This window comes from Zophobas morio, unplaced genomic scaffold, assembly GCF_036711695.1.
Source record: "Zophobas morio isolate AGI-343-1 ecotype UQ-CSIRO unplaced genomic scaffold, CSIRO_AGI_Zmor_V1 ptg000011l, whole genome shotgun sequence".
NCBI classification, from domain to species: Eukaryota; Metazoa; Arthropoda; class Insecta; order Coleoptera; family Tenebrionidae; genus Zophobas; species Zophobas morio.
In genome coordinates, this window is record NW_026972116.1 from 7,861,966 (window position 1) to 7,969,368 (window position 107,403).

The 107,403-nt window shown below is 33.9% G+C and overlaps 13 protein-coding genes across 18 annotated transcripts; 6 read left to right on the top strand and 7 right to left on the bottom strand.

Moving 5' to 3' along the window:
• Nucleotides 1-10,046: 10,046 nt before the first annotated feature.
• LOC135126809 (nuclear exosome regulator NRDE2) lies at nt 10,047-13,460 on the top strand. Of its 2 annotated transcripts, XM_064052960.1 has the most exons (3): nt 10,047-12,912; nt 13,268-13,382; nt 13,432-13,460. In XM_064052960.1, exons 1-3 carry the CDS (start codon nt 10,132-10,134, stop codon nt 13,443-13,445), a joined length of 2,910 nt encoding a protein of 969 aa, XP_063909030.1. In that variant the 5' UTR covers nt 10,047-10,131; the 3' UTR covers nt 13,446-13,460. The 2 variants fall into 2 exon arrangements, with proteins under 2 accessions (XP_063909030.1, XP_063909031.1); XM_064052961.1 differs by having other exon boundaries at nt 13,268-13,435.
• Nucleotides 13,461-13,520: 60 nt separating this feature from the next.
• LOC135126810 (myotubularin-related protein 10-B) lies at nt 13,521-16,844 on the bottom strand. 2 transcript variants are annotated; one of them, XM_064052963.1, is made up of 9 exons: nt 16,792-16,844; nt 16,590-16,739; nt 16,494-16,536; nt 16,154-16,443; nt 15,976-16,100; nt 15,690-15,921; nt 14,923-15,289; nt 14,398-14,738; nt 13,521-14,347 (listed from the first exon to the last, which is right to left on the bottom strand). In XM_064052963.1, exons 2-9 carry the CDS (start codon nt 16,644-16,646, stop codon nt 13,880-13,882), a joined length of 1,923 nt encoding a protein of 640 aa, XP_063909033.1. In that variant the 5' UTR covers nt 16,647-16,739; nt 16,792-16,844; the 3' UTR covers nt 13,521-13,879. The 2 variants fall into 2 exon arrangements, with proteins under 2 accessions (XP_063909033.1, XP_063909032.1); XM_064052962.1 differs by lacking the exon at nt 16,792-16,844 and having other exon boundaries at nt 16,590-16,783.
• Nucleotides 16,845-16,994: 150 nt separating this feature from the next.
• On the top strand, nt 16,995-19,539 carry LOC135126812 (dolichol kinase). The gene is made up of 8 exons (XM_064052964.1): nt 16,995-17,438; nt 17,494-17,744; nt 18,085-18,305; nt 18,362-18,547; nt 18,604-18,813; nt 18,863-19,139; nt 19,195-19,272; nt 19,326-19,539. Exons 1-8 carry the CDS (start codon nt 17,380-17,382, stop codon nt 19,460-19,462), a joined length of 1,419 nt encoding a protein of 472 aa, XP_063909034.1. The 5' UTR covers nt 16,995-17,379; the 3' UTR covers nt 19,463-19,539.
• Nucleotides 19,540-19,862: 323 nt separating this feature from the next.
• On the top strand, nt 19,863-27,742 carry Aldh (Aldehyde dehydrogenase). Its single transcript, XM_064052967.1, has 4 exons — nt 19,863-20,298; nt 25,974-26,219; nt 26,327-27,211; nt 27,263-27,742. The coding sequence occupies exons 1-4, from the start codon at nt 20,200-20,202 to the stop codon at nt 27,566-27,568; spliced, it is 1,536 nt and encodes a 511-aa protein (XP_063909037.1). The 5' UTR covers nt 19,863-20,199; the 3' UTR covers nt 27,569-27,742.
• A 347-nt stretch (nt 27,743-28,089) lies between these two features.
• On the bottom strand, nt 28,090-31,996 carry LOC135126813 (phosphatidylinositol 3-kinase catalytic subunit type 3). Its single transcript, XM_064052965.1, has 10 exons — nt 31,750-31,996; nt 31,505-31,693; nt 31,298-31,454; nt 31,098-31,247; nt 30,829-31,047; nt 29,987-30,440; nt 29,516-29,937; nt 28,900-29,467; nt 28,508-28,847; nt 28,090-28,402 (listed from the first exon to the last, which is right to left on the bottom strand). The coding sequence occupies exons 1-10, from the start codon at nt 31,818-31,820 to the stop codon at nt 28,171-28,173; spliced, it is 2,802 nt and encodes a 933-aa protein (XP_063909035.1). The 5' UTR covers nt 31,821-31,996; the 3' UTR covers nt 28,090-28,170.
• A 336-nt stretch (nt 31,997-32,332) lies between these two features.
• LOC135126815 (uncharacterized) lies at nt 32,333-39,098 on the bottom strand. 3 transcript variants are annotated; one of them, XM_064052969.1, is made up of 10 exons: nt 38,597-39,098; nt 38,409-38,549; nt 36,935-38,358; nt 35,641-35,749; nt 35,228-35,429; nt 35,031-35,172; nt 33,969-34,228; nt 32,700-32,968; nt 32,527-32,650; nt 32,333-32,475 (listed from the first exon to the last, which is right to left on the bottom strand). In XM_064052969.1, exons 1-10 carry the CDS (start codon nt 38,797-38,799, stop codon nt 32,449-32,451), a joined length of 2,901 nt encoding a protein of 966 aa, XP_063909039.1. In that variant the 5' UTR covers nt 38,800-39,098; the 3' UTR covers nt 32,333-32,448. The 3 variants fall into 3 exon arrangements, with proteins under 3 accessions (XP_063909039.1, XP_063909038.1, XP_063909040.1); XM_064052968.1 differs by having other exon boundaries at nt 35,641-35,761; XM_064052970.1 differs by lacking the exon at nt 32,333-32,475 and having other exon boundaries at nt 32,574-32,663; nt 35,641-35,761.
• Nucleotides 39,099-39,208: 110 nt separating this feature from the next.
• On the top strand, nt 39,209-40,238 carry LOC135126817 (probable U3 small nucleolar RNA-associated protein 11). Its single transcript, XM_064052972.1, has one exon. It carries the CDS (start codon nt 39,494-39,496, stop codon nt 40,199-40,201), a length of 708 nt encoding a protein of 235 aa, XP_063909042.1. The 5' UTR covers nt 39,209-39,493; the 3' UTR covers nt 40,202-40,238.
• On the bottom strand, nt 40,172-41,543 carry LOC135126816 (sialic acid synthase). The gene is made up of 4 exons (XM_064052971.1): nt 41,297-41,543; nt 40,906-41,245; nt 40,633-40,859; nt 40,172-40,580 (listed from the first exon to the last, which is right to left on the bottom strand). Exons 1-4 carry the CDS (start codon nt 41,420-41,422, stop codon nt 40,224-40,226), a joined length of 1,050 nt encoding a protein of 349 aa, XP_063909041.1. The 5' UTR covers nt 41,423-41,543; the 3' UTR covers nt 40,172-40,223.
• Nucleotides 41,544-42,110: 567 nt separating this feature from the next.
• LOC135126819 (regulator of nonsense transcripts 1 homolog) lies at nt 42,111-58,283 on the bottom strand. Of its 2 annotated transcripts, XR_010280141.1 has the most exons (8): nt 57,922-58,283; nt 57,645-57,872; nt 57,418-57,597; nt 57,157-57,369; nt 56,717-57,108; nt 47,562-48,632; nt 42,422-43,500; nt 42,111-42,365 (listed from the first exon to the last, which is right to left on the bottom strand). XR_010280141.1 is itself a non-coding variant. In XM_064052974.1 (7 exons), the coding sequence occupies exons 1-7, from the start codon at nt 58,099-58,101 to the stop codon at nt 42,477-42,479; spliced, it is 3,288 nt and encodes a 1,095-aa protein (XP_063909044.1). In that variant the 5' UTR covers nt 58,102-58,282; the 3' UTR covers nt 42,111-42,476. The 2 variants fall into 2 exon arrangements, 1 of the variants encoding a protein (XP_063909044.1); XM_064052974.1 differs by having other exon boundaries at nt 42,111-43,500; nt 57,922-58,282.
• An 8,668-nt stretch (nt 58,284-66,951) lies between these two features.
• On the top strand, nt 66,952-73,715 carry LOC135127317 (sodium channel protein Nach-like). Its single transcript, XM_064053760.1, has 10 exons — nt 66,952-67,071; nt 67,133-67,293; nt 67,352-67,502; nt 67,559-67,689; nt 67,751-67,973; nt 68,031-68,211; nt 68,262-68,385; nt 70,567-70,596; nt 73,327-73,427; nt 73,482-73,715. The coding sequence occupies exons 1-10, from the start codon at nt 66,952-66,954 to the stop codon at nt 73,670-73,672; spliced, it is 1,413 nt and encodes a 470-aa protein (XP_063909830.1). The 3' UTR covers nt 73,673-73,715.
• An 8,533-nt stretch (nt 73,716-82,248) lies between these two features.
• LOC135127440 (protein obstructor-E-like) lies at nt 82,249-94,676 on the top strand. The gene is made up of 3 exons (XM_064053880.1): nt 82,249-82,411; nt 93,503-93,919; nt 93,973-94,676. The coding sequence occupies exons 1-3, from the start codon at nt 82,372-82,374 to the stop codon at nt 94,275-94,277; spliced, it is 762 nt and encodes a 253-aa protein (XP_063909950.1). The 5' UTR covers nt 82,249-82,371; the 3' UTR covers nt 94,278-94,676.
• Nucleotides 94,677-94,728: 52 nt separating this feature from the next.
• LOC135127318 (uncharacterized) lies at nt 94,729-98,590 on the bottom strand. Its single transcript, XM_064053761.1, has 5 exons — nt 97,392-98,590; nt 95,684-95,782; nt 95,384-95,629; nt 95,106-95,336; nt 94,729-95,058 (listed from the first exon to the last, which is right to left on the bottom strand). Exons 2-5 carry the CDS (start codon nt 95,729-95,731, stop codon nt 94,729-94,731), a joined length of 855 nt encoding a protein of 284 aa, XP_063909831.1. The 5' UTR covers nt 95,732-95,782; nt 97,392-98,590.
• Nucleotides 98,591-102,763: 4,173 nt separating this feature from the next.
• Nucleotides 102,764-106,923, bottom strand: LOC135127441 (uncharacterized). Its single transcript, XM_064053881.1, has 10 exons — nt 106,860-106,923; nt 106,625-106,798; nt 106,442-106,572; nt 106,269-106,392; nt 106,065-106,219; nt 105,967-106,015; nt 105,348-105,518; nt 103,840-103,980; nt 102,912-103,075; nt 102,764-102,855 (listed from the first exon to the last, which is right to left on the bottom strand). Exons 2-10 carry the CDS (start codon nt 106,787-106,789, stop codon nt 102,807-102,809), a joined length of 1,149 nt encoding a protein of 382 aa, XP_063909951.1. The 5' UTR covers nt 106,790-106,798; nt 106,860-106,923; the 3' UTR covers nt 102,764-102,806.
• Between the last annotated feature and the right edge of the window lie 480 nt (nt 106,924-107,403).

Consider the following 107,403-nt stretch of genomic DNA (forward strand, 5'->3'; position numbering starts at 1 on the left):
TTGAGGTTAAATGACACAGAAAACGTGGCAGTAGCGAAGTTCGGTTCCTAGTCGAGCTGGCGAGATTTATCGTGCCATCTGTACAAGTCCACAGGTTTGGATTGATTCAGGGGCGGCCGCCGATGTTGTAAATTTCTAGACTTCGTGCTAGCCTAGATCTCTTGCGGGTTGGACGACCGTAATGGCCTAGTTCCGCAGGGCACGTTCGTAATGGAGATATGCGTGTGGGGTAGGCTGTGCGATAGATAGAATCACCGTCGTGGGGGGAGAACAGCTCCAGACCGGTAGCCCAGACTCCGCTTATGCTACAACGCCCCAGGGGCACTTTGTTATGCTCCTGTTAACTGCCGTAACTTAAAAAAAAGGAATCTGCCGCCACACGCCTGTAATAACTTGTGTATTTGCATCCAGTTTCTTGATTCAGTTTTTACTTTGTTTATTAAACTTGTGATATTCAAATATTTGCATTGATTCCAAACAGATGTATAGAATTTTCCGTTTGTTCGTTTTTCATATGTGTATGTCTGTCAATTCGCGAGTGTTTTCTTTCATATATCTTAAGGTGTTTGAAATGTAATATGTCCGGGAATAAAACAAAAAGGGGGTTTTTGCGCTGAGGAGTAAATCTTCGCAGCGTCTTTCCTCCGATGAGGGGGTGCCGTGCTCCCCCCTCCAAAACAATTTTGTCTATTATTTCTTGCGCTCTCAACTCACATGCAGTGTATGCACTTGTATCAAAGAACGTCTCTTCCCGCCATTTTTCAAAAACAAAAAAAAAACACACAACCTAGGTTCCTATTTGTTAGACGATCACAGCCAAGGCCAAACTTTGAATTTTTAAATTTTTCGCGGGCCTTTCAAACTGTTTCAAGGTCAATTAAAAGGCGGGAAGATTGGGTTATCACAATATCATCAAAATCACGAAAAAAAAAATTCAATCTAAATTTCTGTTAATTTGTGATTTTTCTGATTTGATAATGACTGATGATGATAAAAAGACGCCTTCTAAAGATTAATCATCAACAATACATCAAGCATATATAGGTACTCGTAAGTCACTAAGCGTGCGGTTCTCGATACCTTATTATCTCGTTATATTAGAGAAAAAATTAAAGTAAGTTGTATGGTCCTATTGTATGCTGTTGTTACGATGAGCGGGCGCTTAAAATCGGCGTGTATTAAACTCAACAATTTATTTCTTACAAACTCGAATTACACGACTAACTATTACAGCGATTATGTACAAACTATTTCCGGCGCAATTGGGCTCTTCTTAACATTCGCCAGACTTGTGGTTCGACTGAATGCCTACTGCTCTCGACGGTGGCCTCTATTTAAACCTATGCGTGCCTCTCGATGTATCCAGAACGCCGCATCGAGAGTTTTCTGGGCCCGCATTCGAGACTTCCGGTAAACCGCTCCAGATTTGCCTTTGTAACGCCGCGCCGACACCGTCAGCAATGATGACTCACCCATCAACGCCGTGCGTACGTCCACAAAGCTCTCGACGGCCATAGGCATCGTGCTGGGACGGCGTAAGGGTGTATTTCGTAACACTGCCCCCCTCTTCAATTCTGATCGTCCCGATAGGACGCGTCTTCGTTGTTTCCTTCGTACCGTTTCAGTCGATCAAGATGAACGATCTTCATCTTCGTCTTCGGTCCACGTTGAATCTGATAAACCACGTCATTTATTCTAGTGACCATAGTGTATGGACCTTCCCAGTCAGGAGTCAGTTTTGGGCAACGTCCCTTTTGTCGTCAGGGGTTATACTGCCACACTAAGTCACCTTCCTGGAATCCGCCACAGTTGGCCTTCACATCGTAACGGGTCTTCATTCGGTCACTGGCAATCTTGATCCGGCCCCTCACTAGTTCATGCACGTTGACCAACTTCTCCTTCAGTTCGTCCACGTAGTCACGTACTTCGATATGTTCTTCGGGTCGCAATCCAAAGACTAGGTCACAGGGTAGCCGCAATTCCTTCCCAAATACAATGTCAGCAGCAGTGGCGGCTCGTGACTTTTTCTGTTGGGGGGGCAAAATTAATACACAGTATTATGCTAAATTTAAAATTTATGCTAGGTAAAAATTAGTGTTTCTTCATTTAGAAAAATGTCAAGTTAGAGGTCCGTTAGCCAGAAATTATCGATTGAAAATTGATAATTGAAAATCTATAATTTCTGTTTACCATCTGGAACCACGAGGAGGTGGACCTAATTCCATACTTCCCCAACAGTGATGGGGCTAACTCAAAGTTCCTTTTAAATTTGTTGACAAAAGAAATATAAATAAAATTTTGTTAATCGCGTGTCCAGTAGATGCAATAGTTATCCCCCACTTTAAATTCTTTTCAATTTTTTTAATTAATATTTCTATATATAAAATCCATACGTCTTTCTTTGTTACGAACAAAATGTTCTATAACTAGTTCATTGAAATTCGTGCTTTCTTGCACTAGTTTTTTTTCTATTGAACACATTGCCAAGGCACACAATCTTTCTTGACACATTGTATTTCGTAAAAATGTCTTTATACGTTTTAACGTCGAAAAACATCGTTCGCATTCACTTGTCACCATCGGTAATGTGCAAATAATTTTCAATAATTTTTATGTTTCTGAAAATACGTCTAATAAATTGTTTTCATACATAAACTTCAAGAATGTTAAGGCACCATTTGCTGTTGAAAAATCGGGATGATTATAAATAACGTTTAACTCATTTTTTAACACATTAAGATTTAAATCATATTTTGTAGTACATAATTCAGCTTCTTTTGATGGAAAATTTAGTTGAAAATATGAAAATAAGCTAGTCTGAAACAAATTTGCTGCTGTAATATAATCTGCTTCTAAAAATCGATCATTTATACTAAATTTAATATTATCACAAATTTCTTTAGCAATTGCAATTTTATTATCATTAAAATGAGACCGCTTTTTTGAAGATTCACCCTCTTCGTTTTCTTCTCGGTAATAATCGTAGTCGATAGAATCTGTTACATGTTGTATGGCAAGTTTAAAAGAAGTAATGTTTTTTTGAAGTTTAATTAGGTCCATTTCGGGAATTTGAAGTTGGTTGAAAAGTATCTCGGTACTAGGCATGATTCTGTGAAAGAACTATTACCAAAAATTAAAATCGTAATCTTCTAATGTTTTCCGTAAACTACTTGCCTTGGCAATTGTTAATTTGTCACTATTTTTATCTTCCATTATAATTTGAAAGCAGTTAATCAAATCATTTTTAAAACTATGTACAGTATTGACTATTCGTGACTTAAAGTTCCATCTAGTCGGACAATTTCTTGGTAATCTTTTAGAAACGATATCATCAAGTATTTTTATACGTTTAGGAGATCTTGAAAAAAACGAGGAAAATGATTCTAAATTTGAAAAAAAAAGTCTTACTTGGCCGTGTGCTGATGCCGCCTTTTCTATAATTAAATTCAACTGGTGAGCATAGCAGTGAATAAACTGAGCTTTAGAGTAATGTTCCTTGATTTTTGCTTGTACCCCATTTTGTCTTCCACTCATAACCGAAGCACTGAGATATAAGTTTTTTTGAATTTTGATTGATTTCAAGTTTTTCGAGCTCATTTAAAATAATACTAGAAATACAATCAGCTGTGTGATCTGTTGGATTAATGAATCCTAAAAATCTTTCAAATATTTTACCTTTCAATTCATATCTAACGACAAAAACCAGCTGCGACTGTGAAGCTACATCTGTAGTTTCATCAGCTAAAATAGATATATAGTCCGCTTCCAAAATTTCGTCTTTGATTAAATTAATACAAACAGCATAAATTGAATCAAGTAGTTCGTTTTGTATGGTTTTTGAAAGACCCATAAAAACGCGATTGTTCGTTTTTTCTACATGAGAGTTTAATGTAGTGTCAAGCTCTGCCATTAAATTAATTAAACCTCTGAAAATTCCCGGATTTGTAGAATCATGCGTTTCATCATGCCCCCTTAAAGCCAACTCAAAGATTCCACAAAAATTTTATACCGTCAATCAGTTTACTTGAAATGTATCTATTCTGTTTTACCTGATCATTATGTTTCTCGACGTTCTCTCTATAAGCACTATTTAACTGATTTCTTATGTCTACTTTACCTAAGACTGCGAACGATACGTTGAGATTTAAGTGTTTTTTACTCGAGCGATGCTTTTTTACGTTTTCCCCAAAATGTTTTAAATCCGTGATTCCGGTTTCAGTCCAAGCTTTATCAACTTCTCCGTTATTCATAAGGGTACATACAAAACAGAAAAGGGCGTTTTTCGCGTTGCAACCACATAACCACCACTCACTTTGATACATAGTCTTATTAGATTTTCGATGCACGAGTTTGTCTTTAACTTTAGACGACATAGCAATGTCCAAATCGGGTCTTGGCGGTCCAACGTTTTTTATTAATAGTTTTTCATCATGACTTAATTTATTTTCAGATTGTAGCCGCAAAATTCTCGCAATTGAATTCATATTGATATTATTGACAACTCTGCAACACAGTTTTTTAAGTTTCTTAAAATCACTGCAAACGCACAGAAAACTAACAAAGTTAGCAAATTTCACTCGACCGTTTTGTTTCAAAATCGATGACTAATAAATCGATAAAAGTGTATGCAATCGTATATGCATTTAAGTACTTAAGTTGCAGTACATAATTAAGACGAAGCGATTACTATGCCCTGCCAAGATGTTGCAATATCGTGCATTTGTGCATATAATCGCGAAGAGTGCCAAGTACGGGTCAATGAAAATATTCACAATTTGGCAACATGCAGGACGGGCAAAGGTGTATGATACCCTGCCGAGATGATGTCAGATTGTGTTCTGAACATAGGCAACTTGTAGGTTTCGTAATTAAATGCATTTTGATAATTAATAGCGCGAAATTCTCAGATTTAAAAATGTGCTTTCATTTTGGTGGGGCATTGCCCGTTTGCCCTTCCTGCACCAGCCGCCACTGGTCAGCAGGTGTTTGACCCGTGGTGTTGTGGATAGCTGCGCGGTAGACCAGCAGGAATAGTGGAAGGTGCTGGTCCCAATCCTTTTGGTGCTCTTCTATCACTTTCCACCATGCCGTCGGACTGTGGGTGTAGTGGCGTTGTCCTTGTCTAGCGTATTCCCAGTAGCTGCATCACTCTTTGGAAGACGTCGGATTCGAAATTGCGTGTCTGGTCTGAGTGAAGTTCCAAGGGGACGCCAAATCTACTGATCCAATTGTCCACCAATACTTTCGCGACCGTGACGGCTTCCTGATTTGAAATGGCATAGGCATCTGGCCACTTGCTGAAATAGTCGCTGGCCACCAGGATAAACCTGTTGCCATCGTTTATTACAGGAAACGGACCGGCCACATCGATGGCCATTCTTTCGAAAGATGCCCCAACGTTATATTTCTTCATTTTCCTCCTCGCCCTGGTATGGGGCCCTGGCTAACCGCACACGTCGTACACTTGCGACACTAACTTTCGACGTCGTCACGATATCTTACCCAGTAAAACCTGTCCCGGATTTTCGACAAGGTCTTGTTCACTCCAAAGTGGGCTCCAGATGTTCTGGCATGAACTCCCTCTAAGACCTTGGAAACCTTTACCTTGGAGAGTACCAACATCATGTTTCAGAGATACCCCCATCAGTACTCTCCCACTTTCGCTTCAAGAGCACATTTTCCACGACCAAGGAATCCCACTGGGTTCATAACGCGTTCAAACTGGGCGATTGGTCGGACAATTCCGCCTAGCCAGGTCGTTCGGCTCCGTTCTTCCACTTTAGTATTGACCTGATTGTGTCGTCTTCTTCTTGTTCACGCTTTAACCACGCCGTTGTCCATTCATCATCTTGCTCAAAAATCGTCCGACGAACGGGCAAGTTACCTTCTTCGTCGTCGATCCTGTCGCAGTGCTTACACTCTCCGCTCGGACGTCTTGACAAAACGTCAGGGTTGTTGTGAAGTCGACCCGCTCAATGTTTGATCCTAAAGTGGTACTGCTGTAGTCTTTCCAGCCAATGCGCTACTTGACCCTCAGGATTCTTTATCCGCAGTAGCCACGAGAAAGCAGCGTGATCGGTCGTGATCAGGAACTCCTGTCCGTAAAGATGCTTGTGGAAGTAGTTGACGGCTTTAACAGTAGCTAGCAATTCCTTCCAAGAATTCGACTATTTTCTGGAGGAGCGAGCATTTCTTGGGGTTCAGGTTCAAACGAGCGTTTTCGATTCGTTCTAGCACCTCCTCGAGATTCTTCAGATGGTCGTCAAACGTTTTGCCCATAATCATAACGTCGTCGATGTATACCAGACAGGTCTTCCATGTCAATCCTTTCAGCACCATCTCCATCAGCCGCTCGAATGTTGCTGGCGCATTACACAATCCGAACGGCATAAAGGTGAAGTGATAGAGGCCACTTCCGGTGGAGAACGCAGTTTTTTCTTTGCCGTCCGGGTGAAAGCCTACTTGCCAGTAGCCGCTCTTCAAGTCTAAGGTCGAAAACCACACCGAGCCGGATAAGGTCGTCAAGGTATCGTCTGTACGAGGAAGGGGGTAACTGTCTTTCTTCGTGACGTCGTTCAGTTTCCTATAATCGACGCAAAATCGGGTAGTCCCGTCCTTCCTGGTGACCAAGACTACGGGAGATGACCACACGCTGTTGGATTCTTCAATTACCCCAACTCTCAATATTTTGTCCACGAGTCTTGTAGCTTCTTCTTGTTTGGCTAGGGGTAGTCTCCGCGGAGCCTGACGGATCGGTTCCGTGTCACCAGTGTTTATTCGGTTTTCTACGATGTTGGTCTTCCCGAATGGTTCCTCCTCTGAGGCGAAGACATTACGGTGCCTATGAATGAGTCCTTGGCCAGTTTTCTCTCACGAGCAGACAGCTGGTCCCACTTGATCTCCAAGCCTTTGGTATCCACTTCCTTAGACTCATTCTCAATGTCTTCTTCTTCGCAGTTCAATACTCGGGCGACTGGCTCACACATTCTAATAATCTCCCCTTTTCTGATATTGCCTGCATTGGGAAACACGTTTGCCACACGTAATGGTATGTCACGATCAGTTTTGACTAGGGCGCTCGCAAATCAGGAGCTTGTTGATCGAGTCACGTGCCGGCTGCACCATCCCCAAACTGTATCCGGGGTTCGTCTCTACTCTCACGGGAACGATGACTTCTCATCGTCGCAGCTTCCACATTCGGACGTCCCAGCACGAATTCTCCGAAACGCAAAATCTTCTGTTCTGGATCGATCATTAAACCATGCCGGCTGATTAGGTCCATACCCACCACATACATTTTCAAAACTCAAAACACACACTCTTTTGGATGTGGGATACAGAAATGGAAAATGTATAAACCAGACCGTGGGTATTAAATTATTATCCACGCCACGGTCTGAAGAAGTATATACACTGAGCATTTTTCCAAACGTAACTATTAATACTTTGAACACATTTGGAAATATATGTAGTGTAATTGCTTCTTTTATGGGTCTGCCGTCTGCCCAATATTTGGGAGTACACAGGACATTGCTTTCGGCAAACATCGACTTCACTGCTATCATGAAGGATACATAGAGACTTCAGAAGAAAATAAAAAGAGAGTTGCTTCAAATATTTTAAATTCTTTTCCTCGTCCAATCATATATAATAATATATTCTCAATGGAAAGTTTTGGATTTTGAGTCTTTGTTAAATGGATATATTGAGTTTTGTAATGAAAATAGTTTCATTGTGAAATCCATAATAGCACTTGTGTCATTAAAATCGTCATAATAGCACTCAAATGACTTCAGATAAGTGGCTATAATGACACCGTCGTAGATAAAGGTGTTTAATCATTATTCATTAAATAAAAATTATGCTGTCAAAAATGATAAGACAAAATGATAAGTCAAAACCTTCTATGATGTACCTAAATTTTTAACCAAACTAGTTTTTACTTTTTAAAGCACAAATTAATAATTTACTGTAAAAAGTGGTAGTGGAAATTAAAGTAGAATCCTAATAAGGCTATTTCCACCTCAAAAATCATCTCTGGGTTTTCACCCTAACAAAAGTTAATATAGGGTGATGGGAATACCTATGGCCACTTTTAACTGTGGTAAAACACTATCTATCATTTTTCTGATCTGCCCCATCTCGAAAATTTTAAATTTTAATTTTATTTCAATTTTATGAAATAACATAACATTTTACAATTTAATTTTGAAAGTACAAAACGTTAAAGCAAATCGTTAACCAAAATTTATCCGTTTATCCCCTCCCAAAAAAGTGATGACGTCATTTCAAATTTTTTTTTAAGTTCTCTCTAAATAACTTTAAACCAATTTTTTTCTATCTTTAATTAATAATAATTAACGAGATATCGAAAAGTTCGAGATCATAAAAAATAACAGTGTTTAAGTTTTATGTAATATTATAAAATGAAGGAAATTGTAGATACAGATATGATAATTTCAAAATTATTTGTAACAATGAAAGTCGGATCGATTTCATGTACCCAACCAATCTAAAGAAAAATTAAACTTTGAACGCAGTCATCGAGTTTTGAATTTTCGTCTTGTCAGATTCAGCTTACTGTCGATTTGAAAGTTTGAGTTGAAAATTAATAAAAACAAGTTTTCATAAATCCATATTATTATCTGTGATCGTGTTTTTGATTGTACTTTCGATATACAGACTGCTCTAGTTAAAATTTCGCGGCTTTGTATCTTGAGAACGGATAGAGATAGAAATTTTGTAAAGGGTATTGTTTTTAACTTGAAAGGAGAAAGCTTAATCCGGAACTTTTATTTTTAAACAGAGTTTGGTAGACCATGAAATTGTGATTACATAGATACAGGCTGATTCAGCGTAAATAACGAATTTGGCCTGTCCGGATAGGCACCCCAAAATACATTTTTCTTCTGTTCCTTGATTCGTAGTAGAATTTAAAAAATATCATGAATCCAAGTTTGCATTCTTATGCCACTGTCAATTTTCAGCAGTTGAAAATTATTTCAAAAAATGCCAAGATATTCATTTACCAACGCCGAGAAAACGGACATGATCCAAATTTATGAAGAGTGTAAAAAAATGCTCCAGTGACGGCAAATTTGTACCCCCAGAGATAACTTGATGTTTTTAAAACAGACGTCGTGGATTTGTGGTATTTTTGAAATTCTAGTGTGAATCAAGGAATACATGAATAATATATTTCGGGTTGCCCTGTAAAAAATATAAAATTATGAATACATATACATAATAGTTATTTATGTATTAAGGGCATAATCAGGGAGATTGTGGCACGAGGGAATGTTTAAAGCCCAACGAAGGAGGGCTTTTTATTTCCCGAGTGCCACAATCGACAATTATGCACGTGGTACATACAACGTTTTATTCTATTTTAGTTTCTAAACTATTTTTAACGAAATATTGAGTATTTTCCGCAAGACTGTGTGAATTGTGCCGATGCGAATTTTAATACATAACTGGCTATTATTTTGATGTTGTTATGGATACCACGTTGATTATTTGATAATTCGTTTTTCAAAATGTAAATTAAAGAAGTGGAAAACCTTTATTCAAACGAAAGTTTAGAAGAATTTGAAGTCGGTCAGGTAATGATTTGATAAAATATTATTTTTCCAACTTGAAAAACGTTGAATATCGAAGCGTGTTTGAATAATTAATTGATTAGTGTAAATCATGTGTAAATGAACAATCAATTGTTGCTTAGCAATTTTTGACAGATTTGTGCTAAAAAGGCCAATTTAAGCCCGCATTTGGGTGCTTATAAATAAGATTATGGTTCTAAAATAGAATAAAAAAATGAAAGTTGATTGAAATAAAGCACTCACGCTTTATTTTATAATAAAAAAAGATCTGTTTCAAAATCAGTTATTTTAGCATACGTTTAAGCTCTCGTAAAATGTTGGTTGTCCTTTATTTCATTCAATTTTGCTTACAGCCCAGATTTTGGATAGATAGATTAAATTTTGCCGCCATCCATACTCAACTACCAATGTCCCCAACACAATCGTGTTCCCCTAAAGCATCACTAACCAAACTGTCAAAACGACAAGTGACGTTTGTGAGGTTAGAAATTTATTTACAATAATACATTTATGTAAATACAAATATTTCAAAATGTCGTTGTTTGCTGCTTATGCAGCAGATGCCGAAGCGCCGACACCAGATCCAACTCCACAAACCGCCAGCTGGTTACACAACCCCAGTTTTCAAATTGATGTGACACCAAATACAGAATCACAGAATGATAGTGTATCGGTCTCTGACAGCCCCGAACGCAAGAAACGCAAGAAAGAGAAAAAAGACAAGAAACATAAGCACAAAGCACACGAAGAAGAAGCTACTGTTACAGTTCCACAGCTTGAAGAGGAAGGTTTTGCCGTGGACAAGGCACGCAATAAAGAATTTCTTAGTGTTCGAACTATAGCACGGCCGTCAGCTCCTCGATATAGTATCAGGTATTTTGTTACTAACATGAAAGTACGACACAGAAAAAAGTTTAAGAGGTATTACCAACAAGTGCAGAAATTACTCGATAAAGAGAATTCTGAAAATAAAGAGCAAGTGATAACCAAAGAAAATGTTAATAAACTTGGAGGAAGTAAAAAAGATGAGAACTTCGCTGGGTTTAAACAAGAAGAAGAGCTGTCTCAAACCACAGCCAGTTATAATCGCAAATTAACAGAGAACACCCATGATATAAAATTGTGGTTAGAGTATGTAAATTTTCAAGATACTGTGTATCAGTTTGAGAAAACTTATCGAAAGGGGAGTATTGCAAAAGGCTTACGAGTTCTAGCAGAGCGTAAACTATCAATCCTGGACAAAGCTCTCACCTACAATCAAAACTGTGAGGAATTATTACGAGAACGTTTGAACGTTGCTGTTAGTATATACCCATCAGATGAGCTACAAGTCCAGCTAAAAAGTCTTGTTGATAAAGAGCAGGGTAATATAATCTTGTGGCAAGGTTATATTGAATCGACTCAGTGTTCCATGTCACATTGTAACACCCCAGCAGTACTAAATTTGTATACTAAGTGTTTATCAGTTTTGCACAAACTCCGGCGAAACTCGTCAATGGAAAGGGCCCAACTGGAAGAAAATATACTTAAAATGTTGTATCAATGCGGGCTATTTTTGAAACAAGCCGGTCTCTTTGAACAATTGTGGACGTTGTTGAGGTTATACTTAGAACTAAATCTATCACCGAGTGACAAAAACAAATTCAATATTCCTTCAAGTTTTCAAGAGAAACAGTTAGTAGAATTGGAAGAAGTTGTTTTCAATTCACAACTGCCCCTTCACGAATTGTGGTTAAGGACGGAGAAATTGAGAGAAGCTTGCCATTGGTTGCCGTACACGGAAGATGGACAGTGTGAAGATCCACAACGTTTGGTTTTTCCAGAAGATGTATCAGAGTTGATTCACCCTATCACAATGCCGGAGAACACGTTTAGGTTAATCGCGACGATTTTAACGTTACTGAAAGTACCGTTGTTGTCTACTCGACATAGTACAATGCAAGATTTGGGTTTAGATTATGTGCCTTGGGCTCTAGATTCTATTGAGTCACTTTTGTCTGCATTTTTACCGTTGTTTCCAATCGACCTCACCAATCCGTATTTAATTATTGATAATAGATTATCAGTGGGTCCCCAATATATAAAGGTTCTTCCTGGCCAAGAAGAATACTTAGATTTTGTATTGACGATTATGAAAAGTTGCACTGAGTGTTTGACTGGTGATGACAAAACTGCGACTACGGTGTGGTGGCTTAGATTCCAGAAGTTGTTAATAATTTTAGATAAACAAAACAGGTTTAAAATGCCACAGGGTTTTAGCAAGAAAATCAAATCTAGCGTGAAGAATTTACTGAAGCAGGAAGAGAACAGAAGCAATATTTTGTTTTACTGTGAGTATGCGTTAATAGAATATGAACAAGGGAATTTAGATACTTGCTTAAACATCATAAGAACCACCCTATCTTTTAGTTCTAATCGAGTAATATTAGCTAGCTCAATAGACGAAGAGCAGACTTCACGTTGCTACATGTATCGCATCCTTATTGAAGTTTATTTGAAAGCGGAAAAAAATAATGATGCCTTAAAACATTTAATAAGTTATGTTTTGGAGAAAAATTCTGTTGATAACGTCACTGATGATTTAATTAACCAGGCTAACCTCAAGTTCAAACATGTGACTCTACAACTCTTACAAAAAGATATTACGAAACTTCCTGTAACAAACCACTTTCTTCCTAATTTTACAATTGACTGGATTATTTGCAATGGATGGTTCTTGTACTTGACCAAAGGCCCGATTCAGTGTGGCACTTTCCTTGAGAATATTCTTTCAGAGATGGAAGAAAAACAGCCTGGAATGATGTATCAAAAGGAAGTTATTTACGAGTTTTACGTTGCTGTCTTGTTTAAACATTGCGTTCATAATCCAGGCCAAGGAACTTTTAAAATTTTGGACGAGGTGTTGAGCCGAGCCATCGAACAATACCCTAATAATCTATTCCTACTTGCTGTTCTTGCAAAAGAACAAAGTATGACGAGCTGCTCAGGAGTACCATGGTGGAAATTGAAAACGCTTCTCATGAAAACTGGGCGAGCCTTTCCCACATTATTTCTGGTGTTAATAACCAATCAGAATATTGTTTCCGCTCAGGAAACTTTGATTGAAACTTTTACCGGACGCAAGTATGAAATTAGCGGAAGTCAGAAGAACCGCATGTTGGCTTTATTTAGACGTATCACAAGACCGGATATGTGTACCAGGAGGTGTGGTTTGGTGTGGAGGCTGTATTTGCAGTTTATCCACGCATACTTTGATCCTGCCTTAGTCCGGAATGTGTATTATCGTGCCGTCGAAGAATGCCCTTGGTTAAAAGTAAGTTGATTGCTGTTTTTTATTTTATTGTCCTGTCAAAGAATTTTTCGCAAATATTTTAAAGTCATGCGATATACCGGGTGATTAATAAACAAATTTGTGGGTTGGCAATTCTGAATTATTGACATCAGTGTGAGCATGTCATTCACAATTGTCAGTTTTGACATGAGCGCGCCCAAAAAAACAATGAGAAGATGGCAGCTACTGACGCGTCAAGTATGCCATGATAAAATTTTAAATGTTGCCAATCTGACAAAAATTCACAAGTCACTCGGTACTTTGAAACTTAGTGAAATAATAAATTATATGTTATGACAATTTTTGCCATGTTAGTACCAAATTACATTATTTTTAGGCTTTATATATCGACGCTGCCATTTACATCCCTGCTGAGCTGGCCCAAATTCAAGACTTGTTGATAGAGAAGCAACTCCGTTTACACGTGACCCCTGAAGAATTGGATGTTTTACGTAGTTAAACATTGTTCTGTGATATTTAATTTTTAAATAGATATTTAAGGTTGTATGTTTTAATTCACATGTGTACCTTGTGAGTTGAATGTGAAGTCCACGAGTCAGATGAGGGAGGAGAAGGTAAGTAAAATATACTTTGCAATGGCTACTCATAGTTTATTTCACATAAATTAAACAAAAATAGGCTCATTTCGTTAAAAAATTAAATTAATTAAAGTTGTACATTGCGATAAACTGGAAGTATAATGAAAACAAATACTGAACATAAATACAATAAAACAAATTATTTGGTTTCTCCACTGGACATTAGCTTAGATACGTACATGTTAAAAATTTAAAGCTATTACTGGTGTTACTTTTATTATGTCCCTTAACTTAAAATTATTCTCACAAATTATCACCACGGGTAAAACACGTTAGCTGAAATTAAAAACCTCATCTTCTTTTAAAAAACTTGGAAGTTCTGTATGAAATCTCATAAATGCAGGCACAATTTAATCGTTATTTAAATTAAGTATGGACTGCGTGTCCAGCAAATCTCCAGTAAGTAATACATTGTTAATGGGCAACATCCCAGCAATCTGTCCATTATTTCGACTAAACGGAAAAAAACTATTCACCTTCCTCAACAATTCCAAATTCTCTTCCTTACTCCTACTCAATTTTCCGTTCACTTCCCCTGACTGAATTCTCTCACGCAACTCAAAAATTTCAGACACTATAAACCTATTACATAAATCGATCTGTGGTTTTCCTCCGTTCCGTATTTCTAAATCTGGTAACCATCGAAAGTAACACTGAGTCCACACATCCAAATGGGAAACTGCACTCTGAGGTCGCAGCGGTCCTTTAAAGCTGTCATCGTACAGGGGGTTGCAAAACAAAGCAATATCTTTCTCAGCAAACTGTTCGCTCCAGTCCCACACACTTCGTAAAATAAGAGGGCTATGACCAACGCCACCCTGAAATCATAATTGGTAACCACACCCAACTAACAGTGTTGGCAACTTACGCATTCAGCTATGATGCGGTCATGTTCGCAATTAAATAAAAAGGTTTCAAAAAGGGAAATGTGAGCAGAGTCCCAAATAGTAGTCACGTAAGTCTCACTAAACTGGAAAGCTGTTGGATACTGTTGTATCAACTGCCAGACGCAATCAAGAAACAGAAGAAATATAGGCGACTGTTCGATATCTTTGCTTAAAATATGACCCAACCGGTTTACAAATGGATGTCCAATTGCTACCCAGTCTTTTTGGATCAGTGACTGAAAACCAAATTTTGTTCGAAAGTATGGATCTAGCATTAACTGTGTTAGACTGGAAATCGCACAATTCAGGTCTTGACCGTTACCTAAAACATTTATGAAGGTTATATTAGAATTTAATTTAATGCAAAAGCACTTAAAAAAACGAAACACCACAGAAAACGATACATGAATGAATAACCTTGAAAGTCTGTTTACAATTTCATCCACTGCGGTACTCACAGTGGATTGGGCAATCAAAGAACCTATAGGGGAAACTGTAAAACTTACCTTCTTGCAAAACAACAGTCGAAGTTTCGTCATATATTTGGTTGACAGCTTCAAGTGCTTTGGATAAACAAGTCGACACGTGACTCATCCATTTGGTGGAGTCGAGTAAACCATAAAATTTGAAATCTTGACTTTTAAAAGTTCGTGTGTTTTCAGGTACGCAGAGGTCTCTCAATTTTAGGAAGCTCAATTGGATTTCTTTCGGTGATGGACATTCCTTTGTGAGATCTATAATATATGGCTGCTTTTTTTCTGGATGGCTTTTGCGAATATGTTCTAACAATATGTTTTCTTGGGTACGGTCTTGGATTGTTGGCAACAGATCAGCCATTCTGACTAGCGCGGCGCCTTGAGGAGTTCCCCAAACCTAACACGTCATTTGCATATTTATCACAATATACGAATATTCTTTAGAATAATATATTAGTAATACATGCTTTGTACTAACATACTAATTTTCGAAAAAAAAGTGGTACGATTCTATTTACATTTTTATGTAGTCGTCGATAATCCTAAATTTAACTGGCTAGATAACAAATATGTATCTACATCAAAATTGATAAAATAGCTTTGAATTACATTAATATAAAACAAACATGTATTAAATACGCATCTATTTACTTTTTTAAGATAGACGAAACACCATCAAGGTAAAAAAACCAAGGTCAACCGGCGTTTAATGAACGATAATATTTCTTATCTAATAATAAATGCACCTTATATTGTATAACCGCGATAACTCTATTTGTAAGCAGATTTAATCTTACCCATACAGGACAACACCTGTTTCGAAAATGCTCGACGGCTAACGTTAACGCACTGTCTGTAAGAGATTGAGGTACAATTAGAGTAGACATCATTGCTGGTGATGTTTGAAAATTCTCATTGACAACTGATGCTTTCCAATTTTTGCATCTAGTCCTTTCTAACTCTCTTTTCCAGTTGTCGCGTTTCCGAAAAAGACACACTTCTTTTAACAAGGATGTACAACAAGGTTCCCTAAAACAATATAAATGTACTTACTGCACTCTCATACAACATTAACATCTTTACTTATAGTCATAAGCAAACAGTAAGCTGTGCCTTTTTGGATAAGCATGATGTAACAGCGCATTTGTCACGTTTTTGCCACTATCTTTGTCAGCGTGTTTGAAACTGAACTCCAAGGATCTCATATTCTAAAAATGGTGGTTGTGAGAAAAGTAATTATAACAAGAACATGTGTCAGTACTTTACAAACAACAAGTAGTTCCTTAATTTTGCCTGAAACATTTTGGCCAGGAATTAACTTTTTCCTACTTTTATCCCCAATCTGATAAATAGTATCAATGGAAGACAAGCATGTATCATTGGGGCCTAGTAAAAAGTTTTGTTGGTAGCAATTATCACCTTCCCTATCATCAGCACTAGCAAAAGATAATTTAAAAGTAGTAACTGTTAAAATGCCTTTAGTAGCTTTTTTCCGGTCACTTAAAGGTAAAAATAACAGAACCTTTGGCGCTTCACAGACTACGGTCTCACCTTGAAATATTACAATTATTTTTGCCTTAATAAGAGGGGGCGTAACTCACCATCAAGGAGTTTTGTCCTCTGGTCATCAGTGAGAGTAATTGACTGAAAGTTTTAATTATCAATAAATATATATTAACTAAATTGCGAAACGTTACCGCAAACTCCTCCTCGTCTATGTAACTTTTAAAGCGAGATTCCCTTAGTTCAGTCATAGTTCTTCAGGGAGCAATATTTTTTAAATATAAATACCTAGTCGCATCATTGGGTATTTTAAGAACTTAGCCCATAGTAGCACAAGCTGAGATCTTGAAAAACTCAGTTTAGAATGAAAGTGACGAATAGATAAAAAATTTATACTTTTTTTGAGGTTATGTTTACCACACTTGTCGATGGATTACGTAGACACACGATGATGTAGATCGTGGCCTAAAATACCCGCGAAAGATGAAATTCAAGACATTGGATTAAAAAAAAAAGAAGAAACATTTTACTTATGTATTATCAATAAAAACATGATCAGTTTACCACAAGATCTTTTGTACAGTGGTACTGTTAAATTACGAAATGGCTGAAAATAGCTTTAACAAACATTTATAAAAGTATGGATATTTGTTGGTGCATGGGTGCTGCATGGTGATATATGTCAACTGTCACTTTGACAAATTTAAGCAGAAAGAGAAGTAGTGAGGTTATCTTGTCAAAATTGTATTTAGTTATCTTTCATTTCAAAAACCACTCGGAAAATCTTAAATTAAATACCGATTTTATAAATCTAATTATTTGTAACTTTGAGTTGAATGTGATTAAGTTGTGTTCAATCGTTATGATTTTATTTCCGAAGCAAAACATGTTGACCAAAGTACAAAATTAATGTTTTTATCAGTTTTGTAATTATATTCCAGTAACATTAATTTTAATTTTTTTACATCATATAGGAGAACAAGTATGTTTGTTTCAAGTCATAATATTACACTTTTCTTAAATAAACATAAACTGCACACAAGGTAAGTAGTATTAATTTGAGAAATACATTATTTTAATTGTCTGCTTACTTAACAGGCCTCATGCAGGACACGGTCTTTGGCTTATGTTTCTGCTGCCTGCAGCTTTAATTACTTCTGCGGCTGCACATCCAGTCATGTCCTCTTCTACATATAAACTATCTTCGATTTTTTCAGTAGGTTTACTGTTTTCATCATTAATATTTCTGTACGAAAGTTCAAAAACTGTAAGACTGAAAGTTACAAATGTTTGGTTGATACTGGCTTGTTGCATAGTGGCAGGACTGCTCCAAATATGCCTTCATAGAGGTAGGTTTTAATTGTATTGTGTCTATTAAAAAATTCAAAGAAGTGATGAGGGAGCCATGATAATTAGTTCCCAGGAATTGTGAACATAGAGCGGTATTGTTTTTCTCGTTATGTTTACTGTTATGACCTGTACTGACGCTCATTTGGGTTTCTCAGCCTAATCAGCTCTTGTTTAAATTTAACAGATTACAAATTATGTGCCCCTATATGCACATAGGTATAATAGAGGTTGAGGAAAAGTCAAGGATATTGTGAACTATAGCAACTAAATGCCATTAATTAAACGAATATCAAATAAATTTTACATAATTTTCCCTCATAGCTAATTCATAATTTTTAGGCCTACTGTTTTCATTCTGGAGTGCCATCGTATCTACTGTACTATATCATAGTCTATATTTCTCAGTTTTGAAAAATATGCCAAACTGTTTTTCATTGGGTGAGGCAGCTATTTGCTGCCAAAGTTACATTTTATTGTTGTATTTTACTGTAATAAATATTTTGAATAATATTATAAGGCCAGCAACAAGTATGATGCAAATGTCTACTTTAACAATACAGGTATTCACGAATGTACCATTTTTAACGTAAAATTTTTGTATTACTTTTGTTAAAAGGTTGGCCTCATTGGATTATCAGCAATTATTTTCATATCGTACCAATTTGGTATTAAAAATCCTCTAAAGTTTTATATTTTAACTGGGTTAATTTTTGCATTTGTTGTTGTTGTACCTCTACAAATTTTGTTGAAAACTAATCCTTTATTGTGGATTTTAACCCTGTTTTGGGAGGATCTTCAGAGAGTAAGTCATACTTGCTGAGTATTGTATGAGTATGCGCTACATGATGACAATTTTAGAATAAAGTTCTTGTGTACTGGGTACTGTTTAGTCTAGTGGCAGTCGTGTTTGTAAACCGGCGAATAAAAAGGGCCAAAAAAGCGAGCACAATTGGACGAAAAATTTTCCATTTTTTAATTATAGCAGTTTTTATACCAGGCCTTTTATACAATTGTTGTCTTTTGTACCTAGCAAGTGGTGTAATTCTGGGAATATTTTTTATGTTAGAAGTATGTATACATTAATAACGTTAGTGCATCTATACTTTGGAATTTATAGGTTCTTAGGGTATTGAACATTCCACCGTTGGCAGAGGCTCTACAAAATGGTCTTGTTGTATTTGGTGATGAAAAAGATACGGGCATTATCGCGTTTACACCTATGTATCTATTAGCCGGGTGTTCTCTACCTTTGTGGATTCATCCGGCACCTTGTGATGTGACCAATTCAGCAGTTTTTAATTTGTTACCGCTTTTGAGTGGTGTTCTGAGTATAGGAGTGGGAGATACAGCTGCCAGCATTGTAGGCTCAAAATTTGGAACCCATCATTGGAGAGGTGAAATTTGTCGTTTTAAAACTGACTACTGTTGTTAATGGGAGTTGTGTTATAGGGTCGCGGAAGACTGTAGAAGGAACTGTTGCATGCATTGGCAGCCAGTTGCTAGCCATTTTTCTATTCGTATTTTGTGGTAGAGTACTTGATCACTTTTGCTGTGTGAATTGACTTATTTATATTTTACAGATTTTATAAAATTATCCAATATGGACTACGTGAAGACTGCTTTAGCTATTATAATTGGAGCTATAACTGAGGCAAAAACTGATCAAGTTGATAACTTGGTGTTACCGTTTATTATGTACATAATTCTGATTGTGTAATGTAATAATTTATTAGTAGTTGCAAAATGGAGACTAATATGTTCCATGACTGAGTAAATATAACTTGCCAAATTTAATTCCTAATAATCCAAATGTTAATTCATTGTTTTGTTTGATATTTTGCGTGATAGGTGATATAGAGCTGTAGTAAAACAGAATAATAAAGAAAAAGTAATAAGTTGTAATTTATTGAATTACAAATTTCTAGTTGTGGTTATGCAACCCAATATACAATTGTCAATAGCATTTTACAAATTAAATGACTGGTAATTTTGCAAATATGGTACCTATTACATATAAATATAGAGTACTATGCTTTTTTTATGATTTCTATTTCTCTTGTTTAATTGAAAAAAAAAACCGTCAGTTGACCAACTGTCAAAAGTCAAAATTAGTGTCAATTACGTCATCGAAAGTGCTGGAAGCATTCTGGCATTTAAAAAAATGTAATTAAATAAATGAATTAAAAATTAATGTTGGCGGGTAGACTATAATTCAAACTAAAGCAGAAAACGCCAATTCAAGGACTATAAACATTCAAAGTTTTTGCTATAACCAAAGTTTGCATAATTTCGATGACCGGTTCATACACACAAGATTTCGTTAGATAGATACGTAGTTTTCCGATATAGTGCCACAGTATTGTGAGCTGTGAGTATTAAAAGACTGCTCACACGTTGAGTTCGTTAGTTTAGTATTAATCTGAGAAGAGTAGCGAGCATTTAATTTGTAACAAAATGCTGCGAGTAGCAAGAAGTGCCTTCTCAAAAATTCAGAAATGTTCATATTCGTCCCTTCCTGCACCCCAGGAGAATCCAAATGTGTTATATTCGGGGGTAAGTTTTTTTGCCATTTACTAAAAAAATTGCGTTGTGGAAAATTACGTGCGGTATGCATCAGGTATGTTTATCAGCACGCGATTTAAATAATAATCACTCTTGGTTTCCTGGTGATAATTACAGAAAAATATTAAGTATCAGGATAATGTCCAAAATTCCATGTAGATATAATAGAAAGAAACAAGTTTGGTATATGGATGTTTGCATTAAGGTACCTATTTATAAACTGTGCAAGGACAAGGTCGAAACAATAACGAGATTACTAAAAAGAGGACCACAAGAGATTAGTTTTTATGTACATTGTTCAACAAAAATATCTATAAAACTCTTTTTACATGTATAAACTAACTGAAGACAGAAAGACATCCACCTTTCAGACATGTCATTAACGCACAAAAGTTTAGTTATAACACGGGTTTAGACTTAGAAAATGGAAGCAACAATGGAGTAAAGTCAAATGGTTTAAGTTGCATTTATTTGTTGTATAGATTTATTGTATTTTTAATTTGTACATCAATTTTCCAACGTATTATTCTGTCCTTCAAATTTGCATTTTTAGGTTTCATAAATATATATATATGACGTATATGCCGTAGTTTACAACTCATTAAGATTCTTACCGTCTAAAAAGAAGATAAATATTACTATATAATATTATGTTATCAGTTATCACCAAATAAACATAATTAAGTAACGCAACTAATTAAAAAAGTAATGGCACTTTTATAATAATCACTTGACTAGTTTAAAAATAACGTTCGTGTTTTCTAGATTAGTAAAACTATTTGTTATATTTAATGATTGGCGTTGAACTTGTAACTTATTTGGTGGAGTAAAGACGGGTATAGTCATAAAAATAAAATTTGGAATTGGTCAAAAATATAATTTTAAACAGATTAGGTTTTCTGAAGTGGCTAACATTAAAATTACGCTACAGTTTTTGCACAGATGTTTCCACATTTTGGAAATAATTTCTGTATGCAGTTTCACCTTCTTACTGAAGTCTGTGACCACTGTTTGCCGTAGTCAATGGCCAGTGGATGGAGTCTTTTATTTTGGCAAATTTAAATCAGCTACTTCAGAGCAGTAGGTAATACTATCGGAATACTCGTCCCTGACATCTACCACCCTGATAATGACGTCGGCTTCCTTTCTTTCGTCGTTAAAGATTTCTTATCTAGCGTTTTGGAATGACTAATTTATTCTTTAATTAACGGTCTCGAATTTTTGATTTATTTTTCAAATATGTGACAAGTTTTTCGTGCGATCGGGCGTTAAGTAACCCTAGGGTAGTAAAAATCTAGTAAACTATAGCCCGACAATAATTACGGACAACATTCACATGAAGTCTTTATCAAACAAACATAATGATTGATTATTAATATTAATATTTACTTTACAATTAAATATAAGCCCAGTCTTTTACTCCTTGTTTACAAATTCCATACCCTCGACTTTGTAAACATAATTGATCAGTTTTCACCCTAGATGCCTAATATACTGTAAAGTATTTTTTAATACTGCTGTGTATACAGGGGCGGATGGGACCATCTGGAAATCGGGAATCCAAATCTTATATAAACTTATATGAATTTCGTTTTTTTTCGATAATTTTGATATTAAAAGTTAACATCAAAATTTATCTGACAGTGGCAAGGATATTACAAAATACTATTGTATAATACACTCTCGTTAGAGCCTTTACAAACCTTGTCAGATTTATCCGACTCGGCCTACCGCCTCTTCTTACAAACTTTCTGACACGGACCTGAAGGATACTTTAAAAAATACCGAGAGAGCAACTCAAAACTTTCAAATTAATGGTAATCTGACAAGATGAAAATTCTATCAAATCCATCTTCAAAAATGCATGGCTGTTTTTGTTCCTGTTTTTTTATTGCTCTTCCGGTACTGTATTTCAATAGAAACTCGTAGCCTAAAGTTACTTAAGAAGATGTGTGAGGTTGGGAAATTTGACATTCGTGTGTTAACATAAACTATAGGTATAGTATGTATACCTAAGCAGATGACTGTAAAAACTATTTGTTATTATGATATTAAATACTAATACTAAGCTGCATGTAATGAATAAATGTAGTTAATATAATTTTCCACAAACCCGGTTAACAATTATTGTAAATTTGCATTTTTTGCTAATTTATTTACGGTAGATTTATTATGATTCTATACTGTCGATATCTGTTTTATGATTAATTTTCAAATTGCTCAGTTTTCTGACCACTTTGCAAAAATTTGACAAGCAGTAATTATTCAGACGCTTAATCCCTAAACAGTATATCTTCTAGAGGAAAAAATGAATGTTCATGTTGGCATTATTTTCACAACTAGATACATAAAATGTAACCGTAATTAATCAGAAAGCCACAGTGGAACTTCCGTTTGGTTGATGTACTATGGACAAATCCCTGCATATCTAAGGAAGTATGAAAATATTCAAGAGTTTAAATGACTTCGCAAAATATTCGATTGCACTTACTTATTCCTTTGACAATTTGACCGTCGCGGCGGAGAATAATAATAATGTTAAAGTTTGTGTTGTAGTGATAAAGTTATCATTTTATGTATGTTTGTAGATAAGTATTTACGTTTTTCATGTTATTTTATTATCAATTAAAGTACATTGGCAGTCTTACACAATGATTGGAACAATTATGCAGTAACAATAGTAATTCATTACAATTACAAATTACTTTTTTTTTTAAGGAATTCATAACAATTACTCGTTACTTTCAAAATTACTTTTTGCACTTTGAAAAATTTGATCAAGTCACAATTGGGTCTAAAGGGTTAAGAAAAAACGCGTTAGAATGATAAAGGCAGTGAGTGATTTATTTTACTAACGCATTTGTTACATATTCACATCGGTAAATAAAATAAAATAAATAAATACTTCACGCAAGAGGACTATATTCATAATTTAAATTCAATAATAACTGACATTCAAAATTTTCATCAGCTAAGGTATGACTTTTGTCTTAAAAACATCCGTGCCAACACTAAACATCTTCCACTGCGGCGCTAAATGGAATTGTTGTGGGGCAACATGTTACATATTTTACCAAAAATTGAAGAGCCGATTCTTTTGCGCCTAATTTCATTCCACTCTAGCTACAAATAAAAGTTCGATGCCAACTGCAACAACTTTTAAACAAAAATTTGCATTGGTTGGAGAGACAGTCCACCGATAATTACCTGCGGACGCAAATCTTTTAATCTTTAATAAAAAGGAGCTCCTAAATACTTAAAGGGGGCTACAAGATAATGTAACCTGTTACCTGTCATAGATTTGAGTGGACCAGAAAAATGGCTAAAGTTTGTTTGACCACAAATTTTAAATATTCTGCGCCTGTTTACTCAATTATTTATGAAGATATTTTATTTCTGTAGAGCGCAATGGATTTTTTAATACAATTTCTACTAATGTAGTTTTTTGAAAATTTTAAATTAATTAAATTAAAAAAGTATTTCGTTACAATTACCTATTATTTGAAAGGGAATTGTATTACAGTAATGAATTACTCGTAATTGAATTACTTCCAACCACTGGTCTACAGTATGTTGACATTAATCTTTTTTCCTTCGATTATTTGTTATGTCGCTCTAAAAAAAAGTGTACTTCCATGATAACAAAATTGGGTTAGTAATAATAACTGTATTAACTAACAATAAATGCAATACACCGAGAGAACAAAAAAAAACGTTAAAGGTAGCCATGGATTTTCGAAGATTTGTCTTGTTAGATTACCGTCAATTTGAAAATGAGTTGAAAGTGCTTTTGGTTGAACAAAATAGTTATTTGAGACACGAGGCCCGAAAATGCATATCTACGATTATGAATGATGTTACGAAGGCGAGACGCTAACTCAAGGCGGAGGAAGCGGAGCAACACGAGTACTGGCAAAAACATGTTATGGACGTGTCTCATAAGATCTTATAAGCCGACATGTTTTCTTTAAATTTGTTTAAAATATAAGACTAGACTTGTCTGGAGCACCCATTCGCAACTTCCGCTTCCAGGCTCTTCTCCGGTCGCCGTCACCGACAATGAGTCATCATCGCCGTACATACTAGAACGCATACGCGTCGTACCGGGGCGACATAAGGGTTTATTTCATAACAGTATTGTGTAAAAAATATTTGAAGTCAAAAACTTTTTCTTGTATAAACGCAGGGTGTCTAAATTTTTAAAACCATAGTCACTACAATAAAATTACGGGAAAATAAAATAACAATAATAAGAAATATATGCTGATGCTGTTGGGGATAGCGCCTCCCTGCCTCTCCGAAGAGTTTAAATCTGCATTAAGAATACAGCAGAAATTTTGTTCTGTGGGATTGTTTTTGTAGATATGTCGAATTTATACCGTCGATCTGTTACTTTGCAATGTAATAATGTAATAAGCCAGTGAACCTGGATTATCGACCGATAAAAGTAGTGCATAGTTACGAAATAAGTAAGCAAAAATTATACTTGTCGGTTCAGCGACAGGGAATGATGAAAATGTATTTCTTTAAAGTATGCAGGAATTAATTGTAATACAATGGAAAACTTTAAAGTTGTAAGTAGTGATGTTTCAACCTCTGATGCGAGTGGTAATAAACTTGATTAGTATAACACATTAAGTTTTTTTTCATCATCCTCGAATACCGGAGTCGATGAGAAAGGAGAACATTTCACTTTACCTAGGTTTTGTTTCATTAACAAATGCTTAACAATGACTACTGTAAGACGCGGTGCTAACAGATGTGACATGATTAATTGATGGAAAATGAAGAAAAATAGTTTTTATAATTCCATTGTATAATACTGATTCTTTGGTCGTCAATTTCAGTGTCATATTGAAGTTGTTTTCGCACTCAGTGCGAAAAAGTGACATTTATAACAGTTTTAATTGTAGAGAACGGCTCATTTAATGTATATATTATAAAACGGAATTATAAAAAATCTTGCAGTACGAAATCGTGTTTTTCGCACACGACGTCACGTGTAATGCAAAAATCACTCTCATTTCTCAACGTAATACATAAGTAGCTGTCTGTCTTTTTGTATTGTATTTACTCACAAACATGTTAGATCTACATACAGAGTATTTTATTTCAACCAATCAATCAACATTACTTCAAAACTACTATCTGTATAGAAAGAAAATTTAGCTACAAAATGATGTCTATACTCCTCCAGGCAAGTTTTTAAAACAATTATTGTTTCAGTCCTTGTTTGAAAACAACTTTAAATTGAAATCGAAAATTTGTGTTATGTAATTTGTGGTAATTTCGCGTTCATGCATTATAGGAAAATCAAAGTTGTTTTCACTTAACGGTAAAACCAGAAATACGTCGATCAATTTTAAATAATGGTTATATTTATTTTTTACATAGGTAGGAGTTGTGAAGCAAGTTTAGTCGGTCACTTATCTTGTAAAACAGGCCAAGGCCAATTTTAACTGATGATTAGTAGTTACTTAAGTAAACGACTTTCGGTAAATATTCATGGATTTTTAATAAAAAAAAAAAAAAATGAAAAATGAGTCTTTATTGAAATAATCGTGCTTCGCTTAATAAACTGATTTCATGAATTCATGACTTAACAAAAAACTATGTGCATTATATTTGATAAAACCAGTAATATTGAACTGTTGTTCTATTATTAGATATTTATTAACAACGAATGGCACAAAGCTAAATCCGGTAAAACCTTCCCAACTGTCAACCCTACTACAGGTGAAGTCATAACTGAAGTCCAACAAGGTTCCAAAGAAGACATCGACTTGGCAGTAGACGCCGCTTACGAAGCCTTCCGCTTTAATTCTCCATGGCGAACAATAGACGCCTCCGAAAGAGGAGTCCTCCTCAACAAAGTAGCCAATTTGATGGAACGCGATGCCGCTTACCTTGCGGTATGTACCATACCAAAGCAGGTTTCTTGCTTCCAGAAAGCATAAAACCTTGATAACCATTATAGTAAAACCGCGTCTTTCATCACTAATTAACACTGTTTAAACAGAGTCTCGAAACTCTCGACAACGGCAAGCCTTACCATGTAGCCTACCCTGTCGACATCTTGAGTAGCATTAAAGTCTTTCGATACATGGCCGGTTGGGCTGACAAAAATCATGGAAGAACCATTCCAATGGATGGTCCCTTCGTTTGCCACACCCGCCATGAACCTGTAGGAGTATGCGGACAAATCATCCCCTGGAACTTCCCGCTTTTGATGTTGGCTTGGAAAATAGCCCCAGCTCTTAGTATGGGCAACACTGTGGTACTTAAACCCGCCGAACAAACCCCTCTAACCGCCTTGTACATGGCGCAACTGATAAAAGAGGCGGGGATTCCCCCAGGTGTTGTCAATATAGTTCCCGGTTTTGGAGATGCAGGCGCTGCGCTGGTCGCCAACCGTAAAGTTGATAAAATAGCGTTTACAGGATCGACCGAAGTGGGGCTAAAAATTCAACAAATGTCAGGAGTGGGAAATTTGAAGCGTACGACCCTTGAATTGGGAGGCAAAAGCCCAAATATAATTCTAGGTGATGTGAATATTGCAGAGGCCGTGGAACAAGCCCACTTTGGGGTGTTCTTCAATCAAGGCCAAGTGTGTTGTGCGGGCTCTAGAATCTACGTTGAAGATAATATTTATAATGAGTTTGTGGAAAGGTCCGTAGAAAGAGCAAAGAAACGCACGGTTGGCAATCCCTTTGATGCGAAAACCGAGCAAGGACCACAGATTGACAATGTCCAGATGGAGAAGATTCTAGGGCTTGTGAAAGAGGGTGTTAACCAAGGGGCGAAGTTATTGGTAGGGGGGAAGCGTGTGGGAGACAAGGGCTACTTTGTGGAACCCACTGTATTTTCGAATGTTGACGACAACAACGTGATTGCTAAGGAGGAGGTAAGTTTTGATTTTTTCAGAGACGGTTGTATATATTATATTGTTTATTAGATATTCGGTCCCGTGCAACAACTGATGCGCTTCAAGGATTTGGATGAAATCATCGAGCGTGCTAATAACACAAATTACGGATTAGCGGCTGCCGTTTTCTCGAAAGATATAGACAAAGTCAATTATTTAGTTCAGGGGATTAGGGCTGGCACTGTTTGGGTGAACACTTACAATGTATTGGGTACCCAGACACCATTTGGAGGTTATAAGGATTCTGGACATGGAAGAGAAATGGGAATTTATGGTTTGAATCAATACACTGAAGTGAAAAGCATTATTACTGCAGTCCCAAAGAAGAACTCTTAAAGTAGTATCGTGATAACCTTCATTGCCATTTAATTTTATCGTTTATCTACATGTTTCATTTTTTCATCGTAGGTTTTAAGGTCAAGCTATTATAACCGTTTTGTGTTGCCATGTGCATGTATCATTCATATATTGTTACTATTTTTGTAATTTCAATAAACGCATATTTTGTGATATTACTGTTTATAGCAGGCAGGTGGTCTAGGTTAATTAAAAGGCGCGACTGATAAATGCAGTTACAAAGTAGGGAGCAAACAAATTATGCTGAGTTTTGTTAAACTCAGTGAATCGTGAAGATAAGAAAAAAACGTTCGTGATCGAGTTTATGGCAAACTGTAAAGTCATTGTGTTTATATGCTTGCTTTATCAGTTAGGTACTGATTAAAAATTTTTATCGTCTAAAAATATGTAACAGTTATCGTGGAAGTTTCTCAACATGGTCAACAACAGTAGTTTAAAAAATATTATTTACATTTTTTCCTATCACCAGTTAATATTTTGATGTGTAGCAAAACAATCAATAATTTTTATTTGTTTTTAATTACATAAGAAATACAAAAAACAAATTAACATGTTGCAGTATATACAAAAACATTAATCAATTATTTTCTAATATACTGAGTAATTTTATGGAATTGTTCTACAATTGCTGGCATAACAGCAGTTACAGAAGAATCAATTAAATTTTGAATGTAATGCACAGCCTCTTCTTCTCCTAAATCCAGACGGAACTTTTCTTGAACCTTTTTGACAGCTTTGTCTGGTTCTAAGGCAATATCTGGTACACTTGCGTCGATCATCAGTGAAAAAAGATTTAGCATCAAGTTCGCATGCCTAAAAATCATAAAACATCAAAACAACGTTAAAAAAGTATATAATTTAAAAACTGCACTACAACAACGGAAAAAATTATATTACTATTTTTAGAACCATACATACCTGCGCAGGTGCAAAAAAGCGGTATAACATTGTTTCCTAAACTCTTGGTAATGCTCCGAATTGACTCCTCCCATCGCTTCCACCATCTCTTTACTTAGTTTCATAGGAGGGGGTAAAGGCTTTGGGTCTCTACCCAAAATGTATCCAAAGTCAATATGGAACAACTTTCCGCATGTTGTCAACAATAAATTATCCAAATGACGATCGCCTACTCCAAGAAGGTAAGTAATAACACAGTAACCAGCACAAGATCGTACATAACTGTCCATAATATCAGGCGCTATTCCATATGGACCATTTTCTTGTGGATGGTACTTCCTAAAATAATTATGAATACTCCCTACAAATCACAATGTAAATACACACATAAAAAAATTACAACTTTAGTTTACCTTCTGCAGCAACCGCTTCTGCCACACTCACAGAATCAATAAATTGAACAAATCCGTGTTTTGTGCTTGTTGCTAAAACTTTGTAAGGAGTTAACTTAAGATCTAAGTTTTCTTTGCGCAGCAACTTATCCATGAGAGTGATCATTTGTAAGATAAGCTGATCTTGTCTTAGATCGTCGCCATGTTTGAAAATGGCGACATATTCAGTATTATCGGCCGTTACAAAGTATAGCTTGGAGGGCATCAGTGCCGATTTAAACAAACTCGCTTTTTGGGCAATAATTCCTTTAATAGTAATTTCCGGATCCAAAGGAAATGGAATCGGTTCGAAATTACTAAAATTGAATTTGAAAGCGGTAGGGTCCGAAAGCAGTTGTTGAAGTTTTTCAGCTTTCTTTTTTCGATTCCCACCTTCCCGAATTACCGTTTTTACTAGTTTTACCAAGTTATCAATGAATTTTTGCTGCAAAGACAAAGTCAGTCGTTTCTTCTGCATTTCGGAGTTACCTTTGGCTAACGTTTGCGAAAACGTTTTCATTACTGTCAGGTATAGTTCTCTTATTACAATCTAAAAATAAAAGTCAGTATGTGTGATGTGAAACATAACGAAATTTACATTTTGTTTCATGGTTGGTTCCGGATCCTCACACTCTATTAACAAATACCAGTAGAAATAATTAGCTAACTTGGCATTTTTACACGCTCTTTGAATGAGAAAAGTGGCTAAATCCTGAATATCTTCTTCCTCGTTCATGTGATCTTGCAAAGTGTCGGTGTTTGCCGAATCGGTGTAAATATTTACATTAGGCATAATGTTTTCAGGTAAACTAGCTGCCCTATGATCTGGGTCAACTTCAATAACACTATTTACATTAGAAGAAGCGATTTGGTCGGCTTGATTGTAACTTGACGACCTATGCATCACCGATTCATTCGTTATCGTGCTATTACTCTCCTTACTATCTTTTTTCTCAAGTTGTGCTTCTTTTTCTTCGTGCATTAAGATAGTTTCCCTTCCTGGCGATATCCTGGCGTACGCTAAACAAACATCATTATAAATTCAACCACACTTCCTACTCATCAGTACCTTCTTGTATGTCCTTGAAATTCTCATACTTAAGCGCCTGCACTAACTGGAGAAGATACAACAAGATGTCGTCATCAGGAGCTTGCTGCAATCGCGAAATTGCATATTTTCTCACGGCCGGATGCGTAAAATTTGGTGACAGAAGTTCAAGAGCATCTTCTACATCCATAGGTACCCATATTCGCATCATTGATGTCGCTTGTCGTACTTCGTTCTGTTGTGTCCAGTTCACACATTTCAAGAACTTTGTTAGAGCTTTCTTTTGAGTACTGAGGTAAAATCTGAACTTCCATACGTGATCTTGTTCTTCGTTTGTTAGAGGTTTAGTGGAAGGATAAGAAACTATGGTATTCAAGATGTCTCTAATGGCGGCGTTTGGCTTAGCGTCTTTATCACAGTGGCCACTACGCAACGAACGGGCGAGTTTATGGTGTTTTCGTTCCACTAGATTTTCCTGGTTGCAAAGAGAAAAGTACGCACATGAACAACACATAATAACAATGGAAAGTTAAGTGAATCCATACAACCAAGGTTTCAAAATCAGTTTCTTCTTTATTAAATTATGTGAGCGCTATTGTCTCGCGCTTTGTTTAAATTTATCAGTACAAAATTTTTGGTAAAGAAATCATACTGTATAACTATAGAATACGCTCCCTGTGTATAACTGTGTATGTACAGTATAATGGGTTGCATAATCTAATGCATGTATAGAGGAAGCAATTTATGTTATATTCATTCGTCCATAATGCACATATTGCAAAAATTTGAAAGCGCATAACACGATTTTTCACATCCACGGAAGTAAAATTCAAACAATTTAACAACCTTTTGCTTTAACATACCTTTAGCATTTCTTGATCTGGAACTGTAACAATGTCAGTTTGAGCTCTAAAGGAATGTATGTCTTCACCATTTTGCTCAAAATACACGACATAATGAGGGATTGTATCTACAATTACTATAGGGAATTCAATCATAAGATACATGTACTCTGAGCAACTCTTTTCCTCATTGTTGATTAAACCTAGTTCTCTAAAAGTCAACCTATCCAACCAATCAACCTGTAATTTTTAAAATACTACAAACTAAACCTAGATTAATCTTTATATACCTTTGGCATGTGACCATTTCTGTGTTTTTTAGTTAATTTCGTCAGTCTCTGCATTTGTTCTTTTCCTATATCTTTGGCTTTACCTGGTGTTGTGGTTGGGTAATTTCCATCTGCTTCTCTATTGGGAAAAACTCTCAAATCTACCATGCCCTACAAACATTTAATCAGAATTTGATTGGACTGCAACTTTTTCTATCAACCTGTCTAAACAGCCCATGTTTGCTAAATAACGAAATGGTTGTGCCTCCTATCGGCCACAACTTTTGCGGTCCAATGCAGTCATAGATTGTAAGGCCTAATTGAGCAGTTCTGGGAAGGTCATTGAATTGAACTGGTAATGTAAGCCACTCATTCCAGCTAAAACGTGACATATTACAATACTGTTAAACCAAGCGTTAATGGCTTACCTCCAGCGAGACGTAAATGCTTTATAGGAAGTTGACACAGGAAGAGCGAGGGGCTGATTTTGATCAAAAATTTGGCACACTACCATTAGATCCGAACAACCATCTTCACACAAACCCGAATACTTTAAAATCGGATCTGATAACAGTTTATCATACTCTGGTTTTTGGCGTTTCCCTTCTAAAGTCCCTCTATGAAAATGGTCAGTAAAACATTAAAAACGTGACGCTGTAGTTCAGATACTTACATTTTTATTTGAATTCTGTTTGATATAGCTGAACTGTAAACATAATAAAATTTATCGTTTAATTCCTCCATGTTTGTATTATCGTTGCCACATTTATTACACACAATAAAAGATCAGTGTTAGGTATTTATGCTTTAAAAGTTTGCGGTTTATTTAAAATTGTTATGTTATGGCTAATTCGTCACTCTTATCATTGCTTATTTGTCAAAATCAGCTGCGTATATGACATTATTGACATTTGTAATATGACATAGAAATATCCCCACCGGGAAGAATTCTCTATGGGATTGGGATTTGACAAAAAACAATGTTGATACTACCATCCTAACAAAAATAAAATCCCTTTACTTTTAAACTGGTTGGGCGCGAACTGATAAAAAATTCGATGAATGTTATAATAGTAACTCATTTCTCATCAAAAGTTTACCAGAATTTATGCACGAATGCTCAAATATTTTCATTTCAAATTGTTATAAAAGAAAAGGCCACTAACACTATCTCTCTGATTCAATTTTCTATGAACCAGAAACTCAACACCACAGCTCAACACATCATGGGTTCAACAGAAATAAAACAAAATAACGTCTTGAAATAAATATACTCTAGTAACATAACATAAATAATATAGGCTGCCCTATATACATATATACAATTTTACAATGGCGAAAAAAAAATTTTATACACGTTATTTTCAATGTTTTAGTAATATGGTCTCCTAGGATTATTCTAAAAAATAGAAACATTAAATCGTTCATTGCATTATTAACATTTACGTACCAAAGGATTTGGTCTAAACCTATACGCTAACATCATTCGCTTTCTATACGCTTCATATTCGTCTTCTTTGTCTTCATCTGTCTCACCTAAACCTAAACCTTGATTCTGTTCCCGCGCAGCCGCTCTAAAAATCAAATCTAAAAATTACATTTTAACATTAGTTTTAAACCAACTTATTGATAGGTTCAACAATGCCAGCTCCGTTGGAACCAAGCCCTTGTCCTTGTGACCATCCGAGTTTTTGCAACATTTTAAACCCGATATTGTCCTCCTTAATTTTAAAATCTTTATAATCAGAATTATTCGGTAATCGCTCTTTAGTGAGATTCGATTTTTCTAAAAATCGTTTTAGTTCTTCTGGCGGTAAAAAATCGCCAATGTGGTGTTTTCCTTCGGCTTGTCGGGTTAATTCCTGAGCCCAGAGTTGAGTCGCCATCATTTCCTATAAATATTTTAATTGAATATGCAACTCAAAAGTGTTACAAGAAGAATGAAAAATGTAACAAAGTGTGCAGATTACAACGAAATTTCATAAATAAAAGGTGTAATTATTAGTAGTGGCCGAAAAATTAATATCATAATTATTTTGACAGATAACATATTGACCATATTGTAATCATTTGTAACCATAACCTGACAACCATATTAATCTTCAAAAATGTCTACCATTTTCAGAAGTGGCAAATGTATAACATTTTTAAATTTCATAGGTCTGTAGAAGTACATAATATTTGTCAAAATTTGTATACAAATCACAGAAAAAAAGCAATTTCCTCAGCGGGAATGGAATATAAACTGGAAAATATAGAAAAATTAAAAGCGGTTCATTAGCCAGATATTAACAATTTATCTTAACAGCAGTGATGAATAAAAGTAGTTTATTCAGAAACCTGAAACAACATTACAACAAATAAAAAAAAGATAAAGAAAGATGAACTACTACAAGTGCTAAAATAATCCAAAAAAAAGGAAATATTTTCTAAATGAATGACTTATCGCAGCAATATAAATTAAAGCACCACATCCACAAACAACAGCAATGTTGTTTTCCAATAATTCTCGCTAATATAAAATGAGCTGGTTGGATGCTGAGTGTTCTCTAGGAAGAGATTCAACACTGAACCATGTAACATGCTGGCATTATTAAAAATACTGAAAGAAAATGACTGAAAAAAATAAACGAAAAAAGGGTGAAAGGCAGAATTCTGTACTTTACAGAAGCCCCAACTTCCTTCACAGACGATACTGCTATAGAGCGTTACAAGCCTGGAGATAATAAGACAAATTAAAAACATACACAATAGTCTTTACCAGAACTCACAAAAAATTGTCTAAAGGGATGAAATAACTGATGAACCAAAAAATAAATACGTAAACAAAACAAATAAATCATTTAGATGGAAGACAGAATTCTAACATGCCACGTGTTATCAAATTCTTACTTTATCTCTCAACTTGTGTTCCCACGTCCCGCCGTCCACGTCTTCGTCGGAATCGTAATCATATTTATTTTTTCCCGCAAGCTGCAACTTTTCCAACTCTTCACGTTTTTTCATCATATCTTGATAGAGTATGTTAATTTTGTAATTGTCTTCAGCCTTTTTCCATTCTTCTTCAGACAAATTTGTGGACCCATATGTATTTACAGTATACTGAATTAAACCAGGATCACTTCTGGTAATTTTTGACAGCATCACGTTACCTAAACAAGTAAGAGTGTACATTTCCAGTAATCTTACTTATTTGGAACCACTGACTGCGAAATATTTGAGAAAACACAGCAACAATTCACCAGTACTTATTTTCGTTTTTTGTACACATAAAAACTTAAAAATTTTGATTTAGTAACTTACCTTAGAATACACAAAATAAATAAAAACTTGAATATGGATAACTACAATAACAAAAGATCACTAATTTTTGTCTTTAAATAACTACTAATTTCATAATATGCAACTTTATTAAATTAGTTATTATATCACAAGTAATTGTTTGCTTGCAAAGAAATATCTTTAAAAAAACCTTGGATATAAAAGTTATCTTGTTGCAGTGGCAAAGAGATGTTAACAATCGGGGGTGCATTAGGTACTTTTATTTGCTATTAGATTTAGAATGTTCATCAAAAGCAAATATCATCCTTATAACGATAAAAATGGGTACCCAATTTTGGAATTAAATCTACTGATACCATGTCAATGTACAACTGGATTCCTCAGTGAACAACGCCTCGATTACATCAGTGGATAAGAAACACAATTTCAACATCTGGAAGAGAACAACATCTACAAAAATGTCCACACTATTCTATACAGGCTATATTACATCAATCACAAAATTTCATATTTTGTAAATTTTTAATTTTACTATCCCGTATTTCGAAATTTTGGAAGTTATAAATAATACAACAAAAATTCGAGAATTTCCTATAGTGTCTTGCAAAAGTTATGTGAACTGTTTTCTCGTAAATAAGTCGCAGTCACTCTAGAGATAGAAATGAAACTAACCGCTCTGAGCTTGTGGTCCCCCTGGTCGTGGTAAGGCTCCTGGTGTAGGATTTAAAACGATTGGTGGCGGTATGGAAGTATCTTTATCACCCCACCTACTTTTTCGTTTTCTTTTATTTGTACCCTCGCTTTCATTTTCCCTCTACAAAAATTATTATTAATGAAAAACGACGAAACAACAAAGACGGCTATATTACGGAGTCAGTCTTTTTCTCTAGTTTCATACTAATGGTGTCATTTTCGTCTTCAATAGCCATTTCAGGTTCGTAAATATCTTCAGGCTTGTAATGCGTATCTTTCGCTTCGTTTGCTTCATTCTTAGCGTTAATTTCTCTTTTGAACTGTTCGACCAACTGTTGGTACTGCTGATAGGCGGCGGATTCTTTGTGAAATAGGAACCTATAAACATTTAAAAAGCGTAACATATTAATCGGTGGCGCCACGCATTCGACGCAGGCTTAATAAGACCAAGTCCTTTCTGACTAAAACGCTTTGCTTTCGTCAATCGTCTCTACTACGAACAAAAACTAAAAGAAAACTAACGCTAATGACAAAAGCGTGCGGTATTATGATAATGGACTTAATCTGGTAGCGTGGTGTCCCTGCATACCACAGATTGGGGTCTTGCGTTTTGCGTTGTCTCACGACGTCCTCTATGCCTGGTCCGCATTGGGCCACCATGCGTCCGAGAGACGCCATTGCTTCATAATCGGGAGTACCTGGGGGAAATACTTCACAACACATCACTAAAAGCCCCGTGCTGGAGCAGGGATGACTCGCGTGCGTGCGATTTTCTCTAAATGATGATTTGAGTGAAAGGATCGAGTCATCCCTACAGCTAGGAAAAATACACATTCAGTACTGCACTCCGGATTATATGCACCTAAGAAATCGTCCTGAAATTTACTTACATCTATCGTAAAATTACGGGGTATTCGTATGTATGTTAGTGTAACAATGACTTATGAGTACTTAAAACTAGTCAGATCTTTTGAGATGATCGAGTTTTTAGAGTCTGTTTTTAGGGCAAGGATGATCAAGAAAATATTATCATGGAGGGAAAAATAATCTATAAAAATAATTTTAACACAAGAAAAAAACTGGTCGAAGTGTATTTCGACAGAACTTCCCTCGCTCCTCAACTTGTTGATGGGGATGATTAACCAAATTTTGATTGGCGTTTAACCATCTATATTATATTCCTAGTATCAAGATTTGACAATAATCACTAATAAAAAGCGCTTACGCTCAGGAAGTAAAAAAATGCTACAATACATTAAAGTGCCACGGTTAAATTCTTAAATTTACATTCACATAAACTCTATGTATATGAAAGATTAAAGTTTACAAGAAACAATTTACAGAGATTTTTTCGTTGCACATTTTTCTGAGTAGGTATTGTATTTGTAGTATCAGTTTACAAAGGGACTCATTATTTAGGCATTATTATAGCATCTTATTCCTGTGTAAGTTTACTGCTCTGTTAAATTTTAAACTTTCAAATTGTTTAATATATTGTACAGCACAGTCTTCTGAATGAAATTTCTTTTTACATAAGACCAAATAAAAGTAGAAGCGAGTATATGGAGGAACATAATGGAAGGACGATGGAAATAGAACATGGATGATACAAAGAAATAATTTAAAAATGGGCGAATGAGAAAGAGTAAGGACAACAAACCCAAAAACACACTAATAAAAAATGTAGTTCACTGAAACATGACTCGAATTTTATGTTTCAATTTGCATAATATTACAGTATTAAAAAATGCACGCTATTTGATTGCATTCTCTAACCAATTCAAAAAGTCAAAACTTTTAAAACCTTGCCCACCTTGTATGTAAGCAATCTTTCAAACTTTCAAGTTACCCTAAAACATCATCCACTAATAAACGCCATTTACCTGCATTCATGTCCCTGAATGGGGGTCCAGTGATGGGGGCGGGGTTCATAATTGCCATTGTCGTAGGAGGAGGGGGCACATTCATCGGCGGCATCTGATTGGTGATAGGCGGCGGCTGATTTACAAAACTCGGCGGAGGTGGAGCTTGAAGCGTTGGCAACATAGGAGGAGGGCAATTAACATTAACAGTGGCCACGCCCATTCCTGGAGGTGGTAGAATAGGCTGAGCCATCAAAGACGGAATCGTATTGGTAACAGTAACAGGGCTCGACGGTACAACGCCTACTGGAAGAGCAACCGAAATCGAAGAAACCGATGCGAAATTGTTCTGGTTTTGAATGTTTGGAGGCGGTACTCCCGTGGTGATGTTTTGAATTGCCTGGTTGTTGGAGATGTTTTGGATGGTTTGTATTTGTGGAGGGGGAGGGATTGTGTGGACTAGGATGTTCTGGCATGGAGTGATGCTTTGTACCGTCAGGTTTTGGGGTAGCGTGGGGGTTGCAATTGACTGAGGAGGAGGGATACTAACTGGGATTATATTAGGTGGTGGAAGGCAAGTGGATTGTACAGGAGTGTTGGGAGGAGGGATGTTCACATTAGGTTCTGGTAACGTCGGCGGGGGAATTGATTTATTTGGAGGTGGAATATTTTTGATAAAGTCCGGATCCGAAATTGATTTATCTTCGTTGGGAGTTGGTATTGCTAATAAGTCAAGCGGTTTCGGGTTCGGGATCTCATTTAACTGGATCGAAGTAGGTGTTGGGATATTCTGAACTTGAATTGGTGCGGGGTGCGGGATGTTCAATGTATTTATAGGTTCCGGTTGGGGGATATTCTGCACTTGAATGGGATTTGGCGGTGGGATGGATGCTAATTCTACAGCTGGTACACATGGGGGTGGCACGGGTATGGCGTTTGCTGTCGATACAGTAACAGGCTGAGTTGAAATAATTGAAGGTGGAGGCAAAGTTACTGTTGTCAAAACCCCAGAAGCTGGAATTGTGACACTAACAGTTGGTGTTGACACAAGAACATTTCCTGCTGAACTTGGCAACAAAAGAGTATTGTTAACTTGACTGGGGACAATTTGGGGTGGTGGCACATTTAGAAGCAAAGGAGGCGCTGCAATCACAGGTGCGCTGGTTTGCTGATTGGGTGTTGGGAAAACAACCCCAGGCGGTGGCAAAATATTTTTCAACAACGGTTGTCCTGTGACATTTTGGGGACTGATCGAAATTTGTGGATTATCAAAATTGTGCTGTGACACTGGATTATTGAACGACGTGTTTATTGTAATCTTTGGTTCAAAATTGTTGGGTTTTTCAGAAAAGCGAGAGATTCGAGATTTCAGGTTTCGATCTTTAGGTGATGGTGAACGACGTCGTTGCGACCACCTGCTGTTTTTATTACCAATACGCTGTTCACTGGAATTATTGCCACTTAGTACTGCGCGGTGTAATAACTTAGAACTTACCCATGGTCTTTGGATTTAAATGATTTCAGTTTTGAATCTAACTTCTTGTCTTTCATTTGTTTAAAAGTGTCCAAAAATGAACCATCATTACTGAACAAATTGAAACCTGTTGACTTTTTAATGTCTACTTTCTTAGGAGGACTAAAAGATAACAATCAAAACAACATCGCGTTTATGGTTAGCCATACCTTTTCGATTGTTTATTTGGTGGTGTTGGAGATGACGCTTTCGTTGTAGTTTCTGTACTTCCTTTCTGTTTGGCCTCCAGTTTTGCTTGAATTTCACGTTTCTTTTGCTCAATTACTTTTTCTTGATGGGACATTTGAGCAAATCGATCATTGCGGGTGATTTTTGGTTGAAAAGGATCAGTTATTGATAGTTTTTTCGACATGTCTATTTATTAAACTTAACAGTAAACTTAACCACTTATTTTAATGTTTCTATTCACACTTTTTTTAAATTACATAATTGGAGCATCAAAATGAGCCGCAATAATTAATAAACAATGCACTTTGACACAAAGATGTACGCCATTTTTATTGACGATGTTGATTTGATTACTTGGGGCTTCAAGGCCATGAAGTTTCCAGTTTAATGAAAAATATTTGTTTTAATTTTAGACCACAACGTGGGCACAGGCATTATTGAAAATCATTAAATAGTTACGATTAATTATTTAATACGAAACAAATTTAACATAAAAAAATACAGTGTTGTCAATACGAGAATATTGCCTACTGTGATATTGCACTGCAAAGCGTTAATAGATAAGCTGAGGGCTAATAACAAACTTTAAAGTGGAAAGGGCATTATAATAGATAATAATGGTTAATAAATTTCATTGAATAATTATCCTTGCATTAAAGTGCTGGTGCTGGCAACACAATAAGAAATAAGACTATATATGGCAACGTCGTCTACAGTTTTTTTGCTTGCCTAGGTTGCCCACTTTATTATGATAACAGGTTAATGTCAAAATTGTCAAATTTACAAAGGAAAGCTAGGTTATGTGCAAAACGAGGCATTTTGTATTTTTGTATCACTGTAACTGACGAGATTATTTTGATATAAAAGTTTGGTTAAAAATGTCTGTGTGGAAGAAAGCCGCCAAAGCACACCAAAAAAGCCATAAGGAACGTCATCAACCAGACGACCGTAAGCATCTGGGATTATTAGAAAAAAAGAAAGACTATGTTCGACGAGCTCAAGACTTCAACGAAAAAAAGGAAACCCTTAAACTCCTTCGCAAACGAGCTCTTAACAAAAATCCAGATGAGTTTTACCATCACATGATTAATTCAAAAACGGATAATGGCATGCACTTTGAAAAAGAAGCAGAGGAAGAAGATACTCCAGAACAGGTCCGGTTAATGCGAAGTCAGGATTTGCGGTATATTACGATAAAGAAGACACAAGAGCAAAGGAAAATTGAGAAGCTGCAGGCACAGCTACATTTAACAAGTGTAGATCATAACGTGAAAAACAAACACATTTATTTCACAAAAAATAATAAATCTTCGTTGAAAGAAGAGAAATTCAAACAACTGGCCCAGAGTGAATTACCTGACGTTGATCTGGATGACTTAGCGGAGGCGGCGAAAAAGAAGAAACACTTGTATAATGAATTGGGGAAGAGGATTCGTAGGGAAAAGGAATTATCAGTTGTCCAACAGAAAATTGAGATGAAAAGACATGTGGAAAATAAAAGGAATGTTTTACCACCAAAGCGGTTGAAGAAGGGAAACCACAATAGAGCGCCAATCTATGTCTGGAAATATGAACGAAAAAGGTGATTTATTGAAATTTTTAAATAAATTATTCGTAAGAGTCTATAGTAATTGATTCATCTTCCTCAATATCACTTTTTAATATTTCTCCTACCAAGTGGTAAATTAGTGAAGCATCAATACCTTTGGGCTCTGCTACTTTAGCTTTCATGTCACTTAAGCGTAAAACGTGACCCTTTTTTAAAGCTTTAGAAGCCACTAAGCTCTTCCCTAATTTTTCGTAACATGCTTGTTCCGAATTTTGAAATAATTTCACAGAGTCGCCAAGAGCTATCTCCAAATGTCGCACTTTCTCAACTAGTGTTCGAAATTCCCATGGTTCTAATGAACTCTTATGATCAGATCCCTTTTGGTTTATGTCTAGTGTTATATGTCGTTCAATTATCTAAAATGAATGAGTTAAATTGATACCCGGAGATGGAAAAAATTCTTATTACTTTTGAACCCAATGCAACAGCAGCTACTGTTGTATCAATGCCAAGTTCATGCCCTGAATACCCAACGACAATATCAGGAAATGTTCTTTTATAAAGACTGACCACTTTAAGGTTTATCTCATTAATTGGAGTGGGATAAGCTGATACACAATGTAAAAGGGCAAATTTTTTATGAAATTTGCTCACACATTCATAGATATTTTTAACACCAGGCAAATCTTGCATTCCTACAATGTTACGTTTAAAAGCAGTTAATTATAAATTGTTCCAAACCTGTCGATATTACTAGCGGAATATTAGTAGCTGCAGCTTTTTCAATAAAAATTAAATTATTAGAATCACCGGAACCTATTTTTATGAAAGGCACTCGTATGGACTGAAGAAAATGTAAGGACTGCACATCCATAGCGGACGCAGTAAACATGATGTTTTTGTGATTCGCGTAAGTTTTTAGTTCCATAAATTCTTCTTCCGTGAATTCCAGGTATTTTTTGTGGTCTCCATACGTGGATCCCCATGAATTTTCACTACGATACGGGCGATTTAGAGCCGCTTGATTAAATTTTTCTGTGAGACACGTTTTTTGGAACTTAACACAGTCAGCACCAACTTCCTAAAAATTGGGTAAAAACTTATCGTTGCACATTTTTGATGGACTTTTCACCTGCGCTATTTCTATTAGTTGTTTTGCTACATTTATATCACCTTGGTGGTTTTGGCCAACTTCTGCAATAATAAAAGTCGGTCGATTTGTACCGAGTTCTCGTGTACCGAACTGGAGTTGGGGCATTTTATTAATGGTAATGGTACGGATGTTTTAATTGAATGATGGATGCGTTTGTACTGATAAACCTTAATAACTTTTTCAAGGCTTAAATGGGTAATCAGCAAAAACATTTATACATGGTGTTTCAGCGAAAAGTATTCAAGGTGATATTTCTGTAACGGTGTGTTTTTTTATGGCAGTTGTAATTGTTTTAAACGTGAATTCTTGTCTTATTGTAACAACTACAGTACATATATCAATAACGCAATAAATGATCACCAACGACAGTATTTATAAAAATTACCATAATAAAAACGATACAAAAATTGAAAGTAACATGTAGGCAATAGTTTTTTGACTTTGTTGGTATTGTAGTGCTGAGGTTGTGTAAATAAAGAAGATAGTCGGTTGGTCAAGGCTTTATTAAGATGCATTTAGAAGGGAAGGATTTTTTAAAATAGTACACCTGACACTAAATTTTCGTTTAATGTGTTTACAAGCAAAGTAATTTTATATGGACAAAAATATACTATACCCCAAAAATAACCCAGGTGTTTCACTTAATACCAAAAATTAAAATATGAAGTAACTAATAACTAGATAAAACAATAATTTTACAAGGATTAAAGTAGACACTAGGACTTTGTATTGATAATATTACTTCATAAGTTTAAAAATGAACGTGAGGGGACAAGTAGAAAAATACTCTTCGTACTGTTAGAGCTTTATATTTAAACAAAGTGTTCGTAATATTACCAATAAGAAAATAAAAGAATAACTAAAAAATGAATGTTTGAAATAAATATGGAAAGTTTGTCACAGCAGAGGTGTGAAAACAATCATCTACAGGCTTCCTGGAGATGCATGTCGCGCTCTCACGATTGTAGAAGTCGTCTGATCTCATCACATAGGTGCGGCATGACATTGAACTTTCTCTGTTATTCAATCGGTATTCGACGTCATGGACCTGTGTGTGCTGCGTTACTGATAATTTGACAATCGACAATCAGATCAACCACTTACAAATTTTCATTAAACCGCTCCCGCGATTCTTGTAAACATCTCCGTGTAAACGTGATCAATATGGTTGGGAGAACTGGGCATTTGGCTGGTAGAAGGCCGATCTGTCTCCCTGATAGGTCGAGTCTTGCGACAAGAGCCCGTCCATTTGCGACTGGTACTCTGCCATGTATGGGTCCTGGCTGAGCTCCGGCTGGCTCAGTCCAGGTTGGGACAGGCTGAATCCGGGCTGAGACAATCCCGGCTGGGACATGCCCTGCGTCAGTTGCAAGCTCTGGCTGAAGGGCTGCGTTTGCTCTTGACTCAAAGTCTTGCCCTTTTGCCGCACTGGCGGTTTGCGGTTGCGCGGATTTTGCTGTTGGCGCGCTTGCATGGCTTGCTGATGTTGGTTGTAAAACCTCGGTGGGACATCCGCCATGTTCATGAACACTCCCACCGGAACCGGCAGGTTCATACCAGCCTGGGCCCTCTCTTGGGAAATATAGCTGATCGGATCGTGGGTTCTGCTGAATATGTCCAGGGGTACGGCTCCTCTGGGATAGCTAAACTGACCATTAATAGCCGTATTGGTGCGATCGTATATAGAGCCGGGTACCATGGCCTCGCGAGCGTCGAACATAGATGTGGTCATAAAATGCGAGCCAGGATTGTCAGAATTGGTCAGCTTTTTCGGTTTGGCGAATTGGATGAGAGACTCCTTCAAGTTGGTTAGTGGTCCTTCAACTAACACTTTCTGTTCTTTGTAGAATGAGAGTAGGTGATTCCATAGTGGTTGTTTGGAAAGGACTTTCGGATTGCCGACGATTATAATGCCATATTTGGCTCGGGTTAGTGCGACGTTTAAACGACGTGGATCATTAAGGAAACCTATTCCTTGGTGTTCGTTCGATCTGACGCATGACATTATGATGATGTCTTTTTCGCGACCTTGGAAAGCGTCAACGCTTGCGATTTCGATTTCTTGGTAGTTTTTGCTGTGGAGAGATCCTTGGTATTGCATGTATTGGACTAAATAAGCTCGTTGACCTTCGTATGGGGTGATTACTCCTATTTGTTCTGGTTTTACGCCGGATCGCAGAAATCTGAAAGCAATATTACATGTTGGGGTTGATTCGCATTAAACGACTATATTTAAAAAGAATTCCGTACGAAATTTAAATGACAGTAATAGATCATATTCCACTTGCTACACTGAAGACACATTGTTGTAACACTGGTTATTGGGTAAAAAGATACCAACTTTGGCCTCAAAAGAATTTTTTTTTCAAGAAATAATTTGATGTAATATGGAAAACATATCTCCTTATACTATTCAACACTAAAGTGATTATGGAAATCCTTAAAAAACGATGCAGGTTGAAGTTATAAAGAAAAATATTCGTTATTTTGTATTAATCAACAATCGACAAAAAATTTAAATTATTTGTACGCATTTTCAGGTATCAGAAAAAGACAGACAGCCGTTTTAAAAAACGTTTAACCTGAATGCGAGGGGTAAAAGGTCAACACGGATTCATAAATCACACATGGAGGACTATGCTACTTTAAACATTTGTTCGGTAGAATTCCAAGATGACGTCATAATTTTTTGGGAAGACCTTAATCGAACAAATTTTGATTAAAGTTTTACCACCTGTCTTATAACCTTAAAACGTTTGGAATATTTCAGCACATTCACTTTTGCCATTTTAAAGTTAAATTGTAAAATACAATTTTGATTTTTTTTTCAAAAATTTCGATGTCTAGGGGAAAAACGCAACATGGATTCTAAATTATACATACATGGAGTACGTAATTCTATAAAATTTAAGGAACATTTGTTCCTAATAATGACGTCATCATTGTTAGGAGGCCATAAACGAAAAAAAAATTATTAACGATTTATCATGCTTACAATAATCTTAAAAAGCTCGCAAGTTTGAAAGTAAAGTTGTAAAATGTTATACAATTTTGATTTAAAAACACTGTTGTGAAATAATTAAAACAAACTTGGTGACTTTCATTACTTGAGTAATAATAATAAAAAAATTGATCGAAAATAGTTTGATAAATTTAGTGTATGTAAGTAAGTTCTAGTCAATAAATATGATTTAATCTTAAGAGACTAATATTTATTAAACTAGTGTAAGTACTCGTTGTCAAAATAACCGTATGTGACAGATATAGCTCATTGTTATATGGAGATCGGCATATAAGAATTAGACAAAATAATCGATTATTTTATAGTGTTAAACAGCATTGACTACTGGAACGTCACCACAAAAGTCATTCGAAAATATCTGCAGTCTCACTTATCAGTGTTCAAAAATGTGATGAATAATAATTAGTGCCTTAGGTCATCTGTGGTTTAAAATACACATAGAATAAACAAAAACAAGTTCAAGATAATACTGTGTTTTTTCTACCCCTGGGTGATTTTGATTATGAAATAGTACTTTTCCAATTTACAATTATTTATGCATTAAGAGAAAACAGTACCTATTACTACACAGATGCATAAGTAAACACCTTTCTTCAGACAATCTAAAAAATTAATGATTACGGAATACCTAACGATAATTGTTAAATGACGTAGTACTAGAGAAACAAGTTTGAAGAACAACAAATACGCAAATCTGGTAAAATACGGTAAAGAGCAATGAAAATAATTACAAAATTTTTGTCCAATCTAACAACCTGTTACTTTTTAAAATTGGTTGCGAAATTATACTAATAAAATTTCCTCAAAAATGTTCTAACCTCCCTTTTTTTGCTTCTTAGCTTAATCCCAGCGACCGTGTCATACTGGGTTTTTCGTTAATAACATACTAAGAAAGGTGTCAAAAACATTTAAAAAAATTCTAATTTCACACTTTCGTAATAGTATAATGTGTAATTTTTTTTTTTTTATATTTAGCACTTTCCTATTTCTGTAATTTTCTATGACATCTGAAACTTTTGGAAATAAGCTTGATTGATTTGACAAATTTGAATAAAATTAGTATGATAACAGATAATTCTGGCTCTTGTCGAATAAATGAATTTTTAGATATTTATTACCGGTCAATTGAAATACCGTTTTCTTTGGGAATTCTTTCTTACAACCACCAGAGCGTGCTGATGTCAATTTGTTTTAAAACTTCACTATTGTAGGTAAATTACTTCACAGACTGCACGTCCTAAAAAATTTATGACGCCATTTGACAACGTTATTATATTGAAAAATGCAACATGCCATGTTTTATTATTCACTTTCCATCATGATTTAATTAATGTCTTTAAAATTATGACACCATGAATAGTATTGTACACTTCAAAGTTACTGTATTTATCCTTACTAAATTTGATTCCAATAAACTGTTTGGTAAATATGCTCTAACACACTTCAATGTTATTTTAATTGTGACTTATTGGTTTAAAAAAAAAAACGTTTATTGAAAACGCACTGTGAGAGCACGACTAACGTCTCTCAAAATATGGTATCTAAGTGAAAATATAACTAAAAAAAATTGGTCGAAAGTTGTTTCGACAGAACTTCCCTCGCTCCTGAAATACAATGATAATTTTTTTTGAGTCACCCTGTATACGCAAATCCAAAAAATATTAATGGAATGATAAATCGCAAGTACAGACTCATCATTTTTTGTACATTTTAGATAGGATTTAGTCGGTAGACTTTTGAGCTGACGTCATCAATTTTTTGGAGGGGATAAGCAAATATATTTTGACTAAAAATTTATTTTGTTCTTTATAACCTTAAAACATCTGCAAGATTTCAACGCATTCGGTTTAGCAGATTCACAATGAAATCACAAAATGTTGTTTTATGGTTTTGATTCTTTTTCCAAAAATTTGAACGTTTCGGGTAAAAACTATACGGAATCATAAACTACATGTGCAGCACTATGTTATTTTATACAATTTGAAACCCATTTACTGTGTACAATTTTGAAGTGACGTCATCACATTATTGGTGGGGATGATTAGGCAAATTTTGATTAGCGTTTTACCATCTACATTATATTCTTAATATAAATACAAAATTTGACAACAATCGGCCCAGTACTTTCAGGGATTATCTGTCTATAATAAAAATCCGAGACGGCAGACGGAAACGGGAGACCCATTTCTTCGTACTGTAGGGGTCATGAAAGGTCGAGAGTCGATTACAATATTTCCCTTGCTTACGCTCGGGAAGTAAAAATTTCTAAAACTTAATATTTTGCTCTAAAATAATTAGGGCGGCAATATTTCCAAATTTCTATTTTTATATATAAAATCCTTATGTTCTACACCCGGTACGAGTGTCACTTCTAAAACTAATTAACATTTTTTAAAGGTTTCTAAGAATTGCAACAATGACAAAGACGCATCAACCTGTCATTAGACGATATGGCCATAAAAAATGTTTTATTTTGTACTTTAAAATTCCTCTATTTCTATTAAGATAACTCTTTTAGATTGAATGTAAAAGCCGTTTAACAGTGTTTTTTTTTTTTAATTTTGTATAAAACTTTGTATGAAACCACATTTATTATAACATTTTTATAGAGTGTGAAAGTTCTGTATGCCACTACACAAAATTTTCATAAGAATTTTGTAGCGGTGCATGCTGTGTTGCTGTTTTTAGGAGAATTTGTCTCTAAAGCACGGTATGACTAATGACATTTAGTCTCATGCTCGTCACATTTTAATGTAATTTTGTCTGTAAATTTTGTTTTAATTTTCATTATTGTGACTGAGGACTTTGTTGCAGACACATTGGTAAAGATGTTCTCTAATTCACTTCTTCTGGCATGTTTATTTTTGTAGTGGATGTTTGGATGATAAGGGTTGCGCAGAACTGGCTTGCGCACTTTTCGTACAAATTTATTCAATTTTTAGAACGTGTTCTATATAATTTGTTATAGTGTTAAACGGCTTTAAGAAATCCAATACTTTAAACTGTATTAATAAATACCAGATTCACACGTGTTGCAGAGTAAAAATTTACATGTGAACACGTTTTGTGCATTTACTTAATCGTTTAAATCGAAATCCCATGTTTAAGAAAGTCATCCTAAAATAACCTTCATTTCGGTAGACATAGTATAACACACAATTTGTCGCCCCCTTTGACCACATATATGATCAACTAAAATAAAAACAAATGATTATTTCTTACCTGGTTGCGATCTTCTCTACATTAGCAGCCTCTGTCCTGTTCAAATAGCTGGTACCAGAACCGGCAATTTCCTCCTGCCCTTGCGTGACATGAAAAAACATCGGTCTGTCGGAAATCGGCCACGGAAAATCAATCTTATTCAACTTCCTCTCGTCAGCACACACTCCATTTTGCAAGCTCCCCTCATAAAAGAAATTCGACGGAAACCTCGACAGCTCCGGATGCATCCTGTACTGAACCTCCAAACGGAAAGGTCGAATTCCCAGCACCACCAACCTTTCGAACAAACTCTGCGACAAACCAGCTCTCGCCGCCTTCTTGCACATGACCACAGGCCCCAACTGACAATGATCACCGACCAAGATCAGCTGCTTCACACCCAGAACAACCGGCACCATACACTCCGGCTCAGTCGCTTGCATACTCTCATCGATCAAGATCGAGTGGAACTTCAAACGGACCAATCGTGGATCGCCAGCACCCACGCAAGTGCAACAGATGACGTCCGCCGCTTCCAACAGCTCTTTTTCAGCCAACTTCTTCAACATCCTGTATCTCTTTTCGTCAACGCTGCTCAGTTCGCCCGTTTCGTCTTTCAGTTGCTGCAGCTTCTGAAGCTCGGTGTTGGCTTCCATTTTGCGAATCTGGTTATGCAGGGCTAGGAAGCTGACCGGGGAGTCGATAGCTTCACGGGATTTCGCGCATAGTCGGACCACCTTTAGGTTTGTTTTGTGGATTTTTTCGGTGAGCTGGTCGACTGCCGTGTTGCTAGGAGCGCAGACGAGAACGGGGCCACCGTTTTGTTTGACTAGTTGGTAAACAATGGTGGCTGATGTTACGGTTTTGCCGGTACCGGGAGGGCCCTGGATGAGCGAAAGGGGTCTTTGAAGGGCGTGCTTTACTGCGTATACTTGAGAACGGTTCAAATCGGGAAGGTTCGGTGCCGAGAAGTGCTTCGGGAGGTGGCACCTAAATAAAACTTCTTCGACTTCGTGGCCAAGGAGACGGTGATAGATGTAAGCCGAGACGGACGTGTCGTCGACGGCGAATTTTCGGAGAGCAAGTTGCATTCTGAAATTGAAAATTTTTATGAGGACAATTTTGAATTGAATACTATTTATTGAATCGTTGTTTTAAAAAATAATACTAACTTGAAGTCTATTTATTTCATGGTAAAACAAAACTCGTCGTGACTTGGTCATCGCCAGAAAACAAAATAGACGAGATATGTTAATTACTGCAAACATACTTTACAAAAACGTGTGCTTAAAAATATTTCGAGTCGGCTTAATGTATAACAAAATCTTGAGGTGTAGTAGAATGAAGAACTTTCAAATATATGTATGTTACGAAAAAATCAAACTTGTATAACAAAACTTTACAATGTATCTTAGACGCCACTAATTCAATTACTCTGAAATTTAGCACATACTTTCCAGTTATCATTAGCCCGAGAGTTCTCGCTAACCAAAATTTGTGTATCCATCGCACCAAAATTTCGATGATGTCATAAGTTTGCTAAGTAAATCTTATTTAAAATGTGTAACACGCTATGCGTCTACATGTATCTACTTCGATACATTCTAAACTATACAGTGCATCTTTTTTGAAAGTGGCTATAAGAATTTTCGTGTTAAATTTTATACCCCATGTTAATTTCTGTTAGGGTGGAAACCCGGTGACCATTTTTGCAGTGAAAATAGCCTTAGGGTTCTATTTTGATTTCAACTACCACTTTTCGCAGTAAATTGTTAATTTGTGGTTTAAAAAGTAAAAATTATTTTGGTTATGAAGCTCCGTTATGTACTTTAGGTACATCATACACTTATCATTTTTGACAGCATAATTTTCATTAATCATTAACAGAATGATGGAATTCAAACTAAAAGAAAATAATTTAATGGAAAGTAGCTAAACTGTAATTTGTGTTCGAAATGCAGTCCGAAAGCCGTTGAGCAATATCCCAAACGTTCGTAAAACTCACGTCGAAGATTTTCTAAGTGTCGCCCTTCTTGTGGCCTTGCTGGATATGGGACGATGTAGCAAAATTGTATGCAATTTTTCTTGTCAATATGCCTATAGGCAGATATGCAGCGACCAGTTCCAGTTTTTCTGTTGACCAGTAATCGAATACATAAACAACAATCAAATTTTGGAAATGTCAGGTAGTTGTCCGTTTTACAATATTACCGACAAAAATACGCAAATATATTTTTAAGAGATATGCTTTCATTTAAAGGATAACCGTTAAGAAAGTCGACAAAAGACGACCCAAATTACATCCAGTACAAATTTCAACTCGTGAATTTTTATTTAAACATAAGTTACCATGGGGTATAAAATTTTACATTTTTAAAAATTGGTCGAAAGTTGTTTGGACAGAACTTCCCTCGCTCCTGAAGTACATACAATGAAACATATCCAGCATTTTTAAATGGGCGCACGCACTCTCAGAGGCGTCTGTCATTGTTTCTCTGTCATAGTGAACTTTTCTACCTGCGGTGGGTACCTGGACCAGTTTAGATTCATCCGTATTCGTGCTAGCGTGTTAACCACTTCACTTAAGTTTATGTTTCCGCGTGTTATTGTTTGCGATTTAAAAAAATAAATTTAAAAACCACCCCCTCCCGAAGTGTGCATGTTACGCTACTGACTGTCCGTTGTCAGATTCTGATGACTCACCATGTTGAACTTAAAATAACCCATCTCCAACAACCCCTCTTTCTACGCTAGGTAATAGCAATCTGACGCTCAAGTGTTTATTTATGTTCATACATCGAAAGAATGTCACGTAGAAAATAGTTTGATTTGAATGAGTTTGTCTTCTCAAAACACAGGACTAAAATTATTAATTAAACCACAATCGAACAAAATGTTCTGATATTATAATTCTTACTTTATCATTATTATATAAAGACGTGAGTATTCTTCACCTTTTCGAGAAAATGGGGTGACTCGTTCTTAATTTGACAAATAAATATTTTTTGACGTCATCAACATGAATAATACTAGTCACAGCACAAAAGAAAAGTAGTATTACCAGTCCAAGAAAAAACAAGGACACGTATATCAACTTGGATTGGTGCAGTGTAATACTAAGAATAACAATATTTCCAAAATTTTCTGAGAAAATGGAGTGAGTCGTTCCTGATTTAATCAATAAAATAAATAATAAATCACAAGTAAAAACTCATCATATTTTGCACAAAATTTTGAGATGACGTTATCAATTTTTTGGGGGGAATAAACAGATATGTTTTGATTAACAATTTGCAGGCTTACAATAACTTTAACACGCATGCTTTTTAATTTGTCAGTTTCTCAGCAAAAAAAAAAACACAAATTTATTCAAACTAAAATTTTGAAAAATCGGAAAACTGATAAATCAAAAATTGAAAATTCGATTTTTGAGTGACTTTTTTTTAAATTTTGCATTTATCAATTTCTTGATCTTCGCGATTCTTTAATTTTACAATTTTGTACTTTTTGGAATTCTTAATTATTCGACTTTTCAGTTTCTCGCTTTTTAATTTTTATACATATTTTACGACTTACAATTTTTCAAAATTTCAGTTTTAATAAATTTCTTGTTTTTGTTGAAAGGTTTACTTTAAGAATCACAATTTGAAAAATTGCTGTATTGCAAGATTTCAAAGTATTGCTTTATTCAATAAAATAAGTTGACTGATTCATTAATTTTTCTGAGTCATCCTGTATAAGCAAATCTAAAAAATATGAATGCAATGATAAATTACAAGTATGGACTGATCATATTTTGCAATTTTAGATACGATTTATTCGGTAAAATTTTGAGATGACGTCACCAATTTTTTGGAGTTGATAAACGGATACATTTTGATTAAACATTACCATGCTTATACAGTATAATCTCACTAATCCGGCACTATTATAACCGGAGGGTGCCGGATTATTGGAATGTTCGGATTATTGGATTATAGTGAAAAAGTAATGAATAAAATAAAGCATTTCATAGAGGGAATAAATGTATGTAATGTATTAAAGGAGGTGTAGAGGGGCGAAGGAGGCGTGGGCGGAGGGTGACGGATTATTGGACGTGCCGATCTATCGAACTGCCGGATTAGTGAGATTATACTGTAATAACTTCAAAACGTCTACAAGATTTAAAAGTATTCAGTTTTGAAATTCTTGATTTCATTAATAAAATAAATTGACTCAGTCATTAATTTTTTTGAGGCACCCCGTATAAGTAAATAAAAAAAATATTAATGCAGTGATAAATCACAAGTATTGACTCATCATACTTTGCACATTTTCAGCAAAATTTTCAGGTGACGTCATCAATTTTTTAGGGGGGGATGAGCAAAAACAATTTGATCAAAAATTTACCATGCTTATGATAACTTTAAAACAAAGCATTCGGTTTTGTAGTTCCTGATTAAATCAATAAAATTAATTCACCCATTCATTAATTTTTTGGGTGATTCTGAATATGCAAATCCGAAAAATATGAATGGAATGATAAATTACGAGTACAGACTGATCATATTTTGTACAATTTAGATAGGACTTATACGGCAAAATTTTGAGCTGTCATCAATTTTTTGGAGGGGATAAGTAAATATATTTTGATTACATGCTTAACATAATTTTAAAACATTTGTAAAATTTCAAAGCACTCGGGTTTGCAGATTCAAAATTAAATTGCAAAATGTTTTATACTGTTTACTTTTTTTTCCAAAAATCTGGACGTTTCGGGTAAAAACTCAACACGGCGTCATAAACTACGTGTGTAGGACTATGTTATTTCATACAATTTAAAACCCATTTACTATGTGCAATTTTGAAGTGACGTTATCACATTATTCGTGGAGATGATTAGACAAATTTTGGTTAGCGTGTTACCATATACATGCGATTCCTAATATAAATACAAAATTTGACAATAATCAGTCCAGTATTTTCGGAAATGATCTATTTAATAAAAATCCGGAACGGCGTACAGACAGACGGAAACGGGAGACGTATTTCTTCGTACTCTAGGAGTCGTGAAAGGTCGAGAAAACGGTCGCTTACGCTCGGGAAGTAAAAAAGATACACTGTACAATTGGGTACTTACTTTTTTCTTTAAAAGAAATAATTGAAACGATCGTCGACGATCTAAAACAGTGGTAAGTGCAGCTAACTCATGCAGCTAATCAAATAAACTGAGATTTATGCTATCACCATATAATTTACTAAGAATCTACAGAGTCATCAAAATTGATTGAGAGAGTTGGTAAACCTGAACTTGAATAATTTGGTTTATTAAGTTGTATAAAAATATTAGCTGTCAGATTTGAAGTTTCAAGTTTCAAATTTCAAAACTCAGTGGCGTCTTTTTTCGATTTTTTTTTTGGTAAAAATATTATAATATGCAACACTAAAAAATTCACAGACAGTTCAGATAGTGTTTGAGGTTGGGTATACTCCATATACTAAAGAAAAAAATGTTTTATACTCATATCACATCACAAAACATAGATAACGGGTGTTTTGTTTTTCTTACTTTTTGAGACACTTGATTGCATTTAATCGTAAAAATATCGCTTTTATGTATCCACCCATGCTTGTAGACTTCTGTTGGTGTCTTCAGAGGGATACTGCGAGATCTGGCTATAATAGGAATGCCAATCGTTCGAAAAAAAAAGACCTTTTTCAATGAAAAATGAAGTATTGTTTTATTAATTTTGTATGATTTCAAAAAATTCAATAAACATTTTTCATTGTGATACCTGATGTGATATGTTGGGTACCTATACTCCATATACTAAAGAAAAAAATGTTTTATACTCATATCACATCACAAAACATAGCTAGCGGGTGTTTTGTTTTTCTTACTTTTTGGGACACTTGATTGCATTTAATCGTAAAAATATCGCTTTTATGTATCCACCCATGCTTGCATACTTCTGTTGGTGTCTTCAGAGGGATACTGCGAGATCTGGCTGCAATAAGAATGCCAATCGTTCGAAAAAAAAGACCTTTTTCAATGAAAAATGAAGTTTTGTTTTATTAATTTTGTATGATTTCAAAAAATTCAATAAACACTTTTCACTTTGAAACCTGATGTGATACGATTCTTTCAAGCATGATCCTCAATTGAGTTTGAGGTAAGAAATTTTAACTACATACTGTGCATTCTGTGAATTTTATTTTTTTTTAATTTGTTGCATAGTGTTATTTGTCAGATTTGAAGTTTCGAATTTTTGTCACGCCACTGAATGCATTGCCATATAACCTTAAACAAATCTGTCATAAGGTTGACAAACTTCACGACAAAAACAGGGGGTACCAACTCTCTCAATCAATTTTGATGACCCTGTAGTTATAAGCAGAATGCAAAAGAATGAGTATTAGTAGCGCTTATCCAAAATATCTCTAACGAAATAAACGCATATACCGCGTGCTCAGAAATGACTGCGTCTGTTGGCAATTCTGGATTTTTAGTTGAAATTGGTATCATGATGTTTTCAAAAACTTCCGGTTGTCAACTGTCAAGATTAATAGTTTGTTGACATTTTTACTTTGCAAAATGCACACTGGCAAAATGTATCCAAAATATAACCTAAATTTGTCGCATGTCACGATTGACGTATCTGTTTATGCCAACATAAACGCAAGAAAAAATCACATTATTGTTTAAAAAGTACTGCCAACAGATTCAAGTCATTTCTGATTACATGATATAATAAAATAAAACGTCTAATCATAACTTCAACAATAAAATTTCGAGACAGTGTATTTTTTTAATTAAATGTAATAAAAATTAATTTATATGTAAAAAAACTTCCAAAACCGACAGTGTTCTTAGGGTTCAATTGCTTTGACAGCGACTGGATAAAATTAGCTTTAAATTGGGAAACAAATGAGATAGAAATTTCTTACAAAAATGAACTTTAAAGAAAATCTGAATATAAATATCTCAGGAAGCTTAAAAATATATTGAAATGTACTTTCCTTCAAATCGAAAAATGTTATGGATATTTGGAATAGAGGAAAAACATAAGAGTACAAAAAGGGCTAATGAAATAGTGATGTTGGTTTATTACTAAGAAAAGTTGTTCATAATTTGAATAACTTTTTTTTTTTAATTCAAGAAATAAGCATCAACACTGTGGGCAAACTACTAGATGATAAAAAAAATGTATGTTGCAACTTGATGAAAACATTATAGATAATATTACGAAATTTCAAACTAATGATTCCTTTTAATTAATAAAGATTGTATAGTAATTAAAAAAATTAAGTGGTGCTTGCAGAGACGATGAATTTTATACCTTGACGGTGTACAAGATGCCAGATCTATTTCATTTTGATCGTTACAATGAATGATACTAAAATAAATATAAAGTGTGTATTTACCGTTACACCAGAAGCGTCTACCTGTTGAAGGAATTCGATTACACAAATATTTAAATCAGAGCTCCAAAAATGTTAACCATAGAAAGCTATTTATATGCAGTGTAGAGCCTATGAAGTTACCAGATGCTGCTAGTTATATGGAATGCTGTTTAAAAGGAACATCCGCTACTTTGTATACTAATCATAGGGTCGGTTTTAAAACTAAAGACGTGGTGGATGGCGGTTAAGTACTGCTACAGAAGATATGTGGAGGAAAGTATTGAAAATGAAGAGATGTGTTTCCTCCAATTCTTGTGTTGAGTCTGCACCACAATAATTATTCATTAATGAATCTGAATATAGAATTTTCTAGAACAACGTTTTCAAATGCAAATAATTGTACGTTCAACTTTTTTTAACATTATTTGTTGACAACATTAATTACACGAAGACGAAGTCCGTGCATTGACATGTGGCACAAAAAATAAGAAATATGTGGGTTTCAAAAAAATGGTACAGATCTAAGCACAACTAATAAAGCATTTAAAAGAACACATCAAAAATGAGCGATATAGAACTCTTTCTGTAGACTTTATTAATTAAAAGCCTAGGAAAAAAACAAAAGTGGTCAATATCCATAATGAATCAAATGTAAATTAATTCACCACTTTCTATACTTTCATCAGCGCCATTTGTTATATTATGGAGAAAATGTAGGCGATTATTTAAATTGTGAACCAAAGATTTGGTAGTGTTCCCTTTATTTGTCTCTACTACAGTATGATCTACTGATGTCCATATTCATCACAAACTATTGACAAAATCATTACTAAATTATTCTATTACGTTTCCTACTTTTTCTTTCTCCAATTTTAAATTCTAATTTACTTCATAATAGTTAAATAAACTTGGAGTTGATGGTTTAATTGAATTTTCTCTAATAAATCTAACTTTATTTGGAAGAAGAAAAATCCTTTTGTAAAGATTTCCAACTAAAGTTTGTATGAAATTGTCATGTATTAATTGGTGACGAAATCAATTGCTTCAAAGTTTTGTTGCAGTTGACTTGGTTTTAAAGTAATATGAATTTACTACTGTATATTGCAAATTCAACATTTTTTCTTCTCAACTGGAACTTAAACAGAATACACGAAATGTAGGCTAAACGCCTGAAGAAAGTGTAAAACTTAAAAACAAGCAATGAAGCTATTTTTATAAAATAATCATAAAAAAGAAAAGTAGCTAAATTATATGAAACATTAATTGTAAGTTATCTTCACTAAAACAAAAACACTAAAAGTGTTTGCAACCGGTTTTGCTAGAAATAAACTGACTGAATACGTTTTAACTTTATAATAGTGGTGTAAAAAAATCATAAAAGACAAAATAAAATCAGTAGCATAGATAAAAAAAACCACTCAATGTTGTTATACTTCTTGTGATACATACATACAATTGTTGAATATAAATAAAGTCACATAACAATTACAGGCTTGAATGATTATGTTTATTTCAGTCCCCATTATGTTATGACGTTTGCTATTATACAATTGGATAAATGCAGTCTTTCATAAATACACACTAGTATTCAACTACATTGTTTACAACAATTTTGAATGCAATTAACGCAATTATGCACCGTTAATGTAATCATGCAGGTTTTTTTATTCATATTTTACTAATTCTTTGAAGCGTTTGTACCATAAAGCATATAGTAAATCTGCTATATCAAATACTTCCTAATCACACTTCTCTTTCTCTCTTACACATTAAAAAAGAAACAAACACTTTACCTGTCAAAACTGGTACTTTTCCAGATGAAGTCAACCACAAAGTTGCTGTTACAATCAGTTGGCGCTCCATTTCCATTCTTCAATTCAATCCCAATATCTTCTCCATAATTATCAGGAACTTTGATAACATGTCCCACCCCAGCCCAAGACTTATGCATTTCTCCCACATATCTCAGCCTCAATTCATCTCCATGCATCAACTTCATGTCTCCATCAGTTTTCGCAAGTGTAAAATATGCAATAGTTTTCTTATTCAAACCCACATCCCATCTAACTTCAATATTTTCTTGGGTTTGCGACTCCTTCAACCTCTTATCATAATCAGCTTCTAATTTCACAAGAGGTCCAAATATATTCTGATACTGATAACCATCCTCATATCTCAGCAGCACCTATGACAAAATAATTAGGTTAGGAATTTGACACAACTGACAACTTACTTGTTGTGGTTCCTCATCAACTCCCGGTCTTTCTAGATCTTGGAAAGTGGCATCCACGTTATCCTTCCACAATTCTTCGAGTTTATTGATTTGCTGAGCTGAAATCTGTCGAGCGCGCAATTGTTCTTGTTCAGAGGGGATCTTAACAAGCCAGGTGAGGAAGCAGCGATCAGTGATGAGGGGTTTCCATTGGTCTTGGTCCCAGTTCATATCCTACGAAGTGAAATGTTAAGATTTCATAAGTTAAACAAAATTCAGTACCTTGAGGGAATTTTGAGCTGCACAAGGCTGTCTACATAATAGAACTACTACGGAGTCGGCTTTTGCTGGAATAAAGCCTAGAACAAACACGTTTCGAACGCCGCAGCTGTAGCATTCTAGGATGGTTTCACCGAGAGGGCCGTCTTTGTGTAGAGTGACTTCCTTATGTTTGGCCCTGACCTACAGTTCACATTGTACAAAATGTTTTTTATGGTATGACATGTTACCAGGTGGTTGATGATGTGACTTCCTGACGTGTTTCCTCGCCCGTTGCAAAACCATTTCTTGCAGCAGTTGCACATGACAACGCAGTTCGGCTCATGGATGCCACAATACTTGCAGGCATAATTCGGTAGCTCTTTGCTGTTGAAATACTCTTCATCCTCCTCTTCAAACTGCAGTTCTCCTAGTGTAGTGGTAGCGCTTGCGATTTTATTACTGATATTGTTGTTGAGCTGGAAATGACATTAGCATGGGGGCGACCTTGCACTTATTAACACTAACCTGTACACCAGAAACCTTGGGGCCCGCGTGGTCGTGTTGAGAAGCCTGTGTTTGTGAGGGTATCGTGAAATCCGTGAATTCACATTCGGAGCCCTGGGTGTCAGCCCCGATTAAATCGTTTTCTTCGGTTTCTAAAAACGTGAGAGTTTGCGAACTAGGGCCGTATGCGTCGACACTCATGTTGGCGATTAATTTTATTGGAGCCGGATCACGGAATTAGCCAAGTTTGTTATTTAAACACTTTTAACACTTCAAATTATGACAAATGGACAATGGTTACTTTAAAATTTCTACATTTTTATCTTGGCAAGCGCCATATTTCCTGATTAATCATTTGTTTTTTTATCGTCATTGCTCCTTCCTACCCACTTATTGACGCGGCGCGAAATTCAAAATGATTTTAAATTTAGTATCGTCGTTTTCCTACTCTTTCGTTGGAACCTGTTATTATTTATCAGTTGTTAAAAAAATCTCTGCACAATTCGTGTAACGTATTCTAACCGGAAGAGCTATTGCTAACAAGAAACAGGACTGAATGATGCACTTTGTCCTCAGTGGACACGGAAATGACATGTGACATCACCACAGGGCCGTAATGGCAAAAACAGGAAGAATAAATCTGCAATAATGAAGATACGATAAATTTATAAATTGCAAGGAACACTTTTGTCGGTATGTAACGTACATACAATATGTAAAATAGAATAAGGTTGTTATTCTTCACATGTGCTTTTCCTTTTATTAAGTTGTTAGTACACAATAAAAATAATGTTAGGGGAGTATTTATTACCTCCGTATTAGGTTGAAGTTGAGGTTGACTTCAATCAGAAATTCATCCTTAGTTACTTTGCATTTTACACAATTGATTAATAATATTATAACACGATTAAAATTAATTGCGTAATAAAAGTTTTAAAAGTGTATTATTTTCCTAACCGCATTAATCTCAGAGAAGTATTGAATATACATTTACATACATACATTTACATTGAATTTCAACTAATAATATCTAACTTTATAAATTATGTTGTGCAGTTCATATAAGATGATATTTCAACTCAACTATTGTTAACTAAGTGTTACTCTAATGTGCAGTATTATATACTCCCGTGCCAGGATAAAAGACATTAACATTGATTTAGAAATTATAGGACTGTTGACATTAGTTCCCTCTAGTAAGCTAATGACGCGATATAGAAAAAATACGGAACGGCAGACAGACGGACAGACGGACAAACAGACAGACAGACAGACAGACGGACGGAAACGGGAGACCTATCTCTTCGTACCCAAGGGGCCATGACCAGTCGAGAAAACATAAAAGTAGAGAGTCGGCCGACGAACTCGATTACAATACTTCCTTTGCTTACACTCGGGAAGTAAAAATGTAAAAGATTTCTGTACTCAAAAAGTACACACCGAGAGGCGGTATTGTTTGAGTCTCAGTTTTTTATTTTAGAGCTGATTATAAAGGACGTATAAAAAGAACTAATATATAGGGTTATTCACAAGAAGCTGTGCGCCTAAAAAAATCAAAACGCAACCAGAAATACAATTTCAAGACCATCTTTGATATTTCATACCATTCTAAGTTAAATATTGAAAACCTTTGAAGGATAGGAGACACATTGATAAGCTTTCGTCTTAAATTTGTTTGCTTTAGTTTTTAACCACATAACCCATTACAATTGACGTGTATTTAAAATTATCAAAATTACGACGTCAAAACCAAATTGTTTTACTTAAAAAAATAAATAAACAACAAGTGTATTGTTGGTTGCGTTTTGAATTTTTTAAACATGGAGTTTCTCGAGAATAAACTGTATGGATAATGAATAGAACTGGTTAAGTCTGGGAGCAACTCACTAACAGGAGGCAGCATCTCCCGGGTAGTTTTATTCTCACTTTGACTAGGCCGATATTTTGCTTCCAGACGGCGCCCTTAAGGCTCCTCCTTACAGTCATTAAAATCTGCCGAAATACGGCAAAACGCCACTTCCAATATCATCCTTACTATAGCACTTGAAGACTTGTGCGACATATCTACTTGTTCGTGATACAAAAATCTTCATGGAAATAGTTTTTATATTGCATTAAAGGCTTTCGTTTTTTTAATAAAAAATAATAACAGAAAAACTTATTTTTCCCTTTGAGCCAAAACTATAACGTATTTTGGCTTAAAAAAATCTGACACTGTAGATAATATTATTGCTCACCTGGGACTAATAATTATTTTTTCGTTAAACTATCCATTTTTTAGTTATTGTTGATTAAAGCAAGACCTAAAAAGGGCATTTTTTGTAAATGTAGGCAACCAAACATCTTCTTTCGTCAAGAACGAGCCAAGAAAGTGTATGATTTACGATAGGGGTTGGCCACTATTGAGAGATTAGACGGATTTAAAACCCTTGTTGAGAAAATATGCAAATGAGGTGACCGTAGTGTGTTCTACCTGAAGGTTGAGGAATTGTACAATTATGTAGGAGTATTATATTAATCTAATTTCAGAATAACAAATAAATAACCGAGTTTGGATTTTTTACAAAACTGCCTAACTTGTTTCAACAGCTATAATTACTGCTGATCCCAAGTTAGACAAATTTCAAAATTATCATGAATCAATGAATATGAATAGAATAGAATAAACTTATTCAAAGCAAATTATGAAGATTAAATAGTTATTTGGCACTAATCGTGTGTATGTAATGAATTACTTATCCTTATATCTTTATATTATAAGTTCCTCTAAATTTAAAAATGTAGACTGAGATAGAAATTTCTCTAACCCCTGGAAATGGAAAATTATTTGGAAAAATTTTATTTAAAAGCCATGCTCCCTGAAATTATTGATACACGATGGAGTCGAAATCAGCAACTTCGTCTTATAATAAAAAAAGATTTATGATTTACAGATCATTATTTATTTTTATATCATTATATTTATTATATTCTATCTCAGTAAAAAAAATTTACATACATTTTTAAATTTAGAAGAGGCTATAATATGTATAAAGATATGTAAGTAATTCAACACATACACTCGTTTATTATTAGTGTCACATACAATCGAATCTTCATAGTGTGTTTTGGAAAAAGTTGTTCTATTCTTTTCTTTTTCAGTGATAATTTTAAAATTTGTCTAAGTTATTTCACATTTGGGATCAGCAGCAATTATAGCTGTTGAAACAAGTTAGGCAGTTTTGTAAAAAATCCAAACTCGATTATTTATTTGTTATTCTGAAATTAGATTAATATAATACTCCTACATAATTGTACGATTCCACAACCTTCAGGTAGAACACACGACGGTCACCTCATTTGCATACTTTCTCAACAAGGGTTTTAAATCCGTCTAATCTCTCAATAGTGGCCAACCCCTATCGTAAATCATACACTTTCTTGGCTCGTTCTTGACGAAAGAAGATGTTTGGTTGCCTACATTTACAAAAAATGCCCTTTTTAGATCTTGCTTTAATCAACAATAACTAAAAAATGGATAGTTTAACGAAAAAATAATTATTAGTCCCAGGTGAGCAATAATATTACCTACACTGTCAGATTTTTTTAAGCCAAAATACGTTATAGTTTTGGCTCAAAGAGAAAAATAAATTTTTCTGTTTTTATTTTTTATTAAAAAAACGAAAGCCTTTAATGCAATATAAAAACTATTTCCATGAAGATTTTTGTATCACGAACAAGTAGATATGTCGCACAAGTCTTCAAGTGCTATAGTAAGGATGATATTGGAAGTGGCGTTTTGCCGTATTTCGGCAGATTTTAATGACTGTAAGGAGCCTTAAGTTACATTGTGCTGTGATAACTTAAACATTCCGCCAGAATTGAGACATGCGCATAAAAATTTCAAATCCCGCGAAAGTTAAAATTTAGTCATGAGTTATAATCGTGGACGAAGTGGAAAGTGTGTTTTTTTTTTGGCGCTAAATTTTAAATCGGGACATCACGGTACATACCAAAATTAACATATTTATTCCCACTTAGTCTTAAGATGCTATGCAAAAAAGTTGTTACATATATTGTTATTTAGAAGTTTTACTCTGATAACTCATATGATGTTAAAACGGAGATTTTCAATTTCCGCATGGTTCTTTGTCTTCTATCTGTAGTCCACTGGAAATTTTTAACAAGAAAAATTAATAATTGAAAATATTGTCTTATGTTTGACTCTAGGACTTAAACAAAAAGAAAACTAGCTTTATTCGTTCAACATTTATAAATGGCGCTCACACCACAGTTGCTTTTTCATATATTCAATGGAAGAGCATTATATTAATGAATTTCAGTCTTACGTATTGTGAAATTTTGACTTCATTATTGCTTCTCCCAATGAACTACCTATCCGCTTCCCTAGCTTACCAATGTGTTATTACTAAGACAGCCACATATATATTTTTGTTTCACTGTTAATAATTCCGTAGTTTGGTAGTTACTAGTCTGATAAATTCGCACATTTTATTTGTGTTCATAAGTGTAAAAACGCCACTTTATTTCATATAATACACTTTTATTTTCTTGTATGGTAATGGAGAAATTTGTGTTTTATGACACTTTTAACTTGCTACCGTTATCCGTTCTCCGTTGCGCATTTTGTTTGTTTGTTTTTTTTCTTTGTTTCCTCGAGTGCTTCAGTATTAATATATACATTTGCTGCCACGCCATCGTAATAACCATCAACTCATTTTGGTTGGGATGTCGGAAACTCCAGAATTGTTATTTCACACCCAGATGTTTGTATATTTGGCTACATAAATTTGTAATTATTCTGGTAGACGACAACACGCAGCTGATAAATAAGTTTTGTTGAGATTTATTTGGAATTTTACTTTTTCCAGAGAAAAACCTCATTCTTTTCGCCTTTCACAAAATTTAATAAAAGCAGTACCCTTTTGTATTTTTGAATTTAAGATGAAGATCTAAGGTTACTTTGCCACTTGTGGGGTTCACAACTTTAAATGCAGCCTATCATTTTAACAAAACACGACGTATAACAGACATTTTATTGACGATCCAGCTTATTGTGAAATTTTAAAATTTTCGCGGGTTCATTTTTGTGCGCATGTTCCAATTTTGGCGAAATATTTGGCTTATTAAGGCCGTTTTACACCACGAATAATTATGGCCCTAATTGCAGACGAAATATTTATCCACGTTATTTCATTCCAATTTCTGTTCATATAAAATAAATAGTATTAAAGGTGTAAAATACAAGGTAAAACAAAACTGTGAATATGGGTGTACATACGACGGCGACGTTGAGTTGTTGATATAAATTAACGTAGGTGGAATGTACCGTAGGTTAGCATTAATAGTAGACACAATAACCGGCGCATGCGTAAGTGTCAAGAAAAGCGGCCCACGAATCAAGGAATTTAGATTATATAACAAGTATATTGCTAACGGAGGACAAGTAGTATCAGTTAACAACGCTCCAAATGGTCTCTGGCCCGTCAGCTGTCGTACTTGGAAGCTGTCATTTGAAATGATATATAAATAAATTGGTATTAATGCACCCCTGTTTTATTGGCGAAATACACTAAAAAAAAAAAGTGTATGCAACCAACAATGTACTAGAAAGTGATAATATCAGATGAACGTAAAATATTTATAATTTCCGCCATTCTAACAATCTATTTTCAACATATTTTCGCGTTTTTCTGATTTAAGTCCTGTTTTTTCGTCTTTCAAAGTATGCGGTCTGTTCGTTACAAATTATTTTCGTTTTTTACACAGGGATCCAAAATTTGTGCCCACCAATACAATGATGACGCTATTAAATAAATCTTTATAAAAAAAATACATCCCAAAATGCGACAGTGTTTTTTTACTGTTCTGAATTGTTTAAAATGGATTAAAATAAACAGATTTCTTTTGCACAGTATTTTAGAAAAGAATCGTTTAGAGTTTTTGAAATTTTGGTAAACTTGTATACAATTCTGAGTAGTGCTACACATTATATATAGCGCAATAAATAATTTATCTCGACCATGAAGTTGATGATGTCATTTCAAGAAATTATAAAAAATATATATAAAAAAATACATTTCCTGCTCTTCAAAGGCGGAACAAAAGCGGTTCTGTGTTAATTATTACATTTTTTTTAAATTAATTAATATGTGTTTGTTATTATCGTGATAAAGCGGTTACATAAATCCTCGCATAAATCCATTTAGTGCAATTAACATCCATGTTTTAATAGCTGAATAAATTAAAATCAATGAAACCAAATTTTATTTTTTTAATTTTAAGAAATAGGTCACCCGTTTCCGTCTGTCTGTCTGTGTGCCCGTCTGGCGTCCCGATTTTTATTAGACAGATAGTCTTCGAAAGTCTGAGCGGATTGTTGTCAAATTTTGTATTTATATTAGGAATATCATGTAAATGGTAAAACGCTAACCAAAATTTGCACCAATAATGTGATGACGTTGCTTCAAAATTGTACATAGTAAATGGGTTTTAAACTGGATAAAATAACATGGAAAAAATAAAAATTATAAAACAACATTTTGCAATTTAATTTTGAATCTGCAAAACCGAATGCTTTGAAATCTTGCAGATGTTTTAAAGTTATGATATGTGTAATAAATTTTGGATCAAAATATATTTGTTTATCCCCTCCAAAAATTGATGAGGTCAGCTCAAAATTTTGACGAATAAATCCTTTCTAAAATGTCCAAAAAATATGATAGGCCTATACTTTTGATTTATCATTCTATTCATATTTTTTAGATTTGCTTACACAGGGTGACTCAAAAAAATTAATGAATGCGTGAATTTATTTTATTGATTTAATCAGGAACTGCAGAACCGAATGCTTTGAAAAATGATGACGTTAGCTTAAAATAAATCTTAAATGTGTAAATGAGTCGATACTGTGATTTTTTACTTCATTAATATTTTTTAGATTTGTTTATACAGGGTGTCTCAAAAAAATTAATGACTGAGTCAATTTATTTTATTGATAAATCAAGAATTTGCAAAACTGAATCCTGTGAAATATTGCAGACGTTTTAAAGATATTGTAAACATGGTAAATTGTTAATCAAAATATGTCTGTTTACTCCCCCAAAAACTTGATTATGTCATCTCAAAATTGTGCCGAATAAATTCTACCCAAAATGTGCAAAATCTGATGAGTTTTTAATTGTAATTTATCATTGCATTCATATTTTTTAGATTTGCTTAAACAGGTGGCTCAAAAAAATCAATGAATGAGTCAATTTATTTTGTTGATTAAATCAGGAACGACTCACTCTATTTTATCAGAAAATTTTGGGAATACAATACTGTTATTTTTAGTATTACACTGCACCAATCCAAGTTGATATACGTGTCCTTGCAAAAATGATGATGTTCACAAATTTTTAATTGGTCAAATTAAAAACGAGTCCCCCATTTTCTCGAAAATGTGAGAATACGCACGTCTTTATGTCATAATGATAAAATGAAAATTATAATATTCAGAACATTTTGTTGGACTGTGGTTTAATTAATAATTTTAGTCCTCTGTTTTGAGAAGACAAACTCATTTAAATCGAACTGATTTCTACGTGACATTTTTTGGATGTATAAACATAAATAAACATTTGAGCTTCAGATTGCTATTACCTAGTGCTGAAGAACATTTTATCCAGTTACTTAAGTGGTTTAAATATATTTTACATTGTCAACACGGCGCAACGAGAGGGAAGTTCTGTCGAAATAACTTTCGACCAGTTCTTTTAAACAAATTTTCGTGTCTTTCAAAAACATCTCGTGGTGTATGTTGGTTGTTGCTGATTCTTGGTCCATATGAGAATGTTCCACGTAGATTTTATGTAGTCGTCTAATTGGTTGCCTAACTTTGAGATCTCTATAATGTGGCAAGCTTTATTACATGCACCCTGTTTATTTTCAATAGTTTAAATTTGAGTCACGCACAACAGTTGGACAACACTACTTCCTAACTGGTTCCGGGCTGGTCCTATATTACATAGCACCATTTTAGTAATTAGAAATTATTTGCAGTGAATGAAATTTAATTTGAAACGTGGAAAATGGGAATGAGTTGATGCAATAAGTAGGAATTATTTATGAACTATATTTATGTTAAAACAACTGCTGATGAATTTTAGTGACATTATAGTGGCACTACGGCTAACAAAGAACGAGTGTCATCATCAAAACCCAAAGACTACAGTTAAAATTTAGGTAGGCACTTGTTTGCTTATTCTTCGCTCAGCATTTTTCTATACTAATAAAATTTTAAAGATTATTATTAGTGTCATTAACGATGCCAATCTGTCTTCCAAATTTATGTATGCAGTATTCAAAAACATACTTTATCAGAAATTCATTTGGCCAAGTTTTAAAATAATTTTATGATGTTGCAAGTCCGCTACATACCAGCACGAAAACACACAAACAATTTATCACCATACATGAACAAAATGATCACTACAAACTGCTCAGTTAAATTCATTATATATTTCATAAACGCACATGTTCGATGTTTGTCGACTGCTAAGGTTTAATTCAAGACCTGTAATTTATGCTTTTACTGAATGTAGGCGTTTCCGATTTTTAACCTTTAGGTTATCATAATTTGTAAAGTAAATCAAATTAGTGGCCGTATTTTAAATGTAACGAAAAAAATTATGTTTAATTTCTTAATAACAAGAACATAATATTGGGTGATTTTTAAAATTTGCTCTAGTTAGCTATGACGCTTGCGTCAGCAGTGTAATTGAGACCGCTGACGTAAGATCATGGCTAACTAGAGTAGAAATTTAAAAAATCATCCGATATATTGTACATATATTGCAGCCAGTTAAATTTTCCCCGACACACAAAAATTTTGAAATACGACAGTGGGTTCCAAGATGTATGCACCAGTTTTTACTTTGTTTAGTGCCAACTGTACATTCCAGACACTCGATAAAAAATTCATTTGTGCGTTTTAAATATTTTAACAGATTATTAACTTACTGCAGCGTTACGTTATGCGACGTGATATTGATTTAAACTTGCTGCACTATGGGAGTAATCAAAAGATACTTTTTAAATTCGTCCTTGCATGGATTACACTTTGTCGCAGATAAAAGATTTCACTGGACAGAGAGATTATTCTGGACCATATGTGTTTTAGCATCTTGGGTAAGTTATTTATTTTACACATGGATAGATATACTTATTTATTTTCTTATATCATTAATAGGGTGCCTCCTTGGCCATAATTTTAAGTGCCATTGAACAATATCAATCACAGAAAATATCTTTTTCTGTAGACACATCTTACTACGAGTGGGAAACAAATTTTCCATCCATTGTAATTTGTGAAAAATCCAACGACGAAAAGATGCATGAAGCTAATAAAAAGTTAGTTATTGTGTGTAAGAATGGAATAATCATTTACATCGTTTTATTTTTTTTTAAGCGCTTTTGGAGACATTGCGTCCTCACATTTACCGAAGCTTGAACATTTTGTTTTTTTCGATGGTACAATGAGATATATAGAAGCTTGTGACGTTGGAGGTGCTTTTCGTGATAGATGTATTTTGAATAATTATTCTGAGTACATGACTAAGGTACTTTGTGGTTCGTGTTTCTTCGGCGATTTCTATCTGGCATTTTTAAATTTTAGTTCCGCAGCAGTTGCTCGGAAATAATTGGCTCGTGTTATTACAACGGCGTTGAATTTCCTTGTTGCGACGAATTCCTGTCCATTGGAACTTATCATGGGCCTTGTTTTGCTTTCAATTCCCTGTTCTCTGGGTACATAAATAATATATTTTTGTTATTCTGTGTTGTAGTATCAACTTTGTATGTTTTTAAGGAAATATAAAACTCGAGATCAACTTTCATTCAAAATTAATCGTAATACAGATTACGGTTACGGTAATTTATCTGTAGAACTCTTACACACCGGTCTATTAGTATATGGTTTAAGTCAAGATGCAGTACCTACAAAAGATAGTTCTCGACAATATGTATTAGTGAATTCGGCTAGTAAAAGTATTGTACCTGCCACCTACTATAAAGCGTTTCTTTCAGTAGAGGTGCCCTACTAAAAACACGATAATCACTACATAAATGTAATGGAAATTTTGTTTTAGGAAACGTTTACAGATGAAAACGCAAGATTAATGAGCATTGAAAATCGGGGTTGTCGATTTTATGATGAAAATCATTTGCAACATTCAAAAATTTATAGTATGTCGACATGTGAAAATGACTGTCTTGTTGAGGCTCAAAGGAGTGTTTGTAATTGTACTGTTCATACCTTGCCCCACAATAGTAGTATTTTCGAGATATTTGAGATCATTTGTAACGTGATGTTTTTGTAGAGGAAGTAAGGGATTGTGATTATGACGGCCTGCTTTGCATTATTGATAACGCGCTTATCGCTCAAAAGAGCAGGTCCTGCAGATGTGTTAGTTCTTGTTTCGATGTGGAGGTTAAAATCATTGGGTTTACTAATTCCACCGGGATGAGAAATGAAATGTAAAGTGTAAAACTGCGTTTTCGAGGGAGGACTGTCATTAAATTGCCAAATGTATTTTACACAAATTTTGTAAGAAAATAGAATTATCTAAAATGCATTAATAACTTTTCGGCGTAACATTAGCAACAAAAAAGTTCTGAGTAGAAAAGTGTGAAAAATTTTTAGGCGAGATAATTCTTGTGTTTTGAATCGTACAACAAAAGATTGATATGTTGCACTGTATTGTAAACCGGTTTGTGCAGTGAAACAATAGTTAGGAAAGTTATGTAGACTGAATTTGCCGCTCCTCCAAAGGATAATCCGATAAACGAGTCCAGTTTTTTTTTTTATTATAAGATTTGTCTTGGTGGGTTATTAAACTGCAGGTAAAGTCGTATGTTATGTTGTACATGTTTTAAGTGAGATTTTACAACTAAAATTTTCTGCTGACGTTTTCAGCTTTTTAATGGAGAATTTATGTATATCAGTTTTATAGTACGTACAGTGTAGCAGTAATGAGAACAACAATACTGTCTTCCCCGAATTTTGGGGAAATTAGGTAAACGGTTTCTGATTTAACCATTAAAATAAATTGCTTCATTCACAATTTTTTTGTGACATTCTGTACAAACAGTTCTCAAAAATATGGATCGACTAGCAAACCACAAATAACTAAATAGAAGCATATCACATTGTAAATTTCAGGTGAGATTTAATTTTTATAATTTTTATAAAATTTTGGGAGCACGTCATCAAGTCTTTGGAAGGAATTAATAGCGATTTACTATGCTCATGATAACCTTAAAAAGCATAGAAATTTTCAGAAAAATCGGTTTCATAGTTTGCAAGTTACCTACATATTACCATTAAAATTTTGTTGATAAATTTTGATTTTTTTTTTAAATCTGCATATACAAGATTAAATCTAGAGGTAGATTAATAAATAACAGGTACAGAAACAGTAACTCATCAAGATTTTGGGATGACGCCATTAAAGTTTGTTGCCGATGATTAGATAAATCTTGGTTATCTACATCACATTATCTAAAATTTGACACTACTACACTACACTACTTTTAGTGTAGTAGTATCGGATATTCTTTGCTTAATAAAATCATCCACAGATAATGAAAATGAAGGACCTACTTTTCGTATTTTGGTAGCTACGAAACGTCTAGAAAAAATAAAACAAATCCAGCTTTTTCGAAAAATTATAAAATGTGATTATGCGATTTTTATTTTTTTATGAGAACCTTTATAAGTTAAAATAAAGATATATGTGTAATGTTAAAGTAAATGTCAAGAAGTGTGCTGCTCGTATGGTCCACATGAGTTTTCCTTCAACAATATTTTCTGATGACGTCATTACTATTTTGCAAGGGTACGTATATCTGTCAATTTGAATTGGGCAGTGTGATACTAATGATAACAGTATTGTATTCCCAAATTTTCTGGAAAATTTAGTGAGCTGTTCCTGATTTATTCAAAAAATTCAAAAACTTTTAGCGCAATGATACATCAAGTATAAACTCATCATATTTTGCATTTTTTGGATAGGATTTTTTATAAAATAAGATATTCCTGCACTTATGGTGTATGAATCTAGACATCCAGATTTTTTGAAAAAAATTCACAATTGTGTAACAATATTTTGCAATTTAACTTTGAAACTGTTCTGAAATTTGAAACGTTTTAATGTTATCGTAAACATGGTAAATCGTTAATAAAAATGTATTCGTTTATTCTCTTTCAAAAAATTGATGACGTCATCTCAAAATTTTGCCGAATAAATCCTCCTGAATATCACAAATCTACAAGTTTAAAACATTTAAAAAACTCACAATTTTCAGTTCAGAGCAGTTTCTAAGTACAGTTTCCTGGAACACATTATTCATAAAACTTACTCCATTGGCAAAGCTGATCAATTACTTAAAATATATCGCATAATAACCGTAAATAAGTTAGGTGGTTTATTTTATTACAAAAAATATTTTGTAGAATTGAAAGCACAAGATTTATTTCACCTCAAACTATATTATTCCCTAGTTTTTTATCATGTTCTATTTATGAATTTTTTATTATTAATGGTTTGTAAAAGTTGTAGATAATTACTGTATTATTATCTATGTATAAAAATGCTCTGCACAAAATTTTGATCAGGGTGACAGTTTGACAAGACCTCCAATCCCGAAAAGTCAGTTTTACATTCACGAAATCTAAAAAAAAGTGGTCGAAATTTATTTCGACAGAACTTCCTTCGCCCTTGAAGTATAATCGGACAAATCCAGCTCTTTAAAAAAATATATAAAATTTGATTTTACGATTTTCCTTTTGTAATAATCTCTGTAAAGTAAAAACCAGCGGCATAAATAACGTTCCCGCACCCCTTGTGCCGTACGGAGAATGTAATTAGTAATTTACACAACTAGTTCGGGATAGCCTGCTTCCCGCATGAACGCTTGTTTGCGGCACGACCGAAGGGAGTGACGCATTTGCGTGAATGCGGGAAGCAGGCTCACGAACGTGTTGTGTACAATATTTTTTGCAACGAATAAACGTTTAAACTGAAGAGATTAACTGTGAGTTATTTATAAACAACGGCATTGACAGCGCCGTCAACACATCACAATGTTGACACTACCCGAGTATTTTAAGGTTACCATGGCAACGGGAAGTTAAATGCACGTGTGCGGGAAGTTCGAACTCCCGCACCCTGGTGAATGCGCGAAAGCCATCAAAAAAGGTCATGAGTGCAAAAAATATATTTAAAGCACTTAATTAACGGGATAAAATGTCCTTCAGCACTAGGTAATAGCAATTTCAAGCTCAAGTGTTTATTTATGTTTGTATATTGAAATAATGTCACGTAGAAATTAGTTTGATTTGAATGGGTTTGTTTTCTCACAAGACAGGATTAAAATTATTAATAAACCACAGTCGAACAAAATGTTCGAAATATAATAATTCTTAATTTATCATTATTACATAACGAGAAAATGGACTGACTCGTTCTTAATTTGACTAATTAAAAATTTGTGATGACGTCATCAACATTTTTGCAAGAACATATGTCAACTTGGATTGATGCACGGTAATACTAAAAATAACAGTACTGTATTCCCAAAATTTTCTGGCAAATTGGAGTGAGGCGTTCTGATGTAATCACTAAAAACAATTGACTCATTAATTGTTTTCAGTCAACTGTTTAAGCACATCTAAAATATATGAATGCAATTATAAATCACAAGTAAAAACTCATCATATTTTGCACATTTTGAGTAGAATTTATTCGCAAAATTTTGAGAATTCTTGATTTAATCATTAAAATAAATTGACTCAGTCATGAATTTTTTTGAGACACTCTGTATTAGCAAATCTAAAAAATATTAATGCAGTGATAAATCATAAGGATAGAGTCGTCATATTTTGCACATTTAAGATCACGTCATCAATTTTTTGGAGGGGATAAGCAAATATATTTTGATTAAAAATTTAGTATGGTTATCATAACTTTAAAACATCTGCAAGATTTCAAAGCATTCGGTTTTGCAGATTCAAAATTAAATTGCAAAGATTGTTTTATAGTTTTGATTTTTTTTCCAAAAATCTGGACGTTTCGGAGTTATAAACTACATGTGTAGGACTATGGCATTTTGTATAATTGGAAACACATTTACTATGCACAATTTTGAAGTGACGTCATCACATTATTGATGGGGATGATTATACAAATTTTGGATAGAGTTTTACCATCTACATGATATTACTAATATAAACACAAAATTTGACAACAATCGGCCAAGTACTTTCGGAGATTATCTGTCTAATAAAAATCCGGGACGACAGACAGACGGATAGACAGACAGACAGACGGACGGACAGAGACAGACGGACAGGCAGACAGACGGACTTCCCAGTTTTTGAAGTCGAAACATTTTTAGTTCCCGAGGCTAAGGAAATTTAGTGACCGAGTCCATCGGGCGACATCTCAGCTGATTGTTTTCTCGACGTTTCATGACCCCTAGAGTATGAAAAAAGTGGCCTCCCATTTCCCTCTATCTATCGTCTGTCCGTCTGTCTGTGTCAACTTTTATTGGACAGACAATCTTCGAAACTGCTAGTCCGATTGTTGTCAAATTTTTCTTGTATGTTAGGAATATAATGTAGATGGTAAAAAAAATGGCTAATCATTCCCACCAACAATTTCATGACGTCATCTCCAAGGATTCTAAATTAAAATAATTTAAATATTGTACAATAATATACTTCTAAATTTGTGGTGACGAATCCACTTTGAGTTTTTAAAATTTAAAAAAAGTTAAAAATTAACATAATATAAAACATTTTACCCCTAATAGCACACGACGTAAATCTTCATATAGAGTAGTAACTTACCGCACGTTTAATTCCAATCTTGATTAATAATAATAAAATTAATGAAGCTCTATTTTTTTATTGATCGGATTAAGAATGAGTCACCGTATTTTTTATGAGAATACGCCCGTCCTTATTTAATAATGATAAAATAAGAACTATTATTTCTAATAATATTCACAACATTTTGTTCCATTGTGGCTTAATTAATAATTTTAGTCCTGTGTTGAGTGCATTCAATTAAACAAACATGACATTCTTTCGGTGTGTAAACATAAACAATCGAAATTAAGCATGTACACTGATAAAAACACTCTTTTTCCCGTTGGTTATCTGCTTTAAATATATTTAATATTGTCAGCACGTGTGCGGACCCACTTCTTTGGATTTGTCATTTACGCCATTGGTTCTCACTTTCTAGAGGTTAGGGGGATTTGTTGGGCTGTACTTCAAGGGCGAGGGAAGATCTCTCGAAATAACCTTCGATCATTTTTTCCTATTCGTTTTTTGTTTATCTTGATGCACGTTGCTCCTGCATTGAAAAAATATTTCAGGTTTAGGAATGATAAAAGTCTTGCTCGCATCGACTTCGTTGTTCAGCCATCGACTATTCGATACACGAGATCCGTCGTCAAGGATCCACTTTATATGTTGGGTAAAGAAATATTTCTATGTAGAATTATGATTATGTAAATTATATACTTTCCAGTTTCTGTAGGTGGATGTGTTAGTGTGTTTATAGGAGCAAGTTTGCTGTCAATTATCGAAATAATATATTACTTTGTTATTCGCCCATTAGGGGATAGGTATCTACAAAAAGAACAGATTAAGACTATTCAGAAATGCAAAAGGCAGCAAATGGACCTGTTTGATGGGTTTCATTTTGAATATGTAAACTAAAATACTGAAATAGATGAGATCTTTCGGGATATTTTCTGCCAATGGAAACAAAAAATCACATAAACAATTATATTCGCTTTAACGCTCTGCCACCACCAGCAGCTCTCACATAAATTATATCCATTATTGTAAACAACACACATTATTTTTTCTGCTTGAATAAACCATGCCACAAACTGGGCTTGAAAGAATTTTTTTGAGGTGGAGAAAATGAAGAACATCTTTTTGCATATTCGTCGATTTAATCTTGTCGCAGGCAAGGTCTCCGCCTTAAATTAGCATGCTGAAGTTTCTGCAATACTGGGAATTAATTCTGAATAATTCATGTTTAACTTACAGACGGATACGTTTCATGGTCCTCAGAAGATGGGAATAGAGACAAGGCTAATAATCCATTGTTGCCTTTTATTAAAGAGTTTAACAACCATCGTTCTGCCTCTCTCACGCGACATCCATTATTTAAGAGAGATAACTCTGTTTCCTTGTAATAATTCGCTTTATTGCTACGTACTCACTTTTCGAATAAAAATCGGTGTAGGAAAGAGTTACGTAATAGGGAGTAAAACAACAGGAATTATCCGTTTATCTCAATGAACAAGAGTAGAGAAGGAAAGTCTATTGTTCTGGACTGAATTAAGACGTTGCGAAATTTGTCTGTTCGAAACTGTTGTCCTAATTCACAAAAGCAAAATTGGTCGTTCTCGTTTCGAAATTTTATTAAAGGCAATTAAGAAATATTTGAATATTTCAAAATGCAACAGTTCCGAGTTAGAAGATCACGATAATTTGTTAATTATGTTCTTGTTAAATTACCAAACAATGGACGACAGGAAGAAATGATTTTAAAGTACTCACGAAGCATCTTGCTTCAGATAATGAATGAGGAAATAGGAAAAAATGAAAGTTTTAGAACGGCCGTTAAAGATGGTGCAGGTAATTAGAGCATTGCTGTTACTTCTTTGTGTTAAATGTTGCTATTAATTATGATTATTGGGGTTACTGACCGCTGTAATTAAGTTAAATAATTTCTTTCTTTGTATTAAAAATTCGTTCTTTTTTTGAAAGATTCATAACTGCTCTACATTAAATGTTGACCGACTTTCCGCGTAAAACGAATAAATTTATTGAGTTTTGTCTTTTATTTGCGGTGTTGCTTGGTTGATCACTTATTTATTTCGTCTTTCCAAAAAGAAACCTTCTATACGTTGGAAAATTATTAGACGGTTACTTTAAAGTGACGCTTAGTTCAACAATTGACGAAATATTAGGGTCATTTCTTGAAGTACTCTTCAACACGTTTACACTTTTTTTTTTAATATTTCAAAATTGCTATCTCTACAAAAAATATAAATAAAATAATACATGATCGTAAGATAAAATAGCGACATAATAAAAATTCTAAACAAATTACGAATTATGATGAAACACTTGTCGAATTTTAAGTTGCTGAAATAATTTATGAGCGAAAATATTTCACACAGGCTCGATATTAGGATTTATTCGCATATTTACATTTTAGGTTGTTCTAACACGGTCTAGATTTCGGTATTAGAGTAACCTTTTGATATTTAGATGTTAATTCATGTTTAGATTCTCAAAGTGTTTGTTACAAAGTTTTTCTAAATAACTTTTTACCTCAATACAGCATGGGTTTTGTAATACTTTGGTTTTGATTTGATTTTGAAAAATAAAAAAAAATACTTTGAAAGATTCAAAAATGCAATGGAGTGTATTGTACTCCTAAATGAAATGTAACGTAAAAAGAAGTAAACAAAATATAGTGCATGAAGTGAAAATATAAGTTAAAAAAAGAGTTAAAATTATGGTGTAGCACAAGTTTTCTTAGCTGAGAGATTGCATGGAAAACTATCATAATTATCTGCTTAACCAAAGTTCAAAGGAAATTCAAGTGTGCTAATGCTAATGAAGTTTTGCAAAAATTTTCAAATTCAAATCAAGTATTTTCCTCGTTAATTTCACGGATACATATTCTCTAGTGTTTAGTATCTAGTATTTTCTTCCCAAACTATTTTTCTAACTCTTCTGCCTAATTATCATCTTGTATTTCCTGAATGAAATCATCGTCACAAGATGAGTGTAATGACGTATTCCCATCTTCATCAGAACCGCCACTTGCAGAAAGTGTCTTTTTTTAGATTTCTTCACGGCTGTTCCTTTTTTTGATTCCTTGTTTTGTAATTTAATTTCTTTTTTCTTCTTTCCTTTCTCTTTTTCTTCGTGTGCAACTTGTAGTTCGTTTTTTTGCGGAATATCTCTCAAGATTCGTGATTTCCCTTTTTTTAGTTTGCGTTTAGCATTGTTTTATGTGGTTCTGCCTTTATAAAATGTCTCAACATTTCTGGTATGACAATGTTACTGAGGGAGATTAATGCCTGCAGCATTAATTACAAAAATGATGGTAATATTTTGGCTTCTAGAGATCAGCTTTCCTACATGTTTCCACTTTACAAAATTTTGGGATGACGTCAGTTATGTTTTTGGCAAGAACATGTATTTCAACTTATCTTGGTGCAGTAATACTAATAATAACGTATTATATCCCCCCCCCCCCCCGTATTTTGGGAAAAATGGAGTGAGCCGTTGTTGATTTAATCAATAAAGTACATTGAATTATTTTTTTTTTTGCATCATCCTGTATAAGCAAATCGAAAAAATGTGAATGCAAAGCAATAATTTCAAAAGTGTGCGATATACTTTATTATTATTTAGTAAAATAGGAATGACAAACGATACTGCAAACAAAACTCAGGCGGGAGCTCTTTGTGCAGGTGGGTGCCTGGCTGCAAGTCATAAATTAGTGGAACGACCGAAAGTAGCCAATTTTGCATTTTGCACAATCTCGAAATCATATGTGTCAACAAACGGTCAGTCGAAGACGAAATCATATTTTTAAAATACATTTACAGCACATTATCAATGGAAATAGGGCTATCTGAGCAATATGCGTAGTGTTTAAAATTTTAATGTTTACACAACGGAAGAATGTCACGTAGACATTAATTTGTTTGATTTGAATGAGTTTATCGCCTCAAAACAGATGACTAAAATTATTCATAAGCCTCAATTGAACAACATATTCTGAATGTTATTATTAAAATGCTTACCCTATCATTATTTTATTGTTATAAAGACGAGCGTATTCTCACATTTTCGAGAAAATGGGGTAGCTCGTTCTTAATTTGATCAATAATACAGTCAATTTATAATTCATTAATTTTTTTGATTCATCCTGTATACGCAAATCTAAAAAACATGAATGCAGTGATAAACTACAAGTATAGTCTGATCATATTTGCACATTTTCGAAAGGATTTATTCTGCAAAATTTTGAGATGACGTAATCAATTTTTTGGGGTTGATAAACAGATACATTTTGATCAAAAAGTTACCATGCTTACAATAACTTCAAAACATCTGCAAGATTTCAATTCTTGTTTTAATCAATAAAATAAATTGATTCAGTTATTGATTTTTTTGAGACACCCCGTATAAGCAAATCTAAAAAATATGAATGCAGTGATAAATCACAAGTATTGACTCATCATACTTTGCACATTTAAGATAGGACTTATGCAGCAAAATTTTGAGGGGATGTCATCAATTTTTTAGGGGGGATGAGTAAATATATTTTGATCAAAAATTTACCATACTTATCAGAATTTTCAAATATCTCCAAGATTTCAAAGCATTCGGTTTTGTAGTTCCTGATATAAATCAATAAAATAAATTCACGCATTCTTAAATTTTTGTGAGTCACCCTGTATATGCAAATCCAAAAAATATGATTGTACAATTTAGATAGGATTTAAATTCAGTAAAATTTTGAGGTGACGTCATCAATTTTTTGGACGGGATAAGTAAATAGATTTTGATTAAACATTTATTATGTTTATCATAACTTTAAAACATCTGTAACATTTCAAAGCATTCGGTTTTGTAAATTCAAAATTAAATTGTAAAATGTTGCTGTATAATTTTGATTTTTTTCCAAAAATCTGGACGTTTCGGGTGAAAACTCAATACGGAATCATAAACTACTATATTATTTCATACTATTTAAAACCTATTTATTATGTACAGTTTTGAAGTGACGTCATCACATTATTGTTGGGGATGATTAGACAAAATTTGTTTAGCGTTTTACCATGATATTCCTAATATAAATACAAAATTTGATTACTATAGGCTCAGTATTTTCGGAAATTATCTGTCTAATAAAAATCGGGACGGCAGACGGACAGACAGGCGGACAAACAGACGGACAGGCAGGCGGAAACGGGAGAATTATTTCTTCGTACTCTAGGGGTTATGAAAGGTCTAGCAAACGTAAAAGTAGAGGGTCGGCCGACGGACTCGATTACAATACTTCCTTCGCTTACGCTCGGGAAGTAAAAAAACAGTTTCCTAATTTATTAATTGTTTTGTATCACCCTGTATAAGTAATATTAAAAATTATGAATCCACTGATAAACCAAAATACAGAGTCATCAGATTTTGCGTATTTTAGATAGGATTTATTCAGTAAAATTTTGAGGTGACATCATCAATTTTTTTGGGAAGGGGTAAACGGATAAATTTTTGTTACGTATTCACCATGCTTACGCTAAGGAAGTAAAAATTTACAGTCGAACAAATAACGCTTCAAATAGGTATTTAAGAACCTAGGGCATTATGATTTAATAACGTCCGTGGTGCATACATTTTAATTTTCACCAGTTTCAAGAATTAAAATAAGCTAGTAGTAAGCTTTAATATGGCATTCATACGGTTTGGTCAGAGAAAAACTACGGGTGAAGAATCGTTAAAAAAGCTACAAAGGCAAAAGAAAATTTAAATTAGTGGGCGTTATAAAATCATAGGGTGTTATGAGCTTGTTAATAACAACCGTATGTATGGTATTATACCTTAAGTCTATAATTGACACGTGAAGAATAAAAGTTATCAAATTTAACTTTGAGATTTTTTTATGATCTCTATGACCTAAAATTAATAAATATATGTGTGGATTGCTAAAGTGTAGGTGAAGAAGCATTGTATGCTTATGTTTCTAGTGAATTTTTTCATATATATATTATTTCCCGAGCGTAAGAGAAAAAGGTACTGTAATCGAGTCCATCGACCAACTCTCTATTTTTACATTTCCTTGACGTTTCATTGCTCCTAAAGTACGAAGAAATAGGTCTCCCGTTTCCGTCTGTCTGTCTATCTGTTTGCCGTCTGTCCGGATTTTTATTAGAAACTACTGGACCGATTGTTGAAAAATTTTATATATGTATAAGGAGTATCTTGTAGATGGTAAAACGCTAATCAAAATATGGATATCATTTCCAGCAACAATTTGATGACGTCCGCTCATTATATTGCATAATTTTGTATGAACTTGTGTTTTACAAATATACCTTGATTTTGTTTATTATAGCTATTTTTTTATTTTTTAAACTTCCTTGTTATTTACCAAGCCAGAACGTGACGGTCACATATGAGGTTTAGCTTACTGGTAAAGTGCCTTTTTCTTAGACCCAAATTCATTAGAAACAATAAATTTATTAAAATTAATCACTCTCTAATTTTTGATTGATTAAATTAAGAACGAGTCACCTCATTTTTTTGGAAATGTGAAAATACGAACGTTCTTATTTAATAAGGATTAAATAATAATATTCAGAACATTTTGTTCGATTCTAGCTTACTTAATAATTTTAATCCTGTTTTGTTTTAATTAATTTCTACTTGACATTCTTCTGATGTATAAATATAAAACACTTTCAAGTTGTTTTACTTATGGAGCATAAGCTAAGGACGTATAGTATTAATAATGGAGTACTTCATATTTTTTCGACGTTTCATGACTCCTAGACAACACCATAGCTAGACGCCTGCTGAGCCTCCCCTAGAGAAATTGCCTCCTCTAGATCTAAACAAGTTAGAATTAACCAAATGCGAATTACAGCATCGAAACTGAAAATAAAATGCAATGTTTTATTTAATAAGCGGAAGTCAGAGTAAGAAAAAAGTGTGGACTATCGGCATTGTCATCCGGTTATTGCAATTCGTAGAAATTAGAAAATATCTTTCAGTTTAGTTTCTCTGTTTCACTCTCACGTATACAACTCTACAAGCGTTATCGTTATTTGTTTTAAATTGCCACTACTATAAATGATTTTCCGTTCATTCTTCAGTGGTACCTCTGTTACCACACACTCACTTGAAACAAACGCGTAGCACGTTTCTGTATCTTTACTTGACATCACATACATACCTTTATTTTAACTTATAATGGTTGCTACAAAAAAATAAAAGTCGCCAAATGAAATCTTTTAATTTTTCGAAGGAGCCGGATTTGATATACTTTCTTCTTTCTTTTCTTCGACCGATTTTTTTTATGACGTCAACGTCAACATTTTAACTAAGATACGTATATTAATTTGAAAGGTGCAGTATAATAGTATAATACTTTTAATCACATAATAACATAATAATACATATATGCAATATTTGAATAAAATAACGTCATCAGATTTTTGCATGAAGCAGTATAAAATATACTTTATACATAATTTTAATCATTCCGTTTTTCTAAGACAACGTCACCATATCATGAAAATTTATAAAACAAAATAAGCTGTGTGATATGTCGGTAAGTAGTTTTCCTTAAATGTAATTTTTTATAAGACACATCATCATCATCATTTTCATCATCAGTTGTTAGCTGGTCATACCACAGGCAATTTTTGAATATTAAATAGCAACTAAATTGGTATTTTTCTAATGTACATCTGAGATAATGTTTACTACATAATCTTTTGAAATGATGTCATTAACTTTCAATGAGGACAACACACATTCATTTTAAGGTGTACAATATAATGCAATTAGTAACGTTAATGTCTTCCAGACTAATTAATTAGTTGAACACTTCTAAAAGAAAATCAACAAAGTATGTAGGTAATATTCATTTTAATTGTTTTAAGGATATTGTGTAAGTATTTTAAAATATACTAGAACTGCATTGAAACACAAATAGTATTATAGTCGGGGGTGATATATTTAATTTGTTATGATGTTAGGCAGGTGTTCCATGCATTAATTTTACTACAGGGTGTTAATAAATGATTTATCTTTAGAGGGCCATGAACACTTGACAAAAAAAAGGCAGTTTCGAAAAATACAGTTTTTGGCGGCAGAAGTTGATTATTGCCATTGTACATCAATCTCTTGGCTAGATCAAAAATAGACTTCGATAATAAATTGAATCCACATTTTTATAGAAAAGGACATAGATTCTTTGTGATAACTGATAATAAACGTTAAGATTTGATTCAAAGTTTGACAACTAATAAAGCGCCACATTAATAAATGAATTTCATAGCCCACTAGATGTACCTCATTTATTAACACCTTGTTGATATAGTACATATATGTAACACAAGTCTAATGAAATTAGATGAACGAATTTTTGAGTTAGTCCACAAACAAAAATAAAAAATAATCGGAATTTTCGTGATCTGTAAGCTTTGAATTGCAAAGTATACATAACACTTGTCCAAAGACAAAATGAATAGTCAGTATTTCCAAAATTGTAATTTAAATTGAGATAATACATTTCAACAATGTTAATTTAAACTTCCGTACAGTCATCACTGGTCAAAACTAATTTCAGAACCAATTGACATTTGATTAATTGCTGATTTTGCTCATCGAGTCGAATTTTGTAAACAATTATGTAATATATCACGCATCTGGATTAGATCGCCGTAAATAATTGCGAAAGATGATTTGAAATAAGTTTGTATATGTATTAATAATTTTGTGCGAGTTCAGTTACTTTCTACGAAGTCACCCACATATGGTACCTGTTGGTAGTTGCATTGTACCTACGTGTAATCTCTAATACGTAAACTGCAAACAAAAAAATCACCTATTTTCACAGTGCAAATATTCTCTAATTGTGCAACTTTCATTGGAAGCCATGCAGAAACTTTATGCAGTGAATGGTTCCAGCAAAAATAATAATTATGTCTAATTATATTATGGTACTCCAGCAAGTGTCGCATCGCCTATTTCAGCCATGATTTTTGCGAATACATTGTTTTCCAGTTTTTTATGTCGTAATCAGATGTTGGCAAAAACCCTCAACCGGTTCTCGTTTATGCAAATTAAAATCCTATTTATGAGTTTATTATTGACGACGGTCTCCATTAAAACATTAAAAAAATTAGATGTATCTTAATTGGCGGATCATTTTCATTTTAACTGGAACTTTCAACCTGGCTTTCGGAAGAGTCAAGGTTATGCCTTGATGAAATACCTAAAGGATTTGTTTTTTGCGCCGATCACTTCTCAGGATCTTAAAGTTCAAAGTTAACCAAGTTCCTCATTGATGATTTCTGAATCGTAAAAAAATGCTTCGCATTTTTTCCGTGGCATTTATCCTGAATTACAAATTTTTTCCGAATTACGTCTCGAAGCAGTGGAGTTATCTTAAACAGACACGTTATATCATCCTGTTTCTTAGCAGGAGGTGTGGTGGTGGCAGCCACTTTCGAAAGGGCCACCACTACCAGTGCGGCTCTGTGAGCCTCTTCTGTCAAAACCAGAAGCTCTCCACGGTGATTCTTCAGTACCGGGCGAGAATCCATCCTAGTTAAATATTTTAAACGTTAGTGTAAGTGAAAATAATGAAGAGTGAAGTGTGCGTTTTAGTTTTGGCACTCTGCGGTGAGCTTCTTTTATTGATTTTTTTGTGATTAAAAAAAAATAGATTGAATTCAATTGAGTGGTTGGTGATTTTCGGTTTTACATCACTTTCATTACTTGGGATACAGAATATTCATACGCTCTTCTCAGAAAAATTATAAATTTAAATTAGTGAAAGCAAAAGTCTTTGCGATGTTTGAGTTTCTGTTATAGTCCAACAACCAGTAATAACGCGGTTAATTAATTTATTTAGAACATATTTTGTAAATCAATTTTAGATTATTTCTAAAAAAGAAAAAATTAAATTAGCAGTTTCAAACTAAAAGTATTTCAGAAAATAATAGAAGGGTTCACGGAAAAAGATTTTGTTTACATTATTGGATACAAGGTGTCTAAAAATAGATTCCAGTATTGAAAGATCTGTGAACCTAATGGTTTTTAGCTTAAAGGGAACTCCAAAAGAATGCACAGCGAAGCGTTTTTGACATTGGCATCGAAATGTTAATTTAAAGATGACACTATTTAAAGAATTTGGTTGTTTTTCCGGTATACATAGTTAAGCTTTTTGTTACAAACAATGGCGTTTACAAAATTTGAATGTAATAAAATAATGTTTACTATTCGTAACTCACTATAAAAGATTTATGTTACCAAGAAAAATGTTTACGTTACCTTAAACACGTATGGGAAAAGGTTGTGTCGTTTTGCTTGCAACATCAGTGTTATTGCAGCTACACATATTTTACAATCTATTAAATTTCACGTAGGGATTATAAATGTTGATTATCCAAATGTCAGATTTATGCACCGGAATTTGCTCCAGAATATGTATACGTTTAATCGCGAATCCTTATTTGAGAAATAATTGTTATTTAACTTTTTTTTAATAAAACCATAAAAGTTTCATCCCTCAATTCAGTAATTTCTTTGTTGAGCGTTGATAGAAATAGAGATATTTAAAAATTGTGAGTGTGTGAGCCACTGAAGTTATTTAAAAGATGTTTAGGGCTGCTGGATTAATTTATTCAAAATTTTTAAGCTTTTATTAAGCAATGCCAGGTAGTTAGTGGTGTGCTAGTTGACCATTTGTTGCAATACAATAGGAACTTAATTAATTAAATTTCTATTCTGACATTTTTTTCATGAATTAAACTTCACATGGTGTAGTTTGCAGTACAAGAGTTATTAGTAGGCAAAATAAACGGTTACCAATCTTTTTAAAATTATATATCGGTAGTTGATAGTTTGTGAAATAATTATCTTTAAATCACGATGTGGCTGTAATAAAGTAATTCAAGATGTGTTTGGTCGATAATTTATTTGACATTTAATCGCAGTGTGCTATTAATTACTTCGTCGAAATTTCGGTAAAAATTTAAAGCACGTGTTTACATGTTATAAATGTCACGTTCTCTAAACTAGGTTTTATAAAAAAGAAAAAAAAATAGAAATTTCGTATTACCTCGCGGAAAATCGATTATGTAATTTGTCTAAGACATACTTTATGCAGTACTTGCGGTACATGTGAAGGTTACTGCTTAACCCTCAGTAATATTTTTATTTTGTTGAAAATTTTCAAGTTAAAATTTGTTTGTCTATTAAATTTAAGTTATTTTAGTGTAAATTTATACCTTCAGGAATTTTTGTACCTGCACATATTTAGTACATGACATCAAGATGTGATGTCATGGAAAAAATGGGATTTTTTTGATGAAATGTCAATGGCAAATGTGTTTGCTCTTTACGGTGTTACCGCAAGTAATAATGATGCATGCATCACTTATTTATTACTTGTTATGCATTAAGTATTAATTTACAAATGTCATAGTTCACTTCTGGGTTCTTAAAACAGTTATTCATGGTTTTAGAAAAAAATGCAATAAATTTAATCATTTTCAGGAATATCTGACAGTTATTTTATAGTAATTACGTGTATGATGTATAGAATGATGACAACGTATTATTTATTTCAAAATGCTTGTCGTCAACGCAGATGGCTGCGAAAAATTCTGAATAAAGTTGGCAGTACATCAGATATAGTAATTTTGAAATTATTTGTTGGTATTTCAATTGTGTGGTCACAAACACGTGTGTCAGCCGTGCTGTAATCTTCGTCGTTTTTAATTTGCTTATTTTTACAAATTTTTATTATAAAAGTAATATTGTTTTTAAACGAAAGATAGTTTGCCGTTGTTATCACGAGCTTCTGACTTGTCTTTTTTTTAAATCATAACCTTAAACGATAAAATCGACGTCTAGTTACATTTTTGTAACTAAAGCTAAAGGCGGATTTGCAAAATCATAGCCTACTGCGTCGATACCTCTTTTGAAATGTTGTTATAATGCATTATTTTTTTAGTTCAGTTTATTTAGTTTAATTTTTCAAATATACATTAAATAAAAGCAGTTCTTTAAAATATATTGAAGATAGATGTAGAATGTAAATTTCAGTTCGTAGTATAAGACATAATGTATTATTCAATATTATCCACTGAGTAACAAAATGCTTAAATAATCTCTTCAGAAAGATAAAATTATATAGTGTGCAATGCCAAGCTTTGAATGCATGAAACGTCGCTTTATGAAAATAAACAGAGTGTTTTATTGATATGTGTTGATAATTTGTTTAATGTTTTTAGATATTTAACGAAAAATTAATTAAATAATCAAAAATAATGAATATGGCGGATTTTTATTGTTTGCGGTTTCTTATAGTTTTAACATTTTTACAAGTATAGTTGTTCCAGTCTGACTTCGTTTTTATGTCACTGCAATCTCAACTACCGCAAGCATTATTAATTCTATTGAAAATGTAAATAGCTGTGCCATAAATTAATTAAGGGCTTATGTAGTGGTCTCTTGATGGTTTATGACCGCTGGTTTACCTGTGGGAGAGATCTATTGTGGAAGACCTAACTCCTTAATAGAATACAGTCGTAAAAACGAACCAGCACTTGGAGCACTATACTTACATGCTCGTCACGTTATGCAGATCTCTGCACCGAAACTATTTGGCATAACAACTAATTCAGCATTGATAATCAAGTCACATTTGATTTTTTGGCACGTAACAAATCAGCTGAGACGAAACCGGTATCTTTCGATTATTATCCATTTCACGTGTATTTAAATAAGTGCTATAAAGTTCATCATAAGTGACGCATTTTAATTTTTTACGGCGTCCACATTTTTTCAATTTTTCTTGAATTTCAACTTAAATATTCGTGCATTTACGCATCAAAAATTTCCTCAATCTATTTTTAGTTTTTCAGCAGTAATGTCACTTCACATTCTCAAATTGAACAAAATGATTTTTAAAATCTACAAAAATAGTATGCAAATATTTTTGAACAAAAAAGCACACTTGTTAATATATGTATTACTGTTAATAAACGGAACAATTTCATATAAATTCTACAATAAATATCAGAAAAATATAACTAACGTAACACACCAGATGCACGATAATCGATTGGTGTGATCTACAATAAATTCATGATCGATGTCTTCGCAAATTACAGATTTAACGAAGTGGCAAACATTTCCTCGAAATCATGTAAACCGCATTGCTTTTGGACCTTATATTGCTTTTTTAAGTTGAGCCAAAATTTGCTCCAAAACCGGGTTCCTGGTGTTGAACAAGAATTCACAGAGTAATTTAAGTTCGATAAAACCGCATTTCATTTGAACTGAACTGAGCTTCTAGACTGCAAGTTTTACACAACATTGTCATTTTTGAAAAACTAATTTTTTATAGGTGCAATAAATTATTTACCAATTAAAATTATAAAATATAAAACTAATTAATTACTAAAAAAACTACAAATTTGTTTTATGGGTTTTACATTTTTTATTTAATTTGCACATAAAAGTTGAGAAATCTGTCTTTTATTTTATCATTATTCTCTGTAATGGGGTCAGTGGTTGGAATAGTCTTCTCACTTGTAAATATAAATAAAAAGCAACAGATGGTTTAGGTCGTATTACTTTCTATATAAAAAAAGAAAAAATGCACATTTTGGACTTCATTTCACTATAAATAGAAAGTCAGGAAGACATACACTTATTTTCACGTTTTCAAAATTTAATGTCAAATAGATATGTTGACTCACTCACTCTTGAGACAACTACTTTCACGCGTAATTATCATTATATTGCATTTCTATATCCACATACTTTAACGGGTGAAGTGAAGTTAAAAAATTATGGTACAGACGTTGCATTTTATATTTCTATTAGTTCTAATAGGTTTCTAATTTTTATCTCCTTTTAGCGTTATATAAATAATACAGACATATAAAAAGACCGTTTAAAAAAAATGTTAACCGTTTAATGATTATTTATTAATGAAATCAGTTGTGCAATTTTCATTAATATAATGTGATGAGCTACGTTTTTATTCGTATGCATGCTGACATAAATTGAAATTATTAAAGTTACATAAATGGTTAGGTAAGGACAATTTCTTTCGCATTAGTCACGGAAATGACTAAAAATAAACAGCTGTATTTTACACAAACTAAAATAATTAAGGCTAATTGTCAGTTTACTACACCTTTCCCATCTATATTAAAAAAATGAAAATGACTTAGGAAAAAGTGTCGCTTTTGTGCCTTCCTCTATTGGTCGATAATGGGATTCTGTTACGAATGCCATCTTCAAACAAAGATCGTTATTGATAGCATATGAGTAGAAAGTGACCCAGAGAAAGTGAACCTACTCTCACAATACATTATGTCTGGACCGATGCCATTTAGCAGATTACGCCCATTTTACACACGGAGTTTATTCACACAGTAGTCCGGCATAATTCTCACCATTGATAATTTCGCAAACCCCATCGGACTGCATTCTGTGGGCAGAAACCTTGGTAAACAATCTAATTTGAAGGTGAGGTCCGTCAAAAAAGCAGAAGAAAAAATGATGGAACTCTACTGACTGACGGCGTTTCATCGCATTAGAGAAAGTAGAGCGAGATTCAAACTGACCATGAACTTTCAACAGCCACCATGATCTGGTTCAGTGGTCATCCATGTAGAGTTTCTACAACACTTAACTAAATAGTTTGATTTTAGCGGAAAAAGTGTTGTAGGTCAAGAGCAAGTGTGCCATACGTGTATATGAATAGATTTTTCTCATTCTTAATGATGTAGGATTCATTTAGCATGCAAGGGAATTAAAAGTAAAAGGATCGGTTTGGCCTTGAAGATAAACGTTGTTTACGTAACATCTTGTACCATTTTTACTAGGTTGGTGTTCTCAGGGAAGTCAGAAATCCGCCCAGGTCGCATAAATAACTTTCGTTTGGTATAGAATTCATTAGTTTGGAATGTTGATAGGCTATTCTATTTGCATCTGTGATGTTCTTGCTCAATAACAATGGAGGAGATAATTATTTGTTGTGGTCTATTCAACTGTAATTAGATGGTGCGCCAACCTTCGGTTTGGGTTTAACGAGATAACTGCTATATTAGCTAAAGTTACTTTCAATGACCATCGTGGGTAAACGAATTTGAAAAAACACGATCCACTTTTTCACGAATAATCGAGAATGAGGATATTGATATTGTAGAGACGTTCACATGCCTATCAGTATGTGTAGGAAATACCGCATTTACATTTAGAATGTACTGTTGGATTGTTGAGTCATATCAAAGGACATTAACCGGAGTGTCATGAATTAGTGGATTTGCTTTGTGGTGAAAACTGTTTACGAACTTTTGGGAAAAGATGCTCCGACAAGTGCAATATACACGTACATCTACTGAAAGGTCAAAGTATGGTAGTTTCCAAATTGAATTATGTAAAAGAGTAAATATTATTAATTATGATAAGCTTCGAATGAGAAAATTGCAAAACTAGTCGTTCGACAGTGTCAAGAAATACAAATTAGTTTGGAAATTTCAAAAGTAAAACATGGGTTTTAGTTTTAAAGTTACGGACGAGATTACTGTTTTTTAAGTTATATAACGATTGCAATACTACATATTAAGTTTTGAGAATGTTTATATACTCAATGGCATTTGATGCACTTCTATAACGAACGTATGGGAATATAAGCGTTGGCAGTATTAAAACAGAAAAAGGATAAAAATGAATTGAGTTTAATTCAAGTGCACAAGAAAGGAAACAGCAGTATGAAATTCGTTACCTTGTGTCAAAGTGGTGCAAATTTTGAAGAAATTAGTAGCTATTATTATTGAGTAAAAATTTTTGAAAGATAAAGGATCCATTAACTTGTTAAACATAAAAATCTGATGAATATCAGTGAAAAACTGTATTCTTTTAACGGTCTGAGTGAGAAAATGACATTTAAAAATATATAGTGTGACGTGATTTGGTCCCACGCTCAGTTTTCATAACTGTGTTTCTTAAGTTGGAGAAGTGTCAGCGTAACTTCGTTTCATAATATGCTATATGGATTCTTCTAGATTTGAACAAAAAAAAAAAAATGATTGGGCTAAAATTATATTATAGTTTCTAATTTTCTGTTCCAAAATCTTCTCAGCGTGAATTAATTTAAAAAACTGACTTCATATATGTTATTCCAAAATCAACCAGTGCAGTGATGCAATTTATTTGAAAATACCACTGGCAACGTTGCAAGTGTCAATTTTGGTGGTTTATTCTAGTGTAAAATAATTTAAGATTAAGTTTTATTGCATTTTCATTGTTATTTTTTTTTCACTTTTAACTTCAAATTGACAATTTGTGACAAGAAGTACTCAGACTTTATTGTTTTGATTTTGGAAAAAATGATATATAGCTTAAACCCTTATGTGAAATAACAAGACAAAATAAAAAAATATGCTCCAATATTTATAGGCGATACAGGAAAAATTTTATCACAGCAGGTTTTAAATGGACAATCCTCAGAATGGAATTTAGAATATATAGCTAATAATATTCTTTCTTTGCTACTTTTTTCTCGGAGTATATTTAATTCTGTTTCTAAAAATAAAAAATAAAACTGGGTGACAACAAAAGCAATGTGCAGGTTATGACAGATTTCTTATTTCGTCTAAAGTTGCAGACAAAATTTAGCGACAAAGTGGGTTCGAAACACTTGCGCTGTCAAAATTTTGAAGCTTTACATTTAAATGTCAAATTAGAATGACACAAATGACAGATATATTGTGGATTTGAACATTTAGTTGACGTATAAGTTGTTAACCTACATTTTTACGATATTCAGTTGTGGGTAAATCGACGTTAGTGTACGATTTTCCTGAAAATTTTGACGCAAATGACGTTTCTTTGTCGCTAAGTTTTGTCTGCGCCTTTATGCAACTTTTTGAGTCAACATCAACACTACATTAGGATGAATACCGTAATTTTGACATGTATAAAATGACATGCAATGATAATGGAATGGGGAATTCGTCATTTTCGAGTTAAACACTATAAAAAATGCTTGATTTTCAATTTTTTTTATGAGGTCCTCTGCAGTCAGTTTAAAAAATGTAAGTTTACTACAGAAACAGACAATAATTTAATAACGTTAGTAAATTTTACAGAAATTAAATAAACCGTATTTGAGGTAATTGATACAATATAAACTATTTTAAAAAGTAGCAGTATGTTATTGAGATAAAGCGGTACTATTATTTTTGTATTGATTACAATTTTATTGCGCTGAGACGGTATCAGCAGAACCTAAATGACACTGTACCAGGAGCAGGCAGAATCTTGTGTCAGGAACGTACTTTTAAAATTTCAGAACCGTTAACTCATTTCATTGCAAAAATTTCATCTTTTACATTGTATTTATTAAGTAAGTTTATTTTTTATGTTTTGCTATTTGGTAACTTTTCTCAGGACTTTAGTTGTCTCAGTTATAATTCCTATATTTTCATGGAAAGTTAACGAGTACGGGTCAGACCCTCATAATTACACCATAAAATTCTAATTGATGCAATATTATCGTTCTGAATCTACCGCACCTTAGGACATATTTTTAATGAGGATTTTCAGGATGATGACATCAACTTTTTATGAGAAATGAATAAATAAAGTTAGTTAAGGTGCTATTTTTAATTTTAACAATATTACATTCTTACACAATTTCTAGAAATTTGTTGTATAAATTCTGAGACAAATTGTAGAAATCCATAGTTCAAAAGTGAACAGATAAAATTTTGGTTTCGCAGTTTCTTAATTTATTTGTTTAATCTACAGGGTGATCTATCAAATGACAAGAACAAATGAAATTAGGCAGTCCTCAAAATGATTATATCAATATATGTATTAAGAAATGTGAAATAATTTTTTCCGACACATTTACATTAACTGAATAAATGACATAGTGATGTTACTTTTTTCTTATTTTTCTTTAAACTCAAAGCATGGGGAAGTTTAGTGCAAAGTAATTCTCGTGAGAATATAAAGTTACAGTTATCGTAAGGTGCATTAAGTATATACAAATTTGTAGTGTTCCATATGAGAGATTTTATATTCCGGAACAGCCTGTATGTATCATGTATCGAAGTCTTTTTTATTTTGGTTATAGGCTGTTTAATCTGTATCAAACCACTAACTTTTTTGTAAAGTACATATTTCTTTTTAATTTAAGTTGAGATTATATCACATGCAAAATTTTTAAGTAAATTTGAGCAGAAATGCAGCATGTTAAATTTTTGCTAAACACTTATTAGTAACATCGGAGAACCTCAACTCAGGTCCAGGTCGAGCGTTCACTGATCCAACAGCTTTATTTCGGTCTCTAATTACACATTCAATTCGTTTTGGATTAAGAAGCGAGTAGTACCTTAAAAATAATTTTTATGTAATTATAACATAATGGCGTTATATTTATGTGAGACACATTTTTCAAAACTGTATCTAGAAATGCGGTTTTCATAATGTTGAAAATTTTTATTACGCTACTACTTTTTGACTTATTTAGTTTCACGTTTATTTCTATTTGCATGGCTTTTAAAATTGGAATTTAAAAAGGAACTGCTAAAATGTGTACACAATTTACAATAGGTGCTTTTATCAGTTTGGACGGGAGTTAAGACGAGGAACTAAGGCACTCCAGGTACCACTGATACGAGATATAGCCTTGGATCGGAGTTGATGATGCCCAGTAACATAGTTATGACCACTGTTAAAAATAAACTTTTAGTTTCATTTATTTGAGTACTTGATGATTGACGCAAGTCATTCATGTATCCATGCAACTGAAGGTTTCCGATTAGCCTTAGAATGTTGTTAAAGACATTAGTATTGTCGTAAACACTATTTGTACAAGTAGTGTTTACTACAAATTTTCATTGTTTTTTTCTTCGTAATCTGTCTGATTGACAGATAATAATTAATGGATTTTGCGTATTCTTCAGTTACGTGCTGTATATTCTGTGGTAAAATAGATTTTCCATTAGAAATTACGTATAATAAATTATATAATCTAAATATAAAATGTCAAATTAAATTTCTTTCTGTTACTAGGAAATAAATAAGTTGCTACTGTCAAAAGTGTATTGGTACCACAGATCTTTATACGAACATTCATAAATGTTTTTTACAACCAGGGACCTGTGAAATTTTAAAAATGTTACAGATTTACAACTTTTTAGTAATGATAGATATTTTTAAAGTTTTAATTAATATGGTTAAAACGTCATCTGTCAGAATAATTATTGTTACTTCGAAAGAGGCCGAACAAGTCGGTGTCCACTTGAATCATTTATGACAACCCTGTACAGTATTTGTCAAAACTATTGTATCTATTTATTATTGCTACTTTTAGTTTTATGTTCTTAATAATAAACTACTAAGATTTAAAATTGATAGTTATTTCGGTGATATAGACCATATTTATTAACAAAGGCGCAGATAAGAAATTTAAATCCACCTGTATTTGGAAATTAAAGTATGTTTTTCACTAAATACATTTTTTTGGTAATTATGTCTTCAATGCGGTTAACTTACTAATATCTGTTGTCTTAAAAATCATTTTCGTAACACGCACCTTTGAAGGTTAAGACCGATTCTCTTGCGACATTTAAATGAATATTTTAGTATCCATAATCCGCATTGCAAGAGTTTTACGACTGGAATTTTGCATCGTCCTTGTTACACCTGTTACAATGTAGTTTGAAGATAGCAATGATTTTATAACTATTACATAAATCCCTGTCTGAACTCTTGAAGTTATGTAAAAATTCTTAGAGAATAGTGTTGTTACAAACAATAAATACAAAGGAAATGTTAATAACAGCACATGATGTAACACTGCAAAATTTTGGTGCCATATTCAGCTTTGTTAATTATGTTCTGTGAATTGTAAAATTGTTCTCGTTCTTTTACCCATGTTTTTAAAGTCAGACAAACGAGAATCTCATTCGAGCAGTGAATCAGCATTTCGTCACCTTGATGATCCGAAAAACGCACATTAACCGGCTTACCTTTAATGCTAATTTGCAAAAATGCACCTCAGTTATTTAAATTGTTCATTAAAGTTAAAATAAGGTATTGCACATGATTAATATATCACCGATTAAATTTAGGTTGATTTTTTTTGAGTCAACTTTCAAATATCAGTGTTTCTGTTATTTACTAAATCAAAATTCTTGTTATCGGGTTACACACTTTATTTATTTAGACTTATGTAACGCATTTACACATCAAGATTCTGCAAAAAAGAAAGTAGGATCATCGTTATGTGCACATACCCTGCAGGGACGTCAAAATTCAGGTCGTCTTCTTCATCAAACAAGAGAACGAGTATTTTCATAAAAACCTGGATGGGTTTCTGTATTTACACCTTTGCAAACGGGTTTGAACTTATAGTTTTCTCATAAATCTTCTAAATGCAAACCACTAGTGCTGCAGAAGAGTTATTATCATACAATTAGCTAAAATATCGAGAGAGAGAGAGTAGGAATTTAACATCTGCTTATGGCAGACAGGAAGGTCGTAGTTCGTGACTGCACTCCACCCAAATTGCACAAGAACTTTTACTTTCAACTTTGACTTATATGGATAAAGTAGAAATTATTCGCATACCTTATGATCTACTGCACCAGTAGTTCTTGACTATAGATAAGCGACAAAAATTTTTATCACATAATTTATTGTCAGACATTTATAGTGGTAAATTTTTTGTAGGCTGCGTGAGTGCTCAACTCAAAGGTAATCAAGAGGATCCTTGTCAACTCAAATCGAGGGTGGTAGGAGACCAGACATACTGCGACAGATATTGGGAATGTGTGAATGGACAACCAGAACTGTACGACTGTCCCAATGGTTTAGTGTTTGCGGGTAAAAACAGAGGGGTCACTGAAGGTTGTGACTACCCATGGAGGTCCAATTATTGTGAAAACAAACAGCAAGTCAATTCGCCAATTGGTACTGAACACTGTGATTGGTTATACGGCATCTTCGGCCACGAAACTTCCTGTACGCGTTACTGGACTTGCTGGAATGGTACTGCTACTGAACAGTTGTGTATTGGTGGTCTCTTATACAATGAGCGTACACATTCGTGCGATTGGCCCGAGAATGTAGATGGTTGTCAAAAGCATCGTACGTATTGTTCACCCCATTTCAATTTTTTTCTCTCATTCTGTCATATGTAGCTCTCTGTAATGATGATCCTAATGGAAACGTGCCCTTGGGGAAGTCCTGCAACAGGTACTGGCAATGCCAAGGTGGATATCCTCGTCTCCAAAGATGCCCAGCCATGCTGGTGTTCGATCGCAGGTCATTGAGATGCGTTGTACCTCCAACTGAAGACTGCGACGTACCAAGTACTCTTCCACCGCCACCATTGGAAGAAGATGATGAGACGAACATTCCACAGAATAACCCGAAGAATAAACCACAGTTTAATCTTCCTCCTGGTGCTATCGCCGTGCCAGAAAAGAACAGACCAAGAAACTAAATTTAATTTTTGCTACTTTGTTTTTATCGCCACATGTAGTAACACACGAACGGAGAAATTTTGTACCTGAAGAAAGTGCAGAAGAATTATGGGTACAGTTTGTTGACTTTTTCTTTACTTATTGCATTTCTCTATTCGTTGACATGCTCGTTACGTAATAAAAAATTATTTATTTGTTTCTTGTGCATTACGTTTGTGTTAAGTGTAAATTTAATCACTTTCACTCGACTTGTTTGTATTACATTTCCTTATACACAATTCTTCTAGTGCCAGTATTTTTATTTTTCGTCTTCATTATTCTTTTGTTATATAACACGTTGTGAATAGATATATTTAAGTTTATATCTTTTAATAATAAGTGTATGATAGTGTATCTGAAATAAATTTTATAAAATAGAACTGCTCTTTAATAGACTTACATTAAAAAGTGTTACATATAAAATACAAACAATTATTTGAAACAATCGAACGAAATGGCAAATTTCTCTAATTCTTTACTCAATTCTGGATCGTCTTGAAAATCTTTTGTGAGTTTATACGTTAGTAGTTCATTTTTGTTTTTTTTATTTTTGCTACCGGGAGGTCTTCCCTGACGCCTCTTACTTTCACCAGTCGAAGAACCAGTTGCAGCACCTGAAATACTCGACAAAGCAGTTTGCAATTCTCTTGCAGAATAATTATTTCCGTTCATGGTGTCTGGAAGGGGAGGCAACTCTTTAATTCCACCTAATTGCGGATTCACCATCAAACTACACTGAGGAAACCCAAATCTCACTAAAACCTATCCACTCGTTAATTTCGAAAACACGACAAATAAAAATAATAGACCTGAGATATGTAAAACTGCTTTTCTTGCACCCCAAGATTATCCCAGGAGTTAGCAACTGCCATTTTGATTTGTTGTTTGGGTGTATTTGGATACATCCAATGATACAAGGTTCTGGTTCTCTTGGAAAACAACGACTTTGCAGCTTTGAGAATTTCAGCTTGTTTAGTTTCAGTGGCTTGTAGTTCTATGACATCTTTGAAGAATCCCTGGAGCTGGTTGTGGTCTGGAATCTAAAAAAACAGTAAAGCAATATTTTGACAACTTGTTTAAAACTTACGCTATTTTGACAAAATAGCTTGGGTCGACGTCCCCGTGGTTTGATGAAGAGCTTGGATGGAGTCACTTCTGGTTCTTCTATTTTAATGTTGCGATTAGGACCACGAGTTAAGTCTATGGGCTCGTCGCATGGCTTTTGGTTGTAAAAGTTTTTCTGGTACGGTTGAATCAGATGGTACAGTTTTTTCTTTGCTGGAGAACGCACATTTACGATTATGTTTGATGCGGATGGATTTTCACAAGTGTTCTAAAATTAGGGGTTATTTGAATTTAGAGTTAGCTTGGTTTCAGAACAACTTACTTCTTTGTTGTCGTATCGCTTAGCGAAAAGTCCTTCAGCGGTTTCCATTGAGAGAAAGTTTTTTTAATTTTTCGAAGCTCGGAAACTATGACACATGAGCTACGCACAAAATGGAAGTAAATAAAGTTTGTTTTTGAGACTACTAGATTAATGCGTATTTGCGGATGAGTCTAAAGGCAGTGGTATAACTAAATTATTCTCTAAGTAAAATGGTGCAACTGTAGAACACTTTATTCAAATTATATTATTATTAAATTATTGGTGGTTTATTGTAACAATGTCATTTATACATTTTTTTGTGTTATACTTAACTTAAATAAATCAAAAAATGTACCGTTTTAGAATGGTTCTTTCGAATAAAAGAACAAAAATCTTTGGTAATATATGCATAGTTTACAAAATCTAGGTGTAAAAATAAGGATTTTTTATTTTATACTTCAACGTTTAATCATGTAATCTGACATAGGCTACAGTCTAAATAAATTTGTGACGTAATTTCTAAAAATGTTATTAGTTTGTCAAAAAAAAGATATATGACATTTTAGCGTTTTGAAAAAATAGTGTGTTATTTTTGTATATTGCTTAATTTGTTATTAAACTTAGCTTTTGTTGAATGCTAACGTATTAACTAACAGGACAACAATTTTCTAGGGAACACTTGGAAACTGGGTTAACCCGTTTTACCCCAATGTTCTTAGTTGTACAGTTGAATTTCTCTGTTTAATTTACTATTTTTAAACATGAGAATTAATAATTAAATATTTACGATACAAGTGAAATACATAATTAACTACCAGCGTGAAGTAATTTTAGAATTTCTTTAAAATATGTACTCAACAAACATTTTCATTTATGTTTATATTGTCAGTAAATGAGTGCGACGGTATAATATTATCGGAGAAAGTAGTATTCTAACTCCCATGTTGAGCAAGGTAAGTGACATAAATCCTAGTGTCCTAAACATAAATCTTACAGTTTTCTCTGTAGAATACTATCTAGTTCCGTTGGTTCATATTATTTTTAAAAGAAATTACGAACCCTATTTTAACTTGCTTAAATTTAGTTTATAGTATGTATATTAAAAAATTAGAAAACGGGTCGTTAGACGAGTTTTGTAAGGGATGAGTGATCTAAAATCATTTATAGCACAAATTTTAAATGTCGATTGCTATATTTTCCTCTGGAAATGTATTCCATTTTTTTATCGTACTTTAAATGTAATTATGTTAAAATGTTTATCATACAATAGTAATATTTATTCAATAAACACTTGTAAAACATGGAATTTGCATTGTAAATTTAAGTTCACTTAAGCGTACGTAAACATAAGGAAATGATGCAATATACAAAGTTATCAAAAACAATGCATGAGTATTAAAAAACCATATATGTATAAAGATAAATACGCAAAACGAAAATATATATTAAAATTAAAAACTTCATTTTTATATCACTGTTATGGCATTGCTGCAGCGTAAACAGTGATGTTCTTTGTGCCTTTTACGAGTATTTTTTGAAGGTGCTCTTTACGAAAACAGTAGAAACGCCTAAACTTATTGCAAAATTGACATGGTCCAAACCGGGAAAACTTCTTTCTGTTATTACATCTAGACGTGGAATACTTCGATTACTTAAAATAGGAGAAAAAAGAGTAGTACTAGGCAAGCAAGAATATCTACAGATAAGTAACAATTACAGGCGGGCCTACCTGAGACATAAGCCTCGTGTCTCCTAAAATAGGCATGAGATTTTTGGTTGCAGAGATTTCATCCAGATTAACCTGCAACATTGTCGCACGGCGCGGCGACGACTGTTTTGTGTCGTCGTCTAGACAAGATGCAGGATACTATAACAATAATCCAAAGTAAAATCCAGGATCTCGGGGTTGAGCAATTTAAATGGCACTGTTGATTTAGGGGTATCACAATAGAATCTCCAAGGATATGCATTTATATTCCCAGGAATATTAAAGCCATCCTCTTACCTCAGGTCAGCTCTAGGAATGTGGCTGCGGTACATGTTAAGTGTAACATTGGAAGAGGCGAAGAGCAACTTGTAATAGCATCCGTGTACTTACCACAGGGGGAACATGAACCATGTCCAACATGGGAGATGGCGAATTTGGTGAACCACTGTGACCGATGCAAGCGCCCACTGTCTGCTCTGGGGGAGCAAAGATACCAATGAAAGAGGAAAACACTAGCTGAATATCTTTTGGCAACAAATCTAACATCGTGTAGTCAGTCAGTAATAGATATTACACTGGTTACATGGGATATCTCACAGTATATAATGGAATGGGGCGTCTCCAAGGAGGGGTCAGTGTCAGACCATAGATGGATTATGTATAGACATAGAGCCAAAGACGAACAGGAAACCTAGGCTGACGAACTGAGCTTTATACAACGAAGAACTGGAAGACGAAGACAGACTGTCTCCGTACCGTCGGTACCAATAGAGTATAAATCGAGAGAAGACATGGAGAAAACTTTGACCATTATCAACGATTCTCTGATGTCAGCTTATAAGAAAAGTTGCCTCCTAAAGAAGGAAGGCCTGGGCAAAGGTACACCATGTTGGAACCGAAGGCTCAGCCTACTTCAATCGGGGCTAAGAAAACTTTTCAATAGAGCAAAAAACACTAAGAAAAGTGAGGACTGGGAAGCCTATAAAGAACACCGGAAAGAGTTTAAGAAAGAATTAAGAAAGAGGAAACGGGAAATGTGGGGATCCTTCTGCAGCGACATAACGTCGACTGCTTCGGCTGCAAGGCTGAAGAGAGTTCTTTCGAAGGACTACTCACATCAACCAGGTTTCCTAAAGAAAGAAGATGGCACCTTTACAGCCACTTTAGAAGAGTCCGCAGAACTATGTAGGGGAAAGTCCCCCTTATTGGACCAGTGCCTGAATTGAACCACCCTATTTTTTTAAAATCTAGAATAGTTGCCGACATCTAGTGCATATTATTCGAAAGTATTTGGCGCCAAAGCAGCGTTGTGCAAAATTCCATTCTGTAGCGGTAAGTGTCTGCTTGTTAAATTGCAAAGAAATTTTGCTACCATTGTGATACAACTTTTCGTATGTTTTTGTAAGGATATATAGCCTCAACTATTTCATAAGTACAGTGCACAAAGACTACATTGGTCAAAGCGTAATAAAATTAAGAACCTAACCTAGAAATAAATATGTTTTATTTCGTTATAGCGTTTTAACACAAGAAAATAGTAAATTTTGTACCAGCGCGTAAATTGGACTACCTTAGATTCTCCTTATTTGGACCGGTCTAATTGAAGGAACTCCCGATTTGACCAATCACGTCACAGTATCTAGGCGCCTAATTTTAGAACTTCGTATTACAATGCCCAATAATAAATTTTCTTGTTATAATCTATTAACTATGATTTTATACTAGATGGATGCGGAGATTTCACGATTGATGAGCACTCTAATCCAAACAATAAGACGGAAAAAGAGCTGATTACTGAAGTAGAGAACAATACTAAACTAGAGACTGAGGAATTAAGACTTGATGATGAAACTGCCACTGTGCATTATTATACACCTCTAGAAATTTCACCTATGCCCAAGATAATTAAGCAAACAACAAAAAGAAAAAGAAAGACGCAAAAAACTACAATATTAACAACGACACCTTACAAGGAACAGTTGGAACAATAGAAAAAACAGAAGACTAAGAGCAAATTTGTTGATGAACTTAAAGAACCCAAAGCAGGTCCATCTGGTTTGCGTAAGGACAAAATACCAAATACAAAACAAGACGTTATTGTAGAGGCCAATGTGCAAGAATGGTACTGCTTCCTCTGCGACGAAACAACGCTGGAAGACATGATTCAGTGCAATGGATGCAAAAAATGGGTTCACGAAACATCTTCAGGAGCTGGATCGCGCACAAAGCGTTATTTATGTGATTATTGTACCTAATTATAACAGTATTGTTCAGTTTACATGTAGTTCTAAAACGTTTATTTTTGTTATTATTTTTTAAAATTTAATCTTGTTTTTTTTCACATTTTAAATAAAATTATGTTCATTTCATGCATTTTTACCATAAGATCCAATCTAAGAACCGGTGGTCCAATTCAAGAATATAGTGGTCCAATTTAGGAACCCAGTCTCCTATTTTGGACCATTTGCAGACCTTCAAAAATTATTTTTTTTAACCAATTTGGATGTTTCAAAAAATTCTAAAAAAATTACCAAACATTGAAAACATGTCAAAGTTAATGGCTCAACACTATATAAGTTAATATCGTATTACATTTTGGTTTTAAATGAAAAAATGTCCCACTAGGTCCGAATGAGGGGACTTTCCCCTACTCAACCTTCCCCGAAGGACTGGGCGTGGGCGGCAAAGGTAGTCACGAAGGCATGACTGGAGTGGGCGGTTGACAGATTTTCCCCATGTAAATATCTGGGAGTGGACGGTATCTATCCCGCCCTTCTGTAGAGGGGAAGAGATAGAGCAGACTGCGCCCTATCTTGTGCCAATACTTCGGCGTGTGTGGCTTTTAGCTACATACCGAATGCATGGCGAAAAGTAAAGGTTATCTTTATACCTAAGCCAGAACGAGAAGATTACACCTTGGCTAAATTCTGTAGACCAATTAGCTTAACATCATTCTTGCTGAAAACGCTAGAAAGACTAAGCGAAAAAGAGATTCGGCAGACCGCTTTAAGCAAGCAACGTCTTCGTCCGAACCAACATGCCATCCAAGGAAGCTCCACGGATACGAGTTTACACACAGTCGTAAACGGTATAGAGTGGGCGATGGAGAACACACTCTCCACCTTAGGAATGTTCTTGGATATTGAAGGAGCATTCGATAAAACGACCTTCAAAAGCGTAGGATTAACCCTACAAGAGCACGACGTGAACCCCACCCTGAGTAGGTGGCTGACTGGTATGCTGAGGAATAGGGAAGTACTGAGCAATGTAGGTGGCACTGAGATCGAGGCTGTTGTAGACAGGGGATGTCCCCAGGAAGAAGTACTCTCTCTTGTACTATGGAATACTGTCATTGGCAGCCTGATACGACGCCTCAATGATCTTGGCTACCACACAATTGGATACGCAGATGATTTAGTCATTTTGATAATAGCAAGCTGCTATAACAAAAGTCGAGGAATGGTGCAGCTGACATACCCTCTCGGTAAATGGAGAGAAAATGATATTAATTCTGTTCACTAGGAAAAGGAAAATTGGCACACTACAGATGTCAAAAATTGTTACGGAGCTTTAGTTTGGTGGCCCAGAGCTAGAAAAAAAAAACAACAGCTCTGCAGCTTGAACACGTTCAGAGAATGGCGTGTCTCAGTGTTACAGGAACAATGAGAACCACTCCCACGCGGCTCTGGAGACACTTCTTTGCTTAGCACCTCTTAACCTTTATATAGAGGAAGCGATGACGTCTTTAAGACTTCACTCTCTAGGAGTATGGAACAAGCAAGGCATCATAACGAAGCACTCTCGTCCCTTGATGGAGGCGTCCAACAGAATACCCTTGTTAAGGATGGGTTGTTACCGAATGGGCACAAAATTAATATGTGAGAATGTTAATGAATGGTAAATCAGAAGGAAGAGCCGATATCGATATCTATGTCGATGGTGCCAAAACAGATAGTGGTTTAGGAGCCAGCATCTACTCCGAACAACTGAACGCACAGATCAGTGTACCTCTCGGCACCCACACGTGTATCTTACAAACGGAACTGATGGGAATAATGATGGGCGCTAGAATCGTTGCTGAACGTCCAATCGGCAACAAATCAATACGAATACTTACTGACAGCAAGTCTGCAGTAGTTGCCTTGAATAGCTGCATGGTTCGATCCGGGCTGGTTTGGGAGTGAGACAAACGCTAAGGTATGTAACGCAGAGGAATATTGTAGAACTTTGTTGGATCAAAGGACACAGTGGCAACGAACGAAACGGTCGCCCTCTCGAACGAGCTCATAAAGCAATATACCCATAGACACCATGAGCAAGCTGACCGTAGCCAGCCCTCATAAAAACTAGAAATCCAAAAAAGTAACAATTTGTTTCACATATCTCAGCAAGGATTGTCTTGGTTCCAATCTTAGGTACCTTTCACTTTTGATTTTGGATGTCACTCGACACTAGATTTAAATGATCATACAACAGATTCACAAAAAATAATAATAAGTAGGTGCATTAGGTTTCATTTGTTACTTCTCTAGTGATACTTGTTGAAAGTGTTAAACGAGGGTTATTTTGATGAATGTGTTAATTTACGTTTTCATAGTGTTTCACAGATTATTAAATATGTCAATATACATTTTTTTTCCAGTTGTCATGCTCACCAAAATCTTGATGACATCATTATATTGTTCACTTCAAATGTGTATTTCTGCGATTTAATGCCAAATTATTTACAAGAAGCTCCCCGCCTAAAACGTTCAAGACGAAACCAGAAATACAATGTCAAAACCAACGTTGATATTTCATACCAATTTTTAAAAAAGTAAAACGTATAATAGTAATTACACAACTGCTTCCCGCATGAACGCTTGTTTGCGGCACGACCGAAGGGAGTGCAGCATTTGCGTGAATGCGGGAAGTAGGCATCACGAACGTGTTGTGTACAATATTTTTTGCAACGAATAAACCTTTAAACTGAAGAGATTAACTGTGAGTTATTTATAAACAACGGCGTAAACACGTCACAATGTTGACACTACTAGACTATTTTAAAGTTACCATGGCAACGGAAAGTTAAAATGCACGTGTGCGGAAAGTTCGACCTCCCGCATCCTGGTGAATGCGCGGAAGTAATCAAAAAAGGTCATGAGTGCAAAAATATATATCAACCGACTGCTATGAAATTGTACTGTTGGTTGCGTTTTGAATTTTTCAGGCGCGAAAAATTAGTTTGATCATAAAATGCTACTATTTATCTTAGTTAGTTCCCAACATAATAAAGCACTGACTCACTCCTTTCGGAACATCGATGACAATCTTAAACAAAAAATGATAGCGAACTATAGAAAATCTTGGATGAAGTAAAAGGATTTAATAAAAAATAAATGAAAAGCATCTGTTTTTATTGAGACATAAACAAAATTCTGGTCAGCATCGTTTGTATCATGTTTTTAAGTATTTATTAATTAACCTGTGATAAATATCGTCTATCCTAAGTAAAGCAGAGAATGGTATAAGAATATTAGCATTGACAAATAAATAACTTACAATTGCTGTGACGCCATTTGCAACATATTAACATAATATTTCGGACAAGTAATAGGTGCGATAAACCTGTTCTGAAAAAGGATTCCATTGCTGAACATGTAAATTAACATTATAAGTACCAGTTTTGTTGATTTTGTTCCTTTAAAATTCTCCTTTAATAGAATCTAAAATAATACATCATTTTGTAGTAATTGCATGCACTTACTGGTGAAATATTATCTAAGTACAAGGAATAATTGTAAAATAGCATGAAACAACTTTTATCTAATTATCATTTCAGATTTCTTCAAGGCTACTAAAGTTATTTACGTAAGCGAATGTGAGATGATATCTTTTCTTTTGTAGTTTTGTAAAATAAAAAATGGGAAAATGTTGTTTTTTGTTTGAAAGAATACGTAAAGCTTCGTTAGGTAGGTATACAGTGAAATTTTTATGTTGTTTTTTCATTACCGATGGTTGATGGAACTTATTACAGAAGAATCGCTCGTCTTTTTTGGCCCAAATATGCCCAGATTTTTGTTCTTCTTTAAATGCATATTGGAAGAAATGGTTTAATTTTGATAGATCCAACCAAAAGTTTTTATATTTGTAGAACATAATGTCTATAGAAAGATGTCTGAATTATTATTATTTTTTTACACTAATGATAAATTAGAGAGTACATAATTATTCAAACATCAAATTTGCCAAAATATGCTTGTGTGAACTTCTTTGGAATGAAGTTAGTTGATCTTTACTTATCTTTCAAAAAATGTAAAAAATTGACCGATATCAAATATACCTTATACTTTCAAATGGACGTTAGTGTAGTAAGACTGCATTAACTAATCGTATCTACATAGTTTTTCGATTAATGTTGGTAGGAGAGTATGATATCTAGAGATCTCTGTTGGAAAAATTTGGTTTTAATGTACGTTTTATATATTACCTGTATGACAGTTACAGTTGCAATTGCTAGAATATTAATAGTAGGTTTAATATAGTACGATATACCAGCAATAAATCCAGCCAGAGCTACATTTGTTGTTTCCTTGTAGCAGTTAGATTTTTCAAATAAGAATAACGAGCCCTGGAAAAACACAAGTTATTATTATGTAATTGTTTTATTTTTGAATTTATTTCTACAGTTATTTATTATCTTCTTCTACTATTGATGAAAAAGCTTCATTTTCACGTGGCAAGATGCCGTTTTGTGTATTAATTGCACAAATAGTAACTAGAATATAATTAACATTTTACCGCTGTTGATGTTATTAGTAAAAATTTAGTTCAATAAAATTTGGAAACTCCGTCAGTATATAAAATTTGCCATAAAAAAGCGGTTGTTTTTACTCGCCGAGTGTAGGCTAAGGAAGTATCGTAATCGAGTCCATCGGGGGACTGGCTGCTTTCAAATTTTCTCGATGGGTCATGACCCCCAGAGTACGAAAAAATGGATCTTCCGTTTTTGTCTGTTTGTCTATCCGCCGTTTGTGCCGATTTTTGTTAGACACATAATCTCCAAAACTATCAGACCGATTGTTGTTAAATCTTAATGTATACATATAATAATAAAATGAATTAATAAATTTCATGTAGATGGTAAAACGTTAACTAAACTTTGTCTAATCATCTCCACCAACATGTGATGGTGTCACCTCAAAATTGTACAAGATAAATTGATTTTAAGTTGTATAAAATAACGTAGTCCTACACGGGTAGTTTATGAATCTGAGTTTTTATCTGAAACATCCAGATTTTTGGAAAAAGAAATCAAAATTATATAACAATATTTTACAGTTTAATTTTAAATTTGCTTATCCAGGTGGTTCAAAAAATTAATGAATGTGTCAATTTATTTTAATAATTAAATCAGGAACGGCGCTCTATTTTCCAAAAAATTTGGGAATACACAACTGTTGTTCTGCATATCCAAGTTGTTATACGTGTCCTTGGCACAAATGTTGATGACGTTATCACAAAATTTTGTAAAGTAAAATCTCATTTGAAATACACGCCTAACACACTTTTATAAATTTACTTTAACATTACGTACATATGTTTATTTCAACTTATAGGGTTCTCATAAAAATCAAATTTTATAATTTCTTTAAAAATGCTGAATATGTTTCACTGTACTTCAGGGGTGAGGGAAGTTCTGTCGAAACAACCTTCAACGAATGTTTTATTTATGTCAGTATGATAAATAACAGGCAGTAAAAGCACCATCTAAGGCAGACCTGGATTTTTAAAAATTTGTCTTTGATAGTTGCATTTTCAACCAAGACTTTCAAATTGATCACATAAATAAAGGTAATGGCTGCACAGCCAAGGTAAGTATTAACCCATCTGTTTAAAATAACAGTTTTATTACGCACAATGAGTGGCTATAAAATTTCGTTAACGCATTAGGATGATAATGACAAATTCTTGTTTTATAATGCACTAAATACTTACTCTGAATAATGCAGCGTAGGCTCCTAACACCATTCCAAATTTTACATTTTTTTGATTAAAAATTGCTCTGAAAAACATTTTCATCGAACTTTTACGAAAATTTACAATTACTGAGCATAGAGATTTAGCACTGTTCAGACCATAACCAAGAGCAAAATATTTTATTATTTCCTGTAAAACAGTATGAATGTGATAAGAAAATGACTTAAAAAAGAAAATATGAAGTATGTTACTGAATTTTTGTATACTCAGTTAGCAAAGCATAATTTTAATAAAAACGTTGTATCTAAAAGCAATGGTCTAAAGAAAAGTTAAGATGAGTCAGAAACTTGCACTTACATTCCATTCACAACCTTTCCGGTCAAAAGCTGTTTGTGAAAACTTAAAATTTCCTAGCGTAACTTATTTAGAAAATTCTAAATTCGTTAATATAGTCTATAGATAGGCAAACCTTTTTGGTTTAAGTATGTATAAAAACATATATTCAAATTTAAACATTTATATGCCAGACTTGCGCAACCACAAACAAAACTGAAATTTATGTAGATTTTAAATCATATCAGTGTTATCTTTATTAATTTTATGCTTTACTTTACCGGACTCTTTTTTGTAAACCTACCGTAAGATAAGATTTTAATGTGAAAATATTTCTAGTTGGGTAATAAATCCTGCAAGATAAAACTTGAATTTTGACACAACTTTTACAGATTGTTTTACCATAGAGTAGGAGGAATTCTTTGTCCTTTTAGTGATCTTTTTCTTATTATGTACATTAGCAAAGAACTGACAACCATGAACATTAATGTTTCTCGAAAGATCGAATAATGAATTATTTGAAAGTGATACAAATTTTTTAATAATGCTTCGATTACCTGAAGGTCGTAAAACAAATTCAAGGTTCTTCTTAAACTTATTACCTACCAAAGTGGACCATAATAAACTATTTAAAAGACGATTTTCGTTGTTTTCAAACAAAAGCGATAAACCGGCTAATAAACCTGGTAAAAAGCCAACAGTGTAATAATGAAATGTACCTAAAATGTTACTGAAATAGTGATTAAAGTGTTGTAACTTTATAGCTTTAATCAACATACTAGTTTAAGCAAACTCCATTTAATGTTAAGGCAGCGTAACTAACACCGTAACACCAGGATCTTAAAAGTTGATTAACAATTTTCTTCATGTAAGTTTTACTAAGTTTCTTATGATTAGTGAGTAATTTTACCTGAAAGTAAAGGTTAATTATTATTCTAGAGTATTTTGTAGATGGTAAATACTAGATAAATTGATGCATAAAAACAGAATACTCCTGAAAAGCAACGTGTGGCTACCGATGTCATATTTGCTTTGATGCAGTTGTTGGTCCATGGATGTAACACACTTTTACAAGAAATGTCTGATGTTATTTTTTCGTCGAACAAGAGTTTGCTGATGATTACCATGTTGCGTATCTTTAACAGATTTATAAACGAATTTTTTAGTTTAAATTAAATTTTACCACATAAACTATACTTAAACTGTGAACCACTATTTCTTTATGCCAACAATGTTTTGAATACAATGAATATTATACAGTACACACTGCAAACTGAGGTTTTAAATTTACATAATTTAGTTGAAATTACGCATGTCATGTCAACAGATAAATATACATATAATGACCATATTTATGCCACTCCGAAAAGTATTTCACAAATAAGGTAGTGGAAATAATAACAAAACTGTGAAGCATATATATGTTTTCCGGAAATCGTCATACAAACAACATTTTCCCGCGTATCTATGCACAGGAAAATTGAATTTTCCTGACTAGTACTGTAAAGGCTTTACAAGACGCTTTTTATGTACAGTTCTAGCTGTGCTTTAAATTTGTGCTCTAGTTACCCATGATACTTACGTCAGCATTGAAATTGAAACTGCTGACGTAAGCGTCATGGGTAGCGAGAGCAGAAATTAAAAAAATTAACCGATATAAAGTTCAAATTACTTGAGGTTAAGGTATAATAATTAGCTTTTAGATATCAGTTTTAAATATGATATGTTCCTTGGTGTGGTG

What these genes read in the sequence shown, in the direction of transcription:
- LOC135126812 (XM_064052964.1), top strand. Translation starts at nt 17,380, where the DNA reads ATGTTTGTTTCAAGTCATAATATTACACTTTTCTTAAATAAACATAAA. An exon ending in AAACATAAACTGCACACAAG is followed by an intron (nt 17,439 to 17,493) that starts GTAAGTAGTATT and finishes CTTACTTAACAG; the next exon opens with GCCTCATGCAGGACACGGTC. An exon ending in TGTCTACTTTAACAATACAG is followed by an intron (nt 18,306 to 18,361) that starts GTATTCACGAAT and finishes TTTTGTTAAAAG; the next exon opens with GTTGGCCTCATTGGATTATC.
- LOC135126819 (XM_064052974.1), bottom strand. Translation starts at nt 58,101, where the DNA reads ATGAGTGTCGACGCATACGGCCCTAGTTCGCAAACTCTCACGTTTTTA. An exon ending in CCAAGGTTTCTGGTGTACAG is followed by an intron (nt 57,873 to 57,921) that starts GTTAGTGTTAAT and finishes TGTCATTTCCAG; the next exon opens with CTCAACAACAATATCAGTAA. An exon ending in GTAGAGAAGATCGCAACCAG is followed by an intron (nt 43,501 to 47,561) that starts GTAAGAAATAAT and finishes TATTGCTTTCAG; the next exon opens with ATTTCTGCGATCCGGCGTAA.
- LOC135127440 (XM_064053880.1), top strand. Translation starts at nt 82,372, where the DNA reads ATGAAGAGTGAAGTGTGCGTTTTAGTTTTGGCACTCTGCG. An exon ending in TTTAGTTTTGGCACTCTGCG is followed by an intron (nt 82,412 to 93,502) that starts GTGAGCTTCTTT and finishes AATTTTTTGTAG; the next exon opens with GCTGCGTGAGTGCTCAACTC. An exon ending in AGATGGTTGTCAAAAGCATC is followed by an intron (nt 93,920 to 93,972) that starts GTACGTATTGTT and finishes TGTCATATGTAG; the next exon opens with CTCTCTGTAATGATGATCCT.
- LOC135126813 (XM_064052965.1), bottom strand. Translation starts at nt 31,820, where the DNA reads ATGGAGGAATTAAACGATAAATTTTATTATGTTTACAGTTCAGCTATA. An exon ending in GCATTTACGTCTCGCTGGAG is followed by an intron (nt 31,455 to 31,504) that starts GTAAGCCATTAA and finishes GTCACGTTTTAG; the next exon opens with CTGGAATGAGTGGCTTACAT. An exon ending in TTTCAAGGACATACAAGAAG is followed by an intron (nt 29,938 to 29,986) that starts GTACTGATGAGT and finishes ATGTTTGTTTAG; the next exon opens with CGTACGCCAGGATATCGCCA.
- LOC135126816 (XM_064052971.1), bottom strand. Translation starts at nt 41,422, where the DNA reads ATGCCCCAACTCCAGTTCGGTACACGAGAACTCGGTACAAATCGACCG. An exon ending in AACTAATAGAAATAGCGCAG is followed by an intron (nt 41,246 to 41,296) that starts GTGAAAAGTCCA and finishes CCCAATTTTTAG; the next exon opens with GAAGTTGGTGCTGACTGTGT. An exon ending in CTGTTGCATTGGGTTCAAAA is followed by an intron (nt 40,581 to 40,632) that starts GTAATAAGAATT and finishes CATTCATTTTAG; the next exon opens with ATAATTGAACGACATATAAC.
- LOC135126809 (XM_064052960.1), top strand. Translation starts at nt 10,132, where the DNA reads ATGTCGTTGTTTGCTGCTTATGCAGCAGATGCCGAAGCGCCGACACCA. An exon ending in AAGAATGCCCTTGGTTAAAA is followed by an intron (nt 12,913 to 13,267) that starts GTAAGTTGATTG and finishes CATTATTTTTAG; the next exon opens with GCTTTATATATCGACGCTGC.
- LOC135127318 (XM_064053761.1), bottom strand. Translation starts at nt 95,731, where the DNA reads ATGGAAACCGCTGAAGGACTTTTCGCTAAGCGATACGACAACAAAGAA. An exon ending in AGCTATTTTGTCAAAATAGC is followed by an intron (nt 95,337 to 95,383) that starts GTAAGTTTTAAA and finishes CTGTTTTTTTAG; the next exon opens with ATTCCAGACCACAACCAGCT. An exon ending in AGCAGTTTTACATATCTCAG is followed by an intron (nt 95,059 to 95,105) that starts GTCTATTATTTT and finishes ACGAGTGGATAG; the next exon opens with GTTTTAGTGAGATTTGGGTT.
- LOC135126815 (XM_064052968.1), bottom strand. Translation starts at nt 38,799, where the DNA reads ATGTCGAAAAAACTATCAATAACTGATCCTTTTCAACCAAAAATCACC. An exon ending in CCAAATAAACAATCGAAAAG is followed by an intron (nt 38,550 to 38,596) that starts GTATGGCTAACC and finishes GTTATCTTTTAG; the next exon opens with TCCTCCTAAGAAAGTAGACA. An exon ending in ATTGTTGAACCTATCAATAA is followed by an intron (nt 32,651 to 32,699) that starts GTTGGTTTAAAA and finishes TTTGATTTTTAG; the next exon opens with AGCGGCTGCGCGGGAACAGA.
- Aldh (XM_064052967.1), top strand. Translation starts at nt 20,200, where the DNA reads ATGCTGCGAGTAGCAAGAAGTGCCTTCTCAAAAATTCAGAAATGTTCA. An exon ending in GCGATGCCGCTTACCTTGCG is followed by an intron (nt 26,220 to 26,326) that starts GTATGTACCATA and finishes CTGTTTAAACAG; the next exon opens with AGTCTCGAAACTCTCGACAA. An exon ending in ACGTGATTGCTAAGGAGGAG is followed by an intron (nt 27,212 to 27,262) that starts GTAAGTTTTGAT and finishes ATTGTTTATTAG; the next exon opens with ATATTCGGTCCCGTGCAACA.
- LOC135126817 (XM_064052972.1), top strand. Translation starts at nt 39,494, where the DNA reads ATGTCTGTGTGGAAGAAAGCCGCCAAAGCACACCAAAAAAGCCATAAG.
- LOC135127317 (XM_064053760.1), top strand. Translation starts at nt 66,952, where the DNA reads ATGGGAGTAATCAAAAGATACTTTTTAAATTCGTCCTTGCATGGATTA. An exon ending in TTCAATTCCCTGTTCTCTGG is followed by an intron (nt 67,690 to 67,750) that starts GTACATAAATAA and finishes TATGTTTTTAAG; the next exon opens with GAAATATAAAACTCGAGATC. An exon ending in GTGGAGGTTAAAATCATTGG is followed by an intron (nt 68,386 to 70,566) that starts GTTTACTAATTC and finishes TCAGGGTGACAG; the next exon opens with TTTGACAAGACCTCCAATCC.
- LOC135127441 (XM_064053881.1), bottom strand. Translation starts at nt 106,789, where the DNA reads ATGGTAATCATCAGCAAACTCTTGTTCGACGAAAAAATAACATCAGAC. An exon ending in AGAATTCCTCCTACTCTATG is followed by an intron (nt 106,016 to 106,064) that starts GTAAAACAATCT and finishes TTTATCTTGCAG; the next exon opens with GATTTATTACCCAACTAGAA. An exon ending in CATTAAAATCTTATCTTACG is followed by an intron (nt 105,519 to 105,966) that starts GTAGGTTTACAA and finishes ACTGTTTTACAG; the next exon opens with GAAATAATAAAATATTTTGC.
- LOC135126810 (XM_064052963.1), bottom strand. Translation starts at nt 16,646, where the DNA reads ATGACTGAACTAAGGGAATCTCGCTTTAAAAGTTACATAGACGAGGAG. An exon ending in AACTACTTGTTGTTTGTAAA is followed by an intron (nt 16,101 to 16,153) that starts GTACTGACACAT and finishes CACCATTTTTAG; the next exon opens with AATATGAGATCCTTGGAGTT. An exon ending in ACCGCATCATAGCTGAATGC is followed by an intron (nt 14,348 to 14,397) that starts GTAAGTTGCCAA and finishes TTATGATTTCAG; the next exon opens with GGTGGCGTTGGTCATAGCCC.